Source organism: Prionailurus bengalensis, chromosome A1 (assembly GCF_016509475.1).
Source record: "Prionailurus bengalensis isolate Pbe53 chromosome A1, Fcat_Pben_1.1_paternal_pri, whole genome shotgun sequence".
Taxonomy (NCBI): Eukaryota; Metazoa; Chordata; class Mammalia; order Carnivora; family Felidae; genus Prionailurus; species Prionailurus bengalensis.
In genome coordinates, this window is record NC_057343.1 from 136705717 (window position 1) to 136841389 (window position 135673).

General features: G+C 40.8%; 2 protein-coding genes across 4 annotated transcripts; both read left to right on the top strand.

Annotated features, from left to right (window-relative positions):
• Positions 1 to 31690: 31690 nt before the first annotated feature.
• On the top strand, positions 31691 to 88032 carry OCLN (occludin). Of its 2 annotated transcripts, none has more exons than XM_043586464.1 (9): positions 31691 to 31846; positions 41643 to 41759; positions 47323 to 47998; positions 50362 to 50523; positions 72891 to 73036; positions 79480 to 79695; positions 82895 to 83066; positions 84220 to 84261; positions 86180 to 88032. In XM_043586464.1, exons 2-9 carry the CDS (start codon positions 41710 to 41712, stop codon positions 86279 to 86281), a joined length of 1566 nt encoding a protein of 521 aa, XP_043442399.1. In that variant the 5' UTR covers positions 31691 to 31846; positions 41643 to 41709; the 3' UTR covers positions 86282 to 88032. The 2 variants fall into 2 exon arrangements, with proteins under 2 accessions (XP_043442399.1, XP_043442318.1); XM_043586383.1 differs by lacking the exon at positions 31691 to 31846 and adding an exon at positions 31948 to 32055.
• A 6699-nt stretch (positions 88033 to 94731) lies between these two features.
• On the top strand, positions 94732 to 131041 carry LOC122486878 (general transcription factor IIH subunit 2). 2 transcript variants are annotated; one of them, XM_043586596.1, is made up of 16 exons: positions 94732 to 94830; positions 105934 to 106018; positions 106809 to 106886; positions 107215 to 107251; positions 107894 to 107980; positions 110188 to 110238; positions 110563 to 110617; positions 114499 to 114604; positions 116041 to 116131; positions 116286 to 116373; positions 117380 to 117487; positions 120327 to 120390; positions 122164 to 122267; positions 123226 to 123328; positions 126493 to 126532; positions 130443 to 131041. In XM_043586596.1, the coding sequence occupies exons 2-16, from the start codon at positions 105963 to 105965 to the stop codon at positions 130560 to 130562; spliced, it is 1188 nt and encodes a 395-aa protein (XP_043442531.1). In that variant the 5' UTR covers positions 94732 to 94830; positions 105934 to 105962; the 3' UTR covers positions 130563 to 131041. The 2 variants fall into 2 exon arrangements, with proteins under 2 accessions (XP_043442531.1, XP_043442615.1); XM_043586680.1 differs by having other exon boundaries at positions 94787 to 94865.
• Positions 131042 to 135673: the final 4632 nt, after the last annotated feature.

Genomic DNA, 135673 nt, shown 5'->3' on the forward strand with positions numbered 1-135673 from the left:
CCTCCCAGGCTCTCTCTTTTTTTTAATGTTTATTATTTTTATTTATTTATTTATTTTAATTTTACATTTATTTTTGAGAAACAGTGAGACAAAGCGTGAGCAGGGGAAGGGCAGAGAGAGAAGGAGACAGAATCTGAAGCCGGCTCCAGGCTCTGAGCAAGCAGTCAGCACAGAGTCTAATGCGGGGCTTGAACCCACGAACTGTGAGATCATGACCTGAGCCAAAGTTGGATGCTAACCAACTGAGCCACCCAGGCCCCCCAATGTTTATTACTTTTTGAGAGAGTCACAGAGAAAAGGAGAGAGAGAATAGCAGGCAGACTCCCTGCCATCAGCACAGAGCCAGACACAGGCTCAAACCCATGAAACGTGAGATCATGACCTGAGCTGAAACCAAGAGTTGAGCACTTAACCAACTGAGCAAACTAGGTGCCCCTCCGGTCTTTTTATGATACATATAATCATTTTTACATTGTCTACATTAATACTTTAAATGCGTTTTTAAAGAGGAGTATCTGAGGGGCACCTAAATGACTCAGTTGGTTGAGCGTCCAACTTTGGCTCAGGTCATGACCTCACGGTTCGGGAGTTTGAGCCGCTGCTCAAAGTGCTTTCAGCATAGAGCCCACTTTGGATCCTCTGTCCCCCTCTCTCTCTCTTCCCCTTCTCAGCTATCACTTTCTCAAAAATAAACATTAAAAAAAAGAAAAGAAAGGCGCACCTGGGTGGCTCAGTCAGTTGAGCGTCCAACTTGAGTTCAGGTCATGATCTCACGGTTTGTGGGTTCGAGCCCTGCGTCGGGCTCTGTGCTGATAACTCAGAGCCAGGAGCCTTCCAATTCTGTGTCTCCCTGTTTCTCTGCCCCTCCCCTGCTTGTGCTCTGTCTCTCTTTCAAGAATAAGCATTAAAAAAGAATTAAAAAATCAATCAATAAATAAGAGGAGTATCTGAAAGGCTGCACCAGCAAAGGATAGAGCGACTCTCCTATACTAGAGAAGCTGGGAGTGGTCTCAGGGTAAGGAGGGTGCAGCCCAGTAGATGCAGAAGGTAGACTTTTGAGCTTGCCACAACCGAGACTCCATTACTGACTGTGTGATCTTAACCACTGAACCTCTCTAAGCATCCTCCTCCTTACCTGTGACATGGGGATACAGTTACTGCTTAATGAAGCGAATGTGAAAATTTAATGGAATAATATATGTGAAATATTAGGAACATGCTTGCTCAGTAAATGGCTGGATATTCAAAACACACTTTTCGTTGTGTTAGATGATGAGTTGACTATTTTAAAGGTACAATATCAAAGTAACTTTAATAATAACAATAATAAAAGGATTTTTCAGGAAGGATGTAAGTGTATTCTACATGTATTGTAGAAAATGTACAAAATGAAGGTAAGCTTATACTCTTCCTCTGAAACACACACAAATAAAATTGCCCATAATTCTACCCCTGCTTCCCCCCAAGAGATAGTCCCCGTTAACATTTTGGAGCATAGCCCCCCATCTTACTGAGGCATGTACTTATATACGTATATAAAGGAGAGCTTTAGTATTTACAAAAAAATTTTTATTGTCTACTATGTTGTGTTTTAGCATAATAAACTAGATCATTTATTTTTCTAAATTTAGGGTTTTTATGGTTTCTATTTCATTTTAATACAATTCAGTTACATAATTGTTTTAAAGTTATTGATGTTCATATTATAAAAAGCATGGAATGGGAGTTAAATCTAGGTTCAAGCTGTGTGGCCTCAGGCAAGTCACTAAACTCCTCTGAGCAATGACAGCAGATGGGATTAAAAAAATAACCTCAAATTTTAGTATAAACGAAAATTCTCTATGAAAATGCTTACATTTAATTTGACTTTTCTGGCTCTGATAATATAACCGATAAGAACTTTTCCTTAGGCGAAGTACAGTTCATTATTAATAACTTGAGCTATTAATGAGTACATTTATATAACCAGGGCTTCTTTGGAAGTCTGTATATTCTAGTACAGACTACTATCTCCACAATGGCTTTTGATGTATTCAGATGCCAATGCGAAAGGAGGAAAGAAAGGCTGGAGACCAGGGAATACGTTTTCCAACTAACAAGATACAGACTGGACACCTTACTTTTTTTTTTTTTTTTAATGTTTATTTCTTTTTGAGAGAGACAGAGCATGAGGGGGAGGGGCAGAGAGAGAGAGGGAGACACAGAATCTGAAGCAGGCTCCAGGCTCCCAGCTGTCAGCACAGAGCCGGACATGGGGCTCCAACTCACAAGCTGCTAGATCATGACCTGCACTGAAGTTGGATGCTTAACTGACTGAGCCACCCAGGAACCCCCTTTCTGTATAAAGAAGGGAAAAAAGGCTACCAGATAGGAGAAGCTTATCACAGACCCCACCTCCAGGTATGTATTTAAAGACGTAATTCTGTTTGCCCTGTAATTTGTTTAATGGCTAAGCCTGCCATTTAGTTGCTTTGGAGAAACTACAATTATTGCAACATATTAGTCCCATAGTAGGCATTTAACAGGACAGTTTGAATTATAAGTAGCACATAAGGTTTCTCTTTTTACAACAAACACCCTTTTGTACTACCAATTAAAATGAGAAATATGTGTATATTTTTTTAAACGTCTAAAGGAAGTATAACATAAAATGTCATATTAGTTTCAGGTGCACAACATAATGATTCAACAGTTATAAACATTGTGGAGTGCTCTCCATGATAAGTGTAGTCACCAGCTATCATCATAACAAAGTTATTACAATATTATTGACTACATTCTCTATGCTGTACTCTTCTTCCCAGTGACTTATTTGTTTTATAACCAAGTTTGTACTTTTTAATCCCCTTCACTTATCTTGCCTATCCCTTCACCCCCCTCTCCTCTGGCAACCACCAATTTATTTTCTTTATTCGTTTTTGTTGTTTGCTTGTTTTGTTCTTAGAAATCATGTGGTATTTGTCTTTTTCTCACTTGGTACATTTAGTATAATACCCTCTGGGTCCATCCATGCTGATGCAAATGGCAACATTTCATTCTTTTCTATGGCTGAGTAATAACTTCATTGTATATCTATAAACATATCTTCATCCATTCATCAATCTGTGGATCCAGGTTGCTTTCATATCTTGGCTATTGTAAATAATGTTGCAACACACATAGGGGTGCATATATCTTTTCAAATTAGTGTTTTCACTTTCTTTGGATAAATACCCAGAAATAGAATTACTAGATCATATGGTACTTCTATTTCAAGTTTTTTGAGGAACCTCCATGCTGTTTCCACAGTGGCTGCACTAATCTACATTCTCACCAGCAAGGCACAAGGGTTCTCTTTTTTCCACATCCTCATCAAAGCTTGTTATTTCTTGTCCTTTTGATACTAGCCAGTCTGACTGGTGTAAGGTCATAGCTCATTGTGATTGTGCTTTGCGTTTCCCTGATGAGTAGTGATATTAAGCATCTTTTCATGTGTCTATTGGCCATCTGTATGTCTTCTTTGGAAAAATGTCTATTCAGGCTTTCTGTCCATTTAAAAAAAAATTTTTTTTTAACGTTTATTTATTTTTGGGACAGAGAGAGACAGAGCATGAACGGGGGAGGGGCAGAGAGAGAGGGAGACACAGAATCGGAAGCAGGCTCCAGGCTCCAAGCCATCAGCCCAGAGCCTGACGCGGGGCTCGAACCCACGGACTGCGAGATCGTGACCTGAGCTGAAGTCGGACGCTCAACCAACTGAGCCACCCAGGCGCCCCTATGTCCATTTTTAATAGGATGATTTGGGGTTGTTTTTGGTGTTGAGTTGTATGATTTCTTTACATACTTAGGATATTCACCCCTTATTGGATATATCATTAGTAAATATCTTTCTCCCAGTCAGTAGGTTGCCTTTTCGTTTTGCTTATGGTTTTCTTTGCTGTGCATAAGTTTTTTAGTTTAATGTAGCCCCAATAATTTCTTTTTTGCTTTTGTTTCCCTTGCCTGGAAAATATATTTCCTGAGACATATCTGGAAAAATATGGCCAAGGTCAATGTTCGTGAGTTTGCTGCCTATGTTTTCTTCTAGGAGTTTTATGGTTTCAGGTCTCGCATTTAGGTCTTTAATCCATTTTGAGTCTATTTTTGTGTTTGGTGTAGGAAAGCAGTCCAGTTTCATTCTTTGTAGGTAGCTGTCCAGTTTTCCCAGCACCATTTGTTGAAGAGACTGTCTTTACTCCAGTTGCATATTCTTGCCTCCTTTGTTGTAGATTAATTGACCTTACAAGCATGAGTTTCTCTCTGGGCTCTATATCCTTTCCTGTTGATCTATATGTCTAATTTTTGTTCCAGTACCATACTCTGTGTGTGTGTGTGTGTGTGTGTGTGTGTTAGAGAGACAGAGAAAGTGTGAGTTGGGGAGAAGGGCAAAGAGAGAAAGGGAAAGAATCTTTAGCAGGCTCCATGCTCAACATGGAGCCCAACTTGGGGCTCAATCCCATGACCCTGGGATAATGACCCAAGAGTTAGATGCTCAGCCTATGGAGCCACCCAGGTGCCCATATACTGTTTTGATTATTATAACTTTGTAATATGGCTTGAAATATGATATTGTGATACCTCCAGCTTGGTTCTTCTTTCTCAAGATTGTGTTGGCTATTCAAAGCCTTTTGTGACTCCATACAGTTTTTATGGTTTTTTTTTGTTCTGGTTGTGTAAAAACAACATATATTTGTAATCATCATTTATGGGAAGATTTGAATAGGAGGATTCAGCAGAGTTCTTAGTTAGAAGCCACAGAAAGCAAAGCTGGTTGATTTAAGGAGAAGAGGGGTTTATTAGCACCTGCTGTCTAGCTTACAGCATTGTTGGGGTGGCTGGCGTCGCATTGGACGCTATGCGACAGCCTATGCATTGTCCACAATGACACCTAAAACCCCATCTGCTGAGAATAGCTCTCCGTGCCAAATGTACCACCAACTCTGCTGGAAGCACTCATGACTCAGATTCAGATGATTCAGAGTGAGAAGTGGATTGAGGCAACTAGGTCACTTGCCCCACTCCGGTTACAAAGGAGACTGGGATGGCAAGGGCCGTTGAGCTTCAGTACGAGAGCTGGGCCTTCCAACCGAGATTCATCACTCGGGGAATTCCCCAAAAGTATGAAGGGATTTGGATGCTGACAGCTAAAGGGAAACAAATATCACCTACCCAATAGTAGTTGTCCTAACTGTGAGTGTAGCTAGGGATTTAAATTACTCACTTATGAATAGTCCAGGTACAGCCAAGGCCAAAACATCTTTAGCCTTAGCACTTCTGAGAGAAAAGGCAGGGAGGGTCCCCACTAATTTCCTAGACATAGAAGGTGTGTTCCTTGACTCCGGGCTTGAGATTCAGAAAGCATTATCACCCAAAAAACACTGCGGTGCAGTAATTTCCTGGCCTTACCAAAATAAGTCAGGTTTTCCTATTATACGCTCTTAAACACCCGTGCCTCTTATTGAAATGAGTATAAATGTTTACCAAGAGACACGTACAAGAATGTTCTTAGCAGCTTTACACATAATAGCCCCAAACTGGCAGTAACCCAGATGTCCATCAACATTAGTGTAGTAGAAATGAGAATAAATTATGATATAGTCACAGAATACTACAGAGCAGTTAAAAAGAACAATTTGGCATTACATGTAAAACATGACACAGTGTTGAACAAAAGCCAGACCTGAATGCATACTGCACAAGCTGATTTATATAAAGCCTCCAAACATGCAAAATTAAGCAAGGTTGACGTACAAAAATGGATCACATCAGGAGAGCCAGTTCGTAACTGGAAAGGGGAATGAGGAAGTATTCTGGGGTATGAGAATGTTCTATATACTGTTCTTGATGGTAGGTACATGGGTGTATACGTATTTAAATATTTATTTCGCTCTACCCTTGAGATTCCTTCACTTTTTTTGTACTTAATATTTGTTCTATATCAACAAAAAGTTATTTTAAAAATTTAATCTCTGCTGGTGGAATTCAGAATAGAGGTTACCTCTAAGAGATGGTTATGTCTGGGAAGGGGCATGAAGGAGCCCCCTAGGGGTTATATGTTGATCTGGTTGATTACCTGGGTATCTACATAAAAATTCATCTAGCTGCACACTTAAAAGTTAGTTTTGTTTTTTTTTTTAATGTTTATTTATTTTTGAGAGAGACAGAGACAGAATGCGAGTGGGTTAGGGGCAGAGAGAGAGGGAGACACAGAATCCGAAGCAGGCTCCAGGCTCCGAGCCGTCAGCACAAAGCCCGATGCGGGGCTCGAACTGACAAACCGCGAGATCATGACCCGAGCCGAAGTCAGACGCTGAACCGACTGAGCCACCCAGGCGCCCCAAAAGTTAGTTCTTTTTAACTGTACATATGTAATGCCTCAAAATTTTTAAGTTTTTTCATTTGAGAGAAAGAAAGAGTATGTGAGCAGAGAAGGGACAGAGATAGAGGGAGAGAAATTTTCAAGCAGGCTCCATACTGTCAGTGCAGAGCCCAATGCAGAGCTCGATCTCATGAACCATGAGATCATGACCTGAGCTCAAATCAAGAACCAGACACTTAACCAACTGAGCCACCTAGGTGCCCCTATAACTCCTTAATTTTTAATAATATGTTTGAAGAAAAGTATGTTTCCAGTTTATTTCTTTTAAGATTTATTTCTTTGTTTTTGAGAGAGAAAGAGTGCACGCATTCGTGAGCAGGGGAGGGGCAGAGAAAGAGGGAGAGAGAGAATCCCAAGGAGTCTCCATGCTGTCAGTGCAGAGTCCGATGTGGGGCTCGAACTCATGAACGATGAGATCATGACCTGAGCCAAAATCAAGAGTCAGGCACTTAACCAACTGAGCCACCCAGGCGTCCTTGTTCCCACTTTAAAGCATCAGTATAAATTTAGGAACACAGTCCTTTCATACATTGAAAACTGCTTAGTGTTCTAGTGGTCTCTGGAGAGTATTTATAGCTATGGCAACACAACAGTCTTAGGACTGTTGGTTTAATGAGTCCTGCTTGAAATCCAAGATTGTGTTTGTGACTTTGAACTAAATCCCACATCTGAGATGACGGATTATAACCATTTTCTTTACCTTTTCCTTTATGAGCAGCTCAAACACAGAAAGTTACAAACGGATGAACCTGAAAATTATTTTTACCTGTTGAAAAGCTTGCACTCTAACATGTTCATGCCTGTGAATTATCTTTGTGCATAGAGCCAGAGGCTGAAGGATTTATGACTGGTGGGGAAAATACTGTCTCTTAGTAATGTGCAAAAAACAGCAGCCCTTCCCTGTTTAAATCTTGTTTGTGATCAGGAAGCCTGCCAATGTGGTTAATATTCAAGGGTGCTCTGCAGATTGTTCTTGCTGAAGGGCAAGCCCAAGTTAAACAGTGGGACAAATGTATGCACAACTACCTTCAAAAGTATGTGGACGGTGCCTGCCATGTGATCGAGCCACCCAGATGCAACAGTGTGACGGAAACAGTCTGTTGCTGTTTATACAATGAGTGGTGATATCCAGGATTTTCTTAGAAATCCTTGGGATTAAGAGTTTGAAATCAGAGAATATGGAGAGATTACATACTGCACAAATGTTATTGTAGGTGTCTGATGTCAACATGCCAATGTCACTGAGTATTTCTCATGAGTCACTTGCACAGTATCACTCCTCCTCTATAGGTTGCTCTTTGATTTTCCCCTATGCTCACGATGAGAAATTGGTACTGAACGATTGGACTGTGGAAACTCCTCTTCGTCTTTGTGACCCTCGAGTCTGTATCAGCTCACATCTGGGCTGGAACAGCTGCCTCCCTTGTCTTTCCACCTCCATTTTGCAATGTTAGTTGAATATGACTTGAGCACCTCCCATACACAAAGTGGATGCTTTGCTTACACAGCTTGTGAAAACCATGGATTTTTCTTTCACAGAAGTCATTCGTGTGCCATCTGCTCATGAACTTTGTTGGAAGCAACAAAGTAGAGTAGACTGACTGATGGCTGAGAGTACTAGCTGTGAAACCAGACTGCCTGGGTCCAAATCCTGGTGATGCCACCTACTTGCTATTTAACGTTAGACAAGTGACTTCACCTCTCTGTGCCTCAGATTCCTTATTGTGTAATGGGAATAACACCGCTGACCCCCTGAGGCTTTTGTGAAAATTAATTGAACTAAAACATGTAAAACACACTTAGGACAGTGTCTTAGCACACAGTAGCCGACAAAACATTTGCAAATTATTAGCAATTTCTCATAAAACATGCTTTTTTTTCTAAAGTATTTATGGTAACGAATTCTCTTTGCTTGTGATAGGGCAGGAGACTGAAGGATGTATACAGGTGGGTAAAATGCGGTTTATTAGAAATGTGAGAGGGGTGTCTGGCTGGATCAGTCAGTGGAGCGTGCAACTTTTGATCTCGAGGTTGTAATTTCGAGCCCCATGTTGGGTGCAGAGATTACTTTAAAAAAAATCGTAAATGGGGGCGCCTGGGTGGCTCAGTCGGTTAAGCGGCCGACTTCAGCTCAGGTCACGATCTCACAATCCGTGAGTTCGAGCCCCCCGTCGGGCTCTGTGCTGACCGCTCAGAGCCTGGAGCCTGTTTCAGATTCTGTGTCTCCCTCTCTCTCTGACCCTCCCGCATTCATGCTCTGTCTCTCTCTGTCTCAAAAATAAATAAACGTTAAAAAAAAAAATTTAAAAAAAAATCGTAAAAGAAAAAAAAAAGAAATGTGAGAAAGACACCAGTCCTTCCCTATTTTGTGATAACCATAAAAGAGAATGCTACAGAGCAATGAAATAGAATGAACCACTGCTACCTGCAAAATATGATATAGCATTGAACAAAAACCAGACAAGAATACATACTACACAATCCCATTCATATAGAGTCCAGAAGAGGCAAAACAAAGCAATGGTGATATAGGTCAGAATAGAATTTTTTTTTTTTCTTTTTCCCTAAAGCCCAATGCCTTCAATTCTAAACTCGCAGAGAATAGGGACCCTGACTCCATCGTTTTTGTGCCTCTGCTTAGGCCTCTATAGTGGTTGGTCTAATTATCAGAATTACCAGGGATGCTGTTATTAATTTCATTTTCTAGTTTCCTTTCTGGGATTTTCCAACTAGGCTGGAGTAGGGACCACGAATTTGTACGTGTTATGTCTAGTCTGTGAGGATACCCAGGGGAGAAACCAAGTACCAGATACTCTAAACTCCTCCCTGCTCTCATGTCTTGCTGGTGCCTCCCAATGGCCGAGCCCAACCGGAAGGCAAGACAAGGAGCCTGATGATGTCATCTTCCCAGGTCAGCCCCTTGGGCCCTGGTGCAGAAGGATGGAGAGTGGGTTTTGGGGAAGGCATCCAGCACCTGTGCTAACTCACTGAACGTGAACCAGCAACAACTCTGTTATTGTCCCATTTTACAACTGAGGAACCTGGGGCACAGAGGCAGATCCTCAAGTTTTTCTCACTAGCAATGTTCACTTCTACCTACAGGGTAGTATTCCATTACAGAATTTGCACCAAATCTCATAGGGTCTGAATGCTCCCACTGAATGCCCAGCTCATTTTAGCTCCTTGATCTTCACATCTTCACCCTTCTTCTCCTTCCCCATTTATAGTCACAGCTTGTTCCTTAAATATATATAATGTTGGGGTCATTCAAGGAAGCACCACCCAATTCTCTCATTCTCTAGAGTAATCAGTAGCCCAAGTTCTATGTCATGTATACATTTTCCATTCCCTGGCTAGACTGTTAAGCTGTAGGAGGGCAGAAACAAAGTCTTACATGATCTGTATCCCACACCCCTTAGCAGAGCAGAACACATGGCCGACACTCAACAAATTCCTTTTGTTTTGTTTCGGTTTGGTTTTTTAAAGTTCATTTATTTATTTTGAGAGAGTGTAGTGCAAGTGGGGGAGGGGCAGAGAGAGGGGGAGAATCCCAAGCAGGCTCCACACCATCAGCGCAGAGCCCGGCACGGGGCTCAAACTCGTGCAACTGTTAAGATCGTGACCTGAGCGAAATCAAGAGCTGGACCCTTAACCCACTGAGCCACCCCGGTGTCCCAACAACAAGTTCATTTTGATTGGTTTGGTTGGTTAATGATTATTAGCTGAATAACAGATAAGCTATTTTAGCATTGCAATATTCTGGCCTAGAGGTAGAGAGAAACAAATATTTTCATTCATAGCTGTTTAGAGTAGAAGTTGATAAACTGTCAAAATGCCCGTAGCCAAAATGTCAAAATTTAATACAATTCTTTAAAAAAAGCATTAACTTCTAACTTGGCAATCTCACTTCTGGAAGTTCATATGAAGAAGAAATAGACAGATATGTGCGAAGACTTACGGACAAGTATGTTTATCTCGATGTTATTTATAATAGTACACATCCGGGGCGTCTGGGTGGCTCAGTCGGTTGAGTGTCCGACTTCGCTCAGGTCAGGATCTCGCGGTTTGTGAGTTCGGGCCCCACGTCCGGCTCTGTGCTGACCGCTCAGAGCCTGCAGCCTGCTTTGAATTCTGTGTCTCCCTCTCTCTCTGCCCCTCCCCTGCCTCTCTCTGTCTCTCAAAAATAAATAAATGTTAAAAAAAAATTTATAATGGTACACATCCAGGTGCATATACATTGTGGGAGACTGATCATCAGTCAATGCTCAGAGCAGGCAGAATAGTGGAACTCTGTCTGCCCCACAACTTGGGAGCAAGGTTTCAGGAAGACAAGCTACAACCTCCATAGCCATCAGCCCCAAACAGCAGAACCAATGACTGCCAGCTTCCATAATTTTGCCATCCCTCCCCCACGTTCCAATTTAGGACCCATCACAAAAAGCCAAATCCATTCCCCCTAACCAATCACATGGTGCCCGCTTCTAATTAGTCCACCTCCAGTTTCCCATGCCAACGACCTCTGATCAGGGCATGCCTGAGACATTTCTTTCCACTATAAAGCCTTCAATTCCTTTGCTTGCCTTTGAACCTCTGCCAAACACAGACGATGGTGGATGACTTCCTCGCTGCAACAAGTTCTGAATCAATAGCCTTTGTTCTCATTTGGGTGGTCTTCATTTATTTCCATAACTGGTAACAACTCAAAGGGTCTGACAATAGAATATTTAAATAACTTACGGTATATCTGTATCATGGAATGTTACACAGTGATTTAAATAAAGTTTTTTGAGGAAAATTAAGTCAATTGGTAGCATGCTCATGAAATAATATTGGGTAAAAAAGGGAAGCATGTAGGTAATTGGTTCTTCTGAGTTGGTGACACTGTATTATTTTCATTTTCTATTTATGTCTTTCTATAATTTCCAATTTTCTACCTTGAATATCCATTTATTTTTGTAATAAGAAACGTTTAACTTAAAAAATTATCTTTGGCGTGCCTGGGTGGCTCAGTTCATTGAGTGTCCGACTTCAGCTCAGGTCATGATCTCACAATTCCTGAGTTCAAGCCCCACATTGGGTTCTGTGCTGACAGCTAAGAGCCTGGAGTCTACTTCAGATTCTGTGTCTCCCTCTCCACTCTCTGCCCCTCCCCCGCTCACACTCTGTCTCTCTCTGTCTCAAAAAAAAAAAATTTTTTTTTTTAATTTAAAAACACCCAATTATGCTCTTACCCCTTGGAACTGGTTTTGGAAATGCTATTTTATGGGAATATTGCAGCCGACAGAGTTATTTTAAGAGGCAATGTAAATATTTACTTTTGTGCTATAACCTTTGCCTTGTTTGTAGTCTAGTTTAAGTCAAGACAAGAGACAAGCACTTAAGTTTCTAGATAGTTGCATGAATATTACAAATAGCTAAAGCACCATGCTGACAAAAATGGACCTTTTCAAAATAGCAACACAAAAATTGGTTACATCTAATTTTATAGAAAGCAATTTTTATCTAGCTATTTCATAATAATTATTCAACATATATTCCAAACAAGAAGGAAAGCAATTTAAAAATTCTACCAAAATAAACTTAATAAAGCTTTTAGATAATTGTGAATGAATGAATAGCTTTTTAAATTTCTGGGTTTTATTAACCTATAAAATAACTATTAAGAAGGGACTGAAATCTTAATATATTTGAATATCATAAATACATTTAATTTAATACATTAAATTGTAAAAAATATACAATTTACATTCAGAGAAAAGTGGTGTGGATTTTTCTTATTGAAAAACAAGAGGGAACAGAAAGCAAATATTTACGTATTAAATCTTTGCCCAGAGGAGGCTGACAAGTGGAAAAAGGGTTGTAAATGTTTGTTTTTGTTTCCACTTAAAACACCAAAGTTTGCTATTTTGCCAGCTTTGAAAGTCTGCCTTTTCTTTTCTGAGGGGCTGGGGTGGTAGAAATTGGAGGCTATGGCCTACCAGTTCAAAAGACCCGGAGGGGTGTTATTTCCTTTTCTTCCCAAGTTTCAAAATCTACGGGCAGCTCAACCAGTTCCCAAGGATAAAGAGAGGATGTGACGTCACTACTTTTATTCTCCCCCCACATCCAGTTCAGGACCAGGTATTCCCTTCTAAATATTTCTCAAAACCCTTGCCTCCAGATTTATTTATTGACCATCTACCGTGTGTCAGGCTACCCCTGGGGTTACAGCAGTAAGTCAGACTCTGGTGGAGAACCCAGGAGAGCTTACACTCTGGTTGATTCCTCCCCACTGAAGACAAACCAAACAACCGCACCACTTCCCATAGCACCGATCATTTCCCCTCCTAACTTGCAGCGCACGCACGTGTCCCATTTTACAGATGAAGACACAGAGGGCTGGCACGGCTACCTAACGTGCCTTAGGTCACAGTCATGAAGGGCTAGAATTCTTTACGATTTTTATCCATTCTCCATCCACAAAGTATGGATGGTGTACCATCAGTCTGCCTCTGTTAGGCGTATCCTCTGGGTATAGTGGTGAAGAGAAAAGAAAAAGTTTTCTGCTGTATGCAGTTTGTATTCTAGGTGAAGCAAGTAATAAATAACAATAGTATCAGTGAAGGATTGTCCAAGGGAGTAGCTGCACGGGTACTTAGAAATGGGGGTGAGGCAAGCCCACTTAAAAATTTTTACTTATTTACTTTTTTTAGTTACAGTGTAATTAACATAGTGTTATATTAGTTTCAGGTGTACATATAGTGACCCAAAGATTCTATACACTACTCTGTGTGCATCACAATAAGTGTACTTTTAGGGAAGGCCACTTTTTAAGTCTCCGTAACCTCTGTAAATTTACCTTGTGTTTTCTACCTCTGTTCGTTTTCCCAGAGTGATTAGGAGTAAAACCTTTCGTAGGATCAGACCAGTTTTCTGATTAAGCAAGAAAGGAAGCTGGTATATTGGCTTCGCTCAGCTACTGCAACAAAGTTCCGCAAGTCCAGGGGCTTAAAACAACAGAAATTTATTGTTGCGGGTTCCGGAGTTTGGAAATCTGAAATCAACATGTCAGCCGGGCCATGTTCCTTCTGAAACCTGCACAGGAGAATCTTTCTTTGTATCTTTTCTCGTTTCTCGTGGCTTGTGACAGTCCTCGGGATTTCTTGGCTCTGCTGCTGCAGCACTTCGATCTATGTCTCTGCGTCTCTATCTCGGTGTCTCTGCTCTTCTCATAAGGACACCAGTCATGCTGTGTCCAGGGCCCACCTCACTCTACTGTGACCTCATTTTAACTGAACTATATCTGCAAGGTCTCTATTCCCAAATAGGGTTACATTCCAAGGCACTGGGGTTAGCACATCATCTGTTACCATGAAGACATATTTTATTTTCATAGAGTCAGATTTATTTGTCTTTTGGGTGTTTTAATTCTTTCTCAGAAAGGCACTCCCTACTTTGAGACTAAGGGAAAACGCTTCCATGGCTTCATGTTTTTGTTGTCATTTTTTATGAGTAATTCTTTGATCCGTCTGAAATTTGAGTGTACAGTATCTCGATATATGTCTGTCTTCACAGCAATGCCCCATGTCCCCTATGCCCCCCCCCAAACAGACACAAAAAAAGCAAAAGAAAAATGACAGATGACAAACCAGGAAAACAACCTGTGACTCGCAATGCAAAGTATATTTTGAAAGCCAGTGTCATTAATATATAGAGTCCCTATAAATCACCAAAGATGAATGATACAATAGAAAATTTGCAAAGGATTGGGATAGTTCACTGGAAAAGAATACTTAAACATACGGAAGGATGCTGAGCTCATTGATATTAGATAATGCAAATTAAAAGTATGTCAAAATGCTATTTTGTCATGTATCAGAGTGCCAAAGATTTGATAACCCACTTTGACCAGGGTTTGGGAAACCGTCATTTACATTTTTAGCAAAAGGAGTGTAAATCGTTGCATCCAGTATAGGTGGCAATTTGGCAATACCTGTGAAAATTAAAAATGAACTTATTCTTTGAGTGCGTACTTTCATTTCTAGGAAAAAGATGCCAGCACATTCCCGGGTCACCTGGTGACTCACTTGGTTGGGTGACTGGCTCTTGATTTTGGCTGAGGTCATGGTCTCGTGGTTGTGGGATCAAGCCCTGTGGGAGGCTCCTTGCTGAGTGTGGAGCATGCTTGGGAATCTCTCTCTCCCTTTTTCTCTGCCCCTCCTCTGCTTGCATGTGCTCTCTCACTCTCTCTCTCTCTCTCTCTCAAAATAAATAAACATTAAAAATGATAAAATGGCAATATATTTTAAACAAAACAATAAATGTCAATATTATATCACAACATGATACCATATAATACACTAGTGGTATCATCAATATGCTTTTCCTCATACAGAAACTGAGGTAGATATTTGCTGGGTACATAACATAAAATCACTCAGTATTTACTTGATAACAGAAGAATCTGAGCTTGCTCACATGATTTTATACTGTCAAATAATATCTTATAAATTTCAAAATAACCCAGTGGCTTCATTACACTTAATTTGGATTCCAGGTCATAAATTATACAAATAGCACAAACTCATGAAAAACACATAAACACTGAAGGGTCATAGTGTGGGCATATTTCTAGGAAATTACAAAAAACATCTGATTCAGCCGCAGGGGGTATAAAAGAGTTCTATTAGAATATCAAACCATACAGATCTTAAAATCTAGTTCTTGAAAATTGCGGCTCCAAAATCCTATTGACACGAGAAAGCATTAAAAAACAATATGGTTAGCAAAGCAACATAGCAAATTGACACTAATAAAGCGAGACTAACCAAAATTGACATTTACGGGAAAGACTAAGCCAACCTAGTACCTAAAGATCAACCTGAGTCAATATTGATAATGCAACCTTAACAAAGCCTTCCAGCTGGAAAACGAAGGAATTCCAACTATCTGGGTAATTGCATAGTGGGAGTTCGGCAAAGTTGCCGGCACCTCAACTTCTCAGTATAATGCTGAATCGATTACTGTGTAAAACCTGAGTCAAGGGCCAGTACTTTATGAATAGCAAAGATGCGTTACCTTTAATAACTTCTGTAGAAGGCTATTGGTAGTGCTTGGCGTTATACAAAAATTTACTCCTTAAAAAGATAAAAGGAACTCCTGCATTTTTGAACACAGGAACCAAGGAAAGGGCTTCCAATTTGGGATTAGGGGACAGCCCCATAGGAGGTGCACTTGGAGAATGAGAGCACACCCTGAAAGGGTGTATAATGTGGGGAGAGGGGGTGGGAGGGGAGGACAGGAGAAGAGGGTTGACTCTAGAGACCCTTTGAGAAAGGTGAAGTGTCCTACATTTTCTCAGTAAAAACAGAGCTCTTTTGAGGCAAGTTTGGAAGGAAGTGAAGCTAGGCAGGGTTTGAGAATGATGCATGTGCTGGTATTAGCAAGTGGAGCGCTCTTCGGGATTCATAGCAGTTTGAAAAGCATGTTTAGTTCTCCTGAGCTGGGGATGAGGGAATATGTTTAACAATTCAACAGATACCATTTTTACTTTCACAACAGATACTTTTCCATGCACGAAGTCTTTCCTTTCTTAAGCACTTTTACGTAGCTTATCTCAGGACCGACAGACCCCAACAGAGTCAAGAATTCTGGGGAGGAGAAAGGAGTTCCAGAGAGGCTGCACTAGGCTGAACTGGCCAGAGAATCTTCGGAGAAAGAGGTAAGGTTGGAATTGAGCCCTGAGTTGGGTTTACAAAACAGGATGTGTTAAGTCTCACCTCTGAGATAGTAAGACTGACTGAATCTACTGATTGAGAGAACGGAACAGTCCAGGAATTGACTTGGCTTCAGGGCTCCTTCTCAGCCCATCCCTCTGTCCCCCCTGTTTCTCACAGCATATTAGTCTCATCTTCTATTTACACACTTGTGTTCAATGAGGAAGATGGCTCCCCTGCTGTATGCAGTACAGTTATGTTGAGGGATCACAGGAGGAGACTGTCTTCCAGCCATCCTCTACCACATCTCTGGGAAGCCTCTGATAGACCTTGATTGGGCCATATGTCCATCTTTGAACCAATGACCACCTCTAATTAGCTGGCTGGCGTCACTGTCCTACTCCCCCCTGTAGGCTACAGCACTGTGACAGAGAGCCCTATCAGACCTCACGAAAGTGGCGGAAGGGACAAGTCTTCAAAGGAAAAGCTGTGAGTTCTTAACAGAGGCTGGACTTGCAAAAACAGTAGATGTCCATGACATTCGCCATGCCTTAACTATTCTTGTATTCCCCCTGAGACCAAGCGCACAGAACCAACTTAGTATTAAATGTTGAGTGAATAACTACTTAGAGCACTTTATACTTTCAAAACCTCTTCATGGACGTTGTTTTATTGTCATCGGTAAAGACAGATTGAATGACTCACTTAAGGTTACACAGCTGGTTTCTTTTCTTTTCTTTTTTTTCTTAATCTTTATTTTTGAAAGAGAGGGAGAGCACGAGCAGGGGAGGAGCAGAGAGAGGGGGAGACCCAGAATCCGAAGCAGGCTCCAGGCTCTGAGCTGTCAGCACAGAGCCCGACGTGGGGCTCGAACCCATGGACCACGAGATCATGAGCTGAGCCGAAGTCCGACGCTCAACCGACTGCCCGGGCGCCCCTAAAGTTACATAGCTGGTTTCTGACAGAGCTGAGTTTATAACTGGGTCCCCTGGCTTCTAGTCCAGTTCCCTGAGGAGGTCTTCCTCTCTTCTTCTCTCTTGCTGTCATGACTGATGACGAAGGGGAAGGAAAGAGGAGAGGGACATTTTGGTCATGGTGTCACACTTTTTAGAAGGCTTGATGCGGTTTTGTCCCTAGAAGGCCATGATGGTGGTAGGTGACCAGACTACCTCTTTCAGCCTAATTATAGGTAGGTAGAGTGGATGACTGTTGCCGTATGTGTACTATTAATTTATTGAGTTGTGGCATCTGCCAAAGAAAACCTCACTTATCGTCTTGCTTCTAAGGCTAATATTTGTCCCTGTGTTTGATGACACTTTGATGTGCTAACACTCTGTCATGAAGATGGCTCCTTAAAAGTAGCGCAGTGTACTGGAAGTAACGAAGGATGCACACTCAAGCCGTTGATTCCCAACTCTGGTACTTACAATCTTGGGCAAGCCGGGAAACTTCCATGAGCCTCACTGTTCCATAAAATTGGCTAATACTAACATCTATCTGCTATACCTACTTCACAGGTTGTGGTAAAGATAAAATGAGGTTTTGTTAGTACAAGTACCTTGGTAACTTGTGTTACTTGTGTTTTGAAGGGCTCTGTGAAATTTGTAAGGTATACATTTCACATTATTTTGTCTTATTTTAAGAACAAACAGTAACACAGGTATCTGTATAACCAGTTGTGTGGTCATTACTGCTGTCCACAGCTTAGATACCTGGTTTTCTTCCCCTTCCAGACACATGGAAGACTGTGGTGGGTGGGACCACATGTCTCGTTCTGGCTTATATTGTTAGTGAAAGTGACTTGCATCACTTCTGAGTTAAAGCATTTGATTGTCAGTGTGAGACCCTCTAGAATTTTCTTTTCCTTTATTATGTTTAAATTTTATGCATCTAAAAAATTTTTTTTAATGTTTATTTTTGAGGAAGAGAGAGAGAGACATTGTGTGAGCAGGGGAGGGACAGAGAGAGAGAGAGAGAGAGACAGAATCTGAAGCAGGCTTCAGGCTGTCAGCAGTGAGCCTGATGTGGGGCTCCAACTCATGAGCCATGAGATCATGACCTGTGCCAAAGTTGGATGCTTAACTGACTGAGCCACCCAGGCGCCCCTGTTTGGTAACCTTTTAAATGGTGGCTCCTTTGGGTGCTTGGCTGGCTCAGTTGGAAGAGCATGTGACTCTTGACGTCAGAGATTGGGTATAGAGATTGGGTATAGAGATTGGGTATAGAGATTACTATAGAGATCTATAGTTGGGTATAGAGATTACTTAAATAAAACGTAAAAAAAGAGAAAAGAAAAGAAAGAAAAGAAAAGAAAAGAAAAGAAAAGAAAAGAAAAGAAAAGAAATGGTGGCTTCTCTGACAGCCTGGGTCCTAGAGTAAGAAAACTCTGAAGCAGTGCCCCTAGACAACTCTCTTTAGATGTGGAGCATGAGCAAAAATAAACCACTGGTTTTAGACACCAAGATTTTATTAGGGTTTTGTTACTTCAGCATAACCTAGACTCTGTTCATTGAATCACCATGATTGGCTTGGCCATTTTGGACATGGATCTTTTGGTCAGTGTCAAGGAAAGTTTGTGGACATGTCTGTTCAGTAAAGGAGGCAAAAGAAATTAATCTTGCCAAGTAACGGTTTTATCACTTTTGTGAGTTCTTCCTTAAGGAAAAGGGTGTCACAGAGTGAGGCCCCTCATCCCATCATTTGTATGGTAGGCAAGGAAGCCACAGAATCAAAAGATCCCAGTCTGATTTCCAAATTCACTTTTCACAAGTTCTGTGACCTTAATCAAATCACTTAACCTGCTGGGGCTTTATTCCTTATCTAGAAAATGAGGGTGATAATACTCACCTTTGAAGGGTTGCACATAAAGTGGCTAGCCTTATTCCTGGCACAAAAGAAATATTCATCAGTGGACATTTACTAAGTGCCCATATTGTCTATATCAGGAGAATTTCAGCTCAATGCAACAACAACAAGCAATTGTGAAGTGGTTTAAATAAAAGACAATGTTTTATTGCACATGACTAGAAATCCAGAGTGGGCTCTAGGCTCTAGGTTTCCTTGGTGGTCCTGGATCTGCCTTATCTGGGTGTAACTTTGATCTTTAGGTTGATTCCTCTTGTGGTTGTAAAGATGGTCGCCAACAGCAGTGGGGGCAGTGTGTCCAGCTTCCTGTTGATGGGCTGAGATGTGAGTTCCTGAGTCAATCACTGGCAAAGGGACTAGGATTATCTTTAGCCATTAAGTCACTCCCCAGGAGCTGGGGTGGAGTCAGCTTCTCCAGAAGCCTTTGGCTGCATGGGGAGGATGAATATAAGACTAAAATTGACATTCGGTGAGACAGAGGAAACTGGGAGATCTTTGGTTATATTCAGTATTCATGCATCAAGCATTGCACTAACTATTGTGGGCACAAGGACTTCACGCTTTGCTATCAGGGCAGGCATCTAAAAGACACAGCCCTATGACGGCATGGATTGGGTCAGAAAGACATATTTTATATCCCCGCTTTATCCTTTTCTAGCTGTGTAATCTGAAGTAAATTTTTATCATTTATGAAACTGAGTTTTCTTATCTATAAAATGGAGTTAATATTTAACGTGTGATATTGTGTTACTTGATAGTACCTTCTATTTCTTTTCTTACAATCTACAAAACGTACGGGAGCACAGAAAGAAAGGAAGTTATCTACCTGCAGCCGCGTTCCGAGTTCCTGAGTCACAGTTTGACACCAAGCACAGCTTCCAGGGGACAATTGTGGATACTTGGAATAATATCTACTTATTTCTGCTTTTCTTTTTAATTTAAGAGAGAGGGAGCAAGCATGAGCAGTGGAGAGGGACAGAGGGAGCGAGAGAAAGAATCTCAAGCAGGCTTCATGCTCAGAGCAGAGCCTGACACGGGCCTCGATCTCACGACTCTGGGATCATGACCTGAGCCCAAATTCAGAGTTAGATGCTCAACCCACAGAGCCACCCAGTTTCCCCTGTAAGGCTGTATTTGAACTTGACCTGATTTCAGTAAAAACAGCCAAATTGCTACACTGAAAATTCTTAAAGCTCAAAGCAACTTTGGTTGTTTCAAGTGGTGCTGTGATGACCTAATATTGTGCATAACTCCTCCTGTATGGAAAGGAACAAATATTTGATATCCATCTTCATTGTTTGCTGTGGGTTGGTTTCCTGTTATTTTTTTCCCTCTGTCTAGAGGAAGGGAGTAAAAGAAACTTCCTTGTTAACTTACTACTGTAAGGAACATGTTTGGAAAAAAAATAAGCCCGGAGGGCAAGAGTAGAGTTTCTCATCAAGATTATTACCAGCATAATTCAACCTCAATAAACTTAAGGACAGTTTATTGATGCATTGACTGTTGTTCATTTACTCAAAGTAACAAAAGTGCAAAGTACCAGAAAGAGGGGCCCACTGGGAGTCCAGGCGAGTCAGAAGGCAAGCTCACCCTCAGTCAGTGTGCAGTCTAGAGGATCCACACCCTCCTATAATCCAAGTTAGAAAGTAATTTAACACGGAGCAGCCAAAAGATTTGATAAATTGATTTTGGAATATGTGCAAAATTGGGAGAGGCCAACCTTTTTATTTTTTAATTAAAAAAAAAATTTAGGGGGGGGGGTGCCTGGGCGATCAGATCAGTTAAGCATCTGACTTTGGCTCAGGTCATGACCTGTGGTTTACGAGTCTGAGCCCCATGTTGGGCTCTGTGCTGACAACTCAGAGCCTGGAGCCTGCTTTGGATTCTGTGTCTCCTTCTCTCTCTCTGCCCCTCCCCTGCTGTGCTCTGTCTGTCTGTCTCTCTCTTTCTCAAAAATAAATAAACATTAAAAAATTTAAAAGAAAAAATTTTTTAAGTTTATTTATGTATTTTGAGAGAGGCGGAGGGGCAGAGAGAGAGGGAGAGAGAGAATCCCAAGCAGGATCCTGTCAGCGCAGAGCCAGACTTGGGGCTGGAACTCACAAACCGTGAGATCATGACCTGAGCTGAAATCAAGAGTCAGACACTTAACCCACTGAGCCACCCAGGTGCCCTGAGGCCTCTTTTTTTTTTAAAAAAAAAAGAGGAAAAATTAAAGAAGTTGTTGTTGTTGTTGTTGTTGTTGTTGTTTTTAATAGGAGAGGGGGTTGCTCAGTCTTGAAGCAGTGGCCATATTTTAATATATGAACCTGAATGCAAAGGTGAAAGGAGAACATTCCAGGTAGAGGAATTAGTGTGATCAAAGGGCAAGTCACAGGCACACAAGTGGGAAGCACATGGGCAGGCAGGTGAGGAGTTGCAGTGAGTCAGAAAAGAGAGCGTTCTTATCTTTACCACTCACACAGCACTTATCTGTCCTTTTTTTATTATTATTATTTATTTTTATGAGGTACACCTCATCTCCTGGGCTATGTGAGGGAAGAGGGCTATACAGAAGTATGCTTTCCTTTCTCCCCACATCCCCCGCCCTCCCTAGTAAATAAACAATCAGCTCATATATTATTCAGGTAAGGGCGTTGGTTGACTTTTTAAAGAAAACACAGAAAAAAAACTCTATCATAAAAAATACACTTTTCTTCCTGTGAGGTCAGTATGCCAATGACGTAGAATGTTTTCCACCTTCTTTTCTTCACACTTGAAAGTTCTTTCTTTTTTTTTTTTCTTGATGGCACCAGATAGTGTTGATACGAATACTTGATGACACTAGAAGATAACATTAGGCACCGACTGGTGCAATACTGGAGTCAGGCAAGAATCAGCAGTGGACCCTGAAAGCCTTCCTTGGATGAAAGGTTGTTGAAGAATAAGACGGCCAAAGCATCACCGCATGGAATAGTTATTGATTACAAAGGGAAGGTACCAGCTGATTCAAAGTTAGCACCACTCATTCTGGGACAACTTCATGGCGTCAGCCTCCTGATGTGATAGAGAATGCAGTCCACAACATCACCCATATAGTATTTGTGCCAGTGGTGTTTCCTCTAAATCTAATAGTTGGCAGTGGGGAGGAGGGATACAAATCCAGATAGTGAGACATTCAATAGGACAACCAGATTCTTTTAAAAAATGACAGTGTTGGGGCACCTGGGTGGCTCGGTTGAGCGTCTGACTTCAGCTCAGGTCATGATCTCACGGTTCGTGAGTTCGAGCCCCGCGTCAGGCTCTGTGCTGACAGCTCAGAGCCTAGAGCCTGCTTCAGATTCTGTGTCTCTCTTTCTCTGCCCCAACCCACTCGCATTCTGTCTCTGTCTCTCTCAAAAATAAATAAACATTATAAAAAAATTTTAAAAAATGACAGTGTCAGGGCGCCTGTGTGACTTAGTCGGTCGAGCATCCCACTTTGGCTCGGGTCACGATCTCGCAGCTCTGGAGTTCGAGCCCCGCATCGGGCTCTGTGCTGACAGCTTGGAGCCTGCAGCCTGCTTCAGATTCTGTGCCTCCCTCTCTCTCTGCCCCAACCCACTCACATTCTGTCTCTGTCTCTCTCAAAAATAAATAAACATTATAAAATTTTTTTTTAAAATGACAATGTCATGAAAGAGAAAAATGATAATGGGACTGTTGAAAAGTTAAGGAGACTTAAGAGACATGACAATGAAAGGCAAGGAATGATCCTTGACTGATTCCTAGATTTAAAACAACAACAACAAACCATAAATGACATTTTTGGAACTGGAGCTATGTGGGTATGTCTTACATATTAGGTAGGATTATGTATTAATGTTCATGGGGTAGGGGGGGGTCTGTTAATGGTATGGTGGTTGTTATGGTCTGAATGTTTGTGTCCCTGCCCCAAATTCTTATGTTAAAATCCTAGCCAACCTGATGGTATTAGGTGGGGGCCTTTGGGGAGGTGATTAGGTCATGAGGGCAGTCCCTCTGTGAATGGGAATAGTACCCTTCTTTTTTTGTGTGTGTGTGAAATGAGTCTTTTTTTTTTTAAATACATGAAATTTATTGTTAAATTGGTTTCCATACAACACCCAGTGCTCATCCCAACAGGTGCCCTCCTCAATACCCGTCACCCACCCCTCCCCTCCCTCCCACCCTCCATCAGCCCTCAGTTTGTTCTCAGTTTTTAAGAGTCTCTTATGCTTTGGCTCTCTCCCACTCTAATCTCTCTTTTTTTTTTTTTCCTTCCCCTCCCCCATGGGTTCCTGTTAAGTTTCTCAGGATCCACATAAGAGTGAAACCCTATGGTATCTGTCTTTCTCTGTGTGACTTATTTCCCTTAGCATAACCCTCTCCAGTTCCGTCCACGTTGCTACAAAGGGCCATATTTCATTCTTTCTCATGGCCACGTAGTACTCCATTGTGTATATAAACCACAATTTCTTTATCCATTCATCAGTTGATGGACATTTAGGCTCTTTCCATAATTTGGCTATTGTTGAGAGTGCAGGGAATAGCACCCTTCTAAGAGAGACCCTAGACAGGGATCTCACCCTCTTCACAACACAAAGAGGAAACTGCTGTCTGCAGCCCAGAAAAGGGTTCTCACCAGAACTTGACCATGCCGGTACCCTGATCTGACTTGCATGCTCCAAACTGAGAAATAAATTTCTGTTGTTTATAAACCACCCAGTGGATGATATTCTGCTATAGCAGCACAAACTGACCTTGGCTGTGTAGGAGAATGTCTTAGTTCTTAGGAGCACATGCTACAAAGGATGTGCGGTGAAGTGTCACTGTATCTGGAAGTAACTTTTAAATGGCTGAACCAAAAAAAAGTATCAACGAGTATAAATGATTGAGTTAAAAAATGCCATGCGTAAATTTAGTGTGTGTGCTCACGTTCGCATGTGCCATGGAGAGAGAGAGAGAGAGCACGCGAGAGCACAGATGTGAACAATTTTAGCAAGTTGTGAATTTAGGTGAAGGATAGAGTTCACTGTGCTATTTTCTTGGCTTTTCTGTAGGTTTGAATTTTCCAACACAGCAAGTTAGGAAAAAATGAAAACCTATCTTTTCCCCAATCATCAGAAAGACTACATGCTTGATCATTGAGAAATTTTAGAAAACCTGGAAAAAGCATGAAAAAGAAAGTAATCATGTGATTATTGCAGAAGTTCCCTTACCGTCTTCCCTTCTAGGGAAGCATCTTGTACCGCTCAGGCACCGGGGCCAGACTTTCTAATTAAGATGCACGTAGGAAGATGAACAGGAGTTGTTTACATTTCTCAAGATACTATCAACTGGTTTCAGATCACCCTGGCTCTTTCTCAGGTTTAATCCTGTCTATTCAGAAGCTAACACTTCAAAGATAAATAACTCAAGTGTTACCAAAATTATTAAACAACAACAACAACAACAGGAGAATGCTTAGGAGGACACTTAAAACTCCACAGAATTCTAAAACATAAATTCGTTACTACGAAATGCCTAAAACCCTCCAAAGCCTTCTCGTTCAGTTAGATGAAAACACACACTCAGGTGACCTGGCCTCTGAGGACTGACTTCCACCTTCCTCAGACTTCACCTCCCACGGGCTTCAGGTCCCCTTCTCCTGGCCTCCTGTTCTTTGAATGTCTAAAGTGGCCCTAGATTTTGCCTTGGGATATTCTTGGCCCAGATCTCTGCACAGCTGGCTCCTTCTCATTAAAGTCTCAGCTCAAATGTCACCTCTTCGGAGCAGCCACGGGTGTCCACTCTATTCTAGACAGCTCCTGCTGGCTGCCTCTCCCAGCCCTCTCTGTCTCCTTAGCGTGTTTCACTTCTTTTTTTTTTTTTCTTTTTAATTAATGAAGTTATTTAAGTAAGCTCTACACCCAACGTGGGTCTCGAATTCACGATCCTAAGATCAAGAGCCACACGCTCCACTGACTCAGCCAGCCAGGCACCTCAGGTGCTTTTACTTCAAGTCACTCATCACTATTCGAAAGTATCTTGTTCATTTTCAGCTCAATCGTCTTTGTTGCAAGTCTTTTCCCAACTAAAGTATCAGCCTCCGTGAGGGACCTTTTCTTCTCTTGAGTCCATCTTATCTCCAGGGCTCGGAACAGGGTCTGGTGTATAGCCTGGTACCGAGTAAATATTTTTTGAGTGAATCAATATTCCCTCTCGAGACACAGTTCGCAAATGTGCCACTCAGACCACACCCTGTGTGGGTTAGTGTAAACATTTCAGGAGCTGCACTAAGTTTCCCTTTGTAGCTCCTGAAGGTTGTCCTAAATCATCTCTAAATTGAAGTCAGAAAAGCTGCCAGGCGGAAGCCCCTGTCACGGATAAAAGAATTGTAACTCATAACCAACAAAATGTTAAGAGAAGCTTGTGGTCTGGTAAGAGTATGTCAGTTTCAAACCAACCCTGTTCAAATGATTTTTCTAGGGTTAGGATTCCTTGTGATAAGTAACAGGATTATTATTAGTACTTTTCAAACTTTGGGGACATAGAAGGTAAAGAGCCCTATGAAGTTAAAATGACATATAAGAACACAGTATTTGCAGTATTTGGTTAATGTTTACTTTTTCCTCTTCCTTTTTATAAAAATTTTTTTAGCTTAAAAGATTCAGGAAGATCAGTTTCTGAAAAACCCTGCAAGGCCAATTTTCCACTGCAATGGATGACTGCTACAGTTAAAAAAAATCAGCCCCAAATCTCTTTCTCTGCATCATCCGCATAATTGTGGCAGCACTCTGTCCCAGACTGAAACCCTCCCTCTTAGATGATGGTTTCAACTTTGATCCTAGGAAGTTCTTTTCTGCTTGTGTTTGAGGAACGTTATTCACAAAACAAAACTAATGAAACATAGTCTCCAACCAACTTTAAAAAATGGCTCTAATCTCTGTTCTTTTATTTATTTATTTTTAAATTTTTTATGTTTATTTATTTTTGACAGAGAGAGAGAAAGAGAGACAGAGCATGAGCAGGAGAGGGTCAGAGAGAGAGGGAGACACAGAATCTGAAGCAGGCTCCAGGCTTTGAGCTGTCAGCACAGAGCCCGATGCGGGGCTCGAACTCACGGACTGAGAGATCATGACCTGAGCTGAAGTAGGATGCTCAGCCGACTGAGCCACCCAGGCGCCCCAAATCTCTGTTCTTTTAAATAAAATTTTTATTATAACATAAAATTCCCATAGAAAGTGCATCAAACATACATGTACAGTTTAGTAAACTGTTGTAAAGCTAATAGCCATGTAACCTGCATCCAAGTGAAGAGAACAGAATATTGCCAGAACCCCAGGTACATCTTGCTCTTCTCTTCCACTCTTATTTTCTTTTTAATTTTTTTTAATGTTTATTTTTGAGACAATGCGAGAGACAGAGTGCAAACTGTGGAGGAGCAGACAGAGGGAGACACAGAATCTGAAGCGGGCTGCAGGCTCTGAAGTGTGAGCCCAGAGCCTGACACGGGGCTCGAACTCACGAACTGTGAGATCATGACCTGAACCGAAGTCGGAGGCTTAACCGACTGAGCCACTCATGCGCCCTTTTCCACTCTTATTTTCTTAAGAAAGATGATGATTTCTTTGCTTTTCCTTGTAGTTTTGCCACTTGTGCATAGAATCCCCAAGTGATATAGCTTAGTTTTGCCTGGTTTTGAACTTTACATCAATGGAATCATACTGTATGTTTTTAGTGGGGGTGGGCTTGTTTGTTTTGTTCAATATGTTTGAAAGATTCACCATGTTATTGGAAGAATCTCTAATTGGTTCATTCTCATCCATAACACTTTTTTTTTTTTTTTAATGTTTATGGTTGAGAAAGAAAGAAACAGAACATGAACAGGGGAGGAGCAGAGAGAGAGGGAGACACAGAATCCAAAGCAGGCTCCAGGCTCTGAGCTGTTAGCACAGAGCCCGACATGGGCCTCGAACTCACAAACCCTGTGATCATGACCTGAGCTGAAGTTGGATGCTTTACTGACTGAGCCACCCAGGCGCCCCAATAAACACTCCATTTTTTAAGGGTTTGTTTGTTTGCTTGCTTGCTTTTTATAACAGCACCATGAAATCTTTCTATGGGCAGGGAGCTTAAAGGAGTTTGGGTATTTTTTGGAAAAAAAAGGCAGTCCTAGAGTATAGTGAAACTGTTAAGATATTAGTTCTGGGCTTGGATTGCCTGGGTTGAATCCTGACTCGACAACTTCTTAGCAGATATTTTAAGTAAATGAAGAAATCTTTCTGAGCTTTACTTTTCCAAGAATGAGGGAAACAATAGTACATCCTAAGATTGTTTTAAGGATAAAAAAGTCCGTAACACAGCACAGAGCCTGGCACAGGAATGATCTCGTTCTACTAGAAGCTCCCTTTCTGGTGCTCCCTCTGTTTAATCTTTGATCCCTCCAGAAGGATCTTGCTTAATACATAGGAATTGAGGAGATAGAGTTTTACTCACCAAGTGTCATCATCCTCTCAGAAATTGCCTTCCTGGTGACTTTCCCATGAATTTCTCCATAAATCTGTCCAAGGAATCCACCCTCCATGGACTAGGATCCTCCCCATTCCTGATTGGGTGGGGAGCCTAGAGGCCCTTCAGGCCAGGCCCTCAGCAACTCCTTAGTTGGCCTTGATCAAATACCAATCACTGAATTCATTCACTAAGCAGGTGAGGCAGAGAAGAAATTTTCTAACCTCCACTCTCTTCTCCTTTGAAACCTAGGACCAGGGATCTAAGCCTTAAAATGCTGTGAAGCAATATGCTGTTTTTATAGTAACAAGCTATCTGAGAGATGGGCACGGCTCCACAGGCATGTTGGAATGAGGAATCAGGGTTGTATTCATTTGCTCATCCAACACATATTTTTGGAACAACCATGTGACCGGGACTGTTTCGGGCAGACAGGATACAACAATGACTTGTTAAAACTTTTTTTCAAAGTTTATTTTCATTTATGTTGAGAGAGAGAGAGAGAGAGGGCAAGCAGAGAAGGGGCAAAGAGAGCAGGAGACAGAATCCCAAGGGGGCTTTGTGCCTATGAGTTTGCAAACTGTGAGATCATGACCTGAGCCCAAATCAAGAGTCAGATGCCTAACTGACTGAGCCACCCAGGCTCCCCAGTGACTTGTTGAATTTATCGAGACTCAACATGTGGCCCAGCATATGGACCGTCTTGGTGAACAGACCATGTACTGCTCAACAATCTTAGGAACAGATAACTATTTACCATCATCCCGTCTTTACAGTGGAGAAAAATGAGACTGATGTAGTTTAATTTCCCTCAAGGATCAATCTTATCTGGCTGCTATGTGGCAACATTGAGATTTGAACCCAAATTTCTGACACCATATTCTGAGCTCTGAACTTTCTTCTTTACATATAAAAAGGAAGAAAAGGGGCGCCTGGGTGGCTCAGTCGGTTAAGCATCCGACTTCAGCTCAGGTCACGATCTCACGGTCCATGAGTTCGAGCCCCGCATCGGGCTCTGGGCTGATGGCTGGGAGCCTGGAGCCTGCTTCCGGTTCTGTGTCTCCCTCTCTCTCTGCCCCTCCCCCGTTCATGCTCTGTCTCTCTCTGTTTCAAAAAAAAATAAACGTTAAAAAAAAATTTTTTTAAAAAATTAAAAAAAAGGAAGAAAAATAAAATTTAAAAATTTTATCATTCACTTGACTGCATGTAAGATCAACAAACTTATAATCATAGGTCTTCCGAAAATAATATTTACTTTGTTTCTGAGTCATGAGAATTTTCATCAAATACGTTCAACAGTGTAACCATAGTCAAAAAGACTGAGTTGCTGGGAATGAATATTTGATTAAAAATATTATTTAATTATTTTTCATTACAATTTTTAATTAAATTAAATTAAATTTAAATTTAATTTAAATTTAATTTTTAATTAAAGCTTTAATACAATTTAGGATTATATAACATGATTACATTGAGCACAGCATCATGAAACATTCAACAATCTATTTTTCTATTGAAGAATGATGCATTCAGCTTTTCAGGCTGGCTTTTCTTTCTGAACCGTTTCAACTACTACCTACTATGCACACCATTAGGAAACAGTTAAAAGAACAAAGTTTTTAGATTTTTCAGTGTTGTAAGCATTGTTTGGAAAATTAACCTGAATGCAATAAAAATGCCATACAACATTCCCAATAGAAATTTAGCTTAGTATTAAATTGAACCATATGAAATTGCCATTTTGTAGTTAAAAATGTAGATAAAACTTACCAATTTCGTGTGGTTCAATTTAATAAATCTGATTATTTCATCTGTGTGAGTACAGCAGTACCTAGAATGTAAGCTCCGCTAAGACAGTGATTTTCAGGTTTTGTTACTACTGTTCATATGGTAGGCCCTCAGGAAATGGTTGTGAATGAATGAATCTGGGAAGCAAATGAAATACGGCAACTAACCTTCCACCCTAACACATGCCTTTGCGTTCAGTTTAGTGTGGGAGTAAGAAAAATAGCATTTGATGCATAAGTCTCTTAAAATGATAAAATGCTTAAACACCTAATTCACTCAAGAATTGAAAACATGCCCACACAAACACTTGTACATGCATGTTCATAGCAGCATTATGATAATAGCTAAAAAGTAGAAATAAGCCAAATGTCCATCAACTGATGAAAGTTTAAACAAAAAGTGGTATATCCATGCAATGGAATAGTATTCAGCCACAAAAAGGAATGGAGTACTGGTAGGTACCACAACACGAATAAACCTTGAAAACATTATGCTAAGAAGCCAGACACAGAAGGCCACAGATTGTATTACCCATTCATATAAAATGTCCAGAATGGGTCATCAATAGAGACAGAAAGTAGGGTAGTGGTCGCCAGGGTCCTGGAGGCAAGAGGGAATGGGGAGTGACTGCTAAGGGACACACAAGGTTTCTGGAGTTAGAAAGTGGTGGTAATTGTGTAACCTTCAGAATATACTAAAAACCACTGACTTGTACGCACACTTTAAAATTCAGGGTGAATTGTATGGTATATGAAATATATTTCAAGTTTTAAAAAGTGGGGGAAAAAACCCTCTAGGTTCTTTTCTGAACATATCAAAGTACACTATAAAATAATAGATGTGTGTTTATAAATCTGAGAGTATTAGGAAATGTTCCCTTGTTTAATTATAAACTGAATGGAATGTTTGGCGATTTCAGTAATCTGACAGCGAACATTAAGAGGATTAACCTGACTTCCCCAGTGTTAACACCACCAATTTAAGCTGCATCATTCAAAAACTACATGCTCATGCTAAAATAATTGTAGCAATAACTTCCACACACACACAAACACACACACACCCCAATTAGAGTAATTATCCATTAAGGTTGTCATCATTTCAAATACCTTATATTTATATAATGCTTTTACTTCCTTAAGTATTGAATTGTGCCTTAAGATCTAATGTATGGGAGAGTCACATCTCTCATCACTTAATTAGAGGCAGAGAAGTGGGTGAGATTGGACAAAAATTAATTAGTAATGCTGACATTCCAGATTGGAACACAAAGTGAAGCAGGAATTTAGGAAACCTGAATTCTAGCCTTCAATGTAGGTTAAATTGCAAGAACTAAAATTGCAATATTCTGGAGTATAATTGAAAAATATATATATTGATGGGCGCCTGGGTGACTCAGTTAAGGGTCTGACTTTGGTTCAGGTCACGATCTCACAGGTTCATGGGGTAAAGCTCTGCATTGGCCTCTGCAGTGCTAAGGCAGAGCCTGCTTGGGATTCTCTCTGCCACTTCCCCACTTGCAGGCTCTCTCAAAATAAATAAACTTAAATTAAAAAAATATATAGATACAGATATGCTATATACATACATAAAAGGATACACAGTTTTGTGTAGACTATGAATTTTCCTAAGTGAACTCTCATTTGGAACCAGCCTCCAGATCAAGAAATAGAACATAGTACACAGAACTAGGGCCTTTTTTTATTCTTTTAAAAATTTATTCATTTTTGAGAGAGACAGAGACATTGCAAGTGGGGGAGGGGCAGAGAGAAAATCCCAAGCCGGCTACCCACTGCCAGTGCAGAGCCCTATTCCAGGCTCGAACCTATTAACTGTGAGATCATGACCAAGGCCAAAGTCAGAAGCTTAAGGACTCAGCTATTCAGGCGTACCCCCCCCCCCTTTTTTTAAGCTAAAAAAAATTAAAATAGTTTAAATCCCTTGGGGGGGGTGCAAAGGACCTTGAGCTAGTAATCATGTACACTACCGCATGCACTTTATTTTTACAGCAAGTTTACCAACGAGATCCTACCACACTTTGAGTAATGGTCTTTTATCTGGCTCCAGAGATTCAGAACCGGTTCCTTAATTTACAAGTGACTTTTGCAAATCTCCCATTTCTGGCTGCTTTCCAACAAAATTTTAACCAAATTTTAGGAACAGAAAATTGTTGGGTAAGGACATGCCTTTCGTGTCAGCGTGTGAGCACCCTGGGACCTCCTTCAGAGTAAAACAGTCCTCCTCCAGACCTCCCTCCGTCTCTCGTCGGCTGTTCTACCCCAAGCAGAGGGGCTCGGAGCGCGCCGCAGGGCGGTCCAGGACCACCCCCACCTTCTGGGAGCCGGGGCCCCTCCTCTGCGCTCGGTCGCCAAAGCTGCGCTGTGCCTTTAATTGGGATCGCTGGGAGGGTGTGCGGGGAAGGGCTGGTTCCTCCCGCCTCCTTCTCCACCGCTCCCTTCCCCCTCCCATCCGAGTTTCAGGTGAATGGGTCACCGAGGGAGGAGACGGCCACGACACACAATTCCTCGCTGGCGTCCACCCACACCCCCGACCTGTCCTTCCCCGGCTGGAGGCCGCGGGACTCCGGGGAAAGCTAGCCAGAGCGCCCAAGAGCCCGCGCTTGGTGTAACAGGTGAGACTGGCCAGTGCGCGGCCCCAGACCTCCAGCACCGGCCAGGCGGTGGTGCGCATGCCCGGGGGCAGGACCGCAGGGGTGGGGGGGGGGGTGGGAGGAGGAGAAGAAGGAGTGGAGGAGGAGTGGAGGTGGAGGATCGACAGAGTTCTTAGTCTAGTCCCAGGCTGCTGGCGGGCGGCCCGCACCCCGTCAGGTGCGCTCGCCAGGTAAGCGCGTTGCTTGGCTCCCGCGGTCCTTGGTGGGTCGTGCGGGGCAGCAGTGAGTAGATGGGAGTTGGGCGCGGCGCCGGGGGTCACGGTGGCCCCAGAGTCCCCCAGGCGATCGTGGCTCCGGTCTGGTAGGGGAGGCGCGGCGGGGGAGGACGCCCGGCGCCAGTTTCGGTGGCGGTTTCGCCTCTGGGCTGGGACCGGCGGGAGCCGGAGGGGCGCGGGTCCGCGGAGAGAGCAGCCCTGGGCTACTTTGGCGGCTGCCTCCCCCAGCGAAGGGCCACTTGGAGCCGCCGATCAGCTCTTTCGGCGGAAACGCTTACAGCTCCTCGAGTCCAGGCGGCGCGGGCACCTTCTCGCTTTAAAGGGGGGCGGGCGGGCGGTTCCCGAACTGAGGGAGCGCAGAGCGCGGCTCTCCGGACGGAGAGCTGGGAGGTCCTCAGGGAGTGGGGCGTGCGCCCGGCTCCTCGGGGTCCTGAGTGTGCGGGCTGGAGACCGGGGGTCTTGGATCCCGGCGGCGGGGAGGGACCTCATCGATTCCTCCCCGTTCACTCTTTGGGTACCGAGCGGGGAGAGGGGTGACGGGTTTAATCCGTGAAGTATTCCTAGAGCCCTGGGGTGGGCCGATCCGCTCTTTGGAATCCAGCTAGTGCGAGCGGTGCGAGCGCGCGTCGATTTAAGCCTGGGGGCGGGGATTTAATTTCGAGCGAGGCTGTACTTCGAGGGAAGCTGTTCGCGCTTGGGATCCTCACCCGTGACCCGCAGGCCGCCGCCAGGTGGGCGGACCTGCCTCCGGGCGGTCCCTGCTGACCGCGCGCTGCGCGCACCGGCCAGGGCGCACGGACTCGAACTGCCGCGGGCTTAGAGACCTCCGGGGAAGGGCCGGCGCGCGCGCTGCCTGCCGACATGTTCCCTGCGTCGGAGGAAGTGTGCGGGGAGAGCAGGGTTGAGGGGTCAAAATGGCCTCTGCTCCTTGGGGCTGGAGGAGCACCTCCGAGCCCCTGTGCCCCAGGTGAAGCGACTAACCCGGAGAAGCCACGGCATCCTCGGGCTGGCTGGGCACACTGCCCATTTGGGAAATGACCCGGAGCGGGGGAAGAGGCAGCCTTCCAGGTTAGTGTGTGGCCCTCACGCACAACAGGTGTATTATTGGGATCCCTGGAAAAGGTGAAACCTTCCTTTTAAGGCACTTCTAGTGATTCCCGCTGTGATTGGAAGCTAGTTCTTTCCAGGCGGAGGTAGATTTCTCAAGCTGTCAATTCCAGTATAACAGTGCTTCTCTGGCACGGTACAAATGAATATTTTCTCTTTCTGGTATTTTAAAATAGACATTGTAAATGGTGGAGCCACAGTAATGGCTGTCTCCTCCAAGCCTCCTTTTTGTGTAGTTCTGCATTTCTGTAGTTACCAGGTGCCTCTTTGGTTAAATGATGGAGAGGAGGATGGCGAGATGTGTGCAGCTTCCAGGCTGTTCAGGGAAATGATGGGCAGTGCCTCCTAAATGCTGGGCTAAAAAGAGTTCTGTGCTTTGTATCCTTTAATGATACTATCAACTCTGGAAGGTAAGTCTTACTAGAACTCCATTAAAAAAATTTTTTTTTTCAACGTTTTTATTTATTTTTGGGACAGAGAGAGACAGAGCATGAACGGGGGAGGGGCAGAGAGAGAGGGAGACACAGAATCGGAAACAGGCTCCAGGCTCTGAGCCATCAGCCCAGAGCCCGACGCGGGGCTCGAACTCACGGACCGCGAGATCGTGACCTGGCTGAAGTCGGGCGCTTAACCGACTGCGCCACCCAGGCGCCCCAAGAACTCCATTTTAAAGGTGAAACACCGGTAGAGGAAACATGTTGCAAAGTTTGTGGCTTGAAACCTGCTTCAACAAATCGGGGAAGGTATACTGGACAAGCAGCAGTCCTGGATATTCCAGCACCAGAACGCTCTGGGGTTTTTCTGGAACTCTCTACCTTTGACTGGTCCCTATGGTCTCATAGAATATTTCCACATCTTGTTTGATGTGAAGATAAACTTCTTGTTTTCTTTTAAAGGTAGTGTTGGAATTACCGCCCTTTAAAAATTCGGAGATTACTTTTAACCACACAAATTAACTGACAGAAAACCTTTCACCTGCCTAGGAGCCTGCCAGAAGGGAAGTTTTCTTCACTTGCATTTTAAGGTTTACTGGATTAGATTCCCTAGTGGGCTTTTTTCTTCCAAGTTATTATTTATGGATGTGATGTACTGGGGTAAAAAGACAATGAGGATTTTTGTTACCCTTTTTGTTTTAGCTTCTAGGCTTAGAGCTGCTGGGTGATTTAGTGCTTCCTAATCTCGAATATGGTATGAATTGCCTGGGGATCTGATTAACATAGATTCTGATTCATAGGTCAGATGTGGGGCCTGGAATTCTGTTTTTCAGCAAGCTACAAATGATGTCCATGGTTAAATGTTTGACCCTTTACTCTCCCTTTCCTTCAGACTGTAAACACTTAACTAATTTGGTTGAATGTGAAGGATTATATTTAGTGGCTGTTAGCATTGTGAACTTGAAGGCATTCACAGCTGTATTGAAATCCCAACTCTGATATGGGTTGTTGGTTTTATAAATCAAATGTTGATTGACCATCACTTTGTACCAGGGACTGTAGGGATCTGGAAGAAGAGTGATGGTCATGATAGACATCTGGGTGCTTGTAAGGCTGGTGTTCCAGTTGAGGTGGAGATGGTGGAGATTATTTAAAAATAACAAAGAAGAAAAAATAATAATTAGGGGGGAAATTCGCTCTGAGAATAAAATAGGCTTGGTGGGTGGAGTGAATAGCAGGGCAGGAGCTTCTGAAGAGGTGACATTTGAGTTGAAAGCTGGACAGCTAGTTCCCACCATGTACAGATCTAGACATTATAGACAGGAAACTGACAAGATCAAGGCACTCCTTGGATTGATGCCTTTAATTGAGGCAGTGATGCTCCAAATACATGGTGTGCTTAAAAATCACCTGGAAGGGGGGGGTGCCTGGGTGGCTCAGTCGGTTGAGCGTCCGACTTCGGCTCAGGTCATGATCTCGTGGTTTGTGAGTTCGAGCCCCACATTGCACTCTGTGCTGACAGCTCAGAGCCTGGAGCCTGCTTCGGATTCTGTGTCTCCCTCTCTCTCTGCCCCTCCCTGCTCACGCTGTGTCTCTGTCTCTAAATAATAAATAAACGTTAAAAAAATTTTTTTTGTAATTTTTTTTTAACGTTTATTTATTTTTGAGACAGAGAGCATGAACGGGGGAGGGTCAGAGAGAGGGAGACAGAGAGAGGGAGACACAGAATCTGAAACAGGCCCCAGGCTCTGAGCTGTCAGCACAGAGCCCGACATGGGGCTCGAACCCACGGACTGCGAAATCATGACCTGAGCCGAAGTCGGACGCTTAACCGACTGAGCCACCCAGGCGCCCCCCCCCCCCAATTTTTTTTTTAAAATCACCTCTAGGGGCACCTGGGTGGTTCAGTTGGTTATGTGTCTGACTTCAGCTCAGGTCATGATCTCTAGATTTCATGGATTCGAGACTCGCATTGAGCTCTGTGCTGACAGCTTGGAGACTGCAGCCTACTTCCGATTCTGTGTCTCTCTCTCTGCCCCTCCACATTCTCTCTCTCTCTCTCTCTCTCTCTCTCTCTCAAAAATAAATGGACGTTAAAAAGTTTTTGTTTTTTTTTTAAATCATCTGGAGAGGGGTGCCTGAGTAGCTCAATTGGTTGAGTGGACGACTCTTGATTTCGGCTCAGGTCATGATCTCACAGTTCATGGGATGGAGCTCTGCATTAGTGCGAAGACAGCTTGGGATTCTTTCCCACCCCCCACCCCTGCCTCGTTTCGCTGTGTTTTCTCTCTCTTTCTCTCTCTCTTGCAAAATAAATAAACTTAAAAAAATCATCTGTAGATCTTACTAAAAATGCCCCTTCGAATACAGAGCTAGTCTGTTTCAAAATATGCCTAATTTTAAAATTTTAGACAGTTTACTAATTGTATGCCAAAATATAATAATTTAATACCAGGCACAATTTTAAAAAACTTCTTAAAGGCAAATTAACTCTTGCTGCATATGATTGAAAAGGAATAGGCTCTCCTTAAATATGATAAAGTTTATCTTTTACTTACTGACAGTTGCTTCAAAGAATTTTTCAGGGGGATAGCATTTTCAGGCTTTCTCTTCTTCCTCTTATGCTTAGGTTTCTATGAAGACAGCTTTGGCCAGTAACCATTTTCAAGGGGAGAACTTTTTAAATATTTTAACATTAATCAGCTTTACATATTTTGTAAGAGTCTGCTGTTTGCCTTATGCTTTCGACTTTTACTCAGCTGTTTTTTTTAACTTTTTTTTTTTTTTCCAACGTTTATTTATTTTTGGGACAGAGAGAGACAGAGCATGAACGGGGGAGGGGCAGAGAGAGAGGGAGACACAGAATCGGAAACAGGCTCCAGGCTCCGAGCCATCAGCCCAGAGCCCGACGCGGGGCTCGAACTCCCGGACCGCGAGATCGTGACCTGGCTGAAGTCGGACACTTAACCGACTGCGCCACCCAGGCGCCCCTCAGCTGTTTGATTTATGTCCCTATCATTCACATGGTACGGGTTCTGTGATGGTGACCGATGAGCCCCTTAGGCCAGATCCTGTGTCCTTTTCATTCATTTTGTCCTTCACTCAGCATACTTTTACTGAGCAGATGTTAATATTGTTGTGCTGGGCGTTGGGTAAACAGTCTCTTGGTCCTTTTTTTCTTTGGCTGTGGCCTTAAAGCACAGTCCCGACTGCCTTGAAGGAGACATTAGAATTCCTCCAGTCCAGTCCCCCTACAATATCAAACAACTTAAGCTTTGCCTACATGGCTTGAGATCACATTGTTATTTGTTATTTTTGAAGGGTGTGTGAAGTTAGGGTAAGGGAGAGGCTTCCTAACATTGACATGAAATCTGACCCTGTGGTATCTTTTTTTCAAAGAATGGTTTCTAGGACTACAAAGACAGCTGTGCAGATATTTGAAGGCTGCTGGAGTGGTCCTAATGTTGATTGGTCCAGGCCAAACATTTCCTGTTTTATCAATCATTTGTCTTAAGACATGGTTTTTCTAGTTCTTTAACACTCTTAGTCACCTCCTGGAGAGGCACCTGCTTGGAACATGATGTACACATTTCAAGGTTGTGCAGAGGTTTGTTTCTTTTTCATAACTGTATCATTCCTAGATCTAAGCACTGTCTGTGCCTACTGCCAAAGTTCGGGATGGCTTGTTAACTTTGATGAAATTCTTCCCAAGGAAACACACTTCCAGAAATTGAGTCTAGGGGTGCTTGGGTGGCTCAGTTGGTTAAGCGTCAGACTCTTGATCTCACCTCAGGTCATGATCTCACGGTTCATGTGTTCGAACCCTGCATCAGGCTCTGCACTGACAGTGTGGAGCCCTGCTTGGAATTCTCTCTCACTCTCTCTCTGCACCTACCCCACTTGTATGTGCACATGTGCTCTTTCTCTTAAAATAAATAAACCTAAAAAAATTTAAAAAAAAAAAAAATTTTTTTTTTTTTTTAACGTTTATTTATTTTTGGGACAGAGAGAGACAGAGCATGAACGGGGGAGGGGCAGAGAGAGAGGGAGACACAGAATTGGAAACAGGCTCCAGGCTCTGAGCCATCAGCCCAGAGCCCGACGCGGGGCTCGAACTCCCGGACCGCGAGATCGTGACCTGGCTGAAGTCGGACGCTTAACCGACTGCGCCACCCAGGCGCCCCAAAAAAAATTTTTAAAAAAAATAAAAATTGAGTCTACATTTGTAAAGTGATTTATTCATGCCACTAATATTTGAAAACGGAGACAAAGTACCTAAAATGCCCAAACACTGAAATTTCTCACCTTCAAGGTAACCATCTTGCTGTGAATGGTTTTGCTCATCTTCCTTAATATATTATCTTAATTATAACACCCTAGAGGTCAAGTTTGTCCCCAGCCCTTGGGCATAGGGGGGTAGTAAAGTTCAAGGAAGAGAAGTAGAATTTGTCCTCTCTGATTGTGAGCTGTTAAAACCTCTAGGGGACCTAAACCCTCCATTCTTTCATCCTGTTTAGATTCTGTTTTTCAGTCCCAGAGGCATCTGCCTGAGCGTGCTGTCTGTGCATAGGGATGTGCTCAGGATCCTCAGGCTTCATCTACCAATCTGGCAACCTTCTCAAAAAAGCAAATGAAGTTGATATGCCATGATTTGTCCTTGATAAACTTCCTAAAATTATTTGCTTCACAATATAAAATCTCTCGTATCAGAGGATATTTGATAACAGAACTCTGAATCCAGAAAATGGCAGTTTGGAAAGGGATTTTTGTTGTCACCGTTTCTGACAAAATGTAAACTTCAGCCTGAGCCTGGATTAATTTAGAAGGTTCAAAAACTACCATGGAGGGGGCACCTCGCTGTCTCAGTCGGTAGAAAATGTGACTCTTGATCTCCAGGGTCCTGGCTTCACGCCCTACATTGGGCATAGAGGATACTTAAAAAAGCCAAAGCAAAACAAAAATCTACCCTACCGTGGAGCCTGGAATTTTTGGCCTAGTCTTGAAGGAGTAAGCCCTGGCTATGAAAGGGGTAAGAATCCTCAAAGGTCAGTTTGTCCGTATTTGACATTCAGTTTCACAACTAGAGTCCTACATTAAATAGTGTTTAAATTCCGTTTTTCTTAATATTATTTTTCTGAACATCCGTTAAGAAGCCAATCTGGACTTTCACTCTCCCATAACACTGTAACGTGCTAGTGGCCTCAATTGCCCATTTTTATGTACATTTGGGTGCTAGCTATAGGTCTGTGTATGCTTAGGATTTGTGTACCTTTTTGTATGTGAATACTTCAGTAAAAACAGTTTTTTAAAGGAAAAACATTAGCGAACTCTTCCCTCACTGTGTTTGGAAAATCATGCTAATGGTGTTGGTGTTCCTAACATTCACTCTATTTCTGTCTTTAAGGTTTTTAGCTGATGTACGTTTGGGCATTATTTTCTTCTGAGAAAGGTGGAATCGACTGTCCTTAAGGATGTGGAAGATAGTTGCCTTTGACATTAAAGAACAAAATTTAGAGAGTTTGAATTTATTTGCTTGACTAACATAATACCTTATTTGCACTTGCTTTTTTGGAAAGGAAACACAATACTAGACCCTTGAATATACTCAGATTGTAGATCTTGCTCAAGTGACCCCTCCCACTCCCACTTCCTGCCCTCCTTCTTCGGGTCTTGGTCTTTCTTCTCTGCTTGGCCCCGTCTTGGGCTCGATCATGTTGTCAACCCTAATAACTCGGTAACTGCCTGTTGTGGTTGCTTTTTTCTTTGTGTGTGACCTTCTGTAGTACTTCCACAGACTCCCATGGTGTAGTGTAGACACTTAATGAGTACTTGTCGATTGAATGAAATTGCCTCTCAGGTATGTCGGGATTGTGCTCTGAGGAATTTTAGAACAAAATCATACTGCTTTTCTCGTAGGGCAGAAGACTCTTTAATATAACACATAATTAATGTTTCCCCCCTTTCTGTAAACATTATGTGCAATTTTGAAGACTTGGAAAATGAAAAGGAAAAAGTGTCCACAATCCTACCATCCATAGATGTATTGTGTAATAATTGGTAGTGATAAAGGCATACTTTTAAACCAGATTACGTTTCAACATTGAGGGACTAGTATGTGCTAGATGCAGCTCTGTATCCACTTTCCTATGCATTTTCTTTTGATATGGCCTTTCAAAAGTAATATGAAACAATAAGTTTTAAGAAGTTTTCTTTTTTTTATGTTTCTTGTTCTTGGAAGGGACTGTTTTGAAAATTACCAATTTTTTTTTCTTTCTATAATTTATTTTATAATTTACATCCAAGTTAGTTAGCATATAGTGCAACAATGATTTCAGGAGTCGATTCCTGAATGCCCCTTACCCATTTAGCCCATCCCCCCTCCCACAACCCCTCCAGTAACCCTCTGTTCTCCATATTTAAGAGTCTCTTATATTTTGTGCCCCTCCCTGTTTTTGTATTATTTTTGCTTTTCATCCCTTAGGTTCATCTGTTTTGTATCTTAAAGTCCTCATATGAGTGAAGTCATATGATACTTGTCTTTCTCTAATTTCGCTTAGCATAATACCCTCCAATTCCATCCACGTAGTTGCAAATGGCAAGATTTCATTCTTTTTAATTGCCGAGTAATACTACATTCTGTGTATATATATATATATATATATATATATATATATGTAATATACACACACACCACATCTTTATCCATTTATCCGTTGATGGACATTTGGGCTCTTTCCATATTGTGGCTATTGTTGACAGTGCTGCTATAAACATTGGGGTGCATGTGCCCCTTTGAAATAGCATACCTGTATCCCATGGATAAATACCTAGTAGTGCAATTGCTGGGTCGTAGGGTAGTTCTGTTTTTGATTTTTTGAGGAGCCTCCATTCTGTTTTCCAGAGTGGCTGCACCATCTTGCATTCCCATCAGCAGTGCAAAAGAGATCCTCTTTCTCCACATCCTCGCCAACATCTGTTGTTGCCTGAGTTGTTCATGTTAGCCATTCTGACAGGTGTGAGGTGGTATCTCATTGTGGTTTTGATTTGTATTTCCCTGATGATGAGTGATGTTGAGCTTTTTTTCATGTGTCAGTTGGCCATCTGGATGTCTTCTTTGGAGAAGTGTCTATTCATGTCTTTTGCCCATTTCTTCACTGGATTATTTGTTTTTTGGGTGTTGAGTTTGGGAAGTTCTTTATAGATTTTGGATACTAACCCTTTATCTGATAGGTCATTTGCAAACATCTTCTCCCATTCCGTCCATTGCCTTTTAGTTTTGCTGATTGTTTCCTTCACTGTGCAGAAGCTTTTTATTTCAATGAGGTCCCAGTATTCATTTTTGCTTTTGTTTCCCTTGCCTCTGGAGACGTGTTGAGTAAGAAGTTGCTGCGGCCAAGGTCAAGAGGTTGTTGCATGCTTTCTCCTCAAGGATTTTGTTGGCTTCCTGTCTTCCATTTAGGTCTTTCATCCATTTTGAATTTATTTTTGTGTATGGTGTGAGAAAGTGGTCCAGGTTCATTCTTCTGCATTTCCCAGCACCCCTTGCTGAAGAGACTGTCTTTATTCCATTGGATATTCTTTCCTGCTTTGTCAAAGATTAGTTGGCCATATATTTGTGGGTCCATTTCTCAGTTCTCTATTCTGTTCCATTGATCTGAGTGTCTGTTTTTGTGCCAGTAGAAAATTACCAGTTTTTACCTGTGCTGTAAAAGCTTTGTGAAATTTTTATTACTACAACTTAGCAATGAAAGTTAATATTTGTAAGCCAGTGATATGCAGTGCTTGGTGCTGTGAGGACGACCAGGCTGAATGATTCCTATGCTTAGTGATTTTCTGTACTCAAGGAATTAATGATCCATTGTATAAAGATGGCAGTGAGAAGGACAAGAGAAATAATCATGGTGTGACAAGTTACTTGAGATTGGTCTCATTAGTTTTTTTAGCAATGCAAGGAAACTCTGAGCTCAGTAGTAACACCCTTACCCTACTTACGTTGCTTAGATTGCCTTATCTTGGAAGCTACGGGGCAGCGCTCATCCTGAAGATCAGGTGATCCTTGGTATCAGCCATGTCATCAAGGCCTTTTGAAAGTCCACCTCCTTATAGACCTGATGAATTGTAAGTAATTCTTTAGTTGTTTTTTTTTTTTTAACTGTCACATGTAAGAAATGTGTATAGTTGAAATTTTCATCTGTTAAGTGTTTGCTGTTAAAAATGTCTGTTTAGGGGCCCCTGGGTGGCTCAGTCGGTTAAGTGTCCAACTTCAGCTCAGGTCATGATCTCACAGTTTGTGGGTTCGAGTCCTGAGTCAGGTTCTGTGCTGACAGCTCAGAGCCTGGAGCCTGCTTCAGATTCTGTGTCTTGCTACTCAACGCTGTCTCTTTCTCTGTCTGTCTCAAAAATAAATAAACATTAAAAAATATATATGTGTTTATAAATTTAAATTGAAACAAAGGTTATCAAGTGAAAGTTTCCCTCTGCCACTTAACTTCCAGGATGACAGTTTTTCTCTGCAGAGACAACTGTTGTCACCTGTTCCTTCTTTCTTCCCTTCCCTTCCCTTCCCTTCCTTCCTTCCTTCCTTACTTCCTTCCCTTCTTACCCTTCCTTCCCTTCCTTTTTTTCCTTATTTCCTTTCTTTCTTTGCAAGAGAGAGCAGGTGCACACGTGAGTGGGCAAGGGAGAAAAAGAGAACGAGTGAGAGGGAGAGAGAGAATCCCAAGCAGATTCCACACTCAGTGCAGAGGCTTGAGGCTTGATCCCACAACCCTGGGATCATGACCTGAGCTGAAATGAAGAGTCAGACACTTAACTGACTGAGCCGCCCAGACACCCTTATCTCTTTCTAATGGTTGCTTCTAGATAGTTTAAGCTTATATTTGTGGGTATATTTATTCCTTTTTGTTTTTTCACAAATGGTGCGAAGCTTCTTTATTAATGCCCTGTTTAGGTGACTAACCCTAAACTTGACTCCTTGTCAATTTTGTAGTAATAACTTTTATTGACATACGGTTCACACACCAAATAATCCACCCATTTAGAATGGACAGTTTAGTACTTTTAATATATTCACAGAGTTGTACAACTGTCACCACATCAATTTTAAAACATTTTCATCACCCCGATCAGCAGTCATTCCTCATTTCCCTCTAGTACTAGGCCATCAGCAGTCCACTTTCTCTTTCTAGATTGTTCCATGTCAGACATCTCATACAAATGTAATCACACGATATGTGATCCTCAGTGGCTGATTCTTTCACTTGGCATAATGTTTTCCACATCGTTAGTTTTTTTTTTCTTTTTCTTTTTTTTTTTTTTAAGCCACCGGAGAGGTGGATCTTTTTTTTTTTTTTTTTAATTTTTTTTTTCAACGTTTTTTATTTATTTTTGGGACAGAGAGAGACAGAGCATGAACGGGCGAGGGGCAGAGAGAGAGGGAGATACAGAATCGGAAACAGGCTCCAGGCTCTGAGCCATCAGCCCAGAGCCCGACGCGGGGCTCGAACTCATGGACCGCGAGATCGTGACCTGGCTGAAGTCGGACGCTTAACCGACTGCGCCACCCAGGCGCCCCTAGTTTTTTTTCTTTAAAAAATTTTTTTTAAGTTTATTTTTTGGGGGAGAGAGAGAGAGAGAGAGAGAGAGCGAACGAGCACAAGCTGGGGAGGGGCAGAGAGGAGAGACAGAATCCCAAGCAGGCTCCGCACCATCAATGCAGAGCCCGACGTGGAGCTTGAACTCACAAACTGTGAGATCATGACCTGAGCCAAGATCAAGAGTTGGATACTTAACTGACTGAGCTCCCCAGGCACCCGATCCACATCATTAGAGTGATTCTTGCCATTAATAAAATCAAGAAGCAAAGTTGAGGGTTCTTGCATCCCTATTCATTTGGGGGTTTAACCATGAAAAAATTTAAATTTGTTATCAGACTTTGATAGGGATTTCTTCCTGTAAGTAGTTTGTAGCTTCAAGTCTTTGATAACTGTAGTAGGAGTTGTGTTCCTATTACATTGCCCCTATAAACATGGGTGAGATATAACACACACACAGAAAAGGGCACAGAACATGTGATGATGATGAGTAAGATAAAGATAAAGCAAAATCATCACGTAGGTCACCTCCAAGTGCATCCTTGTCTCCTCTCCTTCCCCTGGAAACCACCGTTCTGACATGATTATCACCTTTTTTTTTTTTAAACATCTAAACAGTACATTTTAGCTTTACTTGTTTTTAACCTTTTTTTTTTTTTTGCTTCAGAGCAATGCTACAGAAATAAAATGTGAATGATATATGTAATTTTTTGTTTTTTTTCTAACTGTATTAATAATATTTCGCTTAACCCAGTATATTTAAAATGTTATTTCAACAGGTGATGTAAACACTGACTCATGAGGCAGTTTATATTCCTTGTTATTACTAGATGTTATTTTTTAGAGCAGCTTTACATTCACAGCAAAATGGAGAGGAAGGTACAGAGATTTCCCATATGCCCCCTGCCCTTATACATACATCGTCTGTCTCAGTATCCCCCTTCAGGGTGGCGCACATGTTATAATTGATAAACCTTCATTGACAAATCATTGTCACCCAAAGTACGTAGTTAATACTGGGTTTTCTCTTGATGGTGCTACGTTTCTTTTTTACACTATGATCCGTTTGGACTGGCCACATTTCCAGTGTTCAGTGGATCGTGTGGCTAGTGGCTGCCATATTAGACACAGCCCTGTAGCATTCCATCCTGTGGATATGTTACAGTTACCTGTTCCACTCTAGGTAGAAATTTACACTGTTTCCAGTTTTGGGTTATTCTCAACAATGCTTCTGTGAATGTTACAACGTTAATGGAATTTTAAGTGGTGTAATCATGTTTTTTTTTAATGATATAATCATTTTGAGGGGGGTGCCTGGGTTTCTCAGTTAAGTGTCTGACTTTGGTTCAGGTCATGTTCTCACAGTTTGTGGGTTCAAGCCCCATGACAGGTCAGAGCCTGGAACCTGCTTCAGATTCTGTGTCTACTTCTCTCTCTGCCCCTCCACTGCTTGCTCTCTCTCTCTCTCTCTCTCAAAAATAAATAGTAAATATTTAAACAATTTTTTAATGATATAATCATTTTGGAAAACACTTCAACATTGTCTTATAGAGCTGAAGTTAAAAAAAAGAAAAATTTGACTCAAAAATTCTCCTGGATATATACCTTAGAAAAATAAGTGCTTTTCAGGGGTGCCTGGGTGGCTTATTCTGTTAAGCGTCGGACTTCGGCTCAGGTCATGATCTCACGATTCATGGGTTCGGGCCCCGAGTCAGAGTCTGTGCTTACAACTTAGAACCTAGAGCCTGCTTTGAATTCTGTGTCTCCCTCTCTCTCTTTTCCTCCCCCGCTCATGCTTTGTCTCTCAAAGATAAATAAAAATGTTTAAAAAAATTTTTTTTTTAATTTTTTTTTCAACGTTTATTTATTTTTGGGACAGAGAGAGACAGAGCATGAACGGGGGAGGGGCAGAGAGAGAGGGAGACACAGAATCGGAAGCAGGCTCCAGGCTCTGAGCCATCAGCCCAGAGCCCGACGCGGGGCTCGAACTCCCAGACCGCGAGATCGTGACCTGGCTGAAGTCGGACGCTTAACCGACTGCGCCACCCAGGCGCCCCTAAAAATTTTTTTAAAAAAGAAAAGAATAAGTGCTTTTGTGTATGAGGACACATGCTCAATCGTGTTCAGAGCTACATTGTTCACAACAGCCCCAGATGGAGACATCCCAAATATCCAAGTAGAATGAGTTATGGAGTTTTCATATGTGACGTTTTCAAAGACCATCTTATCAGTGTCCTTTCTAGTTTGCATTTCCTTGCATTCAAGTGGTTAGCAGCACCCAGTAGTAAGATATCTTGCTTTGCAATGAGAGAAGTGGACCAAGGAAATAATGGTCTGAAGTCTGGCAAATGGTCTGGCAAAAACAGAAGGGGGTGAGGTCAGTTGAGCAATTGAATTTTGTTCCTGCAGGACCCACATTTCTTACATTCAGCGTGTCCACAGATCAATGTGCCTGTCTCCCGTGATGTTTATGATTGTATTACTGAAGTTTGCAAAGTAGTTGTTTTGTTTTTTGTTTTTTGTTTTGAGAGAGAGGGCGAGAGCAGGGGAGATGGGCAAAGGGAGAGAGAGAGAGAGAGAGAGAGAGAGAGAGAAAGAATCCTAAACAGGCTCCATGATCAGCACAGAGCCCAATATGGGACTCAATCCCACGACCTGGGATCATGATGTGAGCCAAAATCAAGAGTCGGACACTCAACTGACTGAGCCACCCAGGCACCCCTGCAAAGTGTCTTTATAAAGATCTAATTAGACATCACCTTGATGAGTCCTCTTTGCATATTTGATTTACTTCGTAGCTCTTAACCATAACTAACCTTTGAGGGGTCTGGATTGAGACATTGCTGTTTGTTGTTGTATCTTCAGTATTTAGCGTAGTGCGCAGCGCACATCAGCCTGGTGGCTTCAGTTAATAGCTATCATGTGAATAAATGAATGAGTGTGCTTTCTCAGGTAGGAGAGTGAAGCTGCCAAGAATTGGACATGACCCTGGGTAGGCCACCTTCAGTGTCCTGTTTGAATGCACTGGTCTCAAATTCCACAAGCAGTAGGGTTGACATCCTTATTCTAAACTGCTTGGGCTTCCCTCCCCAGGAATTACAGTTTAACTGGTGTGGAATGCTCTGTCTAGGGATTGTACCCACTCCCCAGGTGATTCTAATATGCCAAAAATTTGAGAACCTCTACTCCATAGAAATCCACTCCATAGAGTGGTCATTCTCAGTGCACGTTTCCCAGACTGGCTGCACGAGCAGCAGCTTGTCCTTCCTGCAGAATCAGCACCTTGGGGTTGGGGACCAACAGTCTTTGTTTTAACAAGCCCTCCAGGGGATTCTGATGCACAGAAACTTTTATTGTTCACTGGGTGTTTCAGTAGCTTCAGACTGCTGTAACAAAGTATTACAGACTGGGTGACTTATTTTCTCTATTAAAAAATTTTTTTTAATGTTTATTTTTGAGAGAGAGAGAGAGAGAGAGAGAGAGAGCATGAGTGAGGGAGGGGCAGAGAGAGAGGGAGCCACAGAATCCGAAGCAGGCTCCAGGCTCTGAGCTGTCAGCACAGAACCCGATGCGGGGCTCACACTCACCGCGAGATCATGACCTGAGCTGAAGTTGGCCGCTTAACCGACTTCGTGACTTATAAACAACAGTGCAGACTGGGTGACTTAAAAACAACATAATTTATCTCTCACAGTTCTGGAGGCTGAAAGTCCAAGATCAGGTGCCATTGTGGTCAGGTTCTAGTGAAGTCCGTCTTCTGGGTTGCAGACTGCCAGCTTTTGGTTGTATCCCCTCGCAAGATAGAAGGAGTCTCTTTTGTAAAGGCACTGTTTCCATTCATGAGGGCTCCATCTCATTACCTAATTAGGCCACCTCCTAATAGCATCACATTGGAGTTTAAGGTGTTGGCATTTGAATTTGCGGCAGGGGGTGGGGGGAGGCATAAAGTGTTGTTGCTTGTAGTGGGGTGGTACTAATAATAGTTTTATTTGCCAATGGATAGTTTAAATTATTCCGAGTACACGATATGTTCTTTCTACTTACCTCCAAACGATACTAACTTGAAACTGTTTTCATGTGTATTTCAGCAAACCCAATCATTATGCACCAAGCAATGATATGTATGGTGGAGACATGCACGTTCGACCAATGCTGTCTCAGCCGGCCTATTCTTTTTACCCGGAAGATGAAATTCTTCACTTCTACAAATGGACCTCTCCTCCAGGAGTGATTCGGATTCTGTCAATGCTTGTTATCGTGATGTGCATTGCCATATTTGCCTGTGTCGCCTCCACGCTTGCCTGGGATAGAGGCTATGGAACTGGCTTAATAGGAGGTGGTATAGGCTACCCTTACGGAAGTGGCTTTGGTACCTACGGAACCGGCTACGGCTATGGTTATGGCTACGGCTATGGCTACGGAGGCTACACAGATCCAAGAGCCGCAAAGGGCTTCCTCCTGGCCATGGTGGCCTTCTGTTTCATTGCTGCATTGGTGATATTTGTTACCAGCGTTATCAGATCTGAAATCTCTAGAACGAGAAGATACTACTTGACCGTGATAATACTGAGTGCTATCCTGGGCATCATGATGTTTATTGCCACAATTGTCTACATAATGGGAGTCAATCCAACTGCCCAGGCTTCTGGGTCGCTATACAGTTCGCAGATATATGCCATCTGCAACCAGTTTTACACGCCTGCAGCTAGTGGACTCTACGTGGATCAGTATTTGTATCACTACTGTGTGGTAGATCCCCAAGAGGTATGGGTGGTTTCCTCCCTGCCCTGCTTTGGGTAGAGGCTTTTGGGAGGCTTAGTAGAATCACTTTGGGACCTTTTAAAAGGTATTTATGACAAGGCTTCACTTCCTTTGAAGTCAGAATCTGGAGAGGGTCTGGTGTCATTATTATATTTTTAATACCATATAGTTCATCCATTTAAAGTTTGGTTCAGTAATTTTTAGTATATTCAGAGTTGTGTGTCCATCCCCATCTGAGGCGAGCTCTCCCCTGATAGCAGAGACCCTGATGTGGGGCTTGAACTCACAGACCCCGTGATCATTATCTGAGCCAAAGTGGGAGGCTTAACCAAATGAACCACCCAGGCACCCAACCTTCTTTCTTTTTTTAAAGTTTTATTTAATCTCTACACCCAATGTGGGGCTTGAACTCAAGACCCTGGGATCAAGAGTCATATACTCCCCTGAACGAGCCAGCTGGGTGTCCCCGTGATTGGCTCCTTCCAGTTCACATCAATGTAAAATTCTCAAGGTTCATCCATGTTATATAGCATGTTGTGTCAATTCCTTTTTGTTGCCGAGTAATAGTCGATTGTATGCCTGTATCATTGTTTATCCATGCATCAGTTGATGGATATTTGGGATGTTTTCACATTGATTGTTTGGAATAATGCTCTGAACATTTGTGTACAAGTTCTTATGTGAACTCATGTTTTAGTTTCTCTTGAGTATGTACCTAGGGATAGAATTGCTAGGTCTTATGTTGTCTCTGGGCCTTTTTTTTCTTCTTTTTTTTTTTTTTTAATATTTATTTATTTAGAAAGAGAGAGAGAATCGCATGCAGGCTCCACACTGTCATCTCAAAGCCCAACACAGGGCTATATCTCAACGAACATGATCTGAGTTGAAATCGAGAGTCAGACACTTAACTGACTGAGCCACTCATGGACAGTGTCTCTGTGTTTAATCTCTTGAGGAACTGTTTTCCCAGCAGGTTGCACTGTTTTACATTTACTAGAAACGTACGATGATTGCAATTTCTGCGCATCATCACCAACATTGTGTTTTGTCTGCTTGATTCTGTCCATGCTGATGGGTGTGAAGCTGCTAATCTTTTTTTCCTGATGGATTTACCTTTTTTTTCCCTTATCTTCTTGTTTTGTTTTGTTTTCCCCCTCCTTACACTGACTCAGTAATTCTCATTCTTTTACCTGAATGAGTCACTCTTTTGGGGTTAGATCATCTCCAGTAACTATCATTATTTTGAAGACTGAAATGTTTTCACCCCAAATGTAGGTTTTCGGAATGTTTGTTGACTTGCGAATGTATGTCTGGTAAATAGAGCTGAGGGCTGATATTCCTATTTTACCACACCCCCCGTCTCTCTTAGTCCTCTGAATGCCCCAAACTTGTATTCACTGAAAAAGGATATCACTGTTAGATGGCTGCAAAGAGACCCACTTGTTACCCATTAGCAGAATCCAGGCCAGGGTCCAGGTACCTGCCTAATTTCAAGCATCTGCAGGCCAGTGGACCACTCAACATGCTTATCAGACACTGGGAGAACTGTCACGGGGAGGGATTCCTTGTCACAGGGCCCTTTCTTGTAAGTGCACAGAAGACTCCCAACAGAAACCACCTGCCAGACTAAATGAATCATTTTCTCTAATTTATAGCTTGGTTAGATCATGTCTGCATAATTTATGGTAAGGTAGATCCTCTATAGACTGGAAGTTACATTCAGTATAAAAAGATTTGCCGAGCATGTGTTATGAACAAGATTATAAACATGATTGGGTATTTGAAGCTACTTCTGAGAGGGGTGCCTGGGTGACTCCGTCGGTTAAGCCGCCGACTTCGGCTCAGGTCATGATCTCACAGCTCCTGAGTTCGAGGCCCATGTCGGGCTCTGTGTCGACAGCTCAGAGCCTGGAGTCTGCTTCGGATTCTGTGTCTCCCTCTCTCTCTGTCCCTCTCCTGCTCACACTCTGTCTCTTTCTCAAAATAAATAAACATTAAAAAAAAATTTAAAGCCCTTTAGAAGTATACCAGTGATTGAGTTAATTTACTGGCCATTTTCGTCTGTTGGTAAAAAGGCCACTTAGTGCTCAAGATTTGGAACTAGATTTCTATCATTTAAAATGGGGTGATGAGAGTACCTAACTTTAAGCCTGTTCTGAGTATTGAATCAAGTCACATATGTATTGCTAGCCTCTGCCCAACTGACATGGGCTACATTTTATATTTCTAAAATGTAACTATTTGTATCACTTTTATATCACACCACAGATGTATAAATGCAGGGCCTTAGGTATTTTTGGATAGTGCATTAGGATAAAGTAAACAATTGAAATCTAACTGTGTCAATATCTTTAATCTCTTTTTAGGCAATTGCCATTGTCCTGGGATTCATGGTTATTGTGGCTTTTGCTTTAATAATTTTCTTTGCTGTGAAAACTCGAAGTAAGATGGACCGGTATGACAAGTCGAATATTTTGTGGGACAAGGAACATATTTATGATGAGCAACCCCCCAATGTCGAAGAATGGGTAAGTGTTGTTAAAAAAAAAAAAAAAAAAAGAGCATATGTCTGGTATTTTATTAACCCCCCAGGTTTCTGTCTCTAAATTTGACTTTGAGTGCTTTGTGAAACTCTGTTCTTAGAATTATTGTCTGTATATGTTGCAAAAGTTGTGCTCTCATGTTTTGCTCAGACCTCTGAGAAGGTGGTATGATAACTGGAAATTGTTTCACTACAAGGTGAAAATCAGATTTCCATTTTAAAGAAGTGTACCTAGGCCCTGAAACCAAATGGCTTCTAAAGAATTGTGCAGAAAGGACTTGGCTTTTGCAAAACAAAACACCTCTCCCCTCCCCTTCTATTTTCCTTCTTGTCATTTTGGAGGGAAACACTTGGGCAGGATGCTTGCTGTCTCTTGGCTCAGGATTGGCAGTGGTGTTTTGGAGTCGTAGCAAGTGGCATATGTTTAAACTTCTTCCATGGATAACAGCCTAGCAAATTACAGTGACTGATTCTGCATGGATACTTACCTAAGAGATACTTCCGTGAAGCAGAGAGAGACTGGAGCGATTCCCTTTTTGTGTATACTGTACTGTTATTCGTACGAGTATGTGTTAATATCTCAGAAATAGGTGTTCCTGATACCTGACCTGTCTTTAGAGATGTCTGCAGTGAGACTTTATTTCTCAGAAGTCCTGTTAGAATGCAGTTGGGAGCATCCTCAGAAACCCCCATCATAGGTTTCCTGGAGCAGATTGAAGTTTTGCTGTGAAGGGGAGGTGTGAATCCTGGACACGGGTTCCAGGGTAGATGTGTTCTGGACCAGGGGAGTGGAGTAAAGAGGGCTCAGGTTGGGTTCTGCTGGTCAGGGGAGGGATAAAGACATGGCTCATCTCGAAGGCCTCTTTAGCTCTGGCGTTCTGTGTGTCTGATTTGAAGAAACGTAGATGAGATTTTCTTCTGGTTAGTTAAGGAGCCACAACGAAACTCTTTTGAAAATCAGCAGGTGTGGTAGGGTTCCTGTGTTCCTGAACTCTCCTTGAAGCCTGCTTGTTCTCTTTTTCCTCCTCCTTCCCTCCCACCCCCAAAAAGTGTGAAGGTGTTAAGGACTGTTTTCTTTCGACCTTTAGCTCCAGGCAAGGCCACCTGTAGATGGAATAGGACTGTCTATTGTGAACTGTGAAGTAAATGTTTCGCCGGGAGTTTCTGGGAGTTTCTGGGCGTGTCAGTTTTCACTGGCTGTTGGATTTGTTTATTTAAGGTTTCGAGAGCCTAACAAAAAAAAAAAAACTGACTTAAGAGAGACCAGTGCTGGTAATAGTAGAGTTCCAGTGAACTTTGGCTTCTCATCTGATCTTACTGTCAGGAGGTTTTAATCAGTTCTGGGTGCTTTAGATAATTGGGCAAGAGATAGCCTTAACAGTTTATGGAGGTGATAATGATGGTGAAGCAGAAAGCACTTTATTTTTTAGATTTTTATTAAAAATTTTTAATCTAATTTTTAATTTTTTATTTTTATAAAGATTTTATTTTTTATTTTTTTAAATAAAGAAATATTTTAAGAAATGTTTTAAGAAGTTTATTTATTTTATTTTGAGAGAGAGAGAGAGAGAGCACCTGTGGGCAAGTGGGAGAGGGAGAGAGAGAATCCCAAGCAGGCTCCATGTGGAGGCCACCTGGAGCCTGATTCAGGGCTTGAACTCACCATTCATGAGATCATGACCTGAGCCCAAATCAAGAGTTGGGTGCTTAACTCACTGAGCTACCCAGGTGACCCAAGATTGTATTTTTAGGTAATCTCTACACCCATTGTGGGGCTCGAACCACCATCTGGAGATCAAAAGTCGAATGGTCCACTGACTGTGCCAGCCAGGTGCCCCAGCACTTTACTTTTAAAAAAGCATTATTTGGGGTATATGTATTTATTTTTTATTAAAAAAAATTTTTTTTAATGTTTATTTATTTTTGAGAGAGACAGAGCATGAGTGGGAGAGGGGCAGAGAGATAGGGAGAGACAGAATCTGAAGCAGACTCCAGCTTCCGAGCTGTCAGCACAGAGCCCGGTGTGGGCTCGAATTTATAAACTGTGAGATCATGACCTGAGCCGAATTCGGACGCTCACCCGACTGAGCCACCCAGGTGCCCCAAGGGTCTACGTATTTTTTTTTTTTCAACGTTTATTTATTTTTGGGACAGAGAGAGACAGAGCATGAACGGGGGAGGGGCAGAGAGAGAGGGAGACACAGAATCGGAAACAGGCTCCAGGCTCTGAGCCATCAGCCCAGAGCCCGACGCAGGGCTCGAACTCCCGGACCGCGAGATCGTGACCTGGCTGAAGTCGGCCGCTTAACCGACTGAGCCACCCAGGCGCCCCAATCTACATATTTTTAATATAAAAATAATCTCTGCTTAAAATAATGGTAAAAAACTCCAGCATTGATTATTTGTACTAAGGATTAAAATTTGAATTCTCGTTGTAGAGAACTAAGGCCAGATACTCCCCATATAGCTACTAATGTTTTTTGTTTTGTTTTGTTTCTTTTTGGTGGGGGAGAGGGGAAGAAAAACTTACCAGAGGAACAATTAATTAGCTACTGAATATTAGTTTACTCCTTCCCTATATGTTAGGGTAGGTTTAGATGTTCATTATTTTATTAGATCTTACTGCCTTTCCTGGATTTTAAAATCTGTAGTATCGGAACCTTTGAGCAAAGATGCCTCAAAAGTTGAGCCTTAAGAGTTGTGAGCAGGTTTCAGCTCTTAAGTATTATGTGTGGGGGAAAATGTGCAACTCGCTAATTTCCTGTCTCTGAATCTCCAGTACAATGGTTTCTCTGCCTTCCTAGGGAATTTTCGAGTTGTTTTTTTTCCCTTCCCCTTCTGGATATCTTGTACTTTGTAAAATAAGCAGGCCATGTTTGCACATTGTTTTGGGTGTTAACCTGGTCCTTTGTAGTCAGTCAGTCACTTCAGTTTGTACCAACGTTGTAGATTAAATATTTGAAGGTTCTTTTAATTAAATTTGCACGTGTTTATTTTTTTCTGTTATGTCCTCAAATTCCAGATGTAGTTGGTACTTTTTCTGAATTAAAGTGTGTATATGTGTGTGTGTGTGTGTGTGTATTTTTAAAATTTATTTTTTCTGATTGGTAACTAGAGATTTTGAAATACAGTGAGCTATAAAGAAAATTCTTCCACCCTTAGTTACAGTTCTCATGTATTTTCTGTCATACCCCAGCCTCTCCTGCACCTTCTTAATCTGAATCCGAAGAAGTAGGACTATGTTCCCCATCAGTGTAAAATCCTATTTTTTTAATAGAATTTTTTTTAAAGTTTAGTTATTTTGAGATAGAGCCTAAGCACGAGCAGGAGAGGGAGAGAGAATCCCAAGCAGGTTCCTCACTATCAGAGCAGAGCCCAACACAGGGCTCAAACCCACAAACTGTGAGGTCATGACCTGAGCCTAACTCAGGGGTCGGATGCTTAATTGACTGAGCCATCCAGGTACACTATGTAAAATCTTATATTTTTTTAATGTTTATTTTTTTATTTTATTTATTTTTTAAAATATTTATTTATTTGAGAGAGAGAGAGAGAGAGCACAAGCACGGAAGGGGCACAGAATCCGAAGCAGGCTGTAGGCTGCTCAGCTGAGCTGTCAGCACAGGGCCTGACATGGGGCTTATCCGTGAGTTCATGCCCTGAGCCACAGTCGGACATTTAACTGACTGAGGCACCCAGGCGCCCCTAAAGCATTAATTTATTTTTGAGAGAGAGCAGAAGCAGAGGAGCGGGAGAGAAGAGGACAGAGGATCCAAAGTATGCTCTGCGCTGACAGCAGAGCCTCATGAGGAGCTTGAGCTCATGAACCTCGAGATCATGACCTGAGCCAGTCAGATGCTTAACTGACCGAGTCACCCAAGCACCCTAAAATCCTATTTTTTGATTTAACATTATATTGTAGGCTTTTTATGGCATCATTAAATATTCCTCAAAACCATTTTTGATACTCTTAATTTTATTGAAGTACAACATATATCTTACACAGAGTAAAAGTACAGCAGGTACACTAATTGCGTGGCTTATGATCATGAGATCATGGTCGTGATCAAAGAGATAAAGACATAGTTCATTCCGGTGTCTGTGGTTTCCTCATGCCTCTTCTCAGTATCCTCTAGAGGGTGGTGACCTCTGTCATTTCTGTCACATCAATTGGTTTTGCCGTTCTTAAATTTCATATAAATGAAATTATGTACTGTGTACTTTTGTGCTCACTGAACATATTGTCTGTGAGATTCATTTAAAAAATTTTTTTAATGTTTATTTTTGAGAGAGAGAGAGAGAGACAGAGTGTGAGTGGGGAGAGGGGCAGAGAGAGAGGGAGACACAGAATCCAAAGCAGGCTCCAGGCTCTGAGCTGTCAGCACAGAGCCTGATGTGGGGCTCAAACTCATGGACCATGAGATCATGACTTGAGCTGAAGTCGGACACTTAACTGACTGAGCTGCCCAGGCGCCCGAGATGCATTTATATTGTTGCATCTATCAGTATGATACTGTTTTAATTTTTGTATTTTTTGGCAAAATAGAAACTTTCCTAAGTATCCCCTTTAAAAAGATCCCTTGGTCAGAATTACAGTGAAAAAAAAAGGTTTTCCCAAAGAGGTGAAAGACATCACTGATGATAAAAATTGAAGATGACACAAAGAAAGGGAAAGACATTCCATGCTCATGGATTGGAAGAATTAATATTGTTAAAATGTCTATACTGCCCAATGCAGTCTACACATTTAATGCAATCCCTATCAAAATAACACCAGCATTTTTCACAGAATTACAACAAACAATCCTAAAATGTGTATGGAACCACAGAAGACCCCAAATAGCCAAGGCAATCTTGAAAAAGAGAAGACTGTATACAACTCACAATTCCAGACTTCACATTGTATTACAAAACTGTAGTAATCAGCATGGTACTGGCACAAAAATAGACACAAAGATCAACAGAACAGTATAGACAGCCCAGAAATAAACCGTGATTATATGGTCAATTTATCTTCAACAAAGGAGGAAAGAATATGCAATATGAAAAAGATAGTCTCTTCAACAAATGGTGTTGGGAAAACTGGACAGCTATGTGCAAAAGAATGAAACTGGTCCACTTTCTTACATCATACACACAAATAAACTTGAAATGGATTAAAGACCTAAATGTGAGACCTGAAACCATAAAAATCCAGGAAGAGAGCTCAGGAATCAATGTCTCTGACATCGGCCATAGGAACATTTTTCTAGATATATCTCCTGAGGCAAGGGAGCCAAAAGCAAAAATAAGTTATTGGGACTACATCAAAATAAAATTCTTCTGCACAGGAAAAGAAACATTTAACAAAACTAAAAGGCAACCTATGAAATGGGGTAAGATATATTCAAATGACATATCCAATAAAGGGTTAGTATCCAAAATATATAAAGAACTTCTAAGACTCAACATCCAAAAAACAAATAATCCAATTTAAAAATGGGCAGAAGACGTCAAGAGACATTTCTCCAAAGAAGACATACAGATGGCTAACAGACCCCTGAAAGGATGCTCAGCATCACTCATCATCAGGGAAGAAGAAATCAAAACTACCATGAGCCATCACCTCACACCCGTCAGAATGGCTAAAATCAACAACACAAACAACGGGTGATGGTGAGGATGTGGAGAAAAAGGAACCCTTGTGCACTGTTGGTGGGAATGCAAACTGGTGCAGCCACTGAGGAAAACAGTATGGAAGTTCCTCAAAAAGTTAAAAACAGAACTACCCTAGGATCTAGCAATTGCACTCCTGGGTGTTTGCCTACCTAAAGGATAGGAAAACACTCATTCTAAAGGGATACATGCACCCCTATGTTAATAGCAGCGTTATTTCCAATAGCCAAAATACGGAAGCAGCCCAAGTGTCTATTGATGAATGAATAAGGACAATGTGGTATATATATATATATATATACAATGGAATGTTGTTCAACTCTAAAAAAGAATGGAATCTTGCCATTTGCAATGACATGGGTGGAGCTAGAGAGTATAATGCTAAGTGAAGTTATTCAGCCAGAGAAAGACAAGTGCCATATGGTTTCATTTGGAATTTAAGAAATAAAACATGAGCAAAGGGAAAGTAGAGAGGCAAGGCAAGAAACAGACTCTTAACCATAGAGAACAAACTGAAGGTTACCAGAGGGGAGGGTGGTAGGGGGATGTGTTAAGTAAGTGATGGGGATTAAGGAGGGCACTTGTGATGAGCACCAGGTGTGTATGGAAGTGTTGGATCACTATATTGTACACCTGAAACTAATAGAATACTATATGTTAACTAACTAGAATTAAAGTAATAACTTAAAAAATAATAAATAAAAATTTAAAAACAGGTTTTTGAGGAAATGTCTCCTTGCCATCCTTGTGTGCCCATTTTCTCTTTTTTTAGGTATCTCCACCCCCCCCTTCCCACTCTTCTAGGTACTCCTCTTAGTTTTTTATCATGCGTTTCATGGTTTTATTTTGCAAAAATAAAACCAAAGAAAGATAGACTCCCTGCTTATTTACTCAAAAGTTAGTGTAGTGATCACACCATTCTGCTCGTACCTTGCCCTTTTTGCTTTACAGTGTATCCTGATGAACTTTCTTCCCAGTTTTTTTTTTTTTTAACATTTTTATTTATTTTTGAGACAGAGAGAGACAGAGCATGAACGGAGGAGGGTCAGAGAGAGAGGGAAACACAGAATCCGAAACAGGCTCCAGGCTCTGAGCTGTCAGCCCAGAGCCCGATGCGGGGCTTGAACTCACCAACCGCGAGATCGTGACCTGAGCTGAAGTCGGACGCTTAACCGACTGAGCCGCCCAGGTGCCCCTCTTCCCAGTTTTTAAGGACCCTCATCCTGGTATGGATGTACCATGATTTTATGTCACCAAAGTCATTGGTGGTTACATTTGCTATTTAGTATTACAAACAATGATACAATTTAAAATCTTTGTTTACCTTGTGTACATGTGTAGTTACTTCTCTAGGATAGATTTCCCAGAGTATCCTACTAACTAATACTCAGTAATATTACTGAGTCAGAGGATATATGTGTCTATAATTTTGATAAATATTGAGAAATTGAATACTGAAGTTGCCTTTTAGAGTAGTTTACCACTTTATACAACATCAGTGATGTATGAAATTCTGTCCACACACCTTTTCTAGTAACATTCCATGGTACAGGTTATTTAGCCAATCCCTGCTGTTATTTTTTTCAATTTTTGACGTTTTAAAATAATGACTTTTGTTTGTGGTGGTTTGCAAGAAGTTCGTAATGTGAAAAGAGTACATATTTATTGTAACAAAACACAAGCAATACAGGAAAAAGGAAGAAAGGGCACCTGGTTGGCTCAATTGGTAGAGCATACGGCTCTTGATCTCAGGGTAGTGAGTTCAAACCCCATCTGGGGCATAGAGCCTAATTAATTAATTAACTAATTTAAAAATTTTTAAATGTTTTTTTTGTTTTTGAGATTGGGAGAGAGAGACACACACAGAATCCGAAGCAGGATCCAGGCTCCTGGCTGTCAGTACAGAGCCTGACACGGGACCCCATCTCATGAACTATGAGATCATGACCTGAGCCAAAGTCAGATGCTTAACTAACTGAGTCACCCAGGTGGCCCAAGCCTACTTAATTTAAAAAAAAAAGGGGGGGGGGAGTTCCCACCCCTCTCCCTCTGTTTCCCATTGGGGCAGTGACATTTAACAGACAGATTTATATCCTGTTTTTATTGTTACTGATGTCATACATTCTAAGACACTCCTTTGTTCCCTCCAATGTAATTTTTTTGAGATTAGGGACTTCTTACTGTTGTAGTGTGGATGCTTCTCCTCCCCCAAGTCCTCGTCTTAGACTCCCTCCATGTGTACGTGTATGGTCACAGACACAAAACCAGTACAGTATAGTAGAGTGGGTGTGAAGTGTGGAGCCAAATTGCCTGGGTCCCAGTCCAGCCCTGCCAGTTGAGTTTGTGAGGCCAGGCAGGGTCTTCCGTGTCTGTGCTTGAGCTTTCCCATGTCTAAAATGGGGATGGTAATTGCATCCACCTCATGGGTTTGTTACAGTGAATTAACTTTGTAAAATCCTTAAAATAACTAAGTCTGTCGGTACAGAACCCATGTACCTCATTGCTTTTAGCAGCTGTAGGGTATTACACGGTATGAGGATACCATGATTCATCCCCCCTGTTGATGGACATTTTGATTGCTTCCGGTTGTTTGCTCTTGGAGATAACGGTGCAGTGAACGTTCTTAAACGTGTCTTCATGTGCCCTTGCTCGTATAAGATAGATTTCTCCAAGTGTTCGTCGAGTGTACAAGTTTTGTATTTTGTTAGGTGCTGCAAAATTGCCTCATTGTGAAAGGCTGTTTAGTTCTCCTGACAGTATGTGATGTGAGAGTGCTCCTTTCTCAGCATCTTTGCCCTGCCCTGGACATTACCAGTCTAACGTTTACCAATATCCTAAGTGAAGATTGAGTTGTATTTTAACTTTAAAAATTCTGTGATCCAGCATGTTTCCTCTGGAGTTTTTCATATTAATGCTTCATCTAAGACCGGGCCGGGGAAGGGCCCTGATGAGGCCTGGGTCGGGTCACCATCTGCACACCAGCCTGCTGTGTTCCAGGGAGGGCCCTCATCACATAATATGGCAGATGGCATTTCCCACAGTTACTGTGTGGCATAGGGAGATGGTTTCTAGAGAAACAGGGCTCTGGAAACAATACGTACTACATGAATTAATTGTAACTGCCCTCTTATTTTTGATAACATCTGGACATGTAGCCAGGTTCACATTCAGAGAGCTTAGGATGACTTCCTGAGCAGCTTTGAATGTGCCTGCTTCACTCCAGTGCCCCTCTGTGCTCTGTCGGCTCCTCCCAGGAGGGTGTCGTGCTGCTCAGATCCCTTTGGGCCCCTGCTTGAGCTGGGATTCTTACCACAGGGCAGGGGACAGTGTCATGGGGGCGCACTGTTCAGCCATGGTGCCAGAGCCACGGGAAGGACTAATATTCATTAGCCTGAGTATTTCCTGTTGATCTTTGTGCTCAGATCTCTCTTCCCCCACCTACACTTTCTGAAGGTCATAAATATAAATACCAAGACATACAGACTCTTTTTTTTTTTTTAAGTAAATACTCATAAACGGGGCCTGGCCTTGGGAAAGCATACGCCAGTGGTAATTATTAAAGCGTTGATTGTAAGAGGTGTGCACTTGAGGTTAGTTTTCATTGATACCTACAGCATTCCGGTGCAATAGTAACAAAGTTAAGAACCTCAGTTTCAGGCGCTCCTGGGAATGACTTTTGATTTGGCTTTGGTAAAGTGAAACAATTTGAGGGAGGTCTGGGACCTTAGGATGAGGTCCTCCAGTCTGCCTCAGTGACCTTAACCTGCAGGCAGCTGTGGGTCTGCCAGGCGGACACGCTAATTAGATGGCAGCCAGGGTGGTGACTTAGTGGGTCAGGAATAGGCTGCTGTTGTTTAGACGACTTTCTCAGGGCTCTCGCCGGTGTAGTACATCAACTGACTCGGGTTTGAGCTTCACATTTTAATTTTGGCAACAAAGCTATAAAAAAAAAAAAATCACAGCAAAAGAAAGAAAGGAACCAGCATTTCCTAAGTAACCATTATAGGCTAGCCACTTTATACATGATTATTATCCTAAGTGCAATCCTGACGGTGTGGGTGCTCTTCTTGCAAAAGGAGAGACTGAGGTTTGCAGAGGGCTCCAGCAGTTTGACTCAAACCTGACATCATAATCAGCAGGACAAGGATTGTATTTGCCTTATAACTTGTGTTTTGGGGTCTGTTGTTTTTCCTCTGAAAACCTCTGAGCTTTAGTTTTCTTTGCCAGCAGAACTGGGGAAGATACCACTTAGATAGTCAAACTGACAGATTAAAATGAGGTGTGTATGTGTAAGGTGCTTATCTGCTACAAACCAGCTTAGCCATTCTCAGCTAGTATTTCCTGCACGGCTCCTAATTTGCACCCTTTTTCTTGTCACATCACTTGATCTGTTTCAGCAGCAAGAATAGAGTAAGTTTGGAGAGAACATGCCATTGACTCATTTCTCCATTGTTATCAAGTAGTAAATGAAGTCTGTTAAACAAGATCCTGTTTTTAAGTTGGAAATACTTAAGTCTGAAGGCTAATAACTTTGTTATCTGGGTAGTTTTATTTCTAGAAATTTTTAAGGTTTTTGACATGGTGATGCAACATTGATGTAGTATTGTTTTCAGCATTTCACCTGTCAGGATAGAGAGGATGATCTGGCTGGGTGTAGAGAAAGGGGGCAGGATCCTGATGTACATCTTGGCCCCTGTCCTTTATGGTCAGCATTGGGTGGCTTTTGGTTTCCTTGGACTCTGATGAAGGAAATCACTTTGCCCTGAGGTGGTTTTATCTGTTCATTTAATAGGTTCTTCATATGTAAATGAAAATAAAGGTTTCATCTGCAGACAAGCTGATGTGGTCATGATTAAAGGGCTTAGGTCAGGACCAGCACATAGTTTATTAACACAGTAAATTTTAGCTGGAGTGACATTGTCAGTGTTTGTACTGAGAGCTGGAATAAGGAAGCTTGGGTAAGAGTACCCAAAATATAAATACTTTTAATGTTGGTTCACTTTAACTTAATCCTTTCCTTATTTGTAAGCTTGCCACAAATAAAATAACAACGACTTTCCTAAAGGTCGCAGGTGGGCTCTGCTTGTTATGCCCCTGCACACCGAGTGGGGAGGCAGGTGGGTGTGGGGCAGGTGGCTGGGACTAGCCGGTGGTGGTAATCAGCATGAGACATCTAAAGAAACTTGAACGCCTTTTTAATTTTCAACCAGTGCCAGCATTCTTTAATGTACCAGTAGTCCTATGGGCTGCCGACTATCAGGACATTAGGTTCTCACTGTGGGAAGGATGGTGCTGTTACCTGTGGCCTTACAGGGGACAAAATGGAACAAAAGTGGAAGTGGCCTATCCGTCTACTGACCTAGCACTCAACAGCATGGAGTACAGAAAGCCCTGTCTGTCCCAGCACCACCGTCAATGGAAACGGGTTGGCGGATGGGCCAAGGCATCCTGGAGAGCCGGTTTAGAGAGTTGTAATGAATGGCGAGGTAGGTGGTAGAGTGTGTGCTCTCGCCAGTGGGTGTGTCTGTGGCTGTCTGAAAGCAGAGATTCCTAGGTTTCCAGCCCTGCTGTTAATGCTCAGTTAGCAGTAGGTATTGTCCATGGCTGGAGGAAAGTTGTGTCCTCCCTCAGCTGTTCTTAGCAAGCATCAGCATCACCTGCAGGGCTGGTGAAAACAGCCTGTTGGACCCCACCCGCCATGGTTTCTCATTTTCAGGACTGGGGCATGAGAATTGGTGATTCTAACAAGTTCTCGGGCCAAGTTGATGTTACTGGTCTGGGGACCACACTTTGAGGACCAAAGCTGCAGCTGGAACACTGCAAGCCCAGAGAGCTGTTGAGTTAAGGTGAGGCCTTTTCCAACCCATGGCATACTTAGAAAATGGTATTGTCGTACAGAGCAATAGAGTAAACTGAAAGGGGATTTGGATCCCCAGACGTGGACTGACCACAGGCTCTGAGGACCAAGGTGTTCTGTGCCTTGTGGCACACCTGTTGCCGTGTGCCAGCACAAGCAACGTGCCTATTAAAATACAGTCTGCGCCAAGATTTCTGTTACTAGAACAAGAGGGCCTAGAAGGAGATCACAGACTGAGTGTAAAGTTTCTCCACTGCACCCCCTGCCGAAGCTCGAACAACTCCTTGACTCTGAGGGAGCTGCAGAATTCATCTTGGCTGGTATATGTTAATATTTCCCTGTGGGCAGCGTGCATTTGGGTAGGGGACCTTGTGCTTGCTAAATCCTCAGTGCCGTGTGATTAACATACGTTAATCAGACTGTGCTCAAGCCTCGTCCATCCGTGATCTCTTTCGTTTGTGGGATTTGTACATCTGGGAGCATCACCCTTCAGGCAACCAAGAGTGGAAAAACCTTTGAGGGTACTTTCCCGAGGCAATTTTGAGGTTCCTGTGGAGGGAGCATCTGTGAGTATAAAATAACAGCAAACAGGAAAAACGAGTTGGACCACTTACTGTTCTGAGAACTTGTAGTGCAAGGGAAGGGGGACCTCAGGTTGTAAAGACTGGCGATGGTACTTTGAGATTACAGTGCTCTTCTCTCTGATGTCTGATGTGTTTCTCCACTTTTAATTACCAAGCAGGAAAAGCCTTTCTGTTTCCCTTTTTGAGGGTGGTGTTCCTACGCTCTGTTCTAAACAAAGGCACCTGGTGATAAAGCACGTATTCATTTTAGGTTGTATTTTGTGTTTCTTGTGTTTTTTTTTTTTTTTTTTTTTTTTTTGAGAGAGACAGAGCAAGCAGGGGGAGGGGGGACAGAGAGAGAGGGAGAGAGAGAAACAATCCCAAGTAGCCTCCACACTGTTAGCACAGGGCCCCATGTGGGGCTCGAACCCATGAACTGTGAGATCATGACCTGAGCTGAAACCAGGAGTTGGATGCTTAACCGACTGAGCCACCCAGGTGCCCCAGCATGTATTCTTTTTAATTTTCAAGTCAGTTTAATCCATAGTAATTTTGTGTCGAAAGCTGCTCTAACAGTGTTAGTCTAATTGGTAAGTAAAACTTCATAATGGATTCACATCATATCCCATTAGGGTGTGGTGAGGAGTTAAGGCATTGAGAAGAATGGTTTCTTTTGTTACAGGGAATAGTCAGTACCTCGAGAACATGAGTATGTTATGCCAGAAAGAGCTGGTTTTGGAGTCAGGCGGACGAGGGTTCCAATCCTGTCTCTACCATGTGACCGTGAGCAAATTAATTTAACCTTAGAGGCTCAATTTCCTCATCTGAAAATGGAGATAACCCTATCTCACCAGGCGGTGGTGAGTAATAAACAATGTCAGGTTTTGTAGGCACATGATCGATACTTAAATGCAGAGCTTTCCCTTTTGTTCTTAGAGGTAGGTGACTTTTGTCACATTGCTACCACCAGCTGGATGCAGGTCTAGCCTGATATTTTCTTGTGTTATGTGATCAAGGAATGAAGACAGGATGAAGAGAAAAGTGGGGGATGGCTGTCATTGTGCCTTTTTGGTTGTACTAATTCCAAAGGACATTAATTTGCATGGAGAGAAGTGTTTCCCTAAACTTAGTTTTGAGAGAAGAAGGTTTTCATTCTTTAAAAAAATATTATTTTGGGGGCACCTGGGTGGCTCAGTCAGTCAAGAGTCTAACTTCGGCTCAGGTCATGATCTCACAGCTCGTGGGTTCGAGCCCCATGTCACGCTCTGTGCTGACAGCCCAGAGCCTGGAGCCTGCTTCAGATTCTATCTCCGTCTCTCTCTGCCCCTCCGCAGCTTGTGTGCCCTCTTTCTCTCCCCCAACCCCAAATATAAATAAACATTAAAATAAATAAATAAAATTGTTTTTAATGTTTTATTTATTTTTGAGAGACACAGAGTGTGAATGGGGGAGGGGCAGAGAGGGAGGGAGATAGAATCTGAAGCAGGCTCCAGGCTCTGAGCTGTCAGCACAGAGCCCGACCTGGGCCTCGAAACCATGAACATCGAGATCATGACCTGAGCTGAAGTCGGGTGCTCGAACGACTGAGCCACCCAGCTGCCCCTAGAAAGTTTTCTTTCAGAGTGACCTAAAAGTTTTTTGACCTTTTTATGCCATCTTTGACTTCAAGGATTCGGGGTCAGGAGGCTGCTCAGGAGTCCGTGTAGGCACAAATGAGGGTGGAGATGGCTTTGTGAGGTGAGGAAGTCACGGTGAGGAGGACAGGTGTTTGGAGCTCAGCTGTTCTGGAGCCTCGCTCTTTGTGTGCCTCTTGACACCCCATGGGGATTTAGGATGTTTTCATGAACTCTCCAAGGAGTGTTAGATGTCATTTGTTACCAAGATTTTTTTTTTTCACAAGTGTGTGATCAGAACTCTTCTGATAATTAAATTTGGAATAAAAATTTGTCCTCATTATAATGATCTCTTGTGAAGATCTTTTGAAATTATTTGATTTCAGTGTATTTCATTTTGACATTTCACAAGCACTTTAGTTATTTCTTGATTGTAATATGAATCTCAGTGAATCTGCCCTGTGTATCACGCTAAATTAATTCACTGTATTCTGTAGACATGGTCTCTGTGAGTACTTGTGCTTTTTTGAAGTTAGTCTCAATAGTGAGTCTGAGTCATTCTTTTGGTTGGTTAGGTGTGCTTTTTCTCCTCAGCCTCTTAGCGTGTCTGTGTTTCTTTCTGGTGTCTTGTTTCCCCTTTTTTTTAATGTTTATTTTTGAGAGAGAGAATGAGTGGGGGAGGGGCAGCGAGAGAAGGGGACAGAGGATCAGAAGGGGGGTCTGGGCTGATGGCAGAGAGCCCAGTGCGGGGCTCGAACTCAGGAACCGTGAGATCGTGACCCGAGCCGAAGTCAGACGCTTCACCGACTGAGCCACCCCAGTTGTTTTTCTCTTTTTGAAAGTCTGGGGTGGGGTGGGGTGCCACTGCCAGCACCTCGTCAAGTAGAACCCAGTTAAGGGAAGCCAACTGGTCCCCGCTGGGTGGGTTTCTGCTGCCTGCAGTGTCCCTCCCCCTTCACTTAGGTCTCCTCCCCACCGGAGGGCCCCGGGGTGGGAGTCTGCTGGATCAGCCCTCCTGCCTGGCCCGAGAGTCCACTGGGCTTCCGAGCCGCATCTCCAGCCTTGATGGACTCTCAAACTTTTCTTTCCCGTCAGTAATTAAAAGACAAATTTTACTTCCTTAATGTTTCACTCCGCTTTCTTTTGACCCTAATTTCTTAGAGCTTTTCCTTTGTTTTTTTTTAATTTGTTAAAAATGTTTTATTTTTGAGAAACAGAGAGACAGCATGAGTGGGGGAAGAGCAGAGAAAGAGGGAGACACAGAATCCGAAGCAGGCTCCAGGCTCCGAGCTGTCGGCACAGAGCCCGACGCAGGACGCGAGCTCACGAGCTATGAGATCATGACCTGAGCTGAAGTCGGACACCCAACCGACTGAGCCACCCAGGCGCCCCTTTTCTTTTCTTTTTTTTTTTTTACTTTTTTAAAAATGTTTTATTTTATTTTTGAGAGACAGAGACAGCATGAGTGGAGGAAGAGCAGAGAGAGAAGGAGACAGCTTTTCTTAAGTTATTGGAGGAAAATTGTTCACCGTTGGCTCTATAGCATTAAGCCTCATTTTTCTCTGGTTCTAAAGCTTTAAAAATTTATTACAGTCATTAGAATGATTGGTTTTGTTTGCTTGTTTTAAAGAACTTTAGCTAGGGGCGCCTGGGTGGCTCAGTCCATTGAGCATCTTTGGCCTGGGTCGTGATCTCACCATTTGTGAGTTCAAGCCCCACGTCGGACTCGCTGCTGTCAGTGCAGAGCCTGCTTCAGATCTTCTGTCCCTCTCTCTGCCCTTCTCCCCCCACCCCCTTAAAAATAAATAAAACATTAAAAAAAAAACAGGGGCGCCTGGGTGGCTCAGTCGATTAAGCGGCCGACTTTGGCTCAGGTCATGATCTCGCGGTCCGTGAGTTCGAGCTCCGCGTCGGGCTCTGTGCTGACAGCTCAGAGCCTGGAGCCTGTTTCCGATTCTGTGTCTCCCTCTCTCTGACCCTCCCCCGTTCATGCTCTGTCTCTCTCTCTGTCTCAAAAATAAATAAATGTTAAAATAAAAAAAAAAAAAAAAAACAAGCCACATCATCAGGTTTTGTGGGTGGGCTGGGCAACCTGTCCACAATACAGTGAAGCTCAGAAATCCATTTGCTCACCCCAGGAACACAGGCTGAAGACTCCTTGTGTAAATCACTATCACCTGGTCAGGCCCTACTGGGGCTTCCCCCCTTTCTGTCCTTTGAAAGCAGCAGGTTTATACTCACTTGTCATCGGTTATATGAGGAACGCAGTATTTTTGCTTCTTTGGGAAAAATGAAGTATAAACAGGAAACAAATACCTTACTCCTTGTTTTTACAAATACATTTCACCTCGGCCTCTAGATTCTTAGGCTCCTTTTTAAAGACAAAGACTACTGCTTATTCCTCTTTGGGCCTGGCTGGGGATTTTTTTTTTTTTTTTAATCTGCAATGCATCATAAATTTGCATGCCCTTCTTGCAGCGGCCATATTAATAATTAATCTTCCCTCCATTGTTCTAACTTGAATATGTGTTCTGGCAAAACAAGTGCGCTGCCTCGGAATTTTTTGTGCATGTGTGTAAAAAAAGGTTTAAGAAATGGGAGCCCTGTGCTGGAGGGTGAAGTTGGTCAGGCTAGTCCAGTTCTGCTGACTCTAAGAGATAAAGGTCAGCTCAGAGCAGCTCCATTTGATAAGACGTTCGAATATACACAGTGTAGAAGTACAGCAGTAATAAATAAGGTAACCTTTAGGCAACAACTCTGGGCTCCTGATTTGTGCCAGGTACTGTGCTGGGCTCTGGAAACCCCAAGGGGAAGGTAGGAGGCTGCCCAGGTTGCGATGGTGGATTGTCACAGAGGCTTTCACGTGAGTGGTGTATTTAAGTCCCACATGACCATTTACTCGGTGTAGGTCCTTGGGAAAGTTGGCATAGTTTCCTCATTTCTAAAAAGGGAAAAATAGTACTTAACCTGTAAGGCCGAGCCTACTAAACCATCTGTCAGTTCATTGTTTGGCACATTGTAAGCAGGCAGGCAGCGGTGGCTTTGAGAAAGCGCACTGCCCCCTGGAGTTAGAGACCATGGGAGCAAGCCATCATACTGTGTGGGGGCAGTTGTTCCGCAGTGCACGAGTGCTCTGGTGGGAGGCTTGTGTGCACAGGTGTTCAGGGAGCTAGGCGGACAGGTGGGTGCCTCTCCCAGCAGAGACATGTGTGCAAAGCCTCCAGGGAGTAGTGAGCCAAGACTTGAAGCTCAATTAAGGATTAGCTGGCAAAGAAAGGGGAAGGACATTCCATTCCAGGCTGTAAGAAGTTTACAAGGACACCCAGGCATCTTTTTTTTTTAATAAAGTTTTGGTTTCAGCTTTGCCAGAGTCAGTAGAGCTTTGCAGTCTCCGTTCAGGTTGTAAAGGGGGAAAACCTGGAAAAGGATTAAATGGGTTTTTAAGAAAAGGAGGTCGTTTTAAATTCTGATGAAGTGTCCAGAATAAGAATAGACCTTTGACTTGGCAACGCATGTGCCTGTGAAGCTTGGCTGATGGTGTCAAGTCCTAGGGAATTCAGTGGGAGCCAAGAGTGGTTCCCACCTGTCCCTGTCCCTGCTGTGGTGACATCTAAGCACACTCCCTTGCAACCTACCCACTGGTTTCCCAGTTGCAGACAGACTCCACTTTCAGAAGAAAATCATTCCATTCTTTTCTTTAAACAATCAAGAATACCTTGTGTTCTGGGGCGCCTGGGGGTCTCATTCGGTTAAGCATCCGCATCTTGGTTTCTGCTCAGGTCATGATGTCATCGTTTCGTGAGTTCGAGCTCTGCATCAGGCTCTGCGCTGACAGCATAGAGCTTGCTTAGGATTCTCTCTCCCCCTCTCTCTCTATCCCTCTCCACTCACACTGTCTGTCTCTCTCAAAAATAAATAAACTTTAAAAAAAGAATACCTCATATACTTAAAGTGGTGCAATAACACATACCTTTCCTTGGTAGGAAAGGAGGAGGTCATGTTTTGATGCTATGCATAATGGAAAACAAAGCATAAAGTGTGTGTGTTTCAGGGAAATACACTGTCTTGATGCTGAACCTAATTGCAAGGATTTATAATAGCAAAATAATCCCATTAAAAGTCTGCTGTCACCTTCAAATACTTACAGAAATTCTTTGTTTAGATCCAGTAGCTTTAATTTCAGAATCCAGCATCTTGTGAGTTTTTACAATGCTCATCAAGGTACTGTGCCAAATATGAGACCTTGTCATCCGATTTGATTGTCAAAAGAATGTTATGAAGTAGGTAGTTTCTCCCCCCACCCCGAGTTTCTTTTTTTCTTAAAGTATAATTAACATACAGTGTTACATTGTACAACATAATGATTCAACAATTTTGCACTTGACTCCATGCTCCTCATGATGTGAAATCACCATTTGTCACCAAGCAAGATTTTTCCAGTCTTATTAACTATACCCTCTATGCTGTATTTTTCATCTTTGTGACTTATTTTGTAACTGGAAGTTTGTACCCCTTATTCCTCTTGAATGTACTTATCCCCCCAACCACCTCCCGTCTAGCAACCGGAAGTTTGTTCTCTGTATTTAAGAGCCTGTTTTTCTTTTTTCTCTGTTTTGTTTCTTAAATTCCATATATGAGTGAAATGATAAGGTATTTTTCTTTATCTGACTTATTTCACGTAGTGTAATATCAAGTCCATTCATGTCGTTGCAAATGGCCAGGTCTCGTTCTTTTTTATGGCAGAGTAATATTATTCCATTGTGCATGTATGTCACATCTTCTTTACCTGTTCATCTGTCAGTGGAGATTTTGGTTGCTTCCGTGTCTTGGCTATTGTAAATAATGCTGCAGTAAATGTAGAGGTGCATGTATCTTTTCAAATTAGTGTTTTTATTTTTGTTGAGCAAATAGCCACTAGTGGACTTCCTGGATCATATGGCCTTTCTGTTTTTAATTCTTTGAGGTACCTCCATACTGTTTTTCAAAGAGGATACATCGGTTTGTATTCTCTCCTGTAGTGCACAAGGGTTCCTATTTCTCCACATCCTCGCCAATTTCTTATCTTTTTGTTATTATTTTTTGGTGTTTTGTCTTTTTATTACTTCTTTTTTATTTTAGCCATTCTGACAGGTGTAAGGAGATACCTCATTTTGGTTTTGATTTGCATCTCCCTGATGATTTGTGATGTTGAACCTCTTTTCATGTGTCTGTTGGCCATCTGTTTGTCTTTTTGGGAAAAATGCTTAACAGGTCCTCGACCCATTTTTTAATCAGATTATTTGGTTTTACTTGATGTTTAGTTGTGTAAGTTCTTTATATATTTTGGATATTAATCCCTTATTAGATATATCATTTGCAAAAATCTCCCAATTCAGTGGGTTGCCTTTTTGTTTTGTTAATTGTTTCCTTTGTTGTCCAAAAGCTTTCTATTTTGGTGTCGTCCCAGTAGTTTATTTTTGCTTTTGTTTGTCTTACCTCAGGAAATATATCTAGAAAAATGTTTTCGTGGCTGATGCCTAAGAGATGACTGCCTATGTTTTCTTCTGGGAGTTTTATGGTCTCACAATCGGGTCTTTAGGCCATTTGAGTTTATTTTAGTGTATGTTGTAAGAAAGTGGCCCAGTTTCATTCTTTGGCACGTAGCTGTCCATTTTTCCCAGTGGCATTTGTTGAAGAGACTGTGTTTTCCCCATTGCATATTTTGGCCTCCTTTGTCGTAGATTAATTGACCATATAAGTTTGGGTTTGTTTCTGGACTCTCTGTTCTGTTCGACTGATCTATGTGTCTGTTTTGGTGCCAGTACCGTATGATTTTGATTACTTCAGCTTTTTAGTATATTTTGTAATCTGGAATTGTGACACCTCCAGCTTTCTTCTTTCTCAAAACTGTTTTGACTATTGGGAGTCTTTGTGTTTCCATACAAATTTTGGTATTATTCTAGTTCTGTGAACAACGCTGTTGATATTTTGATAGGGATTGCATTACATCTATAGATTGCTTTGAGTAGTATGGACATTTTAACAATATTGGTTCTTCTGATCCATGAGCATGTAACATCTTTCCATTTGTTTGTGTCATCTTCAAGTTCTTTCATCAATTTTTTTTATGGTTTTTGGAGTACAGGTCTTTCACCTCTTGGGTTAAATTTATTCCTTAGGTATTTTTTATACCTGTTGGTGCAATTGTAAATGGGAATGTTTTCTTAATTTCTCTTTCTGCTACTTCATTATTAGTGCATAGAAATGCAACATGGGTGGCTGGGTAGCTCAGTTTGTTAAGCGTCTGACTCTTGGTTTCAGCTCAGGTCATGATCACATGGTTTGTGAGTTCAAGCCCCACATCGAGTTCTGCACTGACAGTGTGGAGCCTGCTTGGGATTTTCTCTCTCTCCCTCTGTCTCCACCCCTCCTGCTCACTTGCTTGCTCTGTCTCTCTCTCAAAATAAACTTTTTTTTTTTAAAAAGGAGTGTTTAAAAAAAGAAAAAGAAACGCCACAGATTTCTCTATAATGATTTTGTATCTTGCAACTTTACTGGATTCATTTATTCTAGTAGTATTTTGGTGGAGTCTTTAGGGTTTTCTATATGTACAATCATGTCACCTTCGAATAGTGAAAGTTTACTTCTTACCAATGTGAATGCCTTTTACTTCTTTTTCTTGTCTGCTGCCGCTATGACTTCCAGTACTATGTTGAATAAAAGTGGTAGTTTCCCTATTTCTTGAAGAAAAGAGACAGACTTTCTAGAACTTGTCGTTGGCAGATCTAGAGTGAGCTCAAGTTAATCTCATGTCATTGTTTTCGTTACCAAGCTAAACCAGTAATTTCCTCCTTAGTTTTGAAAAGTTGCTCTTTTTCACATTACTAATTTTTGTGGAGTTACTTTTAATTTTTCCCACACCTTATTTCTATTACTTTGTAACAACTAAGTGACTTACCTGGGTTTCTCAGTAATTATTTGCAGAGTAATATATAACAACTTAAAGATTGGAAATGAAATAGAAAGTGTTGGATCTACCACCTGAACTCCAACAGTCAATATTGGGAATTTAGGGGCTTCTAGCTGGCTCAGTCAGACGGGCATGTGACTCTTGATCTCAGGGTTATGAGTTCAAGCCCCATGCTGGATATAGAGATTACTGAAAAAATAATAAATAAGTAAACTTTGTAAAAAATGTTGTGAATCTAATTGGCAATGCTTACTGATATTTAAATTTTTCTCCGACAGATCCTTTGGGAAATCTTTCACGTTAACAGTGCATAATCTCAATGTGTGTTACCTTCTAGGACAAATTCACTTACACGTCAGAATGGAATAGGTAGTAAAGTAGAGAAGGAAGGCAGTGATCGTGGACTCTACTGTGTAGGCTATTAAGAATAGAGGCATTGAGAATGTATGTTAAAGGAAAATAAATCTCTTATTAAAGAACTGTAGCACCTGGTGCACCTGGGTGGCTCAGTTCATTAAGCATCCGACTTTGCCTGTGGTCATGATCTCTTAGTTTGTGAGTTTGAGCCCTGCATTGGGCTCTGTTCTGACAGCTCAAAGCCTGGAGCCTGCTTTGGATTCTGTGTGTGTATGTGTGTACGTGTGTGTGTTTGTCTCTCTCTCTCTCTCTCTCTCTCTCAAAAATAAAGATTAAAAAAACAAAACAAAAAAAGAACTATAGCAGAAATCATCAGTTTAAGCTTCTTAATTTCTTCTGTGGTTTTAACATTACATATTTAGTGTGGATGGGTTAAGAGATCCAGTGTCTTTTGGGGAGCCTGGCTGGCTCAGTCGGTTAAGCATCCGACTTCGGCTCAGGTCATGATCTTGCAGCCTGTGAGTTCGCGCCCCGCGTGGGGCTCTGTGCTGACAGCTCAGAGCCTGGAGCCCGTTTCAGATTCTGTCTCCCTCTCTCTCTGCCCCTCCCCCGTTCATGCTCTGTCTCTCTCTGTCTCAAAAATAAACAAACGTTAATAAAAAAAAAAAAAAAAGAAGAAGAAGATCCAGTGTCTTTTGTCCAATATTAGTGGTTTTCCAAGTGTGGTGCCCAGACTACAGCATAAACATTACCTTAAAACTTGCTAGAAATGAAAATTCTTGCCTAATCCAGACCTAGCCTAGAAAAAATGAGATTAGGGGCATCTGGGTGTCTCAGTCAGTTAAGCATAGCACTCTTGATTTCAGTCAGGTCCTTATCTCCTAGTTCAAGGGTTCGAGCCCTGTGCATCAGGTTCCACACTCACAGTGTGGAACCTGCTTGGGATTCTGTCTTTCTGCCCCTTCCCTACTTTGTGCATGAGCATGCTCTCTGTCTCACAAAAATAAATAAATAAACTTAAAACGATAAGATTAATCTTTCTAATGTGGGGTGGAACAATTACCATGGATAATGATTCTGCCTAATCACATCAGGATAAGAGTCAGGTCATTGTGATTTTTTTTTTCCTTTTTTGTAATTCATTCTGGACTTGTTAAGCTAACGAATTGGCATCATTTGTGTGTTGGTAACAATACTGATTTGATTGTTTACCCTAACAAGGTAGTCATTACAGGTTAATAGTATTTAATGAGCCCAATAAGTATTAGGTAATTTTATATCTGATATTTTTCTTCCATTTCTTTCCCCTTTAAATTACAGGCTCAATGATAATTGTATCTCTTGGGTCTGTTTCTGTAGGTTAAAAATATTTCTGCTGGCACACAAGACATGCCTCCTCCCCCTTCTGACTATGTGGAAAGAGTGGACAGCCCCATGGCTTACTCCTCCAACGGTAAAGTGAATGACAGGAGGTCATATCCAGAGTCTTCCTATAAATCAACACCGTAAGTAGCAGCTTCCTTCTTCAGGTAGAATGAGTCTAAACAAAAATGAATATTTGCTGGTGTTGATAAATCAGTTCTTGTTGTGCCATTTGCCTTAAAAAACAAACAACACAAAACAGAAAAACACTTTCCCAAAGACTGGAGACTGATGTTGGCCTTGTTGGTGGAGGCTTGCAGCTACTTGGGTGATGAGGGGAGAGGGGCTGTGAGTTGGTGGGGTCTTTTTCCCCATCTAAGCTGAAAGTGCTTCTTTTTTCTCTCGTTGGTTTAATAGAGAAAGCATAAGTTGGGTTTTTTTCCACTCTAAAAACATGGTTCTCTTTCTGATTCTGGTTTTGAGGTTGAGGTGAGGGTCAAGGACATTACTGATAGTGGAACTGTGTGTGGTTGTGTCTCTCCTTGCCTGTCAGTGTTAGAGCTCATTTAATGGAAAGGGAAGATTGCTGGTTGATCTACCCTTAGCCACATACATTTTTATTAAAGGAGCAGACCTTGTTTGAATTCAGGAATTCTGAGATCTCACTTGCTGTGCTAGATCCTTCATGTCCTGGGGGATGTGAAACTGATGAGGCCTCCACGTTTAGAGTTACAAGTAGCGTAAAAAACCTCACAGTGAGTTTCTGGCCCAGCCGCCATTATGGTTACTGAAATGGTATCTCCATGGTGGTTTTAGTTTACCCTAAAGCCTGATTCTAATTCATCCTAATGACTAGTGAAGGAGGGGGTTTGGAGAGACTGTTACTGACTGGATGTGATTTTTGCCAGGGGATGATAAATTGCTCTTCTTTTTTTTTTTTTTTTTTAAGATTTTTTTTAATGTTTATTCATTTTTTGAGAGAGAGACAGAATGAGAATGTGGGAGGGCAGACCGAGGGAGACAAAGAATCCCAAGCAGGCTCCAGACTCTGAGCTGTCAGCACAACACCCCATGTGGGGCTCGAACTCAGGAACCGCAAGATGATGACTTGAGCCAAAGTCGGACACTTAACCAACTGAGCCACCCAGGCACCCCTAAAGATTTTATTTATTTATTTATTTTTTAACGTTTTATTTATTTTTGAGACAGGGAGAGACAGAGCATGAACAGGGGATGATCAGAGAGGGGGAGACACAGAATCTGAAACAGGCTCCAGGCTCTGAGCTGTCAGCACAGAGCCCGACGCGGGGCTCGAACTCACGGACCGCGAGATCATGACCTGAGCCGAAGTTGGATGCTTAACCGACTGAGCCACCCAGGCGCCCCTAAAGATTTTATTTTTAAGTATTCTCTACACCCAGCGTGAGACTCAAACTCATAACCCCAAGACTGAGTTGCATGCTCCACTGACCGAGCCAGCCAGGCGCCCCATCTTCTTATATATGTAATTCTAGAACTCCAAATTCCTTTGTAGACTGAAAAAAAAAACAAACAAAAAAAACACCTTTCCTTTAATTGCTTTGATTGTTTTACATTAAAGGTGTATCTGCTGGAAACCTTTCAAAGTTTTATCCACAGCTCCCTGCCCCACCTCCTTTTAATGGGGCAGTTAATATAGAGATCAACCCTGAGTGTGCGGTAGTTTGGGCGCCTAGAACCCCTTAAGGTGACACCAGCAGCTGAGTTAATTATGGACTCAGTTTGAGACAGTAGGTTTTATTATTACCCTGGAGTGGAATGTGGGAAACACACTGTCAGTTTGCCTTACCCTCGATACATATTTTGTTTTGGTCTTCACAATTGACCTTCCTGTTGCTATCAGTTGTGAATGATTTGGAGGAGAAGCATTTTCTCTCTTCTCCTTCTGTGTGGATTTTGACACAAATCCAAAGCACTTGAGGCTGTGAGGGGCAAGGATATACCCGGTAGAGACACAGTCCTTTTAAAAGTTTCAGGCTAGGAGTTGCGTGACTTCTGTGCATACATGAGAAATATTTATAATGCATCTTGTGGCCAGCTGTGTCTCTAATTGTAAAGCCTGAATGGTTACATAGCATTCCACATGCTGTCTTTTCATGAAAACCAAGATATTTTCACAAGTTCATTTGGAACCATTGAAAAATCTTAGCTTAATTCTTGAATAAGCCAGTACCTTTGTAATGTGAAATCTTAAATGGACAGAAGGATAGCTTTTGTCCCCAGCTACCTAGTTCCTCTTCCTAGGAGCAGCTGGTGTTACCAGTTTCTTTTATATAACCTTCCAGAGGCTATTTTAAAATAAATATGCTGGCCAAAATGTACATTACTTATATTTTCCTTTAAAAAAATACAAGCATAGGGGCTCCTGGGTGGCTCAGTCGGTTGAGCGTCCAACTTCGGCTCAGGCTATGATCTCGTGTTCCATGAGTTCAAGCCCCGCATCAGGCTCTGTGCTGACAGCTCAGAGCCTGGAGCCTTCTTCAGATTCTGTGTCTCCTTCTCTCTCTGCCCCTCACCCGCTTGCACCCTGTCCCTCTCCCTCTCTCAAAACATAAACATCAAAAAAGAAAAAGAGAATGGCATGATCTAGAAACTCAGAGGCTAGCAAGGCTCCTGTTGTTCTGTGGGCTTTATTGTCGTTAGAGCAGAATGGTCATCCACATTTTCCAGGCTACGCTAACTGAACTGCCAGCATAGGATTTGGAAAATGGAATGCCCTCTTCCAAAGCTTACATATACAACCTGTTGAAAGATTCTTGATTAGCCCTTTTTGGATCATTGTCTTTCCTGAGGCCAGGGAGATGGAGTTCTCTGATGGACAAGGCTTAGATATTCCCCCCGATAATGGTGACAGTTCTGAAGTACCATGTACGTCATGGACATTATGCTCATAGGACACTGATGTTGATCATGCATTGTTTCTGTTCCCTCACTGATAATGGGTGTCATCAGAATTCTTGTGAAGGTGTTTTCAATTCATTAATGATCCTGAACACCTGCCAGGTACACAGTAGGGGAGCTGCCCCTGGAATAGCAAATCCTTGTTGTCATGGAGGTTGCAATCTATCAGGGACAGAAGACAGTGCACAGTAGCTACACTGAGAGTCAGGACAAGATAGGAACACCAAATGCATGTGAGAGGGTGTGTGTGTGTGTGTGTGTGTGTGTGTGTGTGTGTGTGTATGTGAATAAAACAAATGAATAAAAAAGACAATACAAAAGGGTGAACTTCTGGACTTGGATACTGAGTTGGATACCAGGGAAAGTATACAGTTGGTTGCCTCTTCTGGGGTATGCAGATTATGACCTAACAGGATTTGTATCTAAAAGTGGGTTCAAGGGCACCTGAGTGGCTCAGTTGGTTAAGTGTCCGACTCTTTCTTTCTTTTTTTAATGTTTATTTATTTTTGAGAGAGAGAGAGGGAGAGACAGAGTGTGAGTCAGGGAGGGGCACAGAGAGAGGGAGACACAGAATCCGAAGCAGGCTCCAGGCTCTGAGCTGTCAGCAGCCCGACGTGTGGCTTGAACTCAAACTGTGAGATCATGTCCTCAACTGAAGTCGGACGCTCAACTGACTGAGCCACCTAGGCACCCCTAAGCGTCTGACTCTTGATTTCAGCTCAGGTTATGATCTCATAGTTTGTGAGTTCTAGCCCCACATCAGGCTCTGTGCTGACAGTGCAGAGCCTCTCTTCCTCTCTCTCTCTCTGCTTCTCCCCTGCTTGTGCTCTCTCTCTCTCTGGAAATAAACTTAAAAAATAAAAGAAATAAAAAAGAAATAAAAGTAGGCTCAAAGATTATTGGCAGTACAAAAATTCTCTAACTCTTGAATTTATATATATTTGCTAAGCATTTTGTTTTTAGGTTTTATGCCATATCAAGTAAGTTATCCTCTAGAGTTTCAAAGTATGTAGGAGAATGGGAGGTGGAAAGCTCCCAAAGTCGGGATTTATAATATAAGTATCTAACACAATTATGAGAGGATGCCCATTTTAATGTTTTAGGTTTTGTTCTTTTCTAATTTGTTTTGCTTTTTAGTTTTCTCCTCCTCTAGTCCCTACTCCCTCAAATAAGCCTTCTGCATTCCCACAACGAGGAGCATAATACCAGGCAGTTTTGGCAGAGTGTCTAGGAACTTGTTACTCATTGACTCATGGAGAAAATCACATTTTCCCTCCTTTAGATGTAGCGTTAATATAGCACCCTAAGCCTCAGGAACCTGAATACATTCCAGCAGCAGGAATAAATCACACCACCACCCCCAACTATGCACACACATCCCAAAGCTTTAGGATTCTACAAGAAATTACTAAGTGTGATTAGAAATCTGAAGACTTTGGGGCACCTGGGCGGCTCAATCGGTTAAGTGTCTGACTCTTGGTTTCAGTTGAGGTCATGATCTCACGGTTTGTAAGATTGAGCCCCGTGTCAGGTTCTGTGCTGACAGCTTGGAGCCTGCTTGGGATTCTCTCTCCTTCTCTCTCTGCCCCTCTCCCACTTGTGCATGCATTCACATGCACACACACTCTGACTCTCTCAAAATAAACATTTAAAAAAAAATCTGAAGATTTTGACAACAGTTAGTATCAAGCAGTTCTGGATCACCTAGAAAATAGAGTACACCTCATAGATGAAGCTCAAGATTATAGTTTCTGTCAAGGTGCCTGGGTGGCTCAGTTAAGTGTCCAACTTCAGCTCAGGTCATGATCTCATGGTTTGTGGGTTTGAGCCCCATGTTGGGCTCTGTGCTGACCGCTCAGAGCCTGGAGCCTGCTTCGGATTCTGTGTCTCCCTCTCTCTCTGCCCCTTACCCACCCCTCACATCCCCCCCCACCAACACACACACACATTCACTCTCTATCTCTTCCATCTCTCTCTCCCTCTCCCTCTCCCTCTCTGTCTCAAAAATAAATGTTTAAAAAAAAAAGATTATAGTTTCTGTAAGTGGAAAAGCAATAAGAAAACAAAAGTCTTGGGGCGCCTGGGTGGCACAGTCGGTTAAGCGTCCGACTTCAGCCAGGTCACGATCTCGCAGTCCGTGAGTTCGAGCCCCGCGTCAGGCTCTGGGCTGATGGCTCAGAGCCTGGAGCCTGTTTCCGATTCTGTGTCTCCTTCTCTCTCTGCCCCTCCCCCGTTCATGCTGTGTATCTCTCTGTCCCAAAAATAAATAAACATTGAAAAAAAAATTAAAAAAAAAAAGAAAACAAAAGTCTTAAGACATTTTTACTAGTTGATTTGAATAGCAGGCCGATGGTGGAAAGTCTCAGGCATGACCTTTGTGTTCTTTCATTGTTCTTCTTGACCTTCTTTAGCTTTGCTATCAGGGAAAGTTAAGTTTCGCATTGCTGTTACTCAGAAGTGCTTTACTGTTGCCACAGCTCTTGGTGTTTTATTCCACGTTTGGCTTCATATTTATGCTTGCGGCACAAACATTTGCACGTAAAATTCCAATGTGGGCGGCGCCTGGGTGGTTCAGTTGGTTGAGTTTCAGACTTGTGATTTCGGCTCAGGTGACAATCTCACAGTTCGTGGGATCGAGCCCTGCGTTGGGCTCTGTGCTGACAGCTTGGATCCTGCTTGGGATTCTCTTTCTGCTCCTCCTCCACTCTTGCATGTATGCACTCTCTCTCAAAATAAATAAGCATTAAAAAAAAAAAAAACCAAGGGGTGTCTGGGTGGCTCAGTCGGTTGAGCATCCGACTTCTGCTCAGGTCATGATCTCACAGTCCGTGGGTTCGAGCCCCACGTCGGGCTCTGTGCTGACAGCTCAGAGCCTGGAGCCTGTTTCAGATTCTGTGTGTCTCCCTCTTTCTCTGACCCTCCCCTGTTCATGCTCTCTGTCTGTCTCAAAAATAAATAAATGTTAAAAAAAAAATTAAAAAAAAACACAAAACTGATGCAATTGGGAAAATAAGTCTAATGATAACACTTCCGGGCCATTCAGTCTACATGGCTGCAGGATTATCACAGCAGTTGTTTAAATTTTTAGTCTCTTTCGTTTTTTCAAGATTGTATCTTGAAAAGAAAGTTGATACACAGGAGTCTAAAATTAGTATTACAATATGCTTACCTCTGAGAATCAGTTTCTGAAAGTAGATATGTACATGCATTTCTCTTGACCGCTTAGCATTCGGTGAAACTGGAAGAACCTGTAGAAAAGAATCCTGAGCATTATTTTCCTGCCTGCCTTTTGTGGAGTAAGTCCCTGGCACAGGTCGGGTGAACACCTCTTCCAGATCAGCCTGGGCTTCCTCAAGTGCAATCTTAGATCCATCCTGCTTAGGAATGTTTACACATGGGCTCCCCTTACATCGGAACCTTAAAGCTACTGGTCTGTCTCAGAGGATCTGAGCTGGTGCGAAACTGAACACGGGAAACTGGGGATCTGCTCCGTGTTGGGAACATGAGCTGCTTACGTGAATGAATGCACTTACGTTTAGATGTCTCTTACTGCTTACTGTGGCTGCTCCTTGTGATTACAGCGCACTTGCTGGCAAAGAGCTGTGGTGTACCTATGACCCCTGAAAAACGATGGCTGTTTTGTTAGGGTGCCTGAGGTGGTGCAGGAGCTTCCAGTGACTTCACCGGTGGACGACTTCAGGCAGCCTCGCTACAGCGGCAGTGGTAACTTTGAGACGCCTTCAAAAAGGGCACCTATGAAAGGAAGGGCGGGAAGGTCCAAGAGGCCAGAGCAGGACCACTATGAAACAGACTACACGACCGGGGGCGAGTCCTGCGACGAGCTGGAGGAGGACTGGATCAGGTACGGGGTCACCTTGTGTTGGAACCACTCGCACATCTGTCTGATGGGTCGCCTGGGCCAGTCAGCTTTGGGGTTTTGCCTGCCAAATTGGAGTTGGGTGGTAGGATATCGTTCCTGCACAGCCAGGACTGGAGATGGTATTTCAAGAGGTTCTTTTCTTTAGTGCTCTTTTGTAATAAAGATTGATGTAGAGGGGATACGTTTGGCTCCATTGCGTCTTAAAAACACTCTCAGTGTCTTTCACAAAATGACTGATGGACTTCACTCTTTACTTGTACCAGTAGTCACCCAAGAAAGGTCTTTCAAATAAATAAAACACAGGTATGGAGGAACTTTTGTTACTGATTATATAATTCCCAGACCAGAGCTATGGCTCTGTTTTGGCATTTACTTTTAAGTTAAGGTTTCATGGGGAGACCAGAGATTCTTTTAAAACTTTAATCCAGAGGACTTTGGCAAACGGTTTTGTAAACAATTAAGTTAACAATTTAGTGTTCTGGCCAAGGTTGTGGTTAAGTTCCTTTGTGTGTTGGTGGTTTAGTTATACTTCATCATCACTAACTATCCTCATGTATGGTGTATAGCCCTTTTATGCCCAAGTGTCCTGAGAAATGGGACATGAATCAGAAACATTTGTGGTCTGGATGGTGGTCAGTCACACCGTTGCTTCTCGAGCTGTGAGAGGTGGGTGGTGTAGCATAGCCTGACATCGCCTCCCTGGTGGTTCTCATACCCGACCTTCCCTTCTTCCCACAAGAGTTCTTGGCCAAGAGGCACCTGGGGGGCTCAGTAGGTTGAGTGTCCGGCTCTTGATTTTGGCTCAGATCACGATCTCATAGTTTGTGGGATCAAGCCTTGCTTGGGATTCTCTCTCTCCTCTCTCTCTGTCTGCCCCTCCCCCTGCTCACGTGCTCTCTCCCTCTCTCTCTCTCAAAATAAATGGATGGACTTAAAAAACAAAACAGAACAAAAAAAGAGTTCTTGGCCACGTTCAGTCGTCTGGCTATAAAATACTTTCCTAACCTGTTTCATGGAAGATTTAAATGAAAAGGTTTTTTTTGTTTTTTTTTTTTTTAATTTTTTTTTTTTTTAACGTTTATTTAGTTTTGAGACAGAGAGAGACAGAGCATGAATGGGGGAGGGTCAGAGAGAGAGGGAGACACAGAATCTGAAACAGGCCCCAGGCTCTGAGCTGTCAGCACAGAGCCCGACTCGGGGCTTGAACTCACGGACCACGAGATCATGACCTGAGCCAAAGTCGGCGGCTTAACCGACTGAGCCACCCAGGCGCCCCCTAAATGAAAAATTTTAAGAAACTGTTTTCTTGTTTCTCTTTTGAGCAGTCATTTAATTTCTCCCCTCTGTAAAATGAAGATAGGAGGCCAATTTCGGTGTAAAAATTGAAATTCCATATTGCTGTGAAGTTCCTACATCATGTGAAACAAGTCAGAGTGTTTCCTCAATGGATTATTAGTAAAGAGCATCACCTGGAAATGTAAAGAATGGCTAGTCTCTTGAGAGATACAAGGGATACAGAATTGCATGCATCGCCAGATTATTTGTACAAGGAGCATGCATTTTTCTACATGTACATTTTAATGTCTGATCTTACCATCAAAGGATTTAAAATAAGCCATTTCTGTGGAGGAAAACAAGTTAAGTTGGAAAAAGAAAAAAGAATCCGAAGACTGTAGTTGGTGGCAGAAAACAACCAGCTACCAGCCAGTTCTTCTGCTGCCGTAGTGATGGGAATGCACTTTGTGTTCCAGTATTCCAGTTTTCACACTTTAAATTCAGGGGTGCCCAGGTGGCTCAGTCGGATGAGCGTCCAACTTCGGCTCAGGTCATGATCTCACGGTTCATGAGTTTGAGCCCCGCGTCGGGCTCTGTGCTGACAGCTTGGAGCTTTTAGGCTGCTTCGGATTCTTGTTTCTGTCTCTCTCTACCCCTCCCCTGCTCATGCTCTGTGTCTCAAAAAAATAAATAAACATTTTAAAAAAAGTAAGATTTTAGACATATTCTATTGTCACGTGGTGTTGTATTTTCAGAATAAATAAGTTCCTATGACTTGAACCTCAAATTTCATAAATGATTTTCAATTTTATTTCTAAAAATTATATTAGCATAGTATTTCTTTTCTAAGTAGACTTCACGCCCAATGCAGAGCCCAATATGAGGCACAATCCTGAGATCAAGACCGAGCTGAGAGCAAGTCAGGTGCTCAACTGACTGAGGCACCCAGGGACACCCCTAAGCATAGTATTTTCTTTTTTAATTTTTTAATGTTTTTATTTATTTTTGAGACAGTGTGTGAGCGAGAGTCAGATGCTTAACCAACTGAGCCACCCAGGTTCCCCTTTTTAAATTTTTTTTAAGTTTGTTTATGTATTTTGAGAGAGAGAGAAAACACAAGTAGGGGAGGACTGGAGAGAGAGGGAGAGAGAGAGAGATTGCCAGGCAGGCTCTGCACTGTCAGCACAGAGTCTAATGCGGGACTCAAACTCAGGAACTGTGAGATCATGACCTGAGCCAAAATCAAGAGTCCGTCACTCATCCAACTGAGTCACCCAGGTGCCCCTAAGCATAGTATTTTTAAAACCATAACCAGTGATGTAGAACTATAATCATTCATTTTTTTTTAAAGTTTATTTGGTTATTGATTGAGGGAGAGAGAGAGTGCACGTAGAGGAGAGGCAGAGAGAGAGAGAGAGGAGAGAAATCCTGAGCAGGTTCCATGCTGTCAGCTCAGAGCCAGATGCTGAGCTCGAACTCCCAACCCATGAGATTATCACCTGAGCCCAAACCAAGAGTTGGACGCTTAACCTTTTTTAATGTTTATTTTTGAGAGAGAGGGGGCGAGTTAGAGCAAGGGAGGGGCAGAGAGAGAGGGAGACAGAGGATCTGAAGCAGGCTCCTCCCTGACAGCAGAGGGCTCAGTGCGGGGGCTGGAACTCAGGAACCGTGAGATCATGACCTGAGCTGAAGTCAGACCCTTAACCAACTGAGCCATTAAGGCGCCTCTAAGTAGAATCATTCTTAAGAGAACTCACTTGCTTCTCACCTTCCTCTCATAAGCAAGAAAAAGAAAACAGGAGAATGTCACTCTCACGTCCCACCAGCTTTATTGTCTTGGCTGAAGAAATACTGGATTTTATGTCTGCTTGAGTCAAAAGTAGTCATTTTCTCACTGAATTTTTAGGGAATATCCACCTATCACTTCAGATCAACAAAGACAACTCTACAAGAGAAGTTTTGACACTGGCCTGCAGGAATACAAGAGCTTACAGGCAGAACTTGATGAAATCAATAAAGAACTTTCTCGTCTGGATAAAGAGTTGGATGACTATAGAGAAGACAGTGAAGACTACATGGTACATTCAAACCTGATAATTGTATATTATATATGATGTCATTCTAATTTATGAAGATACAGTATCCTTTCTATTAATGTTGATTCAGATTTTGCTACTAATTTTTAAATTGATTTCATTGAGAAATAATTGAAGTCCAGTCTCAGATGAAAGTCTTTCCAAATTGAAGAGTGTACTAATGTAGTTAAAAAATAGAAAACAAAAGGCTATGTACATATATCCCTTCCTGTTTAAAATAGCTGGATTATTTTTTCTATTTTAAAACACTGTTCATTCTTTCTGTAAACTATTAAACATTACAGAATTGGGTACAGAAAGATAAACTACCTTAAATTCTGCCTCCTGACTGTCACCAAAATGTTTGTTTAAATATCCCCTTCATGCAAAAGTGCACCTAGACACATACCATCTTTGATAAAAAGTTATCTTTTTTTTCCCCCCGTTTGTCCATGAAAGTTATTCTTTCCTTTTTAATCCCCCTTTCCATACTTTCATAGTGAAGGAAGTCACTATGCATAGACCACACCTAAGAAATGGAGAATTATGTTCCAGCTCTTTAAAGACCGTGTATCTACACAAATTATTTGGAATTCTTGTGCATGAGAAATTGGTTACTTCCTCCCATTTACTTAATCATTCACTTATACCAGTATTGACTCATAGATATATCTATTTTATACGTTGGGTTATAATCCAATACTACTTTACTTTGTTGCTCAAATTATTTATGTATAATATAACACGTTCACTTAACGATATATATAATATGCATACACGGGGTAGTTACTGGGAGCTCAGACCAGTTTCATAACGGGGTATAACCAGATGAGAGCTACACTTGACAGAAGATCTCTGTGGGGTCAGCACGGCCCATGGACCCGCATGGGGAGTGATGAGAAGCAGCAGAACCATTACCTGTCTATGGGAATGGAATGTGAGGAATAGGTCTTAAATTCCTCTGTCCTGGCTTCCTCCAGGCTCTCTTGCTGACTATGTGAATAATAGCTTTAAGGACCTAAAGACTTCATTATTTTAATTTCCTGTATTTGGGGTATTGTTGGCAGTTTTAGCTCCAGAATATGTCATCAGGAATGTCATTTTTGAAAGAGAAGATTCCCCCCTAAACATATTCTATTGTGTTTCTCCTTGATAGGCTGCTGCTGATGAGTACAATAGACTGAAGCAAGTGAAGGGAGTAAGTATTCCAGATTGTAAGATTCTTTCAGAGAGGATATTTCTAGTATGTGTTTTTTATTTAACCTTTGGAATGACTGTGAATACCTAGTCACACAAGCACTGATTATGACAAAAGGCCTTATCATTACAAGGTGAAAACTGTACCTGAGAAGTTAGGGCCTTAATTTCAGTTGTTTGCAACTATAGCCAATACTGATTTTTTAAGATTATTTTATTTTTTTAATGTTTATTTATTTTTGAGACAAAGAGAAAGAGAGAGAGAGACAGAGCACGAGCAGGGGAAGGGCAGAGAGAGAGGGAGACACAGAATCCGAAGCAGGCTCCAGGCTCTGAGCTGTCTGCACAGACCCCGATGTGGGGCTTGAACCCACAAACCACGAGATCATAACGAGCCAAAGTCAGACGCTCAACCGACTGAGCCACCCAGGTGCCCCAAGGTTTTTTTTTAAAGTTGAAGTACACATACAGAAACTTGCACAAATTCTGAGTGCACAACTTGGTAAATTTTCACCAACCACCATATACCTTTGTACCTGGCACCCAGATGAAGAAATATATTTCCTAGTTTCCTAGGCAACCCCCTCTGGAAATCCCCTCCAATTTTTACTCTCCCCACAGATAACTACCATCCTAATTTCTAACATCATAAATGAGTTTTGCCTATTTTGAACTTGATGTAAATGGCATCTATAGTATGTATTTTTCATGTGTAATTTCTTTTGCTCTTTTTGAATACCCATTCATATTTTTGTGTGTGGCTATGGTTCATTTATTTTTACTTGGTAAATAGAAGACAATTGATTCATCCATTCTTTCGTTAGTGAGCCTTTGGTTATTCCTAGATTATGGCTTTTATAATTAATGCAACTTCAAACATTTTTGAATGTGTCTGTGCACATCTGCACACATATGTTAAGGATATATTTGGGAGTGGAATTGCAGGGTCATTGGGTCTGTCTGTCTAACCTTGGCTTAAATAGTGTCAAACAGCTTTCCTGGATTGCCAGTTTATATTCCCACTGAAGTGTGCATATTCCTTTTGCTCCATATCCTTGTAAACACTTGGCGTTATTAATCTTTCTTGATTTAAAGCTTTGTTTTTAAAGGATTATATATTAAAATTTTTTGAGGTCACAAAACACTGTAATTTTAAATGCAAGAGTTTTATATAGTGGGGCACCTGGCTAATTCAGTCAGTAGAACATGACTCTTGATCTCGGGGTTGTGAGTTTAAGCCCCATGTTGGGTATAGAGATTACATAAAAAATAAAAAAATAAAATGAAAGAATATATACTAAAATTTCCTGTCTCTTTACCCATTCTTCCTTTTCCAAGTCAACTGATATCGCCAGTTTTTGTTGTACTAATTTTTGTTTTAAGGATTTTATTTATTTTTAAGTAATTTCTACACCCAGCATGGGGCTTGAACCTACAATCCAGAGACCAAGAGTCACATGTTCCATCCACTGAGCCAGCCAGGCACCCCTGTTTTACTGATTTTTAAAAAAAAAATTTTTTTTTTTAACATTTATTTATTTTTGAGACAGAGAGAGACAGAGCATGAACGGGGGAGGGTCAGAGAGAGGGAGACACAGAATCTGAAACAGGTACTGATTTTTTTTAGATGATGTGTTAGCAGAAAGGTGAGTCAATTTTTGGGGTCACTTTATAAATCACTAGAAATTAGTACATGTTTTGTAAAACTCAGAAGATATGACTAAGCAAAAAGAATCCATTGCCTGTTTGGTCAGAATGGTCAGAGAAACTGCCAGATCACTGCATATTACTCTATTCAACACCCCAACAATTTCATTTGACTAATATTCTGTGGTTTTTTGGCTCACCTCTGCCTTCCTAGCAGCTAACACAACTTGTTTTTATTTTGTTAAGTTTACTTGGCTTTTTTTTCCTCCAAGTCCGCAGATTACAAAAGTAAGAGGAATTATTGCAAGCAGTTGAAGAGTAAATTGTCGCACATCAAGAAGATGGTTGGAGATTATGACAGACAGAAGACATAGAAGGCAGATGATACCACATTGTTTGAGAGATTAAGAAGTTATTTGACATCTCTGCAATGTTGTCAGAAGGCAAAATGACTGGATTCTAACCCAGGAAGACAAACCTTTGTCACATTACATACTTTTGGTGGCTTTACTATCATCAGTTTAATATCATCAGTATTGAAGCATTTTATAAGTAGCTTTTGATAATCAACTGGGCTGAACACTCCAATTAAGGATTCTGTACTTTAAACTTCGGCTCTTATATTGAGGACTGACTATAGGTTGAGGTTTTTAAACCTTGAAGGCAGGTCCCATGGTGAACTGTGCTATGAATTTGCACACTCAGGCAGTGTTTTCTTAACACCTAAGTGCACGCACTGGTTCACATTGGTGATCTCATCCATTCCTCCCAGAAATCTGTTTTCAGAACTGTTATTTATAATCATTTCTTTTCAGGTAGGGAGACTGGGTCCCTGCAGTGAAGGCTCTGAAGTGAATCTGCCTGTTTCCTGGCTTATAGTTTTGGTTAAGTCTGTTTTACGACTTGACTCCATTAATTAAAGTCCCTCGGCCTTTCCCTTAGCTCCTGTGGCTAGTGCATTCTATCAACCTCCCTATTCATTTTTTTTTTTTTTTCTGTGTATAAGTGGTTAAAAGACCTTTTCATTGTTGTGTGCTCTCCAGATAATAAAGATCATGTAAAAATAACACATTGTGAAACTTAAAGATTGTAAATACATACAGGTATTCACTTTTTAAAAATCACAGTTTAAACCTGGTTAGAATTTGGTTGTTATTCTAAAATTCTTTTAAATCTTTTATGGTTTACATGTGTGTTTGTTTCCTTTTTTTAAACCAACTAGGCTTTTTCATTATATCAGAATATCTGATTACATTGCTAATTCAGTTGTGACTTGGATCGTGTCTTAAGAGAATATTCAAGTTCTGTACATATTTTATAAGGTATTAAACCTGGTGTTTTCTTTCATATACTTGTTTGACATCATTCGTGCTGTTGATATGAAGATGTGGAAAATTACACTCAGTTTTATCTGAGTATATAGTTTATTGCGTTAAACTATATTGGTTGCTGTGCTGGTTGCTGAATTTCCCAGTCTTTCAGTTATAAGAAGGCTGATTTGTCTGAGAATACAGCACAATACAACAAAACATCAAATTCTTTCAGATTGTGCCCTTGGTCTCACCTCTTTTTTTTTTAATTAAAATTTTTATTAATAAAGTAAAATTAGCTGATAGTAGTGGGCATATAGCTAGCCAAGTTGATTGTTTTTATCCCCCCCTCCCCCCAGTTTAGAGTGGTTTCTGTGAAAATTTTGGAAGAATAACCTTTAATCATTAGTATGCAATTCAGACATTGTACACAAGTCTGAATCATTTTCCAAAGATAAACCTTAAAATGTTTCTTTTATAACATTGTTCATTTCTTCAAATTGAAGAAATTCTTAATTTTCCATGTGCTGTACATACTTACTACAAAAGGTAGTAGTTTATAGTTTTCGTGCCTTTTGGATTCACACCAAATGGTAAGGACTCTTTTGAGGAACTTAACTCATTATTATGCATGCTAAAATATAAATCTCTTTGTTCTTGGAAGTTCGTGTACTTAGATTATGAAGATGGCAAAATTGCCAGTGTTCTTACAAAATAGTACTGTTCACCTGAATGCAGAAAACCAAATAACATGAGTTTCCATTGTAAACTTGTGTCATAAAGTTGAACTCTGAAATAAAAAAACAAGAAAGTCATTTTTCAAATGTACTTAAAGACTGCTTGGTATTAACTAGCTGGATGTAACTTTAAAGAAGCACCCAGGCATATTTCTAGTTTGGAAAAAGGAGATGTAGGTTAGATGTCAGAAGTCTCTTCCATGTCTGACCTGAGATTCTTTTTAAGGTTTTGTTTTTGTTTTTGTTTTTTATGAAAAAGAGCATGTGTGAGTGGGGGGAGGGAGAATGGGTGAGGAGGGGAGAGAGAGAGAGAGAGAGAGAGAATCCCAAGCAGGCTCCACTCTGTCAGTTCAGAACCCGATACAGGGCTTGAACCCTCAAGGCATGAGATCATGACCTAAGCGGAAATCAAGAGGCAACACTGAACTGAGATATCCAGGTGCCCCTCTGACCTGAGATTCTTATGTGTGCTTCTGTCTTCTATAAAGAACATACCATACGTTCTGTTGTGAAAGGATGTGGTCGTTAGTAAAGGTTAATTGCATACAGTGATTCCCTTACGTAGGTGATTCTGTGATAAAAGGCAAAATCAATATTTTAATTTCTCTTTATCTTGAAAAATTTAAAGAAGTATAGAAAATGAAAAATACAAATATCCAGGGTGCCTGGGTGGCTCAGTTGGTTAAGCATCCAACTCTTGGTTACTGCTCAGGTCGTGATCTCACGATTTGTGGGTTTGAGCCTCACGTCAGGCTCCACGCTGATAGTATGGAGCCTGCTTGGGATTCTCTCTCTCCCTCCCTCTCTCTGCCCCTTCCCTGCTCGCTCTCTCTCTCAAAAATGAATAAACGTAGGGGCGCCTGGGTGGCACAGTCGGTTAAGCGTCCGACTTCAGCCAGGTCACGATCTCGCGGTCTGGGAGTTCGAGCCCCGTGTCGGGCTCTGGGTTGATGGCTCAGAGCCTGGAGCCTGTTTCCGATTCTGTGTCTCCCTCTCTCTCTGCCCCTCCCCCGTTCATGCTCTGTCTCTCTCTGTCCCAAAAAAAATAAATAAACGTTGAAAAAAAAAAAACTAAAAAAAAAAAATGAATAAACTTAAACACATATATCCACCACCAAGAAATGACAGGTGTTAGTTTTGTCATATATGCCTTTTATTTTGTGAAATAAATTTAAGTCTATTGGTACTTATACTAAAAGTTACATTGTATACACACGTGAAATTATCACTTATTCCTTATATCATTCTATTGACCTTATCATTTCTCTTCTCATTTTACAGGAAAGAAAAATAATGTGGTAGATTAGTCCACTGTCACATACTAGCAAGTGATTAAACTAGGATTGGAAGCTTGGTCTATTGAAAATAATAGGCTCTGTACTCCTGTTCTAGGTTGCCTGTCACTAAATTAATGTTTTGGGTAAGAAGTGATTGGTCTGTATGGTGTTAATAAAATCTCGTATTTTAATTGTAAGTGCATTTTAAGTACTTTGAATTAATGTAAAATGCTTCATATGAAATATCTGAATCTGTAAAGATCTGAGTGTGTGTGTGTGTGTGTAAAGAAGGGTAAGAACAGTGGCACCTGGGTGGCTCAGTCAGTTAGGTGTCCAACTCTTGATTTTGGCTCAGGTCATGATCTCACAGTTCATGAGTTTGAGCCCTGAGTCAGGCTCTTTGCTGACAGCTTGGAACCTGGAACCTGCTTCGGATTTTGTGTCTCCCTCTGTCTCTGCCCCTCCCCCACTCATGCTCTCTTGCTCTCTCTCTTAAAAGTAAATAAACATTAAAAAAAAAAAAGACAAATGAATTAGATACAGGGGTGTATTATCCCTTCTGTGTCTCATATTAACATTTCTTTTAATGAGAATAGTTTTCATAAAAATGCCCAAGTAACTTGGGTAGTTTTTAGAAAACACTTAAAATAATGCCACTTTGTGGTTAGAGAAAAGCATGGAAACATAACTGATTTTGTGTGTGTGTGACTGCAACAAAATGTAGGCGTCTCCCCAAGATTTGTAATTGCTGCCACAGGACCAGCTCGCTCTTCCCTGCTTGGGTTGCTGTGTTCTTGCTTTGCCCTCCAGCAATTACTTGACCTTGGACACATTATTTACCCTTCCTCTCCTTCAGTTTGCTTATTTGTGTGAGAGCTATTTGTACCTGATCTCATAGTTGTTATTAAGGTTCATGTGGGACTGAGCTACAGTCCTTGTCGGACAGTGATAAATAAGGGGTCTTATCTCCCAAAGCTGGAAGGTGATGCTTTAAACACGCTTTTAAAAAGCAAAAAGTGTTTTAAGAATGTATGTATCGTCCCAATCCCTATATGCTTGGTCAGTGCTGGGTGCTATAAATTAGGCTATGAATTTACAAACTTAGGCTATAAATTAGGCTGTTATAAATTAGGCTGTAAATTCTTTTGAATTCTAGACAGCTGCATTAGGCTTAGCCACAACTTCATAGATAATGAACAGGTGCTTTAAAAGATGGATTTACATATCAAAATAAGGACTATTAGGTACTGTTAAAAGCAATTGTGCAGGTTTTCAGTGAGTCTTTCTCTGGAATGATTTAGGTTCTATCTAAAGGTATTGGAGGGGTGCCTGGGTGGTTCAGTCAGTTAAGTGTCTGACTTCAGCTCAGGTCATGATCTAATAGCTCCTGAGTTCAAACTCTGTCCTGGGCTCTGTGCTGACACCCAGAGCCTGGAGCCTGCTTCAGATTCTGTGTCTCAGTCTCTCTCTCTCTCTCTCTCTCTCTCTCTCTCTCTCTCTGTCTGCCCCTCCCCTGCTCGTGCTCTCTCTCTCAAAAATAAACATTAAAAAATAAAAATAAAAAATAAAGGCATTGGAATAGGCAGGCTCACCTCTCCCATTCTCCAAAGTTGTACACCCTGAATTTCAGCTTAATAACATGGGCTGAGCTCTTCATAAATTTCTTAACTCAGTGGACTGTGTCCAGCTACCCATGGGCAAAGAACTGTTTCATTCTTCACAGTTGTCCCCGACTTTTACTAGTTGAAACATTAGGCTAGGTTAGATCCATTTCTTTATTCTACCCATTTGCACACAATTAGAATATTATGTCAGTCATAATTATGGCAAGAGATTATAATCCATGGATTTACGCATTTTTTTGTTTTGCCTTAGTACCACTCCTACTTGAGTCAAGATCTACGAATAAAATTTATACAGTTGTTTAAATGATTCAGCCTCTTCTCCACAAATAAGCTTTAAATTTATTGGGAACTCCTGTTCTTTTCCTAGTTTTTCATTAAAAACAAAGGCCTTCCTTAGGGGCTCCTGACTGGCTCAGTCAGTAAAGCATATGACTGTTGATCTCACGGTCGTGAGTCCAAACCCCACAGTGGGTGTGCAGCCTACTTAAAATTTTTTTTAAATGCTTTTTTAATTAAAAAAAGTTGTTCCCAGACTGATGGATAGTGAACATACACAGGATATATACTTGGGACTTGGAGGTGTGGCCACTTGTCCCAAAGGAATGCATCCTGTCTTGGAATATGATGGCCAACCGGAATGGAGGGAAAGAAAAAGGAAAAAGTGGAGTTAATGGAAGGGAGCATAGGGGAAAAGTAAGAAGGGCAAAGAAAAAGTCCTGAAGAGAGTCAACGATGTGGGGGATGCAAAAAATGGCACTAGGATCAGCAGTGCTAATTTCTCCTCTCCTTTTAATTTTTTTGAAAAAAATTTATTTTATTGTTTTAAAATGTTTACTTTTGGAGCACCTGGGTGGCTCAGTCGGTTGAGCATCTGACTTTAGCTCAGGTCATGATCTCACAGTTCTGGAGTTTGAGTGCTGACAGCTCAGAGCCTGGAGCCCGCTTCAGATTCTGTGTCTCCCTCTCTCTCTGCCCCTCCCCCACTTGCATTCCATCTCTCTCTCAAAAATAAAATAAGACATTAAATCTTTTTTTTTTAATTTTTTTTCAACGTTTTTATTTATTTTTGGGACAGAGAGAGACAGAGCATGAACGGGGGAGGGGCAGAGAGAGAGGGAGACACAGAATCGGAAACAGGCTCCAGGCTCTGAGCCATCAGCCCAGAGCCTGATGCGGGGCTCGAACTCCCAGACCGCGAGATCGTGACCTGGCTGAAGTACGACGCTTAACCGACTGCGCCACCCAGGCGCCCTAAATCTTTTTTAAACAAAAAATAAGTAAACATTAAAAAATACTTTTAGAGAGAGAGAATCCCAAGCAGGCTTTGTGCTGTCAGCACAGAGCCCGAGAGCAGGGCTCGAACCCATGAACTGGGAGATCATGACCTGAGGTGAGATCAAGAGTCAGACACTTTACCACCTGAGCCACACAGGCGCTCCCTTAAAGATTTTATTTTTAATCTCTACACCCAATGTGGGGCTCAAACTCACAACCCTGAGATCAAGAGTCACATGCTCTACCAACTGTGCCAACCAGTCACCCCTCTTCCTCTCCTTTTTATAATTTTAAAAAGTTTTTATATATTAATTTTCAGAGAGAGAAAGAGAGGGTGAGCAAGTGAGGGGCAGAGAGAGAGGGAGAGAGAGAGTCCCAAGCAGGCTCTGGACTGTCAGCACAGCGCCCAATGCTGGGCTTGAACTCAAGAACCCTGAGATCCTGACCTGAGCTAAACCAAGAGCCTGGTGCTCCGTAGACTGAGCCACCCCGGGGCCCCTCCCCTTTTTAAAGCCAGTACCGAAAATAAACGGTAAGGCCTTGTTTTCTGGGGGTAAGTAAAAATGCTGGTAATGGAGTTTCCCCTGTGTGATGGGTAAGCCCTGTAGGGTAGGTAAAGGTATCCCCATTTTATAGGTCAAACTTAGGTTGTGACTTGCTTGTGGTCACCCTGCTAGTGTGGCGGAGGCTGATTTTAAATCCAAGTCTGTTCTTTCCACTACTATGCAGGATGCCTTGTGTTTATGTTTTTGAGGGGCCAGAACACAAGGAAAGATTTTGGTACCAACAAAGCACCAGCGGGGAAGCATATACTGATGGGGAAGTAAAGAAGCCCCAGCACGTACAGTTCCTTTCTATTATTCCTCTCCTGTGGTAACTGTTTTCCGATGCTCTAGATGTGCCTTGCCTCTCCATTTCTCAAGTGTGGGAAATGCTAGAATCAACTGGAAAAAAAAAAAAGCGAACCTCAAATAGGTTACTAAATGTATTATATGTTGTTTTGCTGGGGACCCTAGCCCAGGAAAGTGTTTCAGATGGCTCAGAACTGCTCTGAAACTTTTAGCTTTACTGGAGATTATACATAAAAAGGGTAAGGAGTTTACACGCTTGCGAGCAGTTCTCTGATGTATAATTACGTGTCACAAGGTATAATCGTTTCGGTTGTAAAAATTTAGGTTTATGGATTTCCACATAGACACGTGAAAAACCCTTAGGTCATCTTAATACATTGTGTTTCTAGCCTATTTGTTCAAAAATATTGGCTGTATGCCTCTGCTTAACTGGTTTTCCTGTTGTTGTTTTGATTTCTCGAGAAGGTTGACATCAGTCGTCTTTAAAAAAAAAATTTTAATGTTTCTTTATTTTTGAAAAGGGGAGAGGGGCAGCGAGAGAGGGAAACACAGAGTCTGAAGCAGGCTCCAGGCTCTGAGCTGTCAGCACAGAGCCTGATGCGGAGCTCTACCTCACGCACCCTGAGATCATGACTTGAGGGGAAGTCGGACACCTAATCGACTGGGCCACCCAAGTGCCCCATCAGTTGCCTTTTTTAAGGTACTGACTGCAGTTTTCGTGCACACTGGTAATTCCATATGTATTAGCAGGCATCTCAAACATCTCAAACTTGCCCAAAACTGAACTGTCCTTACCACCCCTTCACCCTCTCAGTAACTGCAACTCTAACCTTACAACACCTCAACTGAAAACTGGGTCTATGGATCCTAACACCCATCTGCTCTGTTGGAGCAGAATCCAACAGATTCTAGAACCCAATCTTCTCACTAGCTGCACTGCCATACTATACTAGTTCAAACCACTAACATTCCTCCAAAAGTTATTAAAATGTTCAGAGCTCCCACCAGATTTCAGCAGTGATCACTCAACCATTTCCTCACCCAGTCCCTGAAACACATCATTGTGTTTCCACCTCAGGACCTTAGCACTTGCAGTTCTCTGTGTCTGGGGAGGTCTTTCTCTAGGTATCAGCATGGTTAACTCCCTTTCTCATTCTGGTCATGGCTCAACCATCTTCTCAGCGAGGGTTCCTCTGACTAGACTATTTTAAGCTGCCACCTTTTCCCCCTTCCATGCTTAATTTCTATTGGCACTATCACCATTTGACACAGTATGCTTTTCTTGATAAATACCTTCATGGTAGAAGCAAAATTCCAGGAGGGCAAGGATTTGTTAGTTTTTCACTGCTATTTACTCAGTGCCTAGAACTGTCGCAGGCCCACAGTAGGTGCTCAATAATACTTGTTCCATGAACAGCAGGAGCAGCGGGGTCTTCCCAGAAAACCGTTGTCCAGTAAGGTTCTGGCCCAGCTGCTGCTGCTGCTGCTGCTGCTGCTGCTGCTATTAGAGTCATTCACGCCAACCTTTTAGTATATGTGCTGCCGAAGCGAGCACGCCAACCTTTTAGAACTAATATAACAAAAATCAAGCTCGTCAGATCCGGGGTAGACGGCGATCACTTTTCCCGCCTCTTTGTGAATGACCGCTGGAAGTGGGGTAAGAGGCCCTTCCTCGCACCCTAAGTCAGCTCCAGCTACGTGTCCGCCCACGAGGGTCCAGCACCAGCACGGGCTCGAAGCAACCGGAACGTTTCGTCCGTCGCCGCCGCGCACAGGGGAAAGATTTCGGCATCGTCCTTGGAGCGGACTGGGCGGGGCTTCCGGGTAGAGCGGCATTCTACGAGACCGGTGAGTTCGCGGCTAGAGCTCCTAGAGGAGCCAAGGTGGGCACCGGTTGTTTGGGGAGCGCGGCAGCTTGGAAGGCTTTCGCGTGCGGGCGCGGAGGCTGAATGGTTCCGAGCAGCCTCGTAGGGATTCGTGAGTGGGAGGGAGCGTATGGAGGGGGAGGAGGGCAACTTCCGTGTGGGAGCTGGAAAGAAGCGTGTGGGTCCGTAGTCTAGGGAATGGCTTTCCTTCCTTAAGGCAGAACGCGAGTTTTAGGAATTGTGGTCGTGGGTCCGAGTTTGACCTACCTCCAGCTATGTGACCTCGACAGAGTTTACCAGCCTTTTGACTCTTCGAGTTCCAAGTCTGAACACAGGGCAGTGATCACCCGTGCCTGGCTCGAAGCGCTTGGCAGGGTTAGGTGTGAGTAAAAGCTTCATAAATTGGGACGTTTGGTGCAGATCTCGTTTGTTTTTGGAAGCATTCTGAGCTCATGTGCCTGGAATCACACCAACAGGCCTACGCTAGGAGAAATAGCTTTTCTGGGTTTGGATTCCCATGAAACGAATCAACTTTTGGAGATGCTGACCGAAGAGGTCACTAAGTACATCTTTTGCCAGGATGCATAACTTCTTGCTCTATGAATAACATGCATTATAAACATCCAGCTTCCCTTGGAATATCAGCAATTACAGGGAGCTTAATACCTCTGTAATTTCCCATTGCACACAACTCTAAGTCCTTGTGTCCAATGAGTCAGAAGTGTTCCTGTTTGCAGTCTTCTGCTTGTCAGTTCTGTTTCTCAGCTTTCAGAGAATTAAAAGTAGAAACTAAGAATAAGATAACAGTTTAAATATTGATAGGATGGTTGGCAGTAGTGACATTTCTAAGAATTTGAGTTTGAAAACATCAAGAACACTATGTAAACTTTGATTTTTGTAATTCACAGTAATTCAGAAACTTTGATGGAGGATCAAAATGTTCAGTTTAGTCGCCATATGCTGTTTCTACATGGACCATTAAGTTTACAAGCACCAGCATAGTGTGTTAAAATAACACAAATGTTAGAATTAAGTCACTTGTCATTATTTCATGCAGTCTACCTAAGTTCATACTATAGTAGATCACCAGATTCCATGAAACAAGTAGATCTCTTCCAATGCCAGGGAGTGGTTTGTGACTTAAATGAGAGACCTACAGAATTTTAGCAAATAATATCTGATAATAGCAGATGCCTCAGAAAGCACTGATGCCACAAAAGCAGTTTGCAACTTGTCAATAGATTTTAATTCCAGAAGCCCATTTATAGATCAATTCTTTAGATCTTAAAATGTATTTTTCTACAGTGTAAGTGGAGGGGCACCTGGGTGACTTAGTGGATTAAGTGTCCAAATTCCACTCAGGTCATGATCTCTCGGTTCATGAGTTCCATTCCCACCTGGAGCTCTGTGCTGACAGCTCAGAACCAGGAGCTTGCTTGGGATTCTGTGTGTCCCTCTCTCTCTGCCCCTCTCCCTCTCACACTCTTTCTCTCTCAAAAATAAATAAACATTAAAAAATTTATATATTATATATATATATATATAATATATATAGTGTGAGTGGGGTGTAAGGTCTTGCATATGATCCTTATTACAGAAATTAATTTTTCCTCTGCCAGTGGTGGGATTTGTTTTGTCCTTAATGTCTTCTTGGCCCTTAGGATTCCTTTGATCTTTCATTTATGAAAGAAGGAAGCTGATAGTGAAAGTGTAGGGTAGGCATGGAGATTCCACTGGGGAGGAAGGGAGTGTAGAAGTGACTAGGATATTTTATTACTTGGTTATGGTTAATAGATTACCCCCTATTACCCGTTTTATCCCTGATTATTAAAGAAATACATGCTTATATGAAAAATACAAAAATATGGGGATGCCTGGGTGGCTCAGTCCATTAAGCATCCAACTCTTGATTTTGGCTGAGGTCATGAGCTCACTTTGTGAGATTGAGTCCTGTGTCGGGCTCTGTGCTTTTAGCCCCCTCCATGTCCCTGCCCCCACTCGCGTGCATGTGCTCTCACTCTTTATTTTTTTCAATAGTTGAGATAATAATATAGTTTTAATATTGTGTCCTTTTTTGAATTTTGAGCCATAAGCCTTTACCATTTATAAATAATAAATTTCAGGAGTGCCTGGGTGGCTCAACTGGTTAAGCACCGACTTTGGCTCAGGCTGTGATCTCATGGTTTGTGGGTTCAAGCCCCCCATCGGGTTCTGTGCTGACGGCTTAGAGCCTGGAGCCTGCTTTGGATCCTGTGTTTCTGTCTCTCTCTGCCCCTCCCCTGCTCGTGCTCTGTCTCTCTCTCAAAAATAAAATGAATATTAAAAAAATTATAAATAACAAATTTCATTTTGTTTTTTATTTATTTTTATTTTTTTAATTTTATTTTTTATTTTTTAAAATTTACACCCAAATTAGCATTTAGTGCAACAGTGATTTCAGGAGTAGACTCCTTAGTGCCCCTTACCCATTTAGCCCATCCCCCCTCCCACAACCTCGCCAGTAACCCTCAGTTTGTTCTCCATATTTATGAGTCTCTTATGTTTTGTCCCCCTCCCTGTTTTTATATTATTTTTGTTTCCCGTCCCTATGTTCATCTGTTTTGTGTCTTAAAGTCCTCATATGAGTGAAGTCATATGATATTTGTCTTTCTCTGACTAATTTTGCTTAGCATAATACCCTCCAGTTCCATCCACGCAGTTGCAAATGGCAAGATTTCATTCTTTCTGACTGCCAAGTAATACTCCATTGTATATATATATACCACATTTTCTTTATCCATTCATCCATCGATGGACATTTGGACTCTTTCCATACTTTGGCAATTGTTGATAGTGCTGCTATAAACATGGGGGTGCATGTGTCCCTTCAAAACAGCACACCTGTATCCCTTGGATAAATGCCTAGTAGTGCAATTGCTGGGTCGTAGGGTAATTCTATTTTTAGTTTTTTGAGAAACCTCCATACTGTTTTCCAGAGTGGCTGCACCAGCTTGCATTCCCATATTTATTTATTTTTAATATGATTTATTGTCAAATTGGCTAACATACAATGTGTCAAGTGTGCTCTTGGTTTTTGGGGTAAATTCCCATGGTTCATCGCTTACATACAACACCCAGTGCTCATCTCAGCAAGTGCCCTCTTCAATGCCCATCACCCATTTTTCCCTCTCCCTTACCTGCCCCCCCCCCCCCCCCCCCCCCCCCCCCCGCCGCATCAACCCTCAGTTTGTCCTCTGTATTTAAGAGTCTCTTATGGTTTCCTTTGGTCCCCCTCTGTTTGTAACTATTTCCCCCCCCCTTCCCTTCCCTTCCCCCATGGCCTTCTGTTAAGTTTCTCAAGTTCCACATATAATTGAAAACATATGATATCTCTTTCTCTGACTAACTTATTTCACTTAGCATAATAACCTCCCAGTTCCATCCACATTGCTGCAAATGGCAGGATTTCATTCTTTCTCATTGCTAAGTAGTATTCCATTGTATATATAAACCACATCTTCTTTAGCCATTCATCAATGGATGGACATTTATGCTCTTTCCGTAATTTGGCTATTGTTGAAAGCGCTGCTATAAAAATGGTGGTACATGTGCCCCTATGAATCAGCACTCCTTTATCCTTTGGATAAATTCCTAGTAGTGCTATTGCTGGGTCATAGGGTAGTTTTATTTTTCATTTTTTGAGGAACCTTCACACTGTTTTCCAGAGAGGCTACACCAAGTTACGTTCCCAGCAACAGTGCAAGAGGTTTCCCGTTTCTTCACATCCTCACCAGCATCTGTCGTTTCTTGAGTTGTTCATTTTAGCCACTCTGACCGGCGTGAGGTGGTATCTCATTGTGGTTTTGATTTGTATGTCCTTGATAATGAGTGATGTTGAGGATCTTTTCATCTGTCCGTTGGCCATCTGGATATCTTCTTTGGAAAAGTGTCTATTCGTGTCTTCTGCCTGTTTCTTCACTGGATTATTTGTTTTTCGCATGTTGAGTTTGGTAAGTTCTTTATAGATTTTGGATACTTACCCTTTATCTGGTATGTCATTTGCAAATATCTTTTCCTATTCCATAGGTTGCCTTTTAGTTTTGTTGATTGTTTCCTTTGCAGTGCAGAAGCTTTTTATCTTGATGAGGTCCCAATAGTTCATTTTTGCTTTTAATTCCCTTGCCTTTGGAGACGTGTTGAGCAAGAAATTGCTGTAGCTGAGGTCAAAGAGGTTGTTGCCTGTTTTCTCCTGTAGGGTTTTGATGGTTTCCTGTCTTGCATTTAGGTCAGTCATCCATTTTGAGTTTATTTTTGTGCATGGTGTAAGAAAGGGATCTTGTTTCATTCTTCTGCATGTTGCTGTCCAGTCCTCCCAGCACCATTTCCTAAAGAGACAATCTTTTTTCCGTTGGATACTCTTTTCCTGCTTTGTCCAAGATTAGTTGGTCATACATTTGCGGGTCCTATTCTGGGTTCTCTATTCTCTTCCATTGGCCTGTGTGTCTGTTATTGTGCCAATACCATACTGTCTTGATAATTACAGCTTTGTAATAGAGATTAAAGTCTGGGATTGTGATGCCTCTGCTTTGGTTTTCTTTTTCAACATTGCTTTGGCTATTCGGGGTCTTTTTTGGTTCCATACAAATTTTAGGATTGTTTGTTTTAGCTTTGATAAGAATGCCGGTGCAATTTTGATTGGGATTGCATTGAATGTGTAGACTGCTTTGGGTAATATTGATGTTAAATAATATGTATTCTTCCAATCCATGAGCATGGAATGTTTTTCCATTTCTTTGTGTCTTCTTCAATTTCCTTCATAAGTTTTCTATAGTTTTCAGCATACAGACCTTTTCATCTTCGGTTAGGTTAATTCCTAGGTATTTTATGGGTTTTGGTGTAATTGTAAATGGGATCGATTTCTTGATTTCTCTTTCTGTTGTTTGCTTATTGGTGTATAGAAATGCAACTGATTTCTGTACATTGATTTTGTATCCTGTGAGTTTGCCAAATTCGTGTATCAGTTCTAGTAGCTTTTTGGTGGAGTCTTTTGGGTTTTCCATGTAGAGTATCATGTTGTCTGCAAAAAAGTGAAAGTTTGACTTCTTTGCCAGTTTGGTTGTCTTTTATTTCATTTTCTTGTCTGATTGCTGAAGTTAGGACTTCCGACACTATGTTAAACAACAGTGATGAGAATGGACATCCCTGTCGTGTTCCTGATCTCAGGGGGAAAGCTTTCAGTTTTTCCCCATTGAGGATATTAGCTGTGGGCTTTTCATATGTAGCTTTTATAATATATAAGGTAATATAAGCATATATTAGGTATGTTCCTTCTATCCTGACTTTCTTGAGGGTTTTTATTAAGAAAGGATGCTGTAGGGGCGCCTGGGTGGCTCAGCCGGTTAAGTGTCTGACTTCGGCTCAGGTCATGAGCTCGCAGTCCATGAGTTCGAGCCCCGCGTCAGGCTCTGTGCTGACTGCTCAGATCCTGGAGCCTGTTTCAGATTCTGTGTCTCCCTCTCTCTCTGACCCTCCCCCATTCATGCTCTGTCTCTGTCTCAAAAATAAATAAATGTTAAAATAAATAAATAAATAAATAAATAAATAAATAAATAAATAAATAAAAGAAAGGATGCTGTAATTTTGTCAAATTCTTTTTCCACATCTATTGACAGGATCATATGGTTCTTGTCCTTTCTTTTTAATGTGATGTATCACATTGATTGATTTGCATATATTGAACCAGCCTTGCAGCCCAGGAATGAATCCCACTTGATCATGGTGAATAGTTCTTTTGTATGCTGTTGAATTCGATTTGCTAGTATCTTGTTTAGAATTTTTGCATCCATGTTCATCAGGGATATTGGTCTGTAATTCTTTTTTGTGGGAGTCTCTGTCTGGTTTGGGAATCAGGTAACGCTGGCCTCATAGAATGAGTACGGAAGCTTTCCTTCTGTTTCTATATTTTAGAACAGCTTGAGAAGGATAGGTATTAACTCTGCTTTAAATGTTTGGTAGAATTCCCCTGGGAAGCCATCTGGCCCAGGACTCTTATTTGTTGGGAGATATTTGATAACTGTTTCAATTTCTTTGCTAGTTATGGGTCTGTTCAAATGTTCTTTTTCTTCCCCTTTGAGTTTTGGTACTGTGTGGATGTCTAGGAATTTGTCCACTTCTTCCAAGTTGTCCAGTTTATTGGCATATAATTTTTCATAGTATTCTCTGATAATTGCTTGTATTTCTGAGGGGTTGGTTGTGATAAGTCCAGTTTCATTCATGATTTTATCTATTTGGGTCCTCTCTCTTTTCTTTTCTTTCCTTTTCTTTTTGAAGTTTCTTTTTTTTTTTAATTTTTGTTTTTTTTTAATGTTTATTTATTGTTGAGGGAGAGAGAGACAGAGCATGAGCAGGGGAGGGGCAGAATTCAAAGCAGGCTCCAGGCTCTGAGCTGTCATCACAGAGCCCGATGTGGGGCTTGAACTCATGAACCGTGAGATCATGACCTGAGCCAAAGTTGGATGCCCAACCAACTGAGCCACCCAGGCGCCTCTCTCTTTTCTTTTTGTGAAGTCTGGTTAGGGGTTTATCAGTTTTATTTTTTCATAAAACCATCTCTTAGTTTCATTGATTTGTTCTACTTTTTTTTTTTTTTTTTGGATTCTATATTGTTTATATCTGCTCTAATTTTTATTATGTCTTTTCTTCTGCTGGGCTTAGGGTTTCCTTGCTGTTCTGCTTCTAGTTCCTTCAGGTGTGCTGTTAGATTTTGTATTTGGGATTTTTCTTGTTTGTTGAGATAGACCTGGATTGCAATGTATTTTCCTCTTAGGAATGCCTTTGCTGCATCCCAAAGAATTTGGACTGCCGTGTTTTCATTTTCATTTGTTTCCATATATTTTTTAATTTTTTCTTTAATTGCCTGGCTGACCCATTCATTCTTTAGTAGAATATTCTTTAACCTCCATGCATTTGGAGGTTTTCCAAACTTTTTCCTGTGGTTGATGTCAAGTTTCATAGCATTGTGATTTGAAAGTGTGCATGGTATGATCTCAATTCTTTTATATGTATTGAGGGCTGTTTTGTGACCCAGTATGTGATCTATCTTGGAGAATGTTCCATGTGCACTCAAGAACAATGTGTATTCTGCTGCTTTTGGATGAAAAGTTTTGAATATATCTGTTAAGTCCATCTGGTCCAGTGTATCATTCAGGGCCATTGTTTCTTTACTGATTTTCTGTTTAGATGATTTGTCCATTGTTGTAAGTGGAGTATTAAAGTCCCCTGCAATTATCACATTCTTATCAGTAGGATTGCGTATGTTTGTGATTGTTTTATATATTTGGGTGCTTTCATATTGGGTGCATAAACATCTATCATTGTTAGCTCTTCTTGATGGATAGACCCTGTAATAGTGATATAATGCCCTTCTTCATCTCTTGTTACAACCTTTAGTTTAAAATCTAGTTTGTCTGGGGCGCCTGAGTGGCTCAGTCGGTTAAGCATCCGACTTCGGCTCAGGTCACGATCTCACAGTCCGTGAGTTCGAGCCCCGCGTCGGGCTCTGGGCTGATGGCTCAGAGCCTGGAGCCTGCTTCTGATTCTGTGTCTCCTTCTCTCTCTGCCCCTCCTCCATTCATGCTCTGTCTCTCTCTGTCTCAAAAATAAATAAAAACGTTAAAAAAGAATTTAAAAAAAAATAAAACTTAAGGAAGCTTTTTTAAAAAAAAAAAATCTAGTTTGTCTGATATAAGTATGGCTGCTCCAGCTTTCTTTTGACTTCGAGTAGCATGATAGATTGTTCTCCATACCCTCACTTTCAATCTGAAGGTGTCCTCAGGTCTACAATAGGTCTCTTGTAGACAGCAAATAGATGAGTCTTATTTTTTTATCCATTTTGATTTTTTTTTTCAACGTTTATTTATTTTTGGGACAGAGAGAGACAGAGCATGAACGGGGGAGGGGCAGAGAGAGAGAGAGGGAGACACAGAATCGGAAACAGGCTCCAGGTTCTGAGCCATCAACCCAGAGCCTGACGCGGGGCTCGAACTCCCGGACCGCCAGATCGTGACCTGGCTGAAGTTGGACGCTTAACCGACTGCGCCACCCAGGCGCCCCTATTTTGATGCCCTAGGTCTTTTGATTGGAGCATTTAGTCCATTTACATTCAATATTATTATTGAAAGATAGGGATTTAGGGTCATTGTGTTATCTGTAGGTTTCATGCTTGTGGTGATGTCTCTCGTCCTTTGTAGTCTTTGCAACATTCCACTTACAGAGTTCCCCTTAGGATGTCTTGTAGGGCTGTTTTAGTGATGATGAACTCCTTCAGTTTTTGTCTGGAGAAAACTTTATCTCTCCTTCTATTCTGAATGACAGCCTTGCTGGATAAAGGATTCTTGGCTGCATATTTTTCCTATTCAGGACATTGAATATTTCCTGTCACTCCCTTCTGGCCTACCAAGTTTCAGTAGATAAGTCTGCTACTTCCCTTATGTGCTTACCCTTGTAGGTTAAGGCCCGTTTGTCCCTAGCTGCTTTCAGAATTCTCTCTTTATCTTTATACTTTGCCTGTTTCACTATGATATGTTGTGTAGAAGATCGATTCCTGTTATGTCTGAAGGGAGTTTTCTGTGCCTCCTGGATCTCAATGTCTGTTTCCTTCCCCAGATTGGGGAAGTTCTCAGCTATCATTTGTTGAAGTACACCTTCTGCCCCTTTTTCTCTCTCTTCTTCTTCTGGAACTCCTATGATATGGATATTATTACGTTTACATTTTCATTGAATCAGTTAGTTCTTTAATTCTCCCCTCGTGGTCTAGAGTTTTTTATCTCTCTTTTTCTCAGCTTCAACTCTTTCCATAATTTTATCTTCTATTTCACTTACCCTCATCTCTGCATCTTCAGTCCTTGCTGTCACCACATCTAGTTTATTTTGCACCTCATTTACGACATTTCTTGATTCATCTAAGAAATAGTTCCTTGATCTTTGCAGCAATAGATTCTCTGCTGTCTTCTATGGTTTTTTCCAAGCCCAGTGATTAATCTTATGACTATTATTTTAAATTCTTGATCAGATATATTGTTTATATCTGTTTTGGTCAGTTCTTTACCTGTTATTTTTTCCTGGAATTTCTTTTGAGCGTAAGTCTTCCATTTCGTCATTTCGGCTAGTTTTTTGTCTCTTACGTGTTTTAAAAGCTTGTTATGTGTCCTGCACTTGTGAGCACTACTGTATTAAAGAGTGGTGCTGCACTGTCCAGGGCCTGGCCGTTCAGGAGGTGTTTTTTGGAGTGTGTTACTTACTCTCTGTTGTTGTGACTGTGTTTTTTTTATGTTCCTACTCATAGTGATGTTTTGGGCCCTCCACCAGGTGTGCTTTGATTTGTTCGTTCAAGTATCCCTGGAGAAAAAACAAAACAAAACAAAAACAAAAAAACCACAAAACAACAACCACAATAAATACTAAAGAGGGAGGCGGTGTTGGTGGAAGAGGCCTTATGCCATACAAAGAGAGAAACAACAGGGGCGGAGAAAAAGAAGAGAAAATAAAATTGACCAGTCAGAGAAACTATATGGGTTAATCCAGAGAGAGAGGGAGGAAAACAGAAAAGGAGATATAGAACAAGTATAAAGAGAATAGATCAAATATGTCTGCTTAATCAAAAAGAATGAAATCCTGCCATTTGCAACTACGTGGGTGGAACTGGAGGGTATTATGCTAAGTGAAATTAGAGAAAGACAAATATCATATGAATTCACTCATATGAGGACTTTAAGACACAAAACAGATGAAAATAAGGGAAGGCTAACAAAAATAATATAAAAACAGAGAGGGAGACAAAACAGAAGAGACTCTTAAATATAGAGAACAAACAGAGGGTTACTTGAAGGGTTGTGGGAGGGGGGATGGGCTAAATGGGTAAGGGGCATTAAGGAATCTACTCCTGAAATCATTGTTTCACTATATGCTTACTAATTTGGATGTAAATTTTAAAAAATAAAAAATAAAAAATAAAATGAAACTTTAAAAGTAAGAAGGTAAAAAAAAAAAAAAATGTCTGCTTAAACAAAACAACAACCAGAATAACCAGACTAGAGGAGGGAAGAAATAAGGAGAAAAGGAAGAAAAAAATATATATGTATAATAAGAATTGTCCAAGAATTAAATCAGAAAATGCAAAAACACTGAGTGCCTTGGAATCTTGGTGGCAGCACTGGTCTGGAAGAGGGGCTGTCTGGTTGATCAGCACATCAGTTCTGCTCCAGTAGATAAGCAATTACCAGGCGTGGAGGAGCAGGGTTTGGTGTGGATGGGTCCCGCCTCCACCGGGGGCCTGCTGTTGGTTCCCTGAGGCCCCACCTGTGGCCCGCCAGGTTGTCCCCGTGGGCCCCTGGAGATGGCTCTGTCACTCTGCAGCCCAGACTCTTGGAATTCAAAGTCCTTTGGTCTAAACACTGCTGTGTTTGACGGACAAGGGATCTTCGGGTCCCCCTCCTTCTCTGCCATGTTGGATCTGTCAATAAATTTCATTTTAAAACTTCTGATTATAATGGGGTGCCTGCCTGGCTCAGTCAATAGAGCATGTAACTCTTGATCTTGAGGTTGTGAGTTCCAGCCCCACACTGGGTGCAGAGCTTACTTAAAATAAATTTTTGATAATGAGAAAATTCACACACAGAAGTGGACAGGTAATACAGTGAATCACCATGAATCCATCACTCAGCTATAATAACGATCATTTGCAGCTAATCTTGTTTCATCTACTCCTTCACTCACTTCCCCTAATTCTGAGGCCTTATCCTATGACACATCTATAATGCATTTTTGTTTTTAAAAATTGTAAAAAGATGCTTATCTCCATTGGTGCCAGATTGTGTGTAAATGTTTGTATTTTTTCCTAAGGATGGGAAAAAGTTTCATGAGAATTTTGTGAAGTATTTTCAACAACAATTAGTGAATAAATTGCTAAGAATTCAATGACCTTGCATTCTCTGTTTTTATTTATTTTTTACTTTATATGTTTGCTTCCCTCTCTTTACTTTTCAAATTGAAATGTATGAATTTGGTGGCAAATATTTTTAGAAAATTCACGATCTAGTGATTTTTACAGGATATTGAATAATACATTTAAGAGAAGAAATGGATGACGAACCTGAAAGAACTAAGCGATGGGAAGGAGGCTATGAAAGGACATGGTGAGTAGGGCGTTCTTGTTCTCTTTCTCTTTTAAACATTGTTTCTCAGTGTTGTTTTATGGCTTTATCTCTCTTCCAGTGACTGGTTTTTTTTTTTTTTAATATTTATTTAAGTTAATTTATTTTGAGAGAGGGAGAGCTCGAGCATGAGTAGGGGAGGGGCAGAGAGAGAGGGAGACATAGAATCCCGGACAGGCTGTCAGTGCAGAACCCGACGCAGGACTTGAACTTACTAACCTGTGAGATTATGACCTGAGCCGAAATCAAGAGGCAGACACTTAACCAACTGAGCCAGGCACTCCCCAGTGATTGGTTTTTCTAACACATTTATTAAAATATATTTAACACATGTTTTCACCACCCCAGTAAGATCCTTCATGCCCATTTGTGATTAATTCCATTCGTACCTCTAGCCCTAGGCAACTACTAATCTACTTTCTGTCTCTATGGATTCGCCCTTTTAGATATTTCATATAAGTGTAATCATATAATATGTAATCATTTATGTCTGGCTTCTTTCACATAACAATATTTTCAAGGTTCATCCATGTTGTAGCAGAGATCAATAATTCTTTCCTTTTTATTGCTGAATAGCATTATATTGTATACCATGTTTTTATTCCTCTATTCACCAGTTGATGGACATTTAGATTGATTACAACATTTGGTTTTACGAATAATGCCACTGTGAATGTTCATGTGCAAATCTCTGTGCAGATATACATTTTCATTTCTTTTGGATTAATACATTTTTAGCTTTTCTTTTCTAATGAGTCATTATTCCTTATAGGGAGATTCTTAAAGAAGATGAATCAGGATCACTTAAAGCTACAATAGAAGATATTCTCTTCAAAGCAAAGAGAAAAAGGTATGTAAACTGTTTGTAAGTGTGTTATAAAAGGTAAAACTGACTCCTTTAAGTCTTTCTCTCCACCTATGCCCACTCTTTAGTATTTCATTACAGCTGTGTTCCAGGGAAACTGACCTTTAAACTCTTGAATAGGGGGGAAGGAACCAGCAACCTAGCATCTCAGCAGGGAATTGGGTCTTCAGGGACTATCCAAATGCCTGTAATTATGTGGATCCTCTAAGTTAATAATTTATTTCACTAAAAAAATTCAGGTTACTTGAAAAGTTATATTGATTTTCGGGGTAATAAAGGACATTCTATTAAAATGTTTGCATAATTTTAACAGAGTGTTTGAGCACCATGGACAGGTTCGACTTGGAATGGTATGTTAATTTTTTTATATACTTTGTTTTATTGTTTATTCATTTTAGAGAGAGAGCGAGTGGAGGAGGGGCAGAGAGAGAGGGAGACAGAGTATCCGAAGCGGGTTCTTCACTGACACAGAGAGCCCGTTATAGGGCTCGAACTCATGAACCGTGAGATCATGACCTGAGCCAAAGTCAGATGCTCAACCAACTGAGCCACCCAGATGCCCCCCTTTTTTTTTCTTTACCAGGACAGAACTAGCTGGGTTACAGAAACATTTTGTCTTGACAGAATAAACAATACTAAGTCAACAGACCTTTTAAAAGAATATATTAAAAATATAAGTTAAGAGGGCTCCCTGGGTGCCTCAATTGGTTGAGTGTCTGACTCTTGATTACAGCTCAAGTCATAATTTCATGGGTTTGTGAGTTTGAGCCCCTCCTTGGGTGCCACCTTGGGCATGGAGCTTGGTTAACATTCTCCCTTTCCCTTTGCCCCTCTCCCCCGCTCGCCCACACATACCCCGACTCTTAAAAACAAAAAGTGTGTGTGTGTGCGTGTGTGTAATATGTAAATAGTAAATGACATTTTTATTTCTTGGTCAAAAATGTTTTTGAAAATTGTCTTCATTTTTGAATTGTCTACCTTTTTTTTGGTAGATGCGTCATCTTTATGTGGTAGTAGATGGATCAAGAACAATGGAAGACCAAGATTTAAAGCCAAATAGATTGACTTGTACTTTAAAGGTATAGTAAAATCATTCTTATTTATACTAAATGTGGGAAAGGACACTGAATTCTAAAATAAAAAAAATTTTTTTTACTATAATAGCTTTATTAAGATGGAATTCACATACCATAAAATTAACTTATTTAAAATATACTGTTAAAGTTTTTTGTAAATTTACAGTTGTTCAACATTACTACCACAGTCAATTTTAGAGCATTTTTATTATTACTAAGAAAAAAAAAAACCCGTACCATTTAACAGTCACCCTCTGTTTTCCCCCAATCCATCTCAGGCCGAGGCAACCACTAATGTGCTTTCTGTCTCTGTAGATGTTCTTATTTGGAACATTTCATATAAATGGAAACATACAACGTGTCATCTTTTGTGACTGACTTCTTTCACTTAGTATAATGTTTTCAAGATTCATCTGTGTTGTAGCATTTTTCAGTACTTCATGTCTTTATTTTTGCCAAACAATATTCCATTATATACAACACTGGGTTATTTCCACTTTTGGGGGCCTTTATGAATAATACTGCTGTGAACCTTCATGAACAGATTTTTATGTGGATCATCTTTTCTTTCCTAATGCTTAATTTTAGCCTGGGTGTTTTGTATTTCATGCACTTTTCTGTGACCTAAGAGAATAGCAGCTGGGATGGAGTGGTGTGCACGCAAGGAGGGAGCTCAGCTTGGGTGGCGTGCAGGCTGTGTTGGGTTTCTGAGGATCCGTTTTTCTCTTCTGAGATTATGTTGTCCTGTTTCTTGTTTACTCTAACTAATGGGCAAGGAAGGGAGGATGTAATGCATTTCCATGAGGAGATATTCCCATACTTTGAACTCTTCCCCCCAATTAAGCCTGAAGTTTGAATTGTTATCTTCCGACAAGGAAAGTCTGTTTTTGATTTCTTTCCCTATGCATTCATAATTTCTGGCAGAAGAGGGAAAAAATAAGCATACTTCTTCTCTTTTTCCCAAAAGCAAGTGTATTGGTGAAATTTCGCGGGACTTGTATGAGTCATGAATGGGGCTTCAGAAGAGTAGGGTGAGGAAGTAGCCATTCTTCTTCAGAATCCTCTGCTCCATTTTTTGTACACAAGTTCTTAAAATTTACTAGATTAGATTTGTTCTTTACCTTCTCTTTTAGTGAATTTGTGTGCGCGTATTCCAATATTAGCTCTCTACAGTTTAATATCCACAGCATTCTCTCTTTAACATACTCCAATTGGAATGTTGTCTTCACAACTACATTTTAAAGGTCCACCATAACCTCCATGATGTGAAATTCAGTGCCTTTTTATCTTTATTAGAAACCGAAACAGTTGACCACTTCTCCCTGAAAGGTGTCCCTCTTTTGTTTTTTGGTTAGTGTGTGTGTGTGTGTGTGTGTGTGTGTGCGTGCGTGTGCGTGCGCGCTGTAAGTAAACTCTACCCCTGATTTGGGGCTCGAAGTCTTGACCCCGAGGTCAAGAGTTGCACTCTCTAAGGACTGAGCTAGCTAGGCGCGTTGCACTCTCTAAGGACTGAGCTAGCTAGGCGCCCCACCCATTCTTCTTTTGACTTTGGTTATAGATAGTCTCTTGATTTGCTTCTCAGGCTCCTCTCCAATTTTCGAATGCTGGAGTGCCCTGGAACTTGGTCACTCTTTTTCTTTCTATCCTCTTCCCCTGAGTAAATATCGTACATTCCCATGAAGAAATTTTTTTAAAGAATGTAATTTTTTTTGAGTTATAAACTATAAGTAGAAGTGCTACCACATCATTTTGAAAAATGATACGCCAAAATGGCTAATTATTTATGCTCTTAATTTCTATCCTCCTACTCCAGTCAGCATCTTGCTTTGTCGGTCAGTTATCCCTTTTCCTTACCAAATTTTCACTGTCTCTGGACTTAATTCAGATCAGTCCCCTCAGCTTATAAACATATTCAGATTATTCCTAATTTGTCAAAACCCATCCCCACTTCTGCTCATTCTCCTGTGTTTGGCTTCATTGGATCTTTCCATGTTTAGATTGTTTCTGTCTCACCATCTACCATTTTAAATTCAGGCTTAGTTAGTGTTGTGATTTTTATTTTTAATATTTTTAAACTTATTCTCATTTAATATTTTTACTAAGCATTTTTTAAAAATCATAAAGTGATGCTTGATAAATAGGTTTCACCAAACATGTTCTGTATGGTTATTATTTTGCCCTTATCTAGTGTTTTTGTTTTCTTTATACAGTTGTTGGAATACTTCGTAGAAGAGTATTTTGATCAAAATCCTATTAGTCAGGTATGTAGATAAGTGATAGAATTCACAATTAGATTCCTGATATTACTGCCAACTATAATTTATTTTTAGAACATTGGGCATACATTCTGTGGATTATTAAGTGATCCAGATTGTGTACCAGTTTCTGGTACATTTGTCAATGAAAAGTAAGGTAACTCTAGAAATTAAATAATGTACAGTGAAATCATAGCTAAATTTATGTCAAAAGCAGCATGAGAAAAAATTTCTCTTATTTCTTTTGTAATTACTAATTCAGGTTATTTACATTCTTATCAAGAAAAAATAAATTGTTAAATTAATGATCATTTTTGTTTTTATTTTGAGATTGGAATAATTGTAACAAAGAGTAAAAGAGCTGAAAAACTGACCGAACTCTCAGGTATGCATAAAATTACCTTCATAGGACTCAAGGACTTGGCTCTATTTACTCAACCTTGTTTGTAACCCTGTTTATAAGGTTGCCTAATAAGTAAAATGAAGACTTCTTTTATACTCTCATTGTGAAACACTTAATAAACCCTCCATTAAATCTTCCATTAAACTCTTGGTATTTAAGATGAACTGTTTTAAATTGAGTTCTGTACAGTAATGAATACTACTGCAGTGAATGTAAATGTTTAAGATTCATACAGTCTTATCTCGAAAGAATTAAGATAAAATTATTGTAACCATTCTAAAAATCCACTTAGTCTTAAAATTAATTTTTTAAAAGTTAAACCTTCTAGGGGCGCCTAGGTGGCTCTGTCGGTTGGGCGACCTACTTCAACTCAGGTCATGATCTCACAGTTTGTGGGTTTGAGCCCCGTGTCGGGCTCTGTGCTGACAGCCCAGAGTCTGGAGTCTGCTTCAAATTCTGTGTCTCCCTCTCTCTCTCTGCCCCTCCCCTGCTCTCACTCTGTCTCTCTGTCTCTCAAAAATAAATAAACATTAAAAATAAATTTTTTTTTTAATTTAAACCTCTAAAGAATAAAGAGTTTAAAAATTGAATTGTAGATATTGTTAATAACTGAGTTTTTCTGCTTATATGGCATGCCTAACTGAATTTTATCATCTTAAAAGTTAGTTCAGGAGGGGAGCCTAGGTGGCTCTGTCGGTTGGGTGTCCGACTTCGGCTCAGGTCATGATCTCACAGTTTGTGGGTTTGAGCCCCGAGTCGGGCTCTATGCTGACTGCTGACAGCTGACAGCCTGGAGCCTGCTTCAGATTCTGTGTTTCCCTCTCTCTCTGCCCCTCCCCTGCTCACACTCTGTCTGTCTCTCTCTAAAAAATGAATAAACGTTAAAAATTTTTTTTAATTAAAAAAATCCTCTCGATATTCTGATAGGCCTCTTGAGGGCACCCTTTGTCTCTCTGATTAGAATCACTGTTATAAACCACACTGACAGTAATGTAGTAGGCTTTTTTCCTGTACTCACAATATAGTAGGAGATGAACAAAATATTTTGTATGGTATGGTAGAATGAGAAGTGGATGGAGAGCCAGGAAATGTAGGTTTAAGTTCTGGTCATACCACTGGGTAGGTGTTTGTCTTGTGGCCAATTATTTAACTTGTTAGGTTTGTTTCTCACTTATGAAAGGAGGAATTTGGACCTAGTGAGGTACTTTGCATTTCTTTCTTTCTTTCTTTCTTTCTTTCTTTCTTTCTTTCTTTCTTTCTTTCTTTCTTTCTTTCTTTAATGTCTATTTATTTTGAGAGGGGGAGAGAGAGTGCTAATCAGGGAGAGGGGTAGAGAGAGAGGGAGAGAAAATCCCAAGCAGGCTCCATGTTCAGCATGGAGCCCAACACGGGGCTCAATCCCTTGACCTTGAGATCGTGACCTGAACCAAAATCAAGAGTTGGACGCTTAACTGACTGAGCCACTCAGGTACCACTATTTCTTTTTTTTTTTTTTTAATCTTTATTATTTATTTTTGAGAGAGAGAGAGAGAGTGTGTGTGTATGTGTGCAGGCAGGGGAGGGGCAGAGATAAAGGGAGACAGAGAATCCCAAGCAGGCTCTGTGCTGACAGTACAAAGCCTGCTTCAGGGCTTGAACTCATGAACTCAGGAACCGAGAGATCATGACCTGAGCCAAAATCAAGACTCGGGTGCTTAACTGACTAAGCCATCCCAATGCCCTGGTAATTTTCATTTTTTAAATTTTATGATTACAAGAATAAATACTTGAAAAATATGTTAAATAATGGCAAATGCTTAGTATTTTAAAACCTATTTAGATAAATAAGAACACCAAGAAGCTCCAAGGAGATGAATGGACAAAGAAGACAGATAATTCATACCAGAATAAAAAGAAAAACTAAACAGCTCTGTCATGATCTCACGGTTTATAAGATTGAGCGCCGTGTCAGGCTGTGCACTGGCAGCATGGAGCCTGCTTGGGATTGTTGGGATTGACTCCTTTTCTCTCTTTGCCTCCTGCCCCCACATGCACTCTGTCTCTCTCTCTCTCAAAAGAAATAAACTTTTAAAAAAAATATTTAGGCAAACAAATGATCAAAAAACAAAGCAAAACCACTCAACAACATTTAATTGTTTTATGTATTTTCAATGAGGAGAATGAAGTTTGAGAAGCAGTATACTGCTTGTTGAACCACGGAGAAACTGACTGGTACTTACAGTGCTTATGGGCTGATTAATTTTTTAACATTTTTGGGAAAAGCCATAAAAATGGTTGTTCCTTGTAATTTATACTTAGGAAACATTATGAAAGAAAAAGCCTCATTTTACAAATATACTAGTGACAAACTGGGAAGAATTGTTCAACAGTATGGAGGTAGTTGGATGAATTATATGATAAAATCAATTTAATAATGTTTTGGTTTTCATTAAAGTGAAGACCGTGTTGAAATAGAAAATGTCTAACTATATTTCATTGAATCTCAGATTACATCATTTGTAAGATGCCTTTATTTTATGAGCCATCAAGAAGGAAACACTCTAGCAGTTAAACTTTGACATAGTATCTGATGATAATGTAAATTGTTCATACCAAAAAAAGAAAAAAATTATATTTTACACTAGCTCCTTGATAATTTGACATGTCTGATAGCTATTCTCAAGAACTTGGCAATTTCTCCTCACTTTATATGTACTGCTTGGTATGAAATAGACCATCTTTTCAGATGTTACTTCAGTAACAGAAGATAACACAGCTATGTTTATTTGTGGAAATCTTCCTTTCTTAGGTCATATAAAATTCCTTTTTCATCCCCTGAATAAAAATAGGAAATTACAGTCATTCTTCTCTCAATGCATTTTTGCTTCACTAATAATAAATTTATACTTCACTGCTCTGTTCTTTGCCTTTCTACATAAAAATATCACCTTTTGCATTATAACCTTGTTTAGAAACACTTTATGTTATGTTACATTACATTATGTTAGAGAGAGAGCGCACAGGCAGGGGAGGGGGCAGAGGGAGAGAGAGAAAGAATCTTAAGAGGCTCCGTGCTCCGCGCGGAGCCTGATGTGGGGCTCAGTCCCACGACCCTGGGATCATGACCTGAGCCAAAATCAAGAGTCGGATGCTCAACAGACTGAGCCTCCCAGGGCCCTAGAAACACTTTAAATGGCAGTTAAACTGAACATGAATAGGACAGTGTATGTAATGCAGTTGGTACAACATATCAGTAGCCACTCATAGGTTCACATGTAACCAGGCAGTGATGCTGCCTGGCTGCCACTGGTTGTAAGACACAGTGTGATTTCGGAGATGTTAAAATGCTAAAATGTATGAGTTTCTAAAATGATGAAATAAGGAAAAAAGTAAAAAGTTGTGCACTTTAATAATATTTAAAGTATGTGCTAATAGGGCGCCAAGCTGGCTCAGTTGGTAGAGCATGCGACTCTTGGTCTCAGGGTCATGAGTTCAAGCCCCATGTTAAAAAGAAATGTGTGTTGGGGCACCTGGGTGGCTCAGTTGGTTAAGCATCTGACTCTTGATCTCAGCTGAGGTTTTGATCTCAGTTTTGTGAGTTCAGGCCGGTCATGGGCTCCTTGTTGGATTTGGAGCCTACTTAAATTAGAAAAAAAAAAAATGTGTGCTAATAGATAGAAGCAGATTATTTTTATTCTATTTTTCATATGAAGTAAAAGTTTATGTAACAAACATTCCTCATAAAAGAGTCACTTGCTATAAAAATGTAAATTAAGGAGATTCTGTTCTTTAACAACATGGATAAGTAAGTTTAGGGAAAACACAAATTTCTATAATGTATAATAAAATTTTATTGTAAGTAGATTATTACATTTCTATTTTAGGAAACCCAAGGAAACACATTACATCTTTGAAGAAAGCTGTAGATATGACCTGCCATGGAGAACCATCTCTCTATAACTCATTAAGCATGGCTATGCAAACTCTAAAGTTGGTATTTTACATTTTTTTATTTATAATTCATTTCAAGCTTTTTGAGTGAATTGAGATGATAATGTTTTGATATGTGTGTCCATAAACTGAGCTGTAACAAAACTCTTCTTAAGAGAAATATCTAATGTCATTTATGATATTTAGTGTGGTATTGATTTGTAATTTTTATTTTACGTTTTAGCTGGTAAGATATATTCTTAAAGATTTTAGAAAAATATAACTAAAACTGTAGCAGTATTAGTACAAAGAAAATGTTGATGGAAAAAATGTTTTTTTGAAAATTGATTATATATGGAATTTAATGTGAAATTAATTGTGAGTTTGTTGTACATTTATTTATTGACGTTTCTTGTTCTGTAGTATATCTGCAAATCAATAGCACACTTTTCCAGCAAGTTCAAGTATGTGGAATGTAGCTAAGACCCTAATAGAAATATTCAGTTAGTATTAGCTCATATATTTTATTCCTGGATTGTCCGTCCTGGTTTTTGTACTTTTATATCATAGATATTTTTCTAGTTTTGAAGTAGGTGAGGAGGTAATACCCATATTAAAGGTAGGCACAATAGCAACATCCACAAATGAAATCAGCCCAACAACGAAGATAAAAGGAAGAAAGCTGGAAATAACTGACAAAATTGCCCCCTAAAAGCATAAAAATCTGTTTAGTAGAGTGGAAAACAGCTCATCACATCTTAAAGTCCCATGAATTATTGTGTAATTGATAAACAAAAATGACTGTTTGTGAGTATTGTGAGTCTGAATCAAATGTGAGGTTAAATTATAGTCTTAAAAAAGAAGTATGTTGGGGTGCCTTGGTGGCTCAGTTGGTTAAGCATCTGACTCTTGATTTTGGCTCAGATTATAAGATCAAGCCCCATGCTGGGTTCTGCACTGGGTTCTGTGCTGGGTGTGGAGCCTGCTTAAGAGTCTTCGTCCCTCTCTCTCATGCTCTGTCTCCCTCAGCTCCTCCTCTGCTTGCTGTGCACTCTCTCAATAAATAAATAGACAGATAAATTGATCAATAAGTCAGTCAGTAAGTGTAAAAAAGAAGTATGTTACTATTGTCAAGATACACCTTAAAGTCGATCTGCATGGTATTTTCATACTTTCCAATGTACACTTTAGACTTTGTATGAAATGAATCTACTAGTTTGTAAGCTTCATGATGTCAGGAATGTTGTTCAGTCTTGCTTATTACTCTTTCCCCAGAACCTAAAAACAGTATTCAGTCAGTATTTATGGAATGAATGAATGAATCAATTTTTTGTGTAGCTAACTTTAGAAAAATTTACATTGACGTAGAGTATACTCGCAATTCATTCCTTTGCGGTGTTAAAACAATAGTCTAAATAAATAAACCACATATACCATTTTTTCTAGGTAAATTAATTAATCTACTCCTAATTGGAATATGTTTGATCTTTCTGTAGACACATGCCTGGACATACAAGTAGAGAAGTGCTAATCATCTTTAGCAGCCTCACAACGTGTGATCCATCTAATATCTATGATCTAATCAAGGTAGAATCAGTACATTTCTTTATAATAAAAGCCAGAGGAGAATTCTGTAGTGAATTTATTACTAGTTTTCAGAAACTTGTTTTTCAAGCACATTAATTCTTGCATGTTTTTTTTCTTCCCCCCCAAATGCTCCATTTACGTGGATTTTATGAAGACCCTAAAGGCAACTAAAATTAGAGTGTCTGTTATCGGATTGTCTGCAGAGGTTCGGGTTTGCACTGTACTTGCTCGTGAAACTGGTGGTATATATCTAGAATCTTCAGTATTTATTCATAATTACTATGTAAGAAATAACAATTGATTAATTAAATTAGGATGTTTTCAGGGCGCCTGGGTGGCTCAGTCAGTTGGATGTCCAATTCTTGATCTCAGCTCAGATCATGATCTCACAGTTCGTGAGGTAGAGCCCTGTGTGGGGCTCTGCACTGGTAGCGTGGAGATTGCTTGGGATTCTCTCTCTCTCTCTGTCTCTCTGTCTCTCTCTCTTTCTCTGTCTCTCTCTCTCTCTGGCCTTCCCCTGCTCTTTCTCTCTCTCTCGAATTAAATAAATAAACATGGGAAAAAATTATAAATTAGGATATTTTCATGCTACTAAATTTGAATCACTTCATGTCCTGAAGTCTGTAATATGTATAATCATCTTAAATGTATTATTGATTCTGTAAAATATCATCTCAAAATGCAAGAACTTTTTAGTAGTTATGGCAGTATTTAGAGGAAGTGTTATGACTCTTGAAATGCTAGAAATTTCACTAATGTGTAATACTTTGTAAAGATCTTAGGGGCGCCTGGGTGGCTTAGTTGGTTAAGTGTCCGACTCTTGATCTTGGCTCAGGTCTTGGTCTCACTGTTTATGGGATCGAGCCCTGCATCAGGCTTTGCCTGCTTGGGATTCTTTCTCCCTTCTTTGCCCCTTCCTTGCTCAACCCTTCCTTGCTCAACCTCTCTCTCTCTCTCTCTCTCTCTCTCTCTCTCTCTCAAAATGAATAAATAAAACATTTAAAATAATAATAATAAAGATCTTATAACTTGGCTCTAATTAAATTGTAATTATAGTTATTCCTAGAGAAGTCAATTTAGAGATGTCAGTTAAACGAGGTTTTTGAAAAATGATGATTTAACTTAAATACTTAATTTTGAAAATGTACATTTTCAGATGGTGTAACTTACAGAATTACGTAGAAATTACAATTGATACTCATATCTGGAAAGCTGAATTTTTTTTTCTTTTACTTTTCGTCTTCCTAGGCACATACCATGTTATCTTAGATGAAAGCCATTACAAAGAATTGCTGACACATCATGTCAGTCCTCCACCAGCTAGCTCAGGTTCTGAATGCTCACTTATTCGTATGGGTAAGTGTTTATTTTATGTTGTTGTAAAATGGATATTTAAAAATGACTGGGGTCAAATTAGACTTGCTGTTTTCATTTGTACAAGTTTATTTTAATGCTTAAGAATTTATTTCTTTTAACTTAAATGTTTTATAATTAGAGAAAATTATCCTGTTGAAGTAATCTTGGAAAGTACAAAGAAGTTAAAAGAAAACTAAAACCGGGGTGCCTGGGTGGCTCAGTCGGTTAAGTGTCCAACTTCGGGTCAGGTCATGATCTCACAGTTCATGGGTTTGGGCCCTGTGTGGGGCTCTGTGCTGACAGCTCAGAGCCTGGAGCCTGCTTCAGATTCTGTGTCTCCCTCTCTCTCTCCCTCTCCCCCATTCACTCTCTGTCTTTCTCTCTCTCTCTCTCTCTCTCTCTGTGCCTCAAAAATAAATAATAAAACATTAAAAAAAATAATAAAACCATCTGTTGTCCTGTCACAACAGCCATTACTGATTTTGTTTTATTTTTAAAGCTAGAAAGGTACAAAGACACTGCATTTATAGAAAAATTCTTATTGTGTTAAGAAATTTAAAAAAGATAAGCTACAAAATTCTTTGTACTGTTTGATCAAAGCTATGTAATACAAACTGCAAACACAGAAGGTTGCAGGGAGGTACATCACATTGTTTAAAAGGGATTTTGGGGGGTTGCACCTGGCTGCCTTAGTTGGTAGAACCTGTGAGTCTTGATCTCAGGGTTATAAGTTTGAGCCCCACTGTAAGTGTAGAGATTACTTAAAATCTTTTAAAATAAATAAAGTAAAATATTTTTTTTAAAAGGGATTTTTTTTTCAAGAAAAGAAGAATGATGGGTTTTGCATCGTCTGAAACAATTTTTCGTTTTCTTATATTTTCCAAAACTTTTATAATGAACACTTATCATGTTTACAATGGAAAAAGGCATAAACTTTTTAAGTATGAGAAAGGATTTCTTTATACATTTTTTTTAAAGTTTATTTATTTATTTTGAGAGAGAGAACGAGATGGGGAGGAGCAGAAGAGAGAGGGAGAGACAGAATCCCAAGCAGACTCTGCACTATCAGCATGGAGCCCGACGTGGGGCTTGAACTCATGAACTGGTGAGATCATGACCTGAGCTGAAATAAAGAATTGGATGCCTGACTGAGCCACCCATCCTCTGTCTCCCTGCCCCTCCCACGCATATGTGCTCGCTCGCTCTCTCTCAAACATTAAAAAATAAAGTTAAAAATAAAAATGTTTATTATTTATTTTGAAAGAGAGAGCATAAGCAAGCGCTTGCAAATGCTGCTGGGGAAGGGTCAGAGAGAGAGAAACACAAGCAGGCTCAGTGTTGTAGCGCAGAGCCCATGGGGCTCAATCCCAGGAACCATGAGATCATGAACTGAGAAATCAAGAGTCAGAGGCTTAAGTGACTGAGTCACCTAGGTGCCCTTTGATTTTTTTATTTTGTTGTGTTTTAAAAAAAAATTTTTTTAATGTTTATTTATTCTTGAGAAAGACAGCGTGAGTGGGGGAGGAGCAGAGAGAGAGAGACACACACACAGAATCCAAAGCAGGCTCCAGGCTCTGAGCGCTCAGTGCAGAGCCTGATGCAGGGCTCGAACTCACTGACTGTGAGATCATGACCTGAGCTGAAATCAGCTGCTCAACTGACTGAAGCACCCAAGCACCTCTTGTTTTCTTTGCTAATATACATTTTTTAACTGTTAGTGAGATGGAATGCTTTTCTGTCTTTTTTTAGTCCATTTCTAGTACTGGTCAACCTCTCCTGTTTCCTTATCTGTAAAATGATGTGTCTATCTTGTGTGTTGCAACAATTAACGTAATACACTTAAAGCATACAGAATAATACTTGACATAAACAGTTAATATATTTTAAATGTTATGGTTGGCTAATTTTTTTTTATTTACTGATGACGTTTCTTTAGCCCATTTTAAAGTTATTTAAACTTATAATAATGTATTCTTCAAATTGATTTGTTAGAGCCATTTAGGAGTATCAACCCATTTTTGTCACATGCCGCAAATATTTTTTCATTTGGCCATTTACCTTTACCTTTCCTTGTTTTGATCTGTAGATAGACTTAAATTTATTATGTAATGAAATATGTTTTTTTATGGTTTCTGCTTCTCTTGGACTTGTTTTCAGAATTTAAAAATATGTATGGAGGGGGACCTGGGTGCCTCATGTTAGCTGCCAACTCTTGATTTTAGCTCAGGTCATGATCTCATAGTTCCGTGACATTTAGCCCCACATCGGGTTCTGCACTGACAGCATGGAGTCTGCTTGGGATTTTCTCTCTCCCTCTATCTCTACTCCTCTCCTGCTTGTGCTCGCTTGCTTTTTCTTTCTCTCTCAAAGTAAAGAAATAATCATTAAAAAAAGAAAAAAGAACTTCCTTAAAAAAAATATGTATGGAAAGCAAATTACATGGGTTTGGGCATACCAAAATTTTAAACATAGAAGTATATTCTTATATAAAATGAAAGTGGACAGCTATGTAATAGACTTCTCAATGGTGTCAGAAGTATTTAAAAATTACAAACATTTTCTTTTTAAAAAGCAGCACGTGTTGTTACTGAATTAGAAAATTACAAACTTTAGAATCTACGGCCATATGTATGGACTGATCTTTCCCCCATATTCTCAACTTTTAATTTTTTTATAACCTGGTATTACTGTACATACTATAATAAGCCATTCTAAAAGTCAGGAGAGAGAACTTTTGTACAACTTTGTGGGCTTTCTGGTAGGAACATTTTTAGCTTCCTAGTCCTAGAATTTTGCTATGTGCTTGGAAAAAGAAAGTAATACATTTTCTTCTATGAAGGATTTCCTCAGCATACCATTGCTTCTCTGTCTGATCAAGATGCAAAACCCTCTTTCAGCATGGCGTAAGTAAAAACTTAGAAACTGTCAGTGATGATGTTTTTACGTTTTAAATTCCTTCTATAAGTTAAAAAAAAAAACGCTAAAGTTATATGGGCTTGCAGTGTATTGGCTTTTGTAAAAGGTTACCTTCTATATAGCTATAACAAGGAGTGAGGACTATCTCCTTTACTCCTGTGGAGTAATCTTCAGGATATATTATTAGGTAAAACAGCAAAGTAGAGAAAAGTGTATAGTATACTGCCAGTCCTCTAAGATGAAGGCGGAGATTTGACTAGATATACAGTATGTTTATATTAATGATAAAATGACTAATTGAAATAAAAAGTAAACACTAAAAAAATGTTTACCTGGGCAGTGTGTAGAGAAAGGCAAAGGGATGGCCCCTAGACTTTTCTGAACATATCTGGTTTTAACTGTAGAACTTTATATTTTACATAATTATAAAGCAAAGTTAAAATAATTCTTAAAAATCACAAGTAAGACTTGTGTCTCCAGCTATAAAGGTACCATAGGGACTGAATTTACTTTTCTCCCTCCTGCCAGACAAAACATATAACACAAAGATTTTCAGACATGGACAACAGACAGTGCAGGTAAATGATCCCTGAAAGAAGGGAAACAAATGAGGTGAGCCCTGTGAGTGCAGTTTACTGCCTAGAAGAAATATCTAGGCTGCATTGTAGGAGGGGAAACCCACACAGAGCCTGGAGGTCTTGATCAGTTGAAGAAACAAAGTTCAGAGTTTGGGGAGGCTGAAATGGCTATAATTTTCTAGGCACAGTACTAGAAAGTAAAGGGCTGGACAGAGAACTCTTGGGATTGCAGGGACTTCCCTGGAGTCATCAGCTGAGTTATGGTTATCCCACTCCTATGACTGCTACTAGAGGCCCAGGAAAGAACCACTGAAGAGGAACAGGCAGCATAGTCACTGGAGCTCACACGGGGCAGGGAATATTTCATGTTCTCACAGTCATTGTGGAGAAACCTTTTAACAATGGGCATTGAACAGTGTTCACAGCAATGGAACCAAATTAATTCCAGACTAACAGCTATTATGGACAGCCTAATGAACTAAAAAGCAAGTTTTGAACAGATCAAACTATTTCCAAGTATATTCTAGAATATTCTATACTTCATTTCCAAGTACATTCTAGAAAAAGCCCCAGTATATTTAAGGGAATACCAGAAAAATCCAGCACCTAAAACAAAATAAAATTCATAATGCCTGGCAGCCAATCAAAAATGACCAGGCCTGCAAACAAGTATGAAAATATCACCTATAACAAGGAGAAAATCACTGAACAGAAACATATCCAGAAACAACACAGTTGATGGAATTAGTGGTTAAGGTGTTAAAACAGCTATTACAAAAAAGACCCAAATCAAAATTCTAGACACAAATGTCTGAGATGAGAAATACCCTGGATGGGATTAACAGCAGATGAGTCCCTGAAGAAGAAAACATGAGTGAATTCAAATACCTTACTGCAAATTGGGGTGCCTGGCTGACTTAGTAGAGCATATGACTCTTTATGTCGGAGTTGTGAGTTTGAGCCCCATATTGGGTGTAGAGATTACTTTTTAAAAAACCCAGAAAACAAAGACATTAATGCACACTATTCAAAACAAATGCAGAGAGAAAAAAAGGTAAAGAATGAACCTTGTGTAAGTAAACTATGAAACAACTTCAAGATTTTACAGGGTAGGATACTTTCTTTTGCTGTAACCATTCACATTGTCATATATCATTTTAAAAGTAATGTTTCCTCCCACAGGCACTTGGATAGCAACACTGAGCCAGGACTCACATTAGGAGGGTATTTCTGCCCACAGTGTCGAGCAAAGTACTGTGAACTTCCAGTTGAATGTAAAATCTGTGGTAAGAAACAAACTATCCTTTATCCAGTAAATTAATCTTTAAAAGCTTACATATATTGCTATTAAAGTAAATGTTAGTATTAAGCTCTGCCTATGTTTCTGGATTTAATCTGTGAGAAGAGTATATTTTTTAATTGAATGCTCAGTACTTCATTTCTAAGAATAACCATGGCATTCTAGAACAGTTTTCTTATTCTCTTTCTGAAATGAGTATGTTCTTTAAAGGCATTGCAGTAGATCTGGTAGACGTTTTTGCAGCTCTTACTTTCTTTTTTAAAGAAAAAAAATTTTTTTTAATGTTTATTTATTTTTGACAGAGAGAGAGAGAGAGAGAGACAGCATGAGTGGGGAAGGGGCAGAGAGAGAGGGAGATACAGAATCTGAAGCAGGCTCCAGGCTGTCAGCACAGAGCCCAATGTGGGGCTCAAACTCACGGACTGCGAGATCATGACCTGAGCTGAAGTCCGATGCTCAACCGACTGAGCCACCCAGGCACCCCACAGCTCTTACTTTCATTGTTTCATTTATAAGTTGGCTAATGGCCAAGAGAGGTCACACAATTAGTGACAGAAGTAAGACTCCATCCTGGAATCTCCTTTTTAAGAGACATGTAAATAAAGAAATGAATATCAGCAGTCCTAAAAAAAAATACCTTGAAAATATTTAGCCTATCATTTCACGTTTTAGCCGTTGTCTGTTTTTTTTTTTTTTAACATTTATATATTTTTGAGAGAGAGACAGAGCGTGAATGGGGGAGGAGCAGAGAGAGAGGGAGACACAGGCTTCTAGCTGTGAGATGTCAGCACAGAGCCTGACATGGGGCCCAAACTCACGGACCGGGAGATCATGACCCGAACTGAAGTTGGATGCTTAACCGACTAAGCCACCCAGGTGCCCCTCAGCCATTGTCTTAATGAGGTTTTGGGCTATTAAATATGACTCTGTGTTTTATTTGTTAGGTCTTACTTTGGTGTCTGCTCCCCATTTGGCACGGTCTTATCATCATTTATTTCCTTTGGATGCTTTTCAAGAGATTCCTCTAGAAGAACATAATGGAGAAAGGTATATGAGTTTTGATTAATTTATATCTATTATACGTGGTAATGTTTGCATGCATTGTTACTACATAGAAAAAGATAGTCATATTAATTTGGGCAAGATTACTTCTGCTACAGAGAATAAGATGGTAGAATGCCTTCGTTATGACTGAATTGACTCATTATTAGAGAGATCTGGATTTCCAGAAATTAATTTTCCTAAACCCATCTGTGTATAGTAAGTGTAGTCGTATGCTGATATATCAGCTCTCCAAAACAACAAAAAAGCCCTGATTTGTAGCCTTAGCCAGTTTCTGCGGTGTAAAACCAAAGGATTTATCCAGAAGGTCTAATACTGTGCTCTAATGTTCTTTAGCTATTTCTTTCCTAAAGGATATTTTCTACTTTTGAAGGACAGAACTTGGTGGATTGAAACGGATTGCCAAGTGCCTAACATAGTTAGGAAATATAGACCCACACTAAAGTTTATTGCTGTGAAATTTTAGAATATGCAGCAAAATACTAACTGTAAGCATTTCTGGAGAGGGAAAGTTAGGTTACATAATCTGGAATTAAAATTATTTTGCTTTTCAGCAATACTGGATGCTGCCAGGGAGCAATTTCCATCAAAATTTGGAGTGACAATTGTTACCAACCTAAATTACATACCTGGCAAACCTGTCAAGTAAATGTAGGTAGAATAAAGACATTTTCAGACTTGTAAGGCCGCAAAACAAGACTTTCTGGGGAAGCTGTGGAAGAGATAGTTCAAAGGAACTGAGAAAGAGAATAACCAGAAGAGAATAGGAATATTTATCTAAAGAAAGCCCTAGGATGATGCTAAGGGGAGATTACAGAATGACACTTGTGTATCAGATATGGAGAATAAATAATCCAATTTGGAGAAGGTCTGAATGCTCCAGCCAGGAGAGATGTCACCTGGAGGATGAATTCCTGATGGAGGCAAACATAGAGAAGGCTTTGAGACTTCTCAGGGAAAGGTTGGGGCTGAGTTGGTGATAATTACATAGAAAACTAAGGTTGTGGACCACAATATAGTTATTAACTCCAGGAAAAAAAATATTTTTTTAAGTTTATTTAGTTATTTTGAGAGAGAGGGAGAGAATCTGCTCTCAGAGTCCCATGCAGGGTTCTGTCTCACAAACCGTGAGGTCACGACCTGAGCTGAAATCAAGAGGAGTCAGATGCTTAACCAACTGAGCCACCCTGATGCCTCCAGCAAGAAAATATTTTTTTAATGTGCTTTATTATTATTTTCTAAATGTTTATTTCTGAGAGACAGAGCACGAGCAAGGGCGGAAGGGAGCAGAGAGAGAGGGAGACACAGACTCCAAAGCAGGCTCCAGGCTCTGAGCTGTGAGCACAGAGCCCAACGTGGGGCTCAAACCCATGAACCACCAGATCATGACCTGAGCCAAAGTCAGAGGCTTAACCAACTGAGCCATCGAAGTGCCCCAAGAAATATTTTGAAGAAGAGTTTTATTACATGACTCAGCTGAATATGTTTATGTAGTCATAATAAAACCAAACATTTAATATTGTTCTATTCAAAATTATTTCCTTACGTAGAAAGTATTGAGAATTAGTTGTGTGTATACATGCTGTTGGTTCAAGAAGGTTGAAAGAGAATTAAATTCTCATCTTCCATAGTAGGAGGTCTATAGCCAATGCCAGAAAAAAATGAGATCTCACTGTAAGCGTAGGTAACTATCAAACAGTTAAAAGTTTTGCAAGTGGGGAACTGGAAATGAGGTGGGGGTAGATGGGGAGAGGGCCTCTATTTTTTTGTAGTAAGGTTTTTTTTTTCTTTTTTTTTTAAGTTCATTTATTTATTTTGAGAGAGAGAGAGAGTCGGGGAGGGGTAGAGAGAGAGAGGCATAGAGAGAGAGAATACCAAGCAGGTTCTGCACTGTCAGCATAGAGCCCAACACTGGGCTTAAAATTCGGGAACCACAAGATCATAACCTGAGCCAAAGTCAGTTGCTTAACTGACTGAGTCACCCGGGTGCCCCGAACTTTTTCTTTTCTTTTTTTTTTTTTTTTTTAAAGTCTATTTATTTATTTTGAGAGAGAGAGAGAGAGAGAGGGAGAGTCAGAGGGAGAGAGGTAAAGAGAAGCCCAAGCAGGCTCCATGCTATGAGCATGGCACCCAGCATAGGGCTGGAACTCACAAACCCTGAGGTCATGAGTCTAAATCAAGAGTCAGATGCCAGAGCCACCCAGGTGCCCCCCGTTTTGGGATCTTGTAACTCTTTAAACCATTCCTTGAAAATTAAGCACTTAGGCATCCACACATAAATTAATTTCTCTTCTGTCCACCTAGAATTGTACCAGCTGTCTGCTATCTTCAGGAGAGTTGCAAAATAGTCACTCAGATTATTTTCTGTAGGGCTTAATTCCCTGGCAGAATCCCAGTAGGAAAGGTGTGTTCATATTTAACCTTGATGAAAATAAAATTAAAAATTTCTTACGACTTTAATTTATTTTTTATTTTTTAGCCAAAACAATTTTTTGTTGAAGTATAATTGACATAGATCCTGTTATTTTCAGGTGTACATCATAGTGATTCAATTTTCTTTTCCAGTTTATATATAATTATGTATATAATTGTATAAAATACAATGAAGTACATATATATTTTTTCAAGCTACCTAACATAGAGTGTATATGGTGTGCTCTTGGCTTCGGTTCTAGATTCCTGTGGTTCATCACTTCCATGCCACAGCCAGTGCTTCCTCCCAACAAGTGCCCTCCTCAGTACCCATCACCCATTCCCCATCCCCCACTCCCTTCCACCCTCCATTTTTTCTCTTTAAAAGTCTCTTATGGTTTACCTCCCTCTCTGTAACTATATAGATATATATTTTTTTCTTTCCCTTCTCCCATGGTCTTCTGTTAATTTTCTCAACTTCCTCCTATGGGTGAAAACATGATACCTGTCTTTATCTGAAAAATTAAAAATTTTTTAAGGTAGCATTTTGCTTTGTGAGATGACCTTGGGGCTATAGAATTTTCTTCAATTATTGGTATTCTTGATTCTGTCTTTCTCATAAAAGTCATATGTAAAGATAATTACTTATTAATCACAGGATTCTTGTTACTGAGATTTTGCCGAACTGTATTAACAAGTGAGTTCCTAACAAATAATTCTTAAACTTTCTTTTTCAGATTTTGTTATGGATGTCAGGGGGAATTAAAAGACCAGCACGTAAGTTCATGTGCTTTCTAAATGCTAAGTATTGTCTAAGAAATACTGAGGAAATAGCATTAGAAGTTTACAGTATATTATTAAAAACCAGGCTCTTATCAGGTTATCCCTCAGAAGGGATAACAGTAGGTAGAGGGTAAATGGAAGTAAATTAGTTTAAATAGGGGCACCTAGGTGGCTCAGTTGGTTGAGCATCTGATTTCAGCTCAGATCATGATTTCACCAGTTCGTGAGTGTGAGCTCCGCATCAGACTCGCTGCTGTCAGCACAGAGCCCTCTTCAGATCCTCTGTCCCCCTCTCTTTCTGACCCCGACCCCCCCAATCATGCTCTCTTTCTCTCTCTCCCAAAAATAAATAAAATTTTTAAAAATTAGGTTTTTTTTTATAATTCTCCATTCTAATTTTCCTGTAATAATATTTTAGTACTTTAAACTGTCTTCAGTTTGCAAGCTAAAATGCATTTAGATGGAAAGTATTAAAAGTTTTTTCTCCATACCTTACTTTAGTGTACTTTGAAGTTACCATTTAAGGTGGTTTCAGACCAGAGGTTGTTCCCCGATTGTGCCAATTAGAAAATATTTTCAAAAATTTTGAAGGGTGCAATTTGAATGTATACACTGATGTAAAGATGCAGATAAGATCAGTGTGTAGTTTTATTTTTATTGGTAATGTGTCCATATTTAAAACTGTACTTTATACACTATATAAAATATTAGTTGGCAGGATTGCTTGCTTGTTTTACTCTCATATTTGATAAAACAATTTTATTAATTTTTGCGTGCCTCTGACATTGGTAGCTTCATCCTCATTATAACCACCATTGAATCTTTTGACTTTTTTTTGGACGGGGAGTGGGTTTGATTCTTACAGTTTTTTTGCTACAAGCTATGATGCAGGGAACATCTGGTACATATTTCTTTCTGCATATACACAGTGGTTTCTCTGGGGACTCAGAACAGAAATTGTTAGGTCAAAGGGTATTCATATTCAGCATTCATATTTGACATTTTAATATATGCTACCAGACTGTCCTTCTGAAGGTCTGAACTTAGACTATGCTGTTAAATGTGCTTTTTTTTTTTTAATTTTTTTTAAAATTTATATCTAAGTTAACATATAGTGCAACACTAATTTCAGGAGTAGATTCCTTAATGCCCCTTACACATTTAGCCCATCCCCCCTCCCACAACCCCTCCAGCAACCCTCAGTTTGTTTTCCATATTTATGAGTCTCTTCTGTTTTGTCCCCCTCCCTGTTTTTGTTATTTTTGTTTCCCTTCCCTTATGTTCATCTGTGCTGTATCATAACATCCTCATATGAGTGTAGTCATAATGATATTTGTCTTCCCCTAACTAATTTCACTTAGCCTGTTACCCTCTAGTTCCATCCACGTAGTTACAAATGGCAAGATTTCCTTCTTTTTGTTTGCTGAGTAATAATATATATATATATATATATATATACACATACATACATACACACATACCACATCTTCTTTATCTTCTTTATCCATTCATCTGTCGATGGACATTTGGGCTCTTTCCATACTTTGGCTATTATTGATAGTGCTGCTATAAACATTGGGGTGCATGTGTCCCTTCAAAACAGCACATCTGTATCCCTTGGATAAATGCCTAGTAGTGCAATTGCTGGGTGGTAGGGTAGTTCTATTTTTAGTTTTTTGAGGAACCTCCATACTGTTTTCCAGAGTGGCTGCACCAGCTTGCATTCCCACCAACAATACAGAAGAGATCCTCTTTCTCCACATCCTTGACAACATCTGTTGTTGCCTGAGTTGTTAATGTTAGCCATTCTGACATGTGTGAGGTGGTTTCTCATTGTGGTTTTGATTTGTATTTCCTTGATGATGAGTGACGTGGAGGGAGCATTTTTTCATGTGTCAGTTGGCCATCTGGATGTCTTCTTCGGACAAGTGTCTGTTCATGTCTTTTGCCCATTTCTTCACCAGATTATTTGTTTTTTGGGTGTTGAGTTTGATAAGTTCTTTATAGATTTTGGATACTAAGCCTTTATCTGCTATGTTGTTTGCATATATCTTCTCCCATTCTGTTGGTTGCTTTTAGTTTTGCTGATTGTTTCCTTCACTGTGCAGAAGCTTTTTATTTTCATGAGGTCCCGATAGTTCATTTTTCCTTTGATTTCCCTTGCCTCCAGAGACGTGTTGAGTAAGAAGTTGCTGTGGCCAAGATCAAAGAGGTTTTGCCTGCTTTCTTCTCAAGGATTTTGATGGCTCCCTGTTTTCCATTTAGCTCTTTCATCCATTTTGAGTTTATTTTTGTCTGTGGTGTAAGAAAGTGGTCCAGGTTCATTTTTCTGCATGTCGCTGTCCAGTTTTCCCAGCATCACTTGCTGAAGAGACTGTTTTTATTCACTGGATATTCTTTCCTGCTTTGTCAAAGATTAGTTGGCCATACGTTTGTGGGGCCATTTCCAGGTTCTCTCTTCTGTTCCATTGATCTTAGCATCTATTTTTTTTTAATTTTTTTTTTCAACGTTTATTTATTTTTGGGGGGACAAAGAGAAACAGAGCATGAACGGGGGAGGGGCAGAGAGAGAGGGAGACACAGAATCGGAAACAGGCTCCAGGCTCTGAGCCATCAGCCCAGAGCCTGACGCGGGGCTCGAACTCACGGACCACGAGATCGTGACCTGGCTGAAGTCGGACGCTTAACCGACTGTGCCACCCAGGCGCCCCTCTTAGCATCTATTTTTGTGCCATCATTTGACTGTTTTTAAGAACACATCTTTACTTGTATACTTTTTGAGATTTAGTAATTTTTTTTATCTGTGTATGGTGCTGCCTTGGTAATTTTACTCCATGGCACAAGTATCCCTATATGTAATACTGATAGAATTATAGATTTTTAAATTTTATCTTATTGGTGTCTTTTCCCATATTAAGTAGTTCAATAGTTAAGTAAAAGGGGAATATGATTTGTGCAGTTGTGAGGTCATTCCCTAGCAATAACTAAATCTGTGTTACAATTTTGTGCTTTTCTTTTTCTTTTTCTTTAAGTTTTTTTTTTTAAGTTTATTTATTTTGAGGGAGAGAGGGAGAGAGAGAATCCCAAGCAGGCTTTGCACTGACAGCTGTCTCATATCAATTAAGTTATCTTGAGGGAGAAAGAGAGACAGGGAGAGAGACAATCCCAAACAGTCTCTGCCATGACAGCCCAGAGCCCTGGGTGTTTAATCCGTGAGATCATGACCTGAGCTGAAATCAAGAGTCGGACACTTAACTGACTGAGCCACCCAGGTGCTCCCATGCTTTTCTTTTTATTCGTATCAGAGAAATGACCACTCTAAGCATTTGAAACCAGCCCTGCTTTCAAGTTCATGTGTCTTCCCCAGACATTTACATAAAATGAAGCAATTGACAGTGTCTTACAATACAACAGACTGTAATGAGTCAAAACAAAGTAATTTTCTGATTTCTTTTTTTTTTTAATTTTTTTTTTTTAACATTTATTTATTTTTGAGACAGAGAGAGACAGAGCATGAACAGGGGAGGGGCAGAGAGAGAGGGAGACACAGAATCGGAAGCAGGCCCCAGGCTCTGAGCTGTCAGCACAGAGCCCGACGCGGGGCTCGAACTCACGGACCGCGAGATCATGACCTGAGCCGAAGTCGGACACTCAACCGACTGAGCCACCCAGGCGCCCCTAATTTTCTGATTTCTAAGGAATAGGGTTTTTTTGGGAAAATAATCACCTGAGATTTGAGAATAAATAGTACAGTGGAAATAATAGGTAGGTGGGCGGGGCAAATTGATAAGGATAATTGCAAATTGATAATGGAAGAGCAAAGCAGTGTGAATGTCTTCTAGCTATGCTGCACTTAACTCTGGGAAACTATTTTTTAAATTCTCTTTTCTTCTTTTCACTGCAGGTCTATGTTTGTGCTGTGTGCCAAAATGTTTTCTGTGTGGACTGTGATGTTTTTGTTCACGATTCTCTCCACTGCTGTCCTGGCTGTATTCATAAGATTCCAACTTCTTCAGGGATTTGATTCCAGCATATAGTGCACATTGTATGTGTTAAAAGGACATCTGCAACTGTAAATGAAATGATCCTTTAAAAGAAGTTCCAGTTAAAATATGAAGACCAGTTTGAAAGGAAAATATGATTTAAGAAGCTTTTTGCTGAGAAAATAAGGGATTGGAGCACCTGGCTAGTTCCGTTGGAAGAGAATGAGACTCTTGATCTCAAGGTTCTGAGTCCGAGCCCCATGTTGGATTACTAAAAGATAAAATAAACTTAAAAAAAAAAAAAGTAAAAAAGAAAATGTAGGATTTTATTACATTTTAAAATTTATGTCTTGTCATAGAAATGCCCAGATTTCAATAGTACTTTACTCAGTTTTGTTTTCTATTATTTTGAGTTAACAATGTTTGCAGTCATTATACATTATTGTATTTAAGTTATTTACAATTATTAAATTGATATGACAGTTTTACTGCCTTATAATTAAAGTAAATGAAGAATCTATAGTTTATTTTTATTCAATTTTAGTGTAAAAAGAAAAATATAAGTGTGAATTCACTGAGATTCGTCTCACATGAAGCAGTAGTTAGGGGCGCCTAGGTGGCTCAGTTGATTTAAGTGTCCAGCGTTGACTCAGGTCATGATCTCGTGGTTCATGGGTTCGGGCCTTGCATCGGGCTCTGTGCTGACAGCTTGGAGCCTGGAGCCTGCTTCGGATTCTGTGTCTCCTCTCTCTGCCCCTCCCCCTCTTATATTCTGTCTCTCAGAAATCAATAAATGTTAAAAAAAATTAAAAAAGAAAATTAAGCAGTAGTTAGGAAATTATTACTGCTACACCCACCTGAGGGGTTTCTTTAGGCTTAACTAAACAATTAGAATATAATTGCAGAATTCATGCATCTAAAATTATTTATAGCTATGACCAAAAGGGGTCTTTTTTTTTTTTATGTTTTTTTATTTTTGACAGGGAGAGAGAGACAGAACATGAGTGGGGAAGGGGTAGAGAGAGAGGAAGACACAGAATCGGCAGCAGGCTCCAGGCTCTGAGCTGTCAGCACAGAGCCCGACGTGGGGCTCGAACTCATAGGCCGCGAGATCATGACCTGAGCCGAAGTCAGACGCTCAACCGACTGAGCCACCCAGACGCCCCAAAAGGGGTCTTTTTAAGTTTAAACATTCAAACTTAAAAGATTACCGTGGCCACATGTAGCACCAGTATACTCAAAAGAGATAATAAATGGGAACAGCGGGCTGCCAGGACAGTGTCCAGCAGTCCTTCTTAGCACTAGAGGTCCTGTAGCAGTTCACCCAAAACAGTTTAGGTGCAAGGTGATGAGATCCTTCACAGGCCTCAAGGAGCCACTATTTCTAAGTACAACTTCCAGGGTCCCCACAAGGGACATATCAGTCTTAAGAGATACCACATTCAGAGGAGCCCAAAGCTTGAGGTTCCCATCCGATGATTTATAGTGCATTCAGTCCAGATACAGTTTAGTAGCCAGGAGTCCTTTATGTCACCAGAAAGTTGCCTAGAAACAGTTGACATTCCTACCTTCATCAGTTACTGTGATAACACAGCCAGAAAGCTTAACTAAAGGGGACATTCACATGGAGGGAAAGAAAAGGTCTTCCTTCACTTTCATAAGGTAAGCCTACTGCATCCTTTGTAATAGTTGGTAAAGGATTTTACCTAATGGAGTATATCTAATACCACCATTTTGTTGGATATGAAACTGGTTTACCTTTTTGTTCAGGCTAATGAAGCCAAAGTTGTGTCTGTTCCTGTTAGCCTCATTCAGGTTCATACCCAGGGATTATTCAACAAAATCCCTTTCAACTTTCCCAGTGTTTTTACTGGAAAAACTTAGGTGAGAATGCATGAAGAGGTCTGTATTTCAGGTTCAGTATAGATGAACCATTATAGGGAGAACTCTTAATGGTATACCCTGTTGAGAATTATTAAGGTTTCCATAGCAAAGGTATGTTTATTTTAAATCTACAAACTTACTCTAGATTGAGTGTCACTATGATATTTATGATTTTATGAAAGCAATTCTTAGTGAAAAACATTATCAGTAAAAATGATATAATCCTACCTTAGAGAGTCTATTCAATAAATCTTGGGGCACCCACATGGCTCAGTTGGTTAGGCATTCAACTCTTGTTTTGGCTCAGGTCATGATCTCATGATTCGGGGGACTGAGCCCTGTGTTGGTCTGCGCTGACAGTACAGAGCCTGCTTGGGATTCTCTCCCTCTCTCTCTGCATACCCCCTCCCCCCCCCCCCCCCCGCCAAATAAATAAAACTTCAAAAGCTAAAAAAAATCTTGAACTGAGCCCAGGAATATGCATTTTGAATAGTGTGCACAAACACTCACAAAGACATAATGTGACCAAATGAAAGTAATAGATCTTTCTCCCCTGAGTCTTATTACTCTCTGAGCCTATCCCCAAATTGTTCTTTATGCAGAAATAGATTTCAGCTATAGGAAAACTGCTGTCTTCCTTCTGTTCTGTCAACAGAGGTTATCAGTAGCTTATAGGAGATTCCTTAACATGATCACAGTATTGTATCCCCCTCACCTGATTTAGAAGAAAGGCCATGAGTCTTGAAAAGTTACTAAACATATGTTAGAGATATGCCCTCACTACCTTATATAAAAGGAATATTCAGTGCCATCTTTTTTTTATCTGCTTTATCTCTCTACATGGTTGCATTTCCTGTGCATACTTGGTAAGGGTAAGGTGAATATTTTAGTTAGGCTTAAGGAGGAATTTCTGTCACAATTATAGAGAAGATATTGGCTTGTTGGAGATGACAGAAATAGGGGCGCCAACTGTGTGGCTCAGTTGGTTAAGCATCTGACTCTTGATTTTGGCTCAGGTCATGATCCTGGGGTTATGGGATCGAGCCCCGAGTTGGGGTCTTATAATTCTCTTAAAATTGTCTCTCACTTCCTTTTTGCCTTTTCCCCTGCTCATGCACGCTCTCTCTCTAAAAATAATAATAATAATAATAATAATAATAATTTTAAAAAGATTACAGAAATAGAAACGGTGATCTAAGACGTAGTTCCAGTCTTTACTTTCCGTGTTGGAACTTCACAGTATACTATGATATTGAAGGAAACTATTTAACATTAGAGATCTTTCTGAATGGTATGGATTTCTCAGTTCTTTTATTGAATTAATGAGAAAACTTTTTAATACATAGCATTCGTTATGAAAATTAGATTCATTTTAAATACTTTTAAATGCCTACGATTTACTTCATATATTTTTTAAATGTTTTAAATGTTTATTTTTGAGAGACAGAGTGTGAGTGGGGGAGGGGCAAGGAGCGAGGGAGACACAGAATCCGATGCAGGCTCCAGGCTCCATGCTGTTTGCACAGAGCCCGATGCGGAACTCTAAACCATGAACTATGAGATCATGACCTGAGCCCAAGAGGGACATTTAACCAGCTGAGCCACCCAGGCACCCCTTACTTCATATTATCTTTTATTTGGCCTGGCAGTCTTTGTTTTTTAATTGAAACATTTAGTCCATTTACACTTAATGTGCCTGCTGATATATTTGGGTTTAAATTTACCATCTAACTTTGTGCTATTTGTTTAAACTATTCCATCTTTATTTTTCTTTTCTTGTCCTTTTTTGGATTGACAGTTTACCATTTTATGTTTTTCCTTGTCTAATTTGGAAAGCGTATACTTGTTTTTATTCTTTTAGCATTTATCCTAGAATTTACAATATACACCACTGTTCAACTTGAGTCCTCTAGAAAGTAGAACTTGAGGCAGAAAATGAAAGTATTAGGAGGTATAGATTCAGGGAAGTGAGGGTAGGGAAGAAAATGGAAAGTCCTGATGTGATGTGTTCCCACAGTGGCCAGGCTTGGTCATGAGCTGTGAAGAGTCACAGGCGTCTCCCAGCGTGCAGTGTTTACTCAGAGTGCGTGACTTCTCCAGGAGGTTTATAAGAAGAAACTGCCCCTCTGAGCAGTTCTTCAAAGGGAGGAAGGAGGGCAGTGTGATTTCCTAACTTCTTCCATCTCACATTTCCCGTTGGCCAAGGCTTGCCACACAGAGTTGTCACTTGGTCCATCGGCAACTGCTTAGAAAGCCAAACCTGCTCAGTGGTGTGGCATTGCAGCTAACTGTGGAAGGTGGGGGAACCTCGGGTCAGATAGGCTTGGTGTACTTCAGTTTGGAGGCAGGCAAGAGCCCAGAAAGAAGGAAGCAGCCACGGGAATGTAAAGGGGCGTTAGAAGTTTGTGTTCAGGGGCGCCTGGATGGCTCAGTCGGTTAAGTGTTCAACTCTTGATTTCAGCTCAGGTCATGATCTCGCAGCTCATGAGATCAAGCCCCGTGTCGGGCTCTGCTGACAGTGCAGAGTGCTTGGGATTCTCTCTATCCTCTCCCTCTCCCTCTCTCTGCCTCTCCCCCCCTCATGCTGTCTCCCCGCTTTCAAAAATAAATAAAAAGTTTGTGTACAATATTCATTCATAACATGAGAATCTAAAGTTGATATGGGCGTTTACGCTCCTCACAGATAATACAGTAAACCTCATTTACCTTCTTCCTCATTTCTATGTTATTGTCATTGTATATATAATTATTTCCTTCGTTTCATAAAACAATATTTGTTTTAATCAGTCGTCGTTTATTAAGATCTGATTACATATTTACCAGTTTCATGGCTCTTCATTTCTTCTTACATCTCAGATTTATTTAGGACCATTTTCCCTCAGTTACATCCTTCAGAATATACTGGTGCTCAAAGTACACAGTGTGCTACCTCCTATTTATGTCAGGAAGAAGGAAAATTCAGATGATTTGTGTTAGTGCAAAGAAATACTAGAAAACAATAGAGGAAATCAACAAACCTAAAGTTGGTTCAACAAAATTGACATATCTTTAGCTAGATTAACCAAAAAAAAAAAAAAAAAAAAAAAGACTCCTATTACTGAGATCAAGAATGAGAAGCCCCACAGTGGGCATAGAGATTACTTAAAAAAACAAACAAAAAACAATATATGTTAAGATGCCTGGCTGGGTCATTAGGTAGAGCATGAGATTTGATCTCTGGGTTGTGAATTCAAGCCCCATGTTGGGCCAAAAAAAAAAAAAAAAAAAA

Coding starts and splice junctions, on each gene's coding strand:
- OCLN (XM_043586464.1), top strand. CDS start 41,710: ATGTCATCAAGGCCTTTTGAAAGTCCACCTCCTTATAGACCTGATGAA. Junction 47,999..50,361: donor GTGTGGTAGATCCCCAAGAG/GTATGGGTGGTT, acceptor ATCTCTTTTTAG/GCAATTGCCATTGTCCTGGG. Junction 83,067..84,219: donor AAGACAGTGAAGACTACATG/GTACATTCAAAC, acceptor TCTCCTTGATAG/GCTGCTGCTGATGAGTACAA.
- LOC122486878 (XM_043586596.1), top strand. CDS start 105,963: ATGGATGACGAACCTGAAAGAACTAAGCGATGGGAAGGAGGCTATGAA. Junction 106,887..107,214: donor TTCAAAGCAAAGAGAAAAAG/GTATGTAAACTG, acceptor TAATTTTAACAG/AGTGTTTGAGCACCATGGAC. Junction 110,239..110,562: donor ATCAAAATCCTATTAGTCAG/GTATGTAGATAA, acceptor TTTTATTTTGAG/ATTGGAATAATTGTAACAAA.